Source organism: Lolium perenne, chromosome 6 (assembly GCF_019359855.2).
Source record: "Lolium perenne isolate Kyuss_39 chromosome 6, Kyuss_2.0, whole genome shotgun sequence".
In the NCBI taxonomy this organism is placed as follows: Eukaryota; Viridiplantae; Streptophyta; class Magnoliopsida; order Poales; family Poaceae; genus Lolium; species Lolium perenne.
In genome coordinates, this window is record NC_067249.2 from 11,063,732 (window position 1) to 11,207,910 (window position 144,179).

The following is a 144,179-nucleotide window of genomic DNA, read 5'->3' on the forward strand; positions in this document are numbered from 1 at the left end:
TCATCTCAAACTACTCACATTCGCAATAAAGAGGTTTCGTTAAGATTTTAGCAAGAAGCACAACATTTGCAAATTAAGAGATTCATGCCAAGATGCAACCACATGGTTGGATGCTAGAAAAATATGCATGAGAAGATACTTGTTACCGAGATAGCATTGGTGAGGATGTAGTAGATATGTGTTCGTTGACCATCCTAGCTTGCCTCAAGTTACCATTGAGTCACCACTTCTCCCCAAGAGTGAGACAAGCATCCAATGCATATCCATTGTACCTAACACAAAGGTAAGTACAAAAAGGTCCCCAAACTAATTGGGTTCAAAGTAGTTAGACACACTACAATATATAGGACAAACTCCACAATTCTATGTGCATATAGATATGAAATTGAATTTCATGCACATCTTAGCCAAATTAGGATTTGATGGAGTTTACCCTATATATTGGATCAAAGAAAGTGACACATGCCATAAGATATACATATATTAAATATGCATGCACAATACTTTCAAGAACCAAAGGAAGATACAATTTGGACAAAAACATCAAATAAACCAAGAGACAATGGTTGTCCAAATTATGTCAAAGAATCAAATCAACACAAGATTGACTATAAGGACTTATCTCATTATAAGAAGCTAATTAAAACTAAACACAAAGGAATGAGATAACCAACTCCCAAGAGAGCAAGGTTCCAACAAATAAACCAAACCCTCGACACTTTTTATGATGGCACAAAGTACCAAAAAGAAAATTTTATATCTCCCAAAACCAAATTTTTGATAAAGATCAAGAGATGTTAAGAATTCTAACAAATATAGAAGAGCTCCCCCAAGAATAGTGCATTATCTCGGATTTTTCATATGAAGACAAAATGCACAAAACTAGGATCATCACGCTACCTATATATACTAAAATGCCAAGAAAGTTGAATAGACAAATTCGATCCATAAGATGCAAGGAAGACATATGGGAGTCAAAGCAAAACAAATTCATGGCAATAAATAAGGCAATTCGAACACAAGAGCCAATGTAAATATGATCAATAAAAATCTACCTCATAAAGATTACCAATTGTCCTAGGACAAGAGGTATTAGGAAATATTTCCCGGTGGTAGTTTGTAAGAATTCATGAGATCATATTTACAACGAATAAAGCATATGGTAAAAGATAAGAGTTAGCCATCATGCAAAGATAGTTTCTTGATAGCTTCATTTAGTCATACCAACATGCAAAGCAATTAATAGTATTCATACCAACATGCAAAGCAATTAATAGTATTCATACCAACATGCAAAGCAATTAATAGTATGACTTGAAGCACATGGTTTTCCAAAAATGTATTGAGGGACAAGTTGTGAAAGACCATGACAAGAACAACTTTCACAAATAAGATCCACAAAGGTATTTGCAATGAAGCCATTTAAGCAAATTGGAACTTGTTTGAGCAAACATGCCACATAGGAGAGAGATAATTTACGGTATCGATTCTATGTGACACAGCCTCAAATGTTCACATTTTCTAGGCTTGTAATATGCACAAAGCTTATTACTCCCCCATAATGTGATAAGGAATTTATTTTCACAAGAGGCAAATAAGATCCAACTAGAGATATTAATGGACATTATAATTTGAATTTCTCATGAAGATGACATACCACATAGAGACTAGATAATCTTGCAATATCAATTCTAAGTGATATTCCTCATGTACACACATTGTTTAGGATCATGAAATTCCCAAAGGAATATCACTCCCCCAAAATGGGACAGTCCATTAATCTCTCATAAGAGCCATATAAGATACAACAAGATGCAAAGAGGCTCCAACACAAACACAAATACATGGTGTACAACCTAACATACATAGACTTGATTTCTCAAGAAAAGCAAGTAGGAAGCACAACATATACAAACACATGTTAGGAACAAAACTAACACATGCAAAGGGGCGAGTAACTTTCAATATAAGTGAGTTGAGCACATGTTACCGCAAGGAGGAACATTGGATATATGATAGTAGCAAGATAATCAAAAGACTTGGCTTGATATAATATAAATGATGAAGATCCCTTAATACTTCATGATGTAGCCAAGTCTCCAATGCCCTCCAACAAGCACCTATTGATCAAGTTTTGGATTGTTGGTCCCCAACTAAGTTGGGTCCTAAGAGGTTAGTCACAATAGGCTTGGCAACCCAAATGGTTCTTTTCTTGACACCACTTTGAGCACCAACATATTTAGCAAACACATTGCCACCCTCATCCTTACGAAGAGAATAAACATCATCAATGGTGATAGAGTTGGATGAGGTACCAATAGTGCACAAGGAGGAGATGTGGCCCTTCTCACGGCATATGTAGCAAGTTCTTTTCTTCTCCTTCTTCTCACTAGATTTCTCCACAATGGGAGCATTGGCTTGATTCTTCTTGGGAAGTGGCATTTCTTCAACATGAGGTTGAATATGAGATTGAGCTTGAGGCCGCTTCCCTTTTTGCTTCTTCTTCAAAGGGCAAGATCTAACATGATGCCCTTCAATTTTGCACTTGAAGCAAACAATCTTGGCCGGGTCTTTGACTTGTAGTTGGCCCTTCTTAATCTTGTTGTTCTTGGACTTGTTCTTATTGTTGGAGTTGAATCCAAGTCCACTCTTGTCATTGGGGGATTGTTGCACACTTAACATCGTGTCAAGTTTGCATTTCCCTTCATGACCCTTTACCAAGTCATTCTTCAAAGAAGTGACTTGAGCCTTGAGCTCTTTGATTTCCTCTACATGGTTAGTAACAACACAAGTACTAGAGGAAGTAGAACCTTCATTGTTAGAGCAAGAAGGCAATGAAGATAATTCATCACAAGATTTAGCAATATTATGAGTGGATGAATTACTAGGACTAGCACATGGCAATATAACATTTTGAGTAGTAGTGCTAGTACCCACATGAGGCTCACAAGGTGTTGCCTTAGATATGATAGCCTCATGAGCTAACTTTAGCCTATCATGAGAGGCTAGAAGATCCTCATGGGAGCTAGAAAGCTTTCCATGATTTTCTTCCAATTTCCCATAATTGCAAGTTAGCAAATCAAGTTGAGCCCTTAGCTCAACATTCTCCTTCAAGGTAGATGCTTCACAAGAAGTAGAGTTAGTAGCACAAGCATCATTATCAATAGCAATAGGAGAAGGCAAGTTGGCATGCACTTTTAGATAAGAAGCTTTAAGTTGCTCATGCGACTCGGTGAGTTTGGTGAGCGCACTCTCAATGATCCTTGAGCCCTTTTTGAGTTGCTCAAAATCCTCAAGGAGTTTAGCATTAACAAACACAAGCTTATCATTTTTTAGCTTTAGTTCATTTGCCATCTCAAGAGCTCTATCATGGTTTTCCTTTTCTCTAGACAATTCTAGGGCAAAGGTCTCCTCAAGAGCTTCCTTGATGGTTTGTTCTTCTTCAAGTTCATTCTTTAATGATGCTACATCATCGGCATACTCTCGTTCAAGAGCACCCTTTTTATCAATGGTGTTCTCATGCATCCAAATAAGTTTTTGGCTCTCAATAGCGGTAGTCAAGATTTCAAAGAAGTGAGTGCTAGCAATTTTATCTTTGCAAATAATCTTGAATACACTCTTACCCTTATCGCGTAGAGAGACAACCCAATCCTCTTCTTCATAAACATCCTCATCCTTATCACCACGAGAAGTATGAGGTTCCATGGTAGGAGATACCGTGGAACCCTTGGCCATAAGGCACATATGAGAACCGTGAGATAAAGATGAGGAGTTACTTGAGGCTCCTTTCAAGATCTTGTCTTGACTAATAGAATCCTTGGTTTCCTCTACATTGTTAGACACACAACAACTAGAGGAAATAGAATCATTTTTATCATGGCCACAAGACAAATCAAGCATATCATTATGAGATTTATTCAAGCAACTTACACATGATATGCAAGGACTATCAACACAAGCATGTAAATCATTTCTAGTGCTAGATGTGTTTAAGTCCAAAGATGAAGCATTGCAATGAGATAGAGATGAAGAATCATCAATAGTAAGCTCAATATCAACATTGCAATTTTCATCACCACTCACCATATCATTACCTTGTGTCTTACCACACTTTGGTGAAGTGGATGAAGATGAGAACTCATCACGGCCGAAAGTGGAAGCAATGCAATCATCCTTAATAATATTGGACACATCATATTTATCTTGAATTTTTGTCCATAACTCATGAGCGCTCCAAAAAGGCAAGTATGGAAAAAGACCTACATCTCGCAAAGCATTCATAAGAACATAAGAAGCTTGAGAATTGAGATATAAATTTTTCTCATCCTCTAAAGATAGATTTTGTGAATCCATAGGAGGAGAAAAACCTATATCTACAATTTTCTCCATATGAGGGTCAATGTCCCGAAAATGACTAAGCATGCAAATTTTCCAAACATCATAATTTGTGCCATCTAATATAAGAGTGTTATCGTGCACTAATCCTCTAGCCGACATCTTTACTCTCAAGGCGGTGAAGCCTAAGAATGAGAGACCTTGCTCTGATACCAATTGAAAGGACACGGATGTCGCCTAGAGGGGGGGTGAATAGGCGATTTAAAACTTTTACGAGATGGGCTTAACAAATGCGGAATAAAACTAGCGTTTACTTTGTCAAGCCCAAAGCCTATATACTATGGTTCACCTATGTGCACCAACAACTTATTCTAAGCAAGAGTTCACCTATGTGCACCAACAACTTATGCTAAGCAATACAAGCAAGTATGTGATAGCAAGATATATATAACTTCAAGCACGATGGCTATCACAAGGTAAAGTGCATAAGTAAAGAGCTCGGGTATAGAGATAACCGAGGCACGCGGGAGACGATGATTTATCCCGGAGTTCACACTCTTGCGAGTGCTAATCTCCGGTGGAGAGGTGCGGTTGCTTAGTGCTCCCGAACGCCACAAGAGGCTCACCTTGAGGTGTGGTTGCTCGATGCACACCAACGCCACAAAGGCCTCACCCCAAGATGCGGTACTCACACCACACACCGAACGCCACGAAGGCGCCTCACCTAAATCTCCGGTGACCCTCGCAACAAAGGCCTAGGTCACGGTTCCACTAAGGGATTTCCTTCGAGGCGGAAACCGGGCCTTACACAAAGATTGGGGCACACATCCACAACTTAATTGGAGGCTCCCAACAAATCGCCACAAAGGCCTAGAATCTGTCTAGGGTTCCAAGAACCCAAGAGTAACAACTTTCTTGCTTTCACCTCCACGAATCACCGTGGAGAACTCAAACCGATGCACCAAATGCAATGGCAAGAACACCACAAAGATGCTCAAGTACTTCTCTCTCAAATTCCAACAAAGCTACAAAAGCTATTGGGGGAATAAGAGAGGAAGAACAAAGGAATTCACAAAGAACACCAAGATCTAGATCTAGAGAGTTCCACTCACAAAGAGATGGATTTGATTGGTAGAAGTGTAGATCTAGATCTCCTCTCTCTTTTCCCTCAAATGGGGGCAAGAATCATGGAGGGATTGAGAGATAGTGCAAGCTTCTCTAGTTCAACAATGGAGGAGAGAGAGAGTGAGAGAAGCCACTTGTTCCAATGGGGAAGAAAGCTATTTATATGAGTAGGTCTCCAAAACTGACCGTTGAGCAAGTTTTCGTGTAACACCGGAAGTTCCGACCAGGAGGGCCGGAAGTTCCGGCTGGAACCGGAAGTACCGGCTAGGAGGGCCGGAACTTCCGCAAGGAAGAATCTTCATCAGACAACCAGTTCAGCAAAAAGCTTGGGCGGAACTAGGGCGGAACTTTCGGTGACCGGAAGTTCCGGACAAGTTCCGGCCAAGTTCCGGAATTCCGAGAAAACCATACTGGACATTACTGAGCCACAAATGCTGATTTCCGGAACTAGCCCGGAAGTTGGGCGGAAGTTCCGCTGACCGGAACTTCCGGCCAACAGCACCGGAACTTCCGGCCAGGAGCAAAAGACAAACCGTAAAAACCTCCAACCTCGAAAATGCAACAAGTTGAGTTAGGAAACTCGGATTTAAGTGAAACCAATTTTGTTGGAAAGAGGACGACAAGAGCTACCCAACAAAAAGTGGAAATATGGAAAACAGTGGGGGGATTTTCTATTATTTTTAGAGGTGCAATACCTCAACATGAGAAACCGAGAAAAATCACCAAACTCGAAAACGCAACAAGTGATCTATGCACAATCCGTTTTCGATGAACTAGAGCTTGTCATGAGAATAAGCACAAGCTCTAAAACATCACATGGATAAGATCCAAATAACAACCAAGAAAGATGATGCAAGGATGCAAAGGTTTGAGCTCTCTCCGAACGATACGATCGAGTTACTCACTCGAGAGCCCTCTTGATAGTACGGCAACTAAACTATAAACCGGTCTCCAACTACACTATGAGACCGGTGAGAGAGAAACCCTATCAAGAGCAAACCTTATACTTGCGCATTCCCCTTGAGCTCGATGACGATGATCTTGACCTCAACAAGATGGAACGCCTTTCTTGCTTGTGCTTGCTTGACGAAGTCTTGTGGATTGCTCCCCCATAATCCACCATGGGAGAGCTTCTTCTTCGGCGCATCTTCACATATTCATGACCACCATGTGGATGGCAAGACTCAAGCAAAGGATCTCTTCGAGATGGCTCATCTTGAACTTGCACTTCATTTCTTCATTCTTCATCATGTTGATGTCTTGAAGTAACTTGAGGGCTCACTTCATCTTCATCTTCAAGACATACTTGACACTTGATATCCTTCATCAATTTCTTCTTATTGCAACCTTGAAGCCAACATATGGTTCAAGCATTGCCTATGGACAACACCTACAAATATAACTCAATGCAAACATTAGTCCATAGGGATTGTCATTAATTACCAAAACCACACATGGGGGCTCCATGCACTTTCAATCTCCCCCATTTTGGTAATTGATGACAATCTCTTTGAGAGGGTTTATATATGGAATTTAAGTAACAAACAAGTTGAATATATAGAGCAAACTCCCCCATAATATATGCATGTGTGAATGATCTTGACTTTCATTGCATATATTGGCATTCAAAGCCTAGTGGAGTTTCCTCTAACAATTCAACTATGCAAAGCAACAAGATGCAATGCAAGAAAGGCACATGCTTATGCACAAAGCAAAGACATAACCAAATTCCCTTAAACCCTCCAAACTTCTCCCCCATTGGCACCAATTGCCGAAATGGGTGAAAAATTTAGAAGGCCAATATAGTGAGAGTTCCTCCATAGCGTGTGCATTTCTCATAATTTGAGTGGAATCAAATGCACATATCCAATGATGAATATTCGGAAGGAATCACACTATAGATAGGATCAAAGATTGCAAAAAGATAACAAAGTCAAGAAGCTTCAACAAATGAAGCAAGCAACCAAATGAACCACAAGGAAGACACCAAAAGAAAGATAGATATTATGATAAGATCAAGAAGATTGCTCTAAATAATATGAGGAAGCTCCCCAATGGTTTGTGCACAAAACTAGACAATTTGCATTGGAGTATAAAGTGCACAAACATGGAATCATCACTCCCATAATATCATTCAAAAACAAACATTTGCAATAGATCATAGATAGAAAATTAAGCTTATCACTTGCAACAAACAAATGGTTGAGCAACAAGTAAGAGGCACCATAATAAAAGGCTCAACCAAGAGGATATGTGAAAGGCATGATAAAGCATATTATAAGACTATTACAAGGATGAGCAAAAAGCATCATCATAGTCTTCAATGAATTATATTGCTTAGCATGACCAATCAACACACAACAAATAAATAAGATATCGAATGGAGATGTATCATCTCTTATGTGTATAAGTTTCTCTAAGTGAGCAATATCACAAAGATATTTATCCACAAAGAAACATGCACACACAAAATAGATACACAAGAAATATAGCATGATATCCAGGACAAAGTCATGCAATATACCAATAAGAATTTTTGCTTAATAGCATGGCCAAAGGCTCAATTTTATCTTATTGTACATTCATGAACTTCAACCACAAACAACTAAAATACATCACAAATATCAACAAGGGATAGAAGATAGTTGGGATGCATTTGAGAAAGGCAACACGTATCACAAACGGGGATACAAAAAGAAATAACTCAATTTGCACTTTCATCGATATTGCACATGTGAGAGGCTTTGAGGAATTGATATGCAACAAAATTGCTAGATAGGCATAGATGGGATGGGTGAATCATGATCATGATTTTATATACTTCCCAACATATGTGCTCATCTCAAACTACTCACATTCGCAATAAAGAGGTTTCGTTAAGATTTTAGCAAGAAGCACAACATTTGCAAATTAAGAGATTCATGCCAAGATGCAACCACATGGTTGGATGCTAGAAAAATATGCATGAGAAGATACTTGTTACCGAGATAGCATTGGTGAGGATGTAGTAGATATGTGTTCGTTGACCATCCTAGCTTGCCTCAAGTTACCATTGAGTCACCACTTCTCCCCAAGAGTGAGACAAGCATCCAATGCATATCCATTGTACCTAACACAAAGGTAAGTACAAAAAGGTCCCCAAACTAATTGGGTTCAAAGTAGTTAGACACACTACAATATATAGGACAAACTCCACAATTCTATGTGCATATAGATATGAAATTGAATTTCATGCACATCTTAGCCAAATTAGGATTTGATGGAGTTTACCCTATATATTGGATCAAAGAAAGTGACACATACCATAAGATATACATGTATTAAATATGCGTGCACAATACTTTCAAGAACCAAAGGAAGATACAATTTGGACAAAAACATCAAATAAACCAAGAGACAATGGTTGTCCAAATTATGTCAAAGAATCAAATCAACACAAGATTGACTACAAGGACTTATCTCATTATAAGAAGCTAATTAAACCTAAACACAAAGGAATGAGATAACCAACTCCCAAGAGAGCAAGGTTCCAACAAATAAACCAAACCCTCGACACTTTTTATGATGGCACAAAGTACCAAAAAGAAAATTTTATATCTCCCAAAACCAAATTTTTGATAAAGATCAAGAGATGTTAAGAATTCTAACAAATATAGAAGAGCTCCCCCAAGAATAGTGCATTATCTCGGATTTTTCATATGAAGACAAAATGCACAAAACTAGGATCATCACGCTACCTATATATACTAAAATGCCAAGAAAGTTGAATAGACAAATTAGATCCATAAGATGCAAGGAAGACATATGGGAGTCAAAGCAAAACAAATTCATGGCAATAAATAAGGCAATTCGAACACAAGAGCCAATGTAAATATGATCAATAAAAATCTACCTCATAAAGATTACCAATTGTCCTAGGACAAGAGGTATTAGGAAATATTTCCCGGTGGTAGTTTGTAAGAATTCATGAGATCATATTTACAACGAATAAAGCATATGGTAAAAGATAAGAGTTAGCCATCATGCAAAGATAGTTTCTTGATAGCTTCATTTAGTCATGCCAACATGCAAAGCAATTAATAGTATTCATACCAACATGCAAAGCAATTAATAGTATTTATACCAACATGCAAAGCAATTAATAGTATGACTTGAAGCACATGGTTTTCCAAAAATGTATTGAGGGACAAGTTGTGAAAGACCATGACAAGAACAACTTTCACAAATAAGATCCACAAAGGTATTTGCAATGAAGCCATTTAAGCAAATTGGAACTTGTTTGAGCAAACATGCCACATAGGAGAGAGATAATTTACGGTATCGATTCTATGTGACACAGCCTCAAATGTTCACATTTTCTAGGCTTGTAATATGCACAAAGCTTATTACTCCCCCATAATGTGATAAGGAATTTATTTTCACAAGAGGCAAATAAGATCCAACTAGAGATATTAATGGACATTATAATTTGAATTTCTCATGAAAATGACATACCACATAGAGACTAGATAATCTTGCAATATCAATTCTAAGTGATATTCCTCATGTACACACATTGTTTAGGATCATGAAATTCCCAAAGGAATATCACTCCCCCAAAATGGGATAGTCCATTAATCTCTCATAAGAGCCATATAAGATACAACAAGATGCAAAGAGGCTCCAACACAAACACAAATACATGGTGTACAACCTAACATACATAGACTTGATTTCTCAAGAAAAGCAAGTAGGAAGCACAACATATACAAACACATGTTAGGAACAAAACTAACACATGCAAAGGGGCGAGTAACTTTCAATATAAGTGAGTTGAGCACATGTTACCGCAAGGAGGAACATTGGATATATGATAGTAGCAAGATAATCAAAAGACTTGGCTTGATATAATATAAATGATGAAGATCCCTTAATACTTCATGATGTAGCCAAGTCTCCAATGCCCTCCAACAAGCACCTATTGATCAAGTTTTGGATTGTTGGTCCCCAACTAAGTTGGGTCCTAAGAGGTTAGTCACAATAGGCTTGGCAACCCAAATGGTTCTTTTCTTGACACCACTTTGAGCACCAACATATTTAGCAAACACATTGCCACCCTCATCCTTACGAAGAGAATAAACATCATCAATGGTGATAGAGTTGGATGAGGTACCAATAGTGCACAAGGAGGAGATGTGGCCCTTCTCACGGCATATGTAGCAAGTTCTTTTCTTCTCCTTCTTCTCACTAGATTTCTCCACAATGGGAGCATTGGCTTGATTCTTCTTGGGAAGTGGCATTTCTTCAACATGAGGTTGAATATGAGATTGAGCTTGAGGCCGCTTCCCTTTTTGCTTCTTCTTCAAAGGGCAAGATCTAACATGATGCCCTTCAATTTTGCACTTGAAGCAAACAATCTTGGCCGGGTCTTTGACTTGTAGTTGGCCCTTCTTAATCTTGTTGTTCTTGGACTTGTTCTTATTGTTGGAGTTGAATCCAAGTCCACTCTTGTCATTGGGGGATTGTTGCACACTTAACATCGTGTCAAGTTTGCATTTCCCTTCATGACCCTTTACCAAGTCATTCTTCAAAGAAGTGACTTGAGCCTTGAGCTCTTTGATTTCCTCTACATGGTTAGTAACAACACAAGTACTAGAGGAAGTAGAACCTTCATTGTTAGAGCAAGAAGGCAAGGAAGATAATTCATCACAAGATTTAGCAATATTATGAGTGGATGAATTACTAGGACTAGCACATGGCAATATAACATTTTGAGTAGTAGTGCTAGTACCCACATGAGGCTCACAAGGTGTTGCCTTAGATATGATAGCCTCATGAGCTAACTTTAGCCTATCATGAGAGGCTAGAAGATCCTCATGGGAGCTAGAAAGCTTTCCATGATTTTCTTCCAATTTCCCATAATTGCAAGTTAGCAAATCAAGTTGAGCCCTTAGCTCAACATTCTCCTTCAAGGTAGATGCTTCACAAGAAGTAGAGTTAGTAGCACAAGCATCATTATCAATAGCAATAGGAGAAGGCAAGTTGGCATGCACTTTTAGATAAGAAGCTTTAAGTTGCTCATGCGACTCGGTGAGTTTGGTGAGCGCACTCTCAATGATCCTTGAGCCCTTTTTGAGTTGCTCAAAATCCTCAAGGAGTTTAGCATTAACAAACACAAGCTTATCATTTTTTAGCTTTAGTTCATTTGCCATCTCAAGAGCTCTATCATGGTTTTCCTTTTCTCTAGACAATTCTAGGGCAAAGGTCTCCTCAAGAGCTTCCTTGATGGTTTGTTCTTCTTCAAGTTCATTCTTTAATGCTGCTACATCATCGGCATACTCTCGTTCAAGAGCACCCTTTTTATCAATGGTGTTCTCATGCATCCAAATAAGTTTTTGGCTCTCAATAGCGGTAGTCAAGATTTCAAAGAAGTGAGTGCTAGCAATTTTATCTTTGCAAATAATCTTGAATACACTCTTACCCTTATCGCGTAGAGAGACAACCCAATCCTCTTCTTCATAAACATCCTCATCCTTATCACCACGAGAAGTATGAGGTTCCATGGTAGGAGATACCGTGGAACCCTTGGCCATAAGGCACATATGAGAACCGTGAGATAAAGATGAGGAGTTACTTGAGGCTCCTTTCAAGATCTTGTCTTGACTAATAGAATCCTTGGTTTCCTCTACATTGTTAGACACACAACAACTAGAGGAAATAGAATCATTTTTATCATGGCCACAAGACAAATCAAGCATATCATTATGAGATTTATTCAAGCAACTTACACATGATATGCAAGGACTATCAACACAAGCATGTAAATCATTTCTAGTGCTAGATGTGTTTAAGTCCAAAGATGAAGCATTGCAATGAGATAGAGATGAAGAATCATCAATAGTAAACTCAATATCAACATTGCAATTTTCATCACCACTCACCATATCATTACCTTGTGTCTTACCACACTTTGGTGAAGTGGATGAAGATGAGAACTCATCACGGCCGGAAGTGGAAGCAATGCAATCATCCTTAATAATATTGGACACATCATATTTATCTTGAATTTTTGTCCATAACTCATGAGCGCTCCAAAAAGGCAAGTATGGAAAAAGACCTACATCTCGCAAAGCATTCATAAGAACATAAGAAGCTTGAGAATTGAGATATAAATTTTTCTCATCCTCTAAAGATAGATTTTGTGAATCCATAGGAGGAGAAAAACCTATATCTACAATTTTCTCCATATGAGGGTCAATGTCCCGAAAATGACTAAGCATGCAAATTTTCCAAACATCATAATTTGTGCCATCTAATATAAGAGTGTTATCGTGCACTAATCCTCTAGCCGACATCTTTACTCTCAAGGCGGTGAAGCCTAAGAATGAGAGACCTTGCTCTGATACCAATTGAAAGGACACGGATGTCGCCTAGAGGGGGGTGAATAGGCGATTTAAAACTTTTACGAGATGGGCTTAACAAATGCGGAATAAAACTAGCGTTTACTTTGTCAAGCCCAAAGCCTATATACTATGGTTCACCTATGTGCACCAACAACTTATTCTAAGCAAGAGTTCACCTATGTGCACCAACAACTTATGCTAAGCAATACAAGCAAGTATGTGATAGCAAGATATATATAACTTCAAGCACGATGGCTATCACAAGGTAAAGTGCATAAGTAAAGAGCTCGGGTATAGAGATAACCGAGGCACGCGGAGACGATGATTTATCCCGGAGTTCACACTCTTGCGAGTGCTAATCTCCGGTGGAGAGGTGCGGTTGCTTAGTGCTCCCGAACGCCACAAGAGGCTCACCTTGAGGTGTGGTTGCTCGATGCACACCAACGCCACAAAGGCCTCACCCCAAGATGCGGTACTCACACCACACACCGAACGCCACGAAGGCGCCTCACCTAAATCTCCGGTGACCCTCGCCACAAAGGCCTAGGTCACGGTTCCACTAAGGGATTTCCTTCGAGGCGGAAACCGGGCCTTACACAAAGATTGGGGCACACATCCACAACTTAATTGGAGGCTCCCAACAAATCGCCACAAAGGCCTAGAATCCGTCTAGGGTTCCAAGAACCCAAGAGTAACAACTTTCTTGCTTTCACCTCCACGAATCACCGTGGAGAACTCAAACCGATGCACCAAATGCAATGGCAAGAACACCACAAAGATGCTCAAGTACTTCTCTCTCAAATTCCAACAAAGCTACAAAAGCTATTGGGGGAATAAGAGAGGAAGAACAAAGGAATTCACAAAGAACACCAAGATCTAGATCTAGAGAGTTCCACTCACAAAGAGATGGATTTGATTGGTAGAAGTGTAGATCTAGATCTCCTCTCTCTTTTCCCTCAAATGGGGGCAAGAATCATGGAGGGATTGAGAGATAGTGCAAGCTTCTCTAGTTCAACAATGGAGGAGAGAGAGAGTGAGAGAAGCCACTTGTTCCAATGGGGAAGAAAGCTATTTATATGAGGAGGTCTCCAAAACGGCCGTTGAGCAAGTTTTCGTGTAACACCGGAAGTTCCGACCAGGAGGGCCGGAAGTTCCGGCTGGAACCGGAAGTACCGGCTAGGAGGGCCGGAACTTCCGCAAGGAAGAATCTTCATCAGACAACCAGTTCAGCAAAAAGCTTGGGCGGAACTAGGGCGGAACTTCCGGTGACCGGAAGTTCCGGACAAGTTCCGGCCAAGTTCCGGAATTCCGAGAAAACCATACTGGACATTACTGAGCCACAAATGCTGATTTCCGGAACTAGCCCGGAAGTTGGGCGGAAGTTCCGCTGATCGGAACTTCCGGCCAACAGCACCGGAACTTCCGGCCAGGAGCAAAAGACAAACCGTAAAAACCTCCAACCTCGAAAATGCAACAAGTTGAGTTAGGAAACTCGGATTTAAGTGAAACCAATTTTGTTGGAAAGAGGACGACAAGAGCTACCCAACAAAAAGTGGAAATATGGAAAACAGTGGGGGGATTTTCTATTATTTTTAGAGGTGAAATACCTCAACATGAGAAACCGAGAAAAATCACCAAACTCGAAAACGCAACAAGTGATCTATGCACAATCCGTTTTCGATGAACTAGAGCTTGTCATGAGAATAAGCACAAGCTCTAAAACATCACATGGATAAGATCCAAATAACAACCAAGAAAGATGATGCAAGGATGCAAAGGTTTGAGCTCTCTCCGAACGATACGATCGAGTTACTCACTCGAGAGCCCTCTTGATAGTACGGCAACTAAACTATAAACCGGTCTCCAACTACACTATGAGACCGGTGAGAGAGAAACCCTATCAAGAGCAAACCTTATACTTGCGCATTCCACTTGAGCTCGATGACGATGATCTTGACCTCAACAAGATGGAACGCCTTTCTTGCTTGTGCTTGCTTGACGAAGTCTTGTGGATTGCTCCCCCATAATCCACCATGGGAGAGCTTCTTCTTCGGCGCATCTTCACATATCCATGACCACCATGTGGATGGCAAGACTCAAGCAAAGGATCTCTTCGAGATGGCTCATCTTGAACTTGCACTTCATTTCTTCATTCTTCATCATGTTGATGTCTTGAAGTAACTTGAGGGCTCACTTCATCTTCATCTTCAAGACATACTTGACACTTGATATCCTTCATCAATTTCTTCTTATTGCAACCTTGAAGCCAACATATGGTTCAAGCATTGCCTATGGACAACACCTACAAATATAACTCAATGCAAACATTAGTCCATAGGGATTGTCATTAATTACCAAAACAACACATGGGGGCTCCATGCACTTTCATCAAGCGCTCGAAGTGCTCGTTTGGCACGACCTCCGTCGCGTACTTGGGCCACGTCATCTCCACCGACGGTGTCGCGATGGACGCGGACAAGGTCGCTGCCGTCGCCGCCTGGCCGACGCCCCAGTCGCCGCGAGCTCTTCGCGGATTCTTGGGCCTCGCAGGATACTACCGGCGATACATCCAGGACTTCGGCCTCATCACCGCGCCCCTCACGCGCCTGCTTCTCCACGACGCTTTCTCCTGGGACGAGGAGGCGGCCACGGCATTCGCCGCCCTGCAGCGGGCACTCACGACGGGTCCCGTTCTTCAGGTGCCGGACTTCGACGATCCGTTCGTGGTGGACTGCGACGCCTCCAGCATTGGCTTCAGCGCCGTCCTTCACCAGGGAGAGGGTCCACTCGCCTTCTTCAGTCGCCCCTTCGCCGCGCGCCACCACAAGCTCGCCGCATATGAGCGCGAGCTGATCGGGCTGGTCCAGGCGGTGCGCCACTGGCGGGCGTATCTTTGGGGCCGGACATTCCGTGTGCGCACGGACCACTATAGTCTGAAGTTCTTGCTGGATTAGCGCCTCTCCACCGTGCCGCAACACCAGTGGATCAGCAAGCTCTTCGGCTTCGACTTCACCGTCGAGTACCGCCCCGGCCGCCTCAACACAGTCGCCGACGCTCTGTCCCGCCGAGACGTTGACGACAATACGGACACGCCCACAGTCGGCGCAACCCTCTGCATCCACTCCGGGCCATCTTTCGCCTTCATCGACGAGGTTCGCCGCGCTACTGCCACGGCTGCGGATGCGCAGCAGCTGCGCCAGCGCCTGGCCGACGACAAACTGACCGCGCCATGGCGCCTGGACGAGGGACTACTCCTCCATGGACGCCGCATCTTCGTGCCGGATCATGGAGACCTGCGCCACCAGGCCTTGTCCTTGGCGCATTCTGCAGGTCACGAGGGCGTCCAGAAAACCCTGCACCGTCTCCGCGCTGATTTTTTACATTCCAGGGGATGGCGCCCTAGTGCGAGACTGGGTGCGGGCGTGTGTCACATGCCAGCGGAACAAGACGGAGACGCTCCGTCCGGCGGGCTTGCTGCAGCCGCTGGACGTGCCGTCCCAGGTGTGGGCAGACATCTCCATGGACTTCATCGAGGGGCTGCCGAAGGTTGGCGGCAAGTCCGTCATCCTCACGGTGGTTGACCGCTTCTCCAAGTACGCGCACTTCCTCGCCCTCGGACATCCTTATACGGCAGCGTCCGTGGCACGCGCCTTCTTCGACGGCATCGTTCGTCTCCACGGGTTTCCGTCCTCCATCGTCAGTGATCGTGATCCTGTGTTCACGGGTCACGTCTGGAGGGACCTCTTTGGGTTGGCGGGCATGAAGCTCCGCATGAGCACGGCGTTTCATCCTCAGACGGACGGCCAGTCCGAGGTCGTCAACAAGATCATCGCCATGTACCTGCGCTGCATCACCGGGGATCGTCCACGAGCTTGGGTGGACTGGCTGGCGTGGGCCGAGTACTGCTACAACACGTCCTACCACTCCGCGCTGCACGCTACTCCCTTTGAGGTGGTCTACGGGAGGCCACCACCAGCGATGCTTCCCTATGCATCTGGCACAGCCCGTACTGAGATGGCGGATGGCCTGCTGCGTACCCACGACGAGATACTGGCTGAGGCGCGCCAGCGACTTCTTCAGGCTCAGCAGCTGACCAGGAAGTACTATGATGCACACCATCGCGAGGCGGAGTTTGCGGTGGGCGACTGGGTCTGGCTACGCCTTCTTCACCGGACGACCCAGTCCTTGGACCCGCGCTCCAGGCGCAAGTTGGGACCTCGTTACGTCGGTCCTTTCCATGTGCTGGAGCGTATCGGCAAGCTCGCCTACCGCCTTGAGCTGCCTGCGGGCTCGCGCCTCCACGACGTCTTCAACGTCGGCCTCCTGAAGGCCTACCGGGGCGACCCTCCTTCTGCACCACCAGCTCTTCCACCTACATCGAATGGGCGTCTCGAGCCTGCCGCGGCGAGTGTGGCTCGCGTGTTGAAGGCCCAACAGCGCCGTGGTGTTTGGCACGTCTTGGTGCATTGGACGGGCCTGCCAGAGGACGAGGCGACTTGGGAGAAGCTTGAAGATCTCCGCCAGAAGTTTCCAGAAGTTCAGCTCGAGGACGAGCTGTTTGAGAAGGCGGGGAGAGATGTTATGGTCGGTCTGACCTATACTCGCAGGAAGCCCACTAGTGGCTAGTTGTGGGCTTAGCCCAAGTAAATTAGGGTTTAGAGGAGGCCGTCCTCCTATATAAACACTTGTACCCCTTCGAGATTAAGCAGACAATATTCAGTATCATTACTGTCTGGTCTCCTGAAGGGAGACGGGAGACCCCTGCGCCCCGCCGCACCAACCCTAGCCGCCGCCTCCTTCCTCCGCGACGGCGCCCAGCCGCCGGCGCCGAGCTCTCCAACCTCTCCGCCCTCACTTCCACCCTTACAATCTCCGCCCTAGACCCGGTACAACCCTAGCCCCTACCAGTAGTTACTTATATTATTACTAGGCTAAATTAAATCTAGAACAAAAATATAGCTATAGCTCTTGCTTCCTGGCCATTTGTAAACTATGTTGATGTGCATGTATTGATCTTCTCGGCATTTATTTTCTATCATTTGGTTCAACAACGGCATTAAAAGAATGTTGTGAAATCATCTGATATGTAATTTTTTTTTGAAAATGATATGTGAAATATTAGTCAATTGATTGCAACATTTGGAAGCTTAAAACTTCCATTCGATACATTTCCCTGCAAGAGACTGTTTGTTTTCATTGATCTTGATACAAATCATCAATTCTTAGCAACATAGATTCTATGTTCGTATAAAAAAATAGTACTAGTTTCTTAAATTCGAATGGTACTGAGTAGTGCTCTTTTTTTCACCAAGGTGTCTCAGTTTGCATTTTTTGTTTGGACACATTAGAACGAACTGGTACATATTCCCTCCTTAGCAATTTTGGTTGATTGCATTTTCTCTAAATATCTAAATAGTCTTAATATGTCTTGCTAAAGGTTTATTATTGTTCTCTCTTGCACCTGAGAGTAGATTTGATTTCATTTAGTGTACATGTCATGAGAGCTTACCATGCAATCTCATTATGCCACTTGTCCTTGTTTTTTTATTGGTTTTGGTGGTCTTCTTTTGCTCGTAGGCAGGGAAGTTGGGTGGAAATGGGTCAATCCGGAATTATGAACAATGATTACTAATGTGCCATGTTGGTTGAATAAGGTATTTTGATTTTTTCCCCTATGTGTTGTATCTCTTTTGCTTGGTTACTCAATTTATAAGATGATGTATGAACTGTAGTTTCAGGTTTCTACTGCATGAAATTGATTAAGTTCTGCATTGCCTAGTTCTTACATTTCAAAAAGCAGGCCTTTGAGTTACATACGAGATGTTTTTGTTTTGTATTCCCGAGCTTCTCATATAAGCACCTGATATACAAACTGATTCTCGAATTACTTTAACTATCAAGGATGTTAAGTTTTTGCCGCTGATGGAGGTGTTGAGTGACTGATCTTTTACTAGGTTTCAGCCTTTCAGTGCCATCACAAAATAGTTATTCTTCTATTGCTGTTCTCGGTCTGCAATGTTAGTTTTGTCTGATAGTGCTGGGATCTAGATCCAGCTCTGATATTATCGTATAATTTGCACAACTCTAAAGTCAATGCTTACTGCTGGAGTCATACAAACATTGGCATTTCTGTGAGAGAGTAGTAGAAATTGGTCTGACCAAGATGGCATGAATTGTTCTGCAGGTTTCTAGAGTTGCATCCGGTCTGCTGCAAGTCTGAGTCACAGAGCTGGCTGTTCGGTGTAGGCTATTCCACTTTATACGCTGTGTGACATGTGATACGGTCGACGCTGAAATTGTACTCCTCTATGCACTATGTATGTAGGTTCGTTAGTGAACTTGCTTCAGTTAATAGTTGGCTCTGCGATGTGAGGTGCTAAACACATTCTCTTCGCGAAGTCCCTGTCTACAGTTGATATTTTGCCTAGTTGTTCATGAGCATGCTACTTGATAAAGTTACTTTGTTTTTTCTAAGTGCAATGGAGGAGACAATGCTTGTGCAATGCTTTACTTGAAGAAACAACAGATACCTCTTTTTGCCTCAGTGTGTGTATATATAGGCCCATGTCATGCACTATGCCTTCAATAGTAAAGAGTGTTTACTTGAGAAAATTCTTGATTTAGTTTTCAGAGCTAGCCCAGTTATGGGTCTGCTATTGAATTTTTCTTGTTCCTGATATACACCAAAGTAATGGAAGGCTTCACTTGGGCCTCCTGTGCTGCTATGATGAGCTATCCTGGGCCGATGATAATGGAAGGACAATCAAAACCTGGGATGATCTATGGTATGGGTTTTGCTGCCTTTCTACTTATTTTCCGCCTTTCCGCTTTGCAATATTATCAATGAGAAATCAACAACCATTTTTGAATGATAAGTAGGTAATATGGGGCAATAAGTGGTTTAGTAGATGTGCGAGAGTACTATTGGTATTTAACCTAGGATGTGGGAACGAAATCCTGGATAGCCAAGCTGACGCAACGAAATCCCCGAGCGTCACCTGGTGAGGGCCAGATCTGGGAGAGGGCAACTCCCCTCCCTCCTCCGCTAGGTCCCCCTCCTCGTCGGAGCTCTCCCTCACCAACGCCTAGAACCGCGAGCCTCTACCCCCTGTAAACTCTGGCAGCAGGGAGGAGGGGCGCCTCTGCGCCTTAGCCTCCACCGCCGGCGGCATGCCGTCCTGGTCGCAGGAGCGTGGTGTAACAGTCATATTCCTCCTGTGGATGAGAGCTGCCAACCGCGTACACTCAGTTTTTCAAGGAAACTCAAATCCCTAAACCTTTCAGTTGGTGGATCATTGAAGTTTTGAGTTTCAATGATTTGAGACTTGCTTCAAATTTGCAAACTCGAGCACAAGAATTCTTGAGGTTGGTTAGGAGAGAGAGACGTGGATAATTCTTGAGGTTGCAAATTTGAAGCACTTCTAACGCATTGTGCTTCATGATTTGAGACTTGCTGAGACCTCAAGTCCACTCAAGTGTCAACTTGTAAAGATACTTCTTATTCTTTAGTCGGGCTTCCGCTGGATGATCCTTACTTAGCATGTCAACATTACTTATCACCAAATCCCCACAAATTGGTTCAAATTCTTCATTAATGTAACTCCTCGTACCTGCTTGGCTGCATCGATGCGGAACACAGACATTGGATAACTAGAAAACTAGCGGAATAAGAGAATACATGTTAACTAAAATCCTCCCAGAAAAGAACACCACAATAAAATAAAACACATAGAAAGACACCACGATCTAAAGAAGAAAAAACAGCGAAGGCTTCGAGTGAGACAGAGTCAAGGCACAACGCCATAACAGAATAAATGTGCTAGGCCCAGATAAGCGATGGGGATGTGCAGTGGTTGGTATACACTGACCTGGTCGGTGTGTATATATATAGCATCCACCAACATATATTCCCTAGGCAGATTGACTAGCGGTGGAGTAAAGAAATTTGGGCCTGTCTGACAATTCCGGGGTTTTGATAATTGATCTTTCTAGATACAAGCCTGGGAAGTTGGTGGACTCAGACATTGGATAACTAGAAAACTAGCGGAATAAGAGAATACATGTTAACTAAAATCCTCGCAGAAAAGAAAACCACAATAAAATAGAACACATAGAAAGACACCACGATCTAAAGAAGAAAAACCAGCGAAGGCTTCGAGTGAGACAGAGTCAAGGCACAACGCCATAACGGAATAAATGGGCTAGGCCCAGATAAGCGATGGGGGTGTGCAGTGGTTGGTATACACCGACCTGGTCGGTGTGTATATATATAGCATCCACCAACATATATTCCCTAGGCAGATTGACTAGCGGTGGAGTAAAGAAATTTGGGCGTGTTTGACAATTCCGGGGTTTTGATAATTGATCTTTCTAGATACAAGACTGGGAAGTTGGTGGACTCAGAACTTTGGACTAAAAGAATGAGCCGTTGGGCGGAAAGAGATTTGCTGAAAATGTGTCTTTTGTATGATTAAAAGATACTAATTTTTATTACATATAGTTTTTAGTGTCACAGCTGTCATGTATTTATTGGCTTTGAAAATCTGTTTGTTCCTCAATTAGGAAACAACTAGCTGTTCAATAGTCACCCCCCTAAATTAATTTGTTTTAAAAGAGATACACTACATTTGCACATAGGATCTGTATAGATATGAATATATATTGTAATATAAAAAGACCATATATTTACAATTGATATTGATACGTATTAGAAGATCCTTTCAATTAAAAATGGGATATTTCAATTACAAATGTGCCAAAAGATATATATATATATATATATATATATTCTTCACGAACCAACAAAAGTTACTGCACTGGTAAAGTCTAGAATACGTAAACAGTGCACATAAGTTAGTAAGTGGGTTAGAAGATATATCCTAGTGTCAAGATGGTTCATGAGGATCAGGGGAAGCTGGTGCAGGTGGTGGCGGCAGAATATGGACTTCTCACGCCGCCGAGCAGGTATGTGCTAAGGGAGGAGAACCGCCCGGCCGCTGGTGCAGAGCCAGCTAAGCTGACTATCCCCATCGTGGACTTGAGCCTTCTGGCCAAGCCCAATGGGGTTGAGGAGGCTGCCAAGCTTCGATCTGCACTTCAGTCGTGGGGAATTTTCGTGGTGACTGGCCATGGCATGCCGAAGGAGTTCCTGGATGAGATCCTCGACGCAACGAGGAAGTTCTTTCACTTGCCGCTGGAGGAGAAGCAAAGGTGTAGCAACGTGATCGGCGGTGCCGTGTTCCAGAATGAAGGATACGGCACCGACCGCATCGACTCCGATGAGCAGATCCTTGACTGGTGTGACCGACTATGGCTCCAACTCCAACCGGAGGATGAGAGGCGGCTTGAATTCTGGCCACAATCTCTAAGGCACTCGATCTACACAATATATCTCTCAATTTTTTTTTACTTTTATTGATTTTGGAGAGGATATATTTCATTGACCGTCTCACTGGGCATTTGCAGGGAGCTTCTACACGAGTATACCATAAAGATTGGGCAAGTGACCATGGATGTGCTGAAGGCCATGGCAAAGCTTCTAGATCAAAAGGAGGACTTCTTCATCGATATGGTGGGTGAGAGGTTTAAGTCATACGCAAGGTTCACTTACTACCCTCCCTGTCCACGGCCTGACCTCGTCCATGGGCTGAAACCCCACACTGACAACTCCGTCATCACACTGCTCCTCATGGACAAGGACGTGGGCGGCCTCCAAGTGCTCAAGGATGGACACTGGGTTGATGTTCCCGTGCTAGGTCATGACCTGTTGGTCGTTGTTGGTGAGGGGATGGAGGTATGCATACACATAACAAATGTGCAATTGTTTGCGTAGATCATGAATGAGGCTCTCACATTTCTGTACATGCAGATCGTTAGCAATGCGGTGTTCAAGGCACCTTGGCACCGCGTGGTGATGAGCGTCGACAAGGAGAGGGTGTCACTAGCGACGTTCTACCAGCCAGAGCCGCAGAGGATCATAGGGCCACCTGGGGCACTGGTTCACGAGAAGCGTCCGGCAATGTTCAAGAAGTGCTTGGTCCAGACCTTGGCCGATGGCTACTGGGATGCATTTGCGGTAGGAGAGCGCACCGTCGACTTCCTCAATGTTAGGATTGATGTCGAGGCTGATGGCAAACTGGAGTTGGAGTCTGTGGCTACCAATAACTAAACAATTTACCATCCCCATGATATTTTATTTCTTGTACCCAAAAATGTAGTGACAATAAGAGTAGTCGAAGTACGGGGTACTTCTTATGATCATCTCAAAGGATGAATGATGCTATCAACTAGTTGACCAGGAAATCACGAAGACATGAGAGACGATGCACCGGTGTTAGAGGAATTTGATTGGATTTTGAGATAAAAGCTACAACTATTCTAGGAAAAAAGAAAGCCACATTGTGTCGGATATATCCCTAGTAGACATGCTACTATTTATTTATTTATGGTGTGCTTGGTTTCATTCTAGGAAAGAGGTTGTCCTCTTCCATACACCCTCCCAAAAAAATAAAAGGCAGCAAATTAATTTAGAGATGGCCTGCTTACAGAAACATAATAAATAGAATTTAATCTGTAGCAAATTAAAAAGGAAAGTTGCGACGTACACCTATATGCGACCAGGACGGCATGCCGCCGGCGGTGGAGGCTAAGGCGCAGACGCGCCCCTCCTCCCTGCTGCCAGAGTTTACAAGGGGGTAGAGGCTCGCGGTTCTGGGCGTAGGTGGGGGAGAGCTCCGACGAGGAGGACGGCCTAGCGGAGGAGGGAGGGGAGTTGCCCTCTCCCAGATCTGGCCCTCACCAGGTGACGCTCGGGGATTTCGTTGCCTCAGCTTGGCTATGCAGGATTTTGTTCCCATATCCTAGGTTAAATACAAATAGTACTCTCACACATCTACTAAACCAGTTATTGTCCCATATTGCCTACTGTGGAAGGGGAAGATATTTATTGCCGCAATTCAACACGACAACACCCACAAGATTTAAGGCTAGCTTGATTTGGATTTAGACATCCCGATGTAATGTTTGAACATTAACACCAGTGTTCAATGGCATGGATCTTGGGTTAAAGGCCATCTTCATATACTAAGATTCATAAAATAGAATCTAGCACAATCGGGGACCTTAGGTTCAAGTCCAAGGGTTAAAACCCGAGAAAGAAGTAACTACTAAATGAGTGACACTGAGGAAACTGCGAGGTAGTAATCATGATGTAGCTTATAGAAGTCATACAAGGCTTCCAAACTTCCCAAGAAAATAAAAAGGAGGCATACAAGGAAAAAGGAAACCTCGAAGCCTGGAACAGAATGATGTGGAACCCACAAAATAGAGAGATCATGATGGAAAGGGATCTCTCTGTTGAAACAAAACAAAACAAAGAGGAAGCAAAGAACACACACGACTCTAGAGAACTCTGCACTAGGTCAACTGGTTTAGAAACGACATGCCCCTGAGGCACCTAAGTCTGAAAGACTGGAAGAGATAGAAAAACTTTCAAATCAACACAAGGTAAGGCACTTTAGAATTAGAGCGATACCATATAAGGAGTAAAAAGAAGCCTAATTAGATTTTCGCAAATACTTTTAGCTTTCAAATAGTTTCCACAAACACTAGACTCAACATCGACCAGTAGAAAGGGTTTTCCTACAGGCAGTCCTGCTCTGATACCAAAACCTGTGGCACCCTCAGGATCAGGGTTAGACAAATACCAGATCTTCGTCTGATATAAGACTAACCTAGAGCTCGAGAGACTACAGTGAGAGAATCGATAACATAACAGTGACTCTACGACTCAAGAAGTAATACAAGCTCATAACCGAGCGAAGAACCAAAGTATTACAAGCAGAGGTCACTGACCTGACATACATCAATCAACGGAAGCGAAGTTATGCTATTAGACATAGCAAGATAGCAAAAGGCCTAAGAGGCCAGGAGCATAACGGCGACGTCCCAGCCCATAGATTCCAGGCTGCCACCTGGGAACCCCAAGCTACTCGTCGATGTCGACTAGAACCCACCATCTGTTGGAGCGACTTATTCTGAAATAAAAGCATGCAAAGCTGAGTACAGGGACTCAGCAAGACTTAGTACAACCTTTTAGCAAAGCGGGTATGCGGGCTTTCTGTGGAGTTTCTTTTGCGTAAAGCTAGTTTTCCTTTGTAAGACAAGAGAGAGGAGAAGCTCGACTACTCGGAATCTTTAAAAGGGGATAAGGGAGAGACATCTCTATCTATGTTGATCATCATATTGTATCCACCAATCTTCATCATCTCGAACCACTATCCTCGGATTACCCCCTCAACAACCCGGAGAAGGTATCCGTAAACACACATTGTTTGCCAAGTTTTACGATCAGGTTAAAGTTCTCTATGATCTCCACGTCCTTTCCCAAGTCGTCCGTAACCGTGGACACGACTTTTCGAAAAGATTTAACCCTGTAGGGGTGCACAACTTTACCCACACGTACCAGCCGACTCTTAATGCCAGATCATAAGCTCTCTTCCTTGGAAAGCCGACAGAGGGTGGCTGACCACGACCTTTACCTTGCTGTCGCCGAGACCATGAGTCACGCGCTAAGGATTGCTCCGCCGTAACGGGTCAAGTCCCGAAGTCGGTCCTTAACGATGTGAGGCGAGGTGGGTTTCCCCAGGGACTCTAACCCCAGCCACCACGGCCACGCTTACCTACCTTTATGCTATGCACCTTTTCACAAACGTTTTCGATGCATATGTCCAGATAACACGCAAACTATGTGACTCATGGAATCTACTAGGCAAGTTAGTGAGTCGAGAGGGTACCATAATAGGGCCTCGTGTGGTTGTACGCTCGGTCTTGGTTCAAGAGGCGAGAACTCGATTCCTAGGGTCGGCAGAAACGAAACAACCCACCACATCCCAATGTGGCCTCTCATCTAAGCCTTTAATCATGTTTAACAACATCTCTACACTTACCACGTCAACCTGTTATGCTAGATTCATTTGATTGTATGTCTCCAGTCCGAAGACCGGAGTAGTAGCGTAACAAACTAAGCATGGCTAAGCATAAAGAGATAAAGGCTCTACCGACGCACACATGCCCAACCTAGTTATGCTAGGAGCAGTGGATCATGTATTTGAGGCTACAAGGGTGAAACATGCAATAGATAGGATAACTCTACCTATCGATAAAAGACAGTTGAATCGCATGCAATATGAAGTAACCAGAATGAAAGCATTTGTAAAACTTAGATGAACCAGGCTAGGGATTGCCTTTGTCCCTGACAAACCAATGTGGATCTTGGATGCATGCTTGACTTGTTCGTCGGTGGACAATTATTGATCTTCGGTGCTGTCAATCTTCATCGGCTCGGACTCGTGCTCTATCGATCGTGAAGAAGCAAACACCGGAAAGGGTAAAACAACAATCAACACATGGCATCGATGCAATGCGCATACAAGTATGATGATATGACATGTTAATTAGGTACTGAAATAACCCTAAGGCATCATCAATTTAACTGGGTTTCGGCGAACTAGGGTTAGTAGTTCCGAAAACCTCAGAGGGGTTGATTTAGTTCTTCTAAAACAACTAGGTTTTAAAGTTGTTTATCAATGCATGATATATTTACTAAAGTGTAGCTCTCATTTTTCTGAAGATTTTGATATATTATACACATTTTTCTGATATAAAATGAAAAAGATATGAATTAAACAAGTTTTATCCATTTTCTCCAATTTCTGGGAATTCCTGGAAAATATTAAAAGCCTGACAGACTGGACCCACATGTCAGGGTTTTATTAATTTCTAAAACATTTAGGAAAATGTTAAATCTCTGACGACCGGGGCCCACCTGTCATGGAATTTTCTTTTACAGAAGAACAGAAATAAAAGAAAAACAACTGACGGTCGGGTCCCACCGGAGTCAACCGCCGGTGGCTGACCATGGCGGACCGGCCCCGGCGACGAGCAGCGCAGGCGCTCCAGGGCGTCCCCGGATGCACCGTTTGGCGCGGCGGATGCGCACGAGCGCGAGTGACCGCATGGTGGCGGCGCCGCCCGGGTTTGGTCGCCGGAGCGGCCGTGCCGGCGAGCAGCGCGACGGCCAGCCACGGGTGCGCGAGGCGGCAACGATTGGGAGGGGGAGAGAGAAAGGGGGCGGGCGCTGGAGCTTCAGCAGCTCACCAGGATGCTGTAGGGGTGGCCGGCGAGCGCGGGGGAGGTCGAGGACGGCGGCGATGGGGCGGCCGGTGTCGGGGAAGAAGGGCACATCGCGGGCGTCTGAGAGCTCCCCGGCTCGATTCGTCGAAGGGGGAGGCCGAGGGGAGGGAGGCAAAGCCAGTGGTGTCGACTGAGTGGCGCGGGGAGGCCTCTAGCGGCGGGGAGAAGCGGCGGCCGGCGCGTAGCTAGGGTTGGGCGCGCGCACTTGCAGAGCCAGAGAGGGGCAGCGCGCGAGAGAGGAGAGGATAGGGGGCAGGGAGAGGGCGTCGGGATCCTTATCCCCTCGTCCAGGGACGGCGAGCGGCGGCGTTCATCTCGTCGAGGGATCGACGACGGGGAGAGCTCCACCGAGCAGGTTCCCTGTTCCAAGGAAGAAGACAAAGATATTTTTGTAAAAAGCCCCTGGCCTTTGAGGGTTTTCCTGAAACTTTGAAAACAGGGTTTAAAACAATAGTATCTTGTTATTTGGCACATTTTTGGAGTTCAAAAATAACTCCAAACTTTAGGAGAAAATTATTCAGTGGCCTTTCAATTATTATTTGAGAGACCAACTATTTTTGTTTTGAGGTTTCAAACATTTGAACACATTTCAAATAGAGATAGAACATTGGAATGTTAGGGTTTCCACTTTATTTTAAAATGCAAATTCTTCCTAATGCATTTTATATGATGCTGCTCATGATGCACAAACAAATTCTAATTAGGGTTTGCTAAAACAGGGATGTTACACCTACTTCTCATTCAAAAATGGTTGTTGATTTCTCATCGATAATATTGCAAACTGGAAAGGCGGAAAATAAGTAGAAAGGCAGCAAAACCCATACCATAGATCATCCCAGGTTTTGATTGTCCTTCCATTACCATTGGCCCAGGATAGCTCATCATAGCAGCACAGGAGGCCCAAGTGAAGCCTTCCATTACTTTGGTGTATATCAGGAACAAGAAAAATTCAATAGCAGACCCAGAACTGGGCTAGCTCTGAAAACTAAATCAAGAATTTTCTCAAGTAAACACTCTTTACTATTGAAGGCATAGTGCATGACATGGGCCTATATATACACACACTGAGGCAAAAAGAGGTATCTGTTGTTTCTTCAAGTAAAGCATTGCACAAGATTTGTCTTGCACTTAGAAAAAAACAAAGTAACCTTATCAAGTAGCATGCTCATGAAAACCTAGGCAAAATATCAACTAGACAGGGACTTCACGAAGAGAATGTGTTTAGCACCTCACATCGCAGAGCCAACTATTAACTGAAGCAAGTTCACTAATGAACCTACATATACTGCATAGTGCATAGAGGAGTACAATTTCAGCGTCGACCGTATCACATGTCACACAGCGTATAAAATGGAACAGCCTACACCGAACAGCCAGATGTGTGACTCAGACTTGCAGCAGACCGGATGCAACTCTAGAAACCTGCAGAACAATTCATGCCATCACGGTCAGACCAATTTCTACTACTCTCTCACAGAAATGCCAATGTTTGTATGACTCCAGCAGTAAGCATTGACTTTAGAGTTGTGCAAATTATACGATAATATCAGAGCTGGATCTAGATCCCAGCACTATCAGACAAAACTAACATTGCAGACCGAGAACAGCAATAGAATAACTATTTTGTGATGGCACTGAAAGGCTGAAACATAGTAAAAGATCAGTCACTCAACACCTCCATCAGAGGCAAAAACTAAACATCCTTGATAGTTAAAGTAATTCGAGATCCAGTTTGTATATCAGGTGCTTATATGAGAAGCTCAGGAATACAAAACAAAAACATCTCGTATGTAACTCAAAGGCGTGCTTTTTGAAATGTAAGAACTTGGCAATGCAGAACTTAATCAACTTCATGCACTAGAAACCTGAAACTACAGTTCATACATCATCTTATAAATTGAGTAACCAAGCAAAAGAGATACAACACATAAGGGAAAAAAATCAAAATACCTTATTCAACCAACATGGCACATTAGCAATCATTGTTCACAATTCCGGATTGACCCATTTCCACCCAACTTCTCTGCCTACGAGCAAAAGAAGCCCACCAAAACCAATGAAAAAACAAGGACAAGTGGCATAATGAGATTGCATGCATGGCAAGCTCTCGTGACATGTACACTATGAAATCAAATCTACTCTCAGGTACAAGAGAGAACAATAATAATCCTTTAGCAAGACATATTAAGACTGTTTAGATATTCAGAGAAAACGCAATCAACCGAAATTGCTAAGGAGGGAATATGTACCAGTTCGTTCTAATGTGTCCAAACAAAATATGCAAACTGAGACACCTTGGTGAAAAAAAAGGAGCACTACCAGTACCATTCGAATTTAAGAAACTAGTATTTTTTTTTTATACGAACATAGAATCTATGTTGCTAAGAATTGATGATTGGTATCAAGATCAATCAAAACAAACAGTCTCTTGCAGGGAAATGTATCGAATGGAACTTTTAAGCTTCAAAATGTTGCAATCAATTGACTAATATTTCACATATCAGTTTCAAAAAAAAATCACATATCAGATGATTTCACACCATTCTTTTAATGCGGTTGTTGAACCAAATGATAGAAAATAAATGCCGAGAAGATCAATACATGCACATCAACATAGTTTACAAATGGCCAGGAAGCAAGAGCTATAACTATATTTTTGTTCTAGATTTAATTTAGCCTAGTAATAATATAAGGAACTAGATTGCTTCCTGCGAGTATAGGTCAGACCGACCATAATAACTACATTGCTTGATTACTAGAAGATCCCCAGACTGATAAGAAAACAAACGACTAAACTTATTCTTATATATCCACTTGACGTCCTGACGCTTAATCACATTGAAAATATTGCAAAAATAATAATCATACAAGGTATTACCTGCAGTATAGAAATTTTTGTAGGGATAAAACATCTTGTCATCCAAGGGGAGTCTTTTACTGACAGTTCTGAAGAGCTTCGACTCGATTTGGAGGATGAACACACCAACATATGTACTCAGAACAATCTCATTTGAGTCCTCGTCATACCCCACCATCAACGCGTTTCTGGAGGCGCTAAACATTCTCGATTCAAAGAGCCCTTCCAATTGAATAGTTTTCTGAAGAAGCACCCATTTGACAACACCACTAGACTGTGATTGCCTTTTCCATAATTGGATGCTCGGTTTCGAGTCTTTTGACAGAACAGCGAGGCCAAGGTTACCATCATCACCTGTCCGTAAGAGCTGACAGGACCAGCAGTCGGTAACATTGATGTCCGCCGGCTTATCGATCACACCAAGGCTCTGCTTTTCAGTATCAAACACAAGGACACCACCACCTGCACGAAACAACCAGTGAAGTGCATTCCCGACGAGGATGCCAGGCCTTGACAAGATACTACTACTGGTAGTCGCCGTCGAGATAATATTTCCCCACACACCAGACACCGAATTGTAGACGCAAGCAAATGCGTGTGTTGGTCCCTTACACATCAAAACCAACTTAAAAGGGCTCGAGAAGCAATCACCATGCGCATGCCCATGCTCCGCGTTTGTGCACATCACCGCGGGGTGCCAGTGCCAGGAAGACTGCCATATGCTGCCGTAGCGGGGGTTCGGCGAGAAAGGCACGCGGTGGCGGCGGTGCTGGCCGGTGACTGGGTCCCACACGACAACCCCGCGCCCGCGGTCATTGACGAGGACGGCGAGGCCGTGGCGGCAGCCGCGGAAGTCCCAGCAGTCGTAACCTTTGCGGCTCCACGGCACGGAGAATCGGGCGGCGGGGATGCGATCGGGCGAGTCCAGGACAGGGGTGAAGACATGTCTTCTGCCAACGTCTCCCGTGAAGAAGCCCAGCAGCGGAGGCTTCCCGTGGCGCTTGCGGAAGCGGCCGTGGAACTGAGGGTCAGAGAGGACGCTGCGCCATCGCGCGCAGACGAGGGACGCGCGCGGGAGAGAGGAAGGCTGCGGAGGGAGGCGGAGCAGGATCTCCCCGAGGAGGTCGTCGTCGTCCAGCGGGGCCGGCGTGGAAAGTCGGCGGCTCATCCGGGCTGGGCTGGCGTTTTCTTCTCTCCTGGCGCTAGCTAGGATGCCCGAAGCCAAGATCCGTACCACGATCACCACCTCGCCTCGGCTCCTGGAAATGGCATATCGGAGCTCCACCGGCTCGGGCGCCGGCACAGTCGGCGGCGACACGCTGCTGCTGACGGCGGGAAGAGAGAAGATGGAGGCGCAACGGCAGTCGGAGCGGAAGGCGGCGGCGTAGGGCAGCCGCCGTCGCTGGCCTGGGCACGGGACGAGAGTGATGTGTTCTTTTTTTCCAATCTTTTTGTGTTTGGGTTTGTTTCTGGGCCAAGGTCGCGCTAGGTCGGGCTGAAGTGGTGGGTATCACTAAGGGCCTGTTTGGTTTCAAAGTTGGCTAGCATAAAAGTGTAGCTTAAAATAGTGAAGCCAAACTTTAGCAAAACTTAGAAAAAAAAATGTTGAAATTTCCTAGTTTGGCATGTGGACAATAATCTCATAATTTTGTTTTAATAATGTCCAAGATATTTTTGGTTGCTTAGAGCCTCGGAATGAAATGAGAGCACACGTTCTTTATAGTAGAAAGTGTACGTTTTCCCCCAAGCTACAAAATACAAAGTATGCATGGCGCAATGTTAATTTATTGCTAGTCAATCAATATTTGTGTTTGTGATGTATTATTCAATATACCGAAGAACATATGCAAGGGTATATATTACAAACGCTATTTCACAATTATAGTGGGTTGATGATAATGGCCACATGAAGATGTGCTGGTTAACATGGTGAAAATTGTGTATACCGAAGGACAGAGGAGGTATGGATTTTCGTGATTTGCATACTTTTAATACTACAGTGTTAGCGAAACAATGTTGGAGGCTTATGGAGGAACCGGATTTACTTTGCGCAAGAGTTGTTGGAGCTAAATACTATCCACATGGAAATCTTTTAAAGGCAAAACTAAAAAGTGGAAGTTCCTTTACGTGGCAGAGTATTCTACAACGAATGCAGGCTTGTAACCGAGGTCGTATATGGAGAGTTGGCGAAGATGAACAAGTTAATATTTGGGAAGGCGCTTGGATTTTAATTAGGTTGGCAATCGATGGGTTGGGTTGTGATTAAGTAATACTCGTATATTGTGTAGTACGCGCGCGCGCTGAGTTGAGTTGCCTCCGTGCTGAGTTGATAAAAAAGAAAATAAGGTAGCTGGATGTATGTGGGAAAGAAAACAACGTATCGATCAAGTCCGAACCCAGGGGTACACGTGTATGGAGCAAAATCCATCCGCCCCGCCCCGCCCCGCTCGCTCGCTGGAGCCAGGCTGGCACTGTTGGTTGACACTGGACGCGCTGTGGCTTGTGAAGAGGTACAGAGATTGGAAGTGAATGATTGCTTTTCATTGATAGAGACTGCGGGTATTTATATGGCCTCAACAGTCGGGAGTACATGTCGGTTACAATACTTGTGTCTCTTCAGAAAGGACATAACTGTTCGCTAAACACAGCGATTGGACAATTCCCTAATATGCTAACTGCTATAGGGAATATTCTACGGAATCTGCTAATTGCTTGATTAGCCTAAATCTAAAGCTAATTTATTCCTAACACTCCCCCTTGGACAACGCTGTCTTCAAAATCTTAGATGTCTTGTAATCATCCATAGCGTCTTGAATGCGAACATCCTGATAGTCCTTAGACTTGTAAGAACTTGATTTTCTTCAATCCAAGTATGTCCTCCAAAAATGCTAGTAAAGACTTAGTGAACAAATCTGCAAGATTGTCACAAGATTTTGTTTGCAAAATGTTAATTTCTCAGTTTTTCTGTAATTCATGAGGAAAGAATAGTTTTAGAGCAATATGTTTTGTGATATTACTTTTAATATATCCCATATGCATTTGAGCAACACATGCAGCATTATCTTCATAGATAATAGTTGGTAATTCTAATGAATCTATACCGCATGAGGTCTGGATGTGATTAATCACTCTGCGAAGCCATACACACTCACGTGAAGCTTCATATAATGCAATTATTTCAGAGTGGTTAGTGGAAGTTGCTACTACAGTCTGTTTAGTTGACTTCCATGATATAGCAGTTCCACCATATAAAAATACAAATCCAGTTTGTGATCTAGCATTATGGGGATCAGAAAGATAGCCAGCATTCAAAGTCATGTCTTGATTTTTCTGATAGAATAAACCAATATCTTTGATACCTTGTAAATACCTGAAGATATTCTTCACTCCAGCCCAATGGCGTTTTGTTGGAGCTGCACTATGTCTAGCCAGTAAATTTACTGCGAAGGCAATATCTGGCCTAGTACAATTAGCAAGATACATTAGTGGGAGGTGGCGTTTTGGCTCATAGGAGCAAATGCTCCCATTATACAAAATAATTAAAAAACAATTTTAAAAATGTCAAAAAATTCTGACATAAATTTTTTGGTGTACATCGTGACATTCTTTGTTAGTGCACAGGTTTTCATGGAGAAACAATATTTTATGTGGCGTGTACAAAAAAGACAAAAAATGTCTTGTACGTAGTCGTGTTATAGCATTAAAATTTGTCTTTTTTACAGGAGCCACAAATTTTTTTAGTTTCTTTTGAAAACTTGTGCACGAACATAAAATATGTAGATGTACATGAAAAATTTTACTTTAGAATTTTTTGACACTTCGAAATGTTGATTCACATAGTGATAGCAAATGCTCCTATGAGCCAAAGTGAATATCCCACGTTAGTGCTCCTATTGCACTAAGGTATGGAAACTCAGGTCCCAATTCATCTTCGTTATCATCCCTAGGTCTAAATGGATCCTTTTCCATATCAAGGGATCTAAAGACCATGGGTGTTTTGGATGGATATGATTTATCCATATTGATTTTTTCCAAAACTTTCTAAATATATGCGGGTCGATAAACGAGTATTCCCGAGGGAAGATGCTCAAGTTATAAACCTAAGCAGAATTTGGTTTTTCCCAAATCCTTCATCTCAAACTCCGTCATTAAATGATTGCGTGCTACAGATATATCTGCCGCGTTACCAATAATGTTGAGGTCATCAACATAAACTGAGATGATGCAAAATCCTTTTAAGGATTTCTTTATGAAAACGCATGGGAAATCATCATTATTTGAGTATCCTTTCTGAAGAACGAACTCACTAAGCTGGTTATACCACATTTTACCCGACTGCTTTAAGCCATAGAGTGACTTTTGTAATTTTACACAATACATGTTGCGATTTGTGTTTGGATTAGGGATTTTAAGTCCATCACGGACTTTCATATAAATATCCGCATCGAGTGACCCATATAGATATGCGGTCACTACATCCATTAACTACATTGATAAATTCATTTGTACTGCCAATGATATTAAATATCGAAACGTAATTCCACTCATTACAAGAGAATATGTATCGTCGTAGTCGATACCAGGTCTCTGCGTAAACCCTTGTGCTACTAGTCTCGCTTTATATCTCACCACCTCATTATTTTCGTTCCTTTTTCGAACGAAAACCCATTTAGCTCCCACAGGGAAGATTTTTTGAGGAGTAGGTATTACTTTAGAGAATACCTCTCTTTTATTAAGCGAGCGCAGTTCTGCCTCAATTGCCTCCTTCCATTTAGGCCAATCCGAGCGTTTGAGGCACTCTTTCATAGATTTTGGCTCTGGATCCAGTTGAAGGGTTTAGCAATTTTAGAGGAGAAATATGTGTCGACAAGTGTAGTCTTTCTATTGTATGATTCTCCCGAATCGATATAGTTTATGGAAATTTCATTGATTTCTTCAGGCACCGTGTGATTTCCCATAACAACGGCGTCTGGCTGTTTCGATGTCCCAGCATTAGAATTTGTGTGCACATTTATGCTAGGTTACTGATGTTGAACATCATCTTAGTGTCTATCAACTTCAGGTTGATTTGCATTTACCGTCATAGATTTCCTTTGTTTCTGCGGTGGCTTTGGAGAAGCCTTTTCCCTTGAGACCAGATTTATCCCCCTTTTATTTGCAATTGGGAGTTGAGTAGTTTTATTTGGTACCTCTACTCGCTCTGGTGCATTGACTGCAGGGATATATGATTTAGTGACACCTTTGTGATCAGTAAATGCGTCTGGCAAGTTATTTGCAAAGTGTTGTAAATCTACTATTCTCTGAACTTCAGATTCAGATTCTTTAGTACGTGGATCTAAGAATTGGATGCCTGTTACATTCCAATCAATTTCCTGGCATTCTTTGTGGTTTATTTCTTCCCCTAATGCCGGGAAATGGTCCTCATCAAAAATTGAATCAGCGTACCGGGCTGTAAACAGGTCCCCTGTTAGGGGTTCTAAATATTTTATAATTGACGGAGATTTATATCCCACATAGATTCCAATTTTTCTATGGGGGCCCATGGAGGTACGCTGCGGTGGTGATATCGGTACGTATACAGCGCAACCGAATTTTCGCAGGTGGGAAATACTTGGCTGATTGTCTCATACTATTTGAAATGGGGAAGTTTCATGATATGCAATTGGTGTGACTTGTATCAGATCTGCGGCGTGTAAAACCGCATGTCCCCAACAAGAGGTTGGTAAATTGCAATTCTGCAAGAATGGTCTAGCAATTAATTTTACTCTTTTGATTAAACATTCAACCAATCCATTTTGAGTATGAACATAAGGTACAAAATGTTCTAGATGAATGCCTAAGGCCATACAATAATCATTTAATGCGCGTGAACTGAATTCAGCCGTATTATCCATTCTTATTGTTTTAATCCTGTGTTCAGGATGATTTGCTCTTAATTTGATAATTTGAGCTATTAATTTGGCAAAGGCATGATTACGTGTTGATAATAAACACACAAGTGACCATCTAGTAGATGCATAAATTAGCACCATAAAATACCTAAATGGTCCAGATAGATGTTGTATTGGACCACATATATCTCCTTGAATTCTTTTAAAAAAATTAAGCGACTCATTTTTAACTTTAAGGTGGGATGGTTTAATAATTAATTTCCCAGTAGCAAATGTGGTGCATACGAAGTCTGATGACTTAGGAAATCTTTTAATTGGTAAATTATGACCAATAGAATTGCTTATAATTTTTCTCAACATACCTATTCTAGGATGACCAAGGCGATCGTGCCAAGTCTTGAATTTATCAAGATTTTGAAAAATTATTTGTACGCAACATAAGGTACGGGTTTAATGTATGTAAAGTATAATTCGTAAGAAAATGAAGGGAATTTTTCAAGAGTTTGTTCCTCATATCCATCGCTTTTTGTCAAAAGCAAATATTCTTTCTTATCCATCTTAACAGTTTAAGATGGAAATCATTTGATCGGATATCTTTGAAATTTATAAGGGTACATGTTGATTCAGGATACAAGAGTGCATTCTGAATTACAATAGTAGTACCTATAGGGAGTGTGAATATGGCTCTTCCTGAACCAATTATTTCTTTGTTACTCCCGATTATGGTCATAATATCTTCCTTTCTCTTAGTAAGAGTTTGGAAGAATTTTGTTTCCCTTAAAATTGTGTTAGTAGTAGCACTATCCACTAAACATAATTCTTCTTCCATCGGATTTTTTTCCCGTAAATTTTCTAAAAATAGAAAGAGAATATTTTAGAATAAATTTATTTTATTCATATATTCATCAGTTACATACATAGTATTATATTACAAATTCGAAATATAAATAAATTACAATATTATGTCTGATTCACATAATACAATACATGTAGTCTGAAAGACTTTGTTCCACTTATTGTTATCGAATATACAACACATTGTGTTATTTGAATAGCTAAGTGACACCAATTGTTTAGGAGATCAATTGAGGTCTCCAAAAACATCTTGGGTGTAATCCACAAGCATGTCTTCATCGAGGATGATATTGTCCTTTGGCTTGAATTCTTCAATAGCACTTTGAGAAGGACTGGCTTGAGGGTTGTCTTCAATAGCATTGAATTGAGCTTCAACCTTATTTCCATGAACTTGCTTCCCTTTTCCTCCATACTTCATGTATAGATCCACTAGGTGCTTGGGAATACGACATTTGTTTGTACGGTGATTCGCACATCCATACCTTTGACAAACTTGAGAGTTATCATTTTGATCATTTTTCTTGAAATGACCTTTCCCCTTAAATTGACCATTGGTCCTTTGACCATTATTCTTCCACTTTCCCTTGAATTTTCGGAAGTTCCTCTTATGGTTTCCGAATTTATTAGCAAAATGAGCATTAGCATGTGCTTCAGGGATCGGCATGGCACCCGTTGGGCGAGCATTGTGATTTTTCATGAGAAGTTCATCATGCTTCTCGGCCTGAAGTAATGTGTATATAAGCTCAGAATACTTCGTATATTTTTGTTGACGATATTGCTGTTGCAATATCCTCATCGAGGGATGGAAAGTGCATAAGGTCTTCTCTATTAAATCTTCATCTGAAACTTGCTTATTGCAGAATCTCAGTTTGGAGTTAACTTTATGCACGACAGAATTATATGCCGCAACGGACTTGTCCTGGAACCTTATGAGAGACCATTCTCTCTCGGCTTCCAGCAACATAACCGCTTTTTGTTGGTCATATCTCTCCTTAAAGGAGTTCCATAAAGCTAGTGGGTCCTCCTCCATCAAGTATTCATTCTTCAAATCATGATGGAGGTGGTGCCTTATGAAATGTAATGCCGCATACTTTACCATTTGAGGTATTTCTGTAGCATTTTCGGGGGGTGTGGTAACCACGGGACCAAGGCCACGACCAATTAAATTTATTTTCATATCCGTGGCCCATGATAGATAGTTACTTCCATCATTGTAGTTCTTGGAATTCTTTTTTACTGATATCACCCATTTTTCCTGCATGTATGATCATGCATTTAATTAATTTTACTTGATAGTAAAATTTATTTTGGTAAGCAACAAATTTGTTCTAGAGGAACAATTTGGACGCGGATGAATTTAGAGCACGAGATAAAATTGTTGTACCAAATAACATGTTATTATATGCTAGAGGCAAATATATTAATAACATGGCACATTACATACTTGTAATCTCTAATAGACATAGGGTCTAGAAATATGTATTTATATCACAATACACTGTTAAACTGAATAAAAATAGTTGATACGCTACTTGTTAGATCTACAAGTTGCTAGAAACATCAGAGCTAGACTGCAAAATATGTAAGTACTAGATTAGTCTATCTTTGTTTGTCACGAGGCAGTAGCAACATGAGGCTGCAGGCTTTTCAGGACACGGGCCTAGAGTGTGTTCGGTTTGGGGATGGGGTGGAATGGAATGGAACCGTTCCGCACTCAGAGCCCGTTCCTGCGTTCGGTTGCAAACTGGAAGGGAATGAAGTGGTTCCTCCAAATGGAATATTCCCTTAGATCCGGAATGAAGTGGTTTCTCCGATTCGGCCGGACGAGGTGGAACGGGTGACTGTCACACGCTGATTAATTAAGTTTAGCAATAATTAACCAAGTTTAGCAATACTTAATCAAGTTTAGCAAATAATTAATCGAGTTTAGAATAATTAATCGGGTGACTATCTCACCCATTCCATTCCATTCTCATCCCATTCCAAAACCGAACACAGGGATGGAACCGTTTCGTGACAATTTTTTGTCGAAACCGAACACAGGGATGGAATGGTTCCGTGACAGTGGAATGGAATGGTTCCATTCTATTTCACCCCATCCAAAAAACGAACACACCCCTAGTGAGCGATGCCTGGACCAGAGGTCAAAAGAAAAGTGGTCGAGGTGGGCGACTTCAAGAATAATCCCGTCGGCCTCCTCCCTCGATCTCCTCGATTCCCCTGCCCTGCTTCACGCCGGGGCTGGCTGGCGATTCAGTGCCGGCTTGATTCTTCCGCGGACGAGGAGGGGAAGTGAGGAGCAGCCTCGTTGAGGCGGATCTCCGCGATGCGGCCGGCGAGGCCGGGGGCCTCGGGGGACCAAGTAGCTCTGCGGATGCCGGCGGGGCGAGCCACCATGGTCGACGCGAAGCAACGGAGTAGCACGCGTGCCTCCGATGAGGGCGTCGGAAGGGCGGCTGAAGGCGCCGTGTCCTTGGCCTTCTCCTCATCTGGCGCAAGGAGATTGAGGCCGGGGAGCGACAGGACGACGTGAGCAGCGGCTGCAACGTTGTTCTCCTCCTCCATCTCCGACAAGGGGTCATAACCCGGCGGGGCGAAGTGCGCCGGGTCCTCGCCGGAGGGCGTTGGAGATGGGATGCAGGGGCCGAACCCGTGGCGCTAGTAGTACACCAGTGGAGGCAGCGCCTCAAATTCTTCGTTAATTTGCGAACTGGCGCTCGGCCCGCCCAACAGCCATTCCATGGGCGGGATGGCGAAGGCCGGCGGAGGAGGGAGCAGGTCGTCGGCGTCCGCGGTGATGCTAGTGGCAGAGGCCTCATCCTCGTACACGGCATCAACGATTTGTTCTTCAGCGACCTCCGGCACAGCGACGATTTCTTGCGCGGCTGCAACCTCCGGTACCGTAGCAACCGCCACTGGCATGGCCTGGATTTCTTCCCGGGGCAAGACTGCCCTAGTACTCGGTCCTGGTCCAGGGTAGTGGCGGCGCTGCGCCCAACGGAGGCCGCAGTGGTGGCGCCGACCATAGTCGTGGCGGCGACGGAGGCCACCACCATGGTCGTAGTGCCGGTGAGGGGCACCAAGCGGTGCCATGCGGTGGCGGAGGCCGCCGTTCCTGTTTTGGCGGTGGCCGAAGTTTTGAACGATGGTCCGGCGACGAGCATGGAAGCGGCAGCGGTTCTCTCGTGCCACAAAGCGAGCAAAAGCAAAAGCAGGGAATCCATCCCTTTCTTACCTTTCTATGTACTTCTCTCTTTGGCCTATTCGCTCGGGGCAGAACAGTGCTGATGGCGTGAAGAGATACAGAGATTGGAAGTGAATGATTGCTTTTCATTGATAGAGACCGCGGATTATTTATATGGCCTCAACAGTCGGAGCACATGTCGATTACAATACTTATGTCTCTTCGGAAAGGACACAACTGTTCGCTAAACACAGCGATTGGACAATTCCCTAGTATGCTAAGTGCTATAGGGAATATTCTACTGAATCTGCGAGCTGCTTGATTAGCCTAATTTATTCCTAACAGCTTGGACGCGCGCGCGCGCATTGCGTGGAGGCCAGAGATTTTGGTTGACCATCACCGTGCTGGGAAGGGCCGGCGGAGATTTTGTAGCAGAGGACGAAGGTGGACGTCACGCTTCGAGGCCCACTTCATCTGCGCACAAGACGACTGGTCATGGCAGCCCATGTAAGTATTGGCGCGAAAGACGTCCTCCAACCCTGGCGCGCGTGAACATGCATGGGAGGGGCACGAGGTAAGGTCGCCCACTTCCGCGTGGCCGGACTCACCTTTTCGTCTCCCAGCAGGAGGAGGAGGGAGGCCATTGCAGTGTTGCCTGACCGTCAAGCATTCGGCGTCCTGGGTATCCAACTAGTCCAAGGCGGCGCGCGATTTCGGTTGGCGCGCGGCATGAGCGACAAGTGCTTTGGAGGAGTTGTTCACTGGCCGACGCGCGTGCACGAGCATGCCGGCAGGGCCAGCGGGTGCGTGCGGCAAGAGGTCAGTGAGCAGCCGGTGGGCGTCGACGACGATGCACCACGCCTTGGAGACGCAGCGGGACGCCGCGAGGCTGCGCGGCGATGGATGGAGGCGGCCGAGGACGTCGGCGAGGAGGTCGTGAGGTAGCCCCTGCGTCAGGTCCATGGAAGTCTCCATCGTTTGAGACTTAATTTGAGTCGTACGTGGTACCGCCGGGCACCGGCCGGCGTGGGATATTATGATCGCTTTGTTGCTTGATATAGCATGGCTTTGTTCTTGACAAGGAAAAAATAACTAGACCGGCGAAATCTTGCATCGTAATGACTAATGAAGTGAAGTTATATATTTTCTGTGGTGCATTGCTTACTGCTTTGTACTTACTCGTGATCTATGAGTGAAATCGGTTTTAATTTGTTCATTCTACATTTGTCGCCAGCATGTTACTTCATCCCTTTATATGAATAGATTATAGAAGAGAAACAACTCTCAATTTGAAACATATGTTCAGACATCAAATGTATCTATGTTACCTAGCAACTACTCTCATCATATCAGGAGAAGAATTAAGGTTTTTTAAAGATAAAATTGGCCCGTTGCAAATTAGGGCTGTAGCTGCAGCTTCCACAACAGTAATACCAATTGGCCCGGATAACATAAGAAACCTAAGACACTGGTACCCGGGCGCATTAATGTATTTTCCGGATGGAAATTTTTGCCTCTGGAGTGTCGGCGCACCTTATATGCGCCAAAAAAATTAGTACAGTAACTTCAAGTAAAGTTGAAAAAAATCTGATTTTCCGGGGAATCAAAGATGATCAAGTATTGACCTCGTATAAAAATATTTGGCTAGGAAATGATTTCCGTCGACCTCAGGTAAAAAAATACAAATTTATGGCAAATATAGCATGAATAGTAATTATATATGTGGCATTTCAAGCTTGTCTCTTTGCCCCCAAAGAACAAGAAAAGTCATTCCATGGTGAATCTTCTTATACGAATATAATACATGATCATCTTTGATTCCAGAAAAAAATTAATTATTTTTTGTATTACTGATTTATTTTTTTCATATATAGGGTTGCGCTGGGTAGCACTAATGTATTTTCCAAGCAACCCAAGCACATCCATCCCATGCCTTCCTCTCTTCTACTTTTTTGGTATCATTGCATCTCTTGTTCTTTGATTTGTTTTCCTTAATTATACAGTAGCATATATATACCAGAGGATTAGGCAGAATGACTAGTTTATTTCGTCTTTTGTCCTGGAAAATACAGATATAGATGAAAAGGTCAAGGATATAAGAAGTGTTTTCTGCATCTTCCAAGCTCTCATCGGTAGATGCGCTTTCTTATTTCACATTTTATTTAGTAGAATAATTTCGTCTTTTGTCTAGATAACAATTTTGTCTACAGATTATTTTCTCCCCTTCCATCCGGACAAGCAAATGCACCCTTTTCATGTGCATCATTTCTCTCGAGTAAAGAAACTTCTCAGTTTTCATGTACATTATTCATCATGACTAAATAAATAAAATAACTGGTGCTCAATCTGCATGGTATAAACTTATAATGTCCATCAAATATGAACAGTGCACTCATCACAGTACATCGTCTACAGAAGTTTCTGCGACAGTGACAAGTGAGCCATCTCACTGGTTTAAAAATTCACACAAGTTACATTCAGGCGATGCTTTTGAAAACTAATCATGTCACACAAAGCAGCCGCAAATTAAACTATTCAACTTCTCACCTACATAGCACCAAGCTGTCTTGGAAACCACACACTGATCTGCTCAACTGAGCAGAGCTCCCAGTCAGGGAGCATATATATGCACACGCATCAATGGCTGCGCACACTTGCTCCTTGCCAAGCTAGCACACTACATACCAGGCTGGCACAAGGTCGATCCATGAGGAGACTGGCGGCGGTGCTCGCGGTGGCATTGCTCCTCATCGCATGGCAGCCATCCCTGGGGAAGGCGGTAGCCACACAGTCCACGGCGCTGCCGCCACCAGACGAGCAGGACGACGACGCACCGAGGTACAGCCAGCCGTCACCACCGGATGAGCAGGAGGACAACCCGTCCTGGCCTGGGCTTCCACTGTTGCCGTCGCCACCCCCGCCGGAGGAATCCGATGCTCCGGTGGCTCCGCTGCCAGGTTCCCAGCCACCACCGCCGGAACCTGAGACGCCAGCACCAGCAGCGCCACCACCGCCTCGCCCCAGGCGTGCACACCTGCCGCCAAGGCAGGACGATCCAGTGGAGCCTGAAACGCCGGATCCACCTCACCAGAGGCCAGCGCCGTTGCCTCCGAAGGAGCCGACGCCGCCAAGGACAGTGGTGCCACCGCAGGAACCGGGGTGGGCTGCGGTGCCGCTGCCGCTGCCACCAACGCCGGCTCCTGGAAGGGCACTCAACTACAGCGCCACCGGCTGGACGACCATGCTGGTGTTCGGGGACTCGACGGTGGACCCCGGGAACAACAACCGGCTGCAGACGGTGATGAGGGCCAACTTCCTGCCATACGGCGCCAGCTTCCTCGGCGGAAGGCCCACTGGTCGGTTCAGCAATGGCCGGCTCATCACCGACATACTCGGTACAGACACACACTCTGCTTTTCCTTGTATCTGTTTCACTGCACGGGTAAAATCAGGCATGCACAATGCAAAACTGGGTTTCAAAGCAAACCGTGCAGAGGAATTATGGTTTGAGTTGCAAGCAAATGATGGTGGAGACTCTGTGCAGCTAAATGGGTGGTGTTTTTGGTCAGAAGGTTAGTGATGTTCACTGTTGTTCGGTATGATATATTTACGTGCAGCTTTGTGGCTGTGCAGCGGAGAAGCTAGGTATAGGGAGGACCATTCCAGGTTTCCGTGAGCCAAGGTTGAGGCCAAGGCAACTCAGAAGGGGTGTGAGTTTTGCATCAGCAGGCTCCGGATATGACGATGCGACTGCCAGGATATCGGTATGTCAGCAATATAACCTGCAACATTTTTTTCCCCATCAGAGAACTTAGTCAGGCAAGTCTATTGCATTCTGTATTTGAGATGTGGGCAAAGTTTCACTCACCTTGTCAAAAGCATGATAAAAAGATCAACCAAAAAGTAGTGGTTAAAATATGCTAACAAAACAAGTTGGTTATTGCTAGTTACTAATGCAAGCTATTTCAATTATTAAGGGTTGGTACTAGGTACTGACTAGCAACTGTGTTTTGTTTATTTTTCATGATAGAATACACTATCATTTTCCAACCAAGTCGAGGACCTGTGGCGTTACAAGAGAAATCTCCAACGACTAGTAGGACCAAGAAGAGCAGAACAACTTGTCAGGAGGGCTACATTCGTCATAAGTGCTGGAACAACTGATGTGTTCTCTCACTACCTTGCCACAAACCGTTCACGATCAGATAGTTGGCCGTCATATGAGAACCTATTGATAACACGGGTCGCTAACTATACCCAGGTAGGCATTTGTCAGATAATAGCGATGCTACATTTTGTATGCTAACTCAGTGCTGCAACTTAACGACCTGATATATTACACAGGTAATGAGAGCACTTGGAGGAAGAAGATTTGTATTTGTTGGAGTGCCCCCAGTTGGGTGTTTACCACTTGTCAGAACTTTGCTAGGCACCGGTGCAGAAAAATGCCACGAAAACATGAACTCAATGGCAGCTTCGTTTAACAGAAGGCTAGACGAAGTGGTACGTTTTCTGAAGAACCAACGAGATACCAGAGCTACGTTTATTGATGTTTATCCAATCGTAAGCATGGCGACCATAGACCCTGTTACCTATGGTAAGTTGTGATACAATTCAGTCTCTTTTAATTGCGCAGAGAAAAAAAAATGTGTGCGGTGGTTGCATCCTATGACAATGTTTTCTTATGAACACCAGGGTTGACAGACACATCAAGAGGCTGCTGTGGAACAGGGGTAATTGAAGTTGGGCAAACATGCAGAGGCCGATTAACATGCCCAGATCCCAGCAAGTACATGTACTGGGATGCAGTCCACCAAACAGAGAGAATGAACCAAATTATCACAGATCAAGTGATTATGAATTCAATTGGAGAAATTTATGCGTAGATCAAGATTGTGAATTCGAGTCTACATCCCACAAATATTGAGTCTAGCATTTTATTTATTGTAATGCATATTCCATTGCAGTTTAATAGAACAGGTTGGCCATATCATTTTCTAGTATACTCCTTATTCCATGATTGTGAGTGTGTGACTGCGAGACTTTGCACCATTTTTATTTAAGATGGCCAAATATTACAGTTGGTAACTTGTCAGAAATGAAACTGTTTGCAGAGGCATAACAAAATATGGCCCTGACAATATGTATTTTCTCAGTTATAGCTTAACTTGTGTATGTGGATCGATAGAAGTAGAGCCATGCTTAGAACATCAAGGATCTATAGAACTCTGAGTGATAGTTGTTTTTAACACCCAACAGCAGCTGAACTGTTATCTATGCAATAGTGATTATGCCAGCAACTACAGCATTTTGGGTAAATAGAGCACTACCAATTTTACTCTATGTGTAGGAAATAAAATTGCTATGCCAAAAAGAACAGGAGGATAAATAAAATAGGTAAGGTACCTCCATTAGCATGGATCTTGAACAGGCCTCGCCAAAGCAAAAAAAGGTTCTGAATTTACCGACATCAGTAATTCAATTGGGACAACCTTAGCAGGACAGCATAGTTTAAGCCTAGGCTCCAGAAAGGCTGACAATGTCCATTTGAAAGTATTAGACAGGAAAAAATATATATAGCATAAATGCAATTATAAATACTCCAGTGAGAATAAGTCCTTGGGACAATCGTAATACCTGGAGAAAGCTTCCGCCCCTCGTACAGCAGTGCTGCTAACGGGTTATTTGCCCAATGGCTCACAGCTAAGCGACTGGTTGGCTGAAAACCCACTAGTTTACCTTGTTCTGACATCACCACCTACAAATAGATGAATAAAGTGACATATCATTTGATCCAAGAGAATGAAAACATATCATTTGATTTATGATAAGTAAAAAAAGTTAACAAACACTGGAAGTACAACTTGTTTAAGAGATTTAACAGAGTAGTTTACAATTTGTTTTATGATAACTAAGGATAAAATCCAATTGCACTGAAGTATCAATAAGAATACACCAGCTAAGCAAACAGTAAAGAAATGTAGTCTCCTTCTCGTGAGTCCGGATCAAATAACCAACTAGACACATGAAAAATGAGTACTCTAAATTATACTAGTAAGTTACATTCATGCATACACTGCTAGCATAAGATAAGTGGAGAACTGATCTGAAGAATAACAGGAACTAAATTAATAAATTGCATTAGAATAACTTAAGACAGCAAAACAAATGTATTCTGCTTCAGCGAGCACGCCAAACAATTGATTGACAAGCATAGGATTAAGAAATGGCGTGATATCAATTCATGACTGAAATCATATGGATATTTTTCAAATTTCCAAAGAAATTTTTCAATATATTGTAAAATAAATATCAAACTTCAGTTGCAAGATATCATATTATACACCATCATAACAAAAAAATAAACTTCATCTGCTGCAGCATACATTTTATGAATCAGGGAATTACCTGAAAACTAGCAATATTCTGCAGACTTTCCCGGGTATTATCCTTTTGTTCAAGATGAGAAGTCGTCTCAGTGGGACTTGACACCAATAAGTTCTCAGTTTCTTGGCTAACAGTACGGGAATCCCGAGCATCATCAGAAGCTGCATACTCGCCAAGATTGATGGCCTTGAAGCAGTCAGGCAGTTCTCCAACCCAAGCTCCAATATTTTCATCAACCACTATATCTCCAGGGCAACCACATGAATCTTTTATTTTCTTGACAACAGATACGCAATAACCTCGTACCTGCCCAGGAGGAGCAAATTAGAAGAGGGAGTATTATATAACACCTGATATAGAAAAAAAAAGCAGTATTTTGCTATCCAGTTATGCAGCATAAACAGTTTGGTCTTACTAAGAAACACATGGCAATACAAATATGCTAGTTCAACCTGTTCGATATTTATTTGAAGAAAGAGCAGTGAAAGGAGTACTTTCGGAGTGAGCACTTGCAATACAGAACTTGGTGTGAAGTTTGTACAGGCTACAGTATCTTTAAAAGTACAACTATATTTTTCCTTGTTGCAAACATATTTAACGTTAAAATATTGTGATAAGTGCCACTATTCTAGACTTTTTTTCGATAAAACTATTGTAGACATACTATCAGTGGTTTCAGAGCCACAGACAGAACACTAAATTCTAGAGAGCTGAATAGTTCTTGGAGTGTAATGATTTTGTCATCAGATATGCCCTTAATTATACACAGTAAGTAGTTCTGATGGACATTGCACAAGGGTAGTAGTTACAAAAGTATACAAGCTACATGACAATTGCCAACGCGAACAAAACAGAACATCCATCACAAAGCAACAGCGTCTTAAGAGATGACTTTTCAATAAATCATGTAGACTTACTTTAGCACCTTCAATTTAGAGACTCCCTCTTTTGTAGTGAGTGGTTATTAGTTATTATATGCAAGTTGCAGCAAATAAATGTCCCCTGTCAGAATAACGCCAAGTAATTAAAGTAGAAGCATTTCATTTTAGAATATTAGTCATTTGAAATACTATAGGGAAATCCTGATGACTCAGTGTCTGTGAAAGTGCTATGGGCATATCATGCATAAACCCCAGAAAACAAAAGCTGACACAAAGAAAATTAGGCCTAAAAACAAAATTTTCCCTAGGAAGAGCAAGAAAGTTACAAGGAATAAGCATACCTCACTATTATCCAGAGAATGGACATCAGAACAATATCTTTGTGGTGAGGAGGAGCATGAACTACCCATGAACAAACTTTTGTCTTTAAGAGACTGAGGCCAGAATAACTGAGCAAGGACACCAACAATAAGAATAACAGAGCTACCAGCCAGAAAAGCAAAGAGCTTGTTCAGATAACCCTGCACTCAAAGAAACAATGTTGGCAACGAGAAATAACAAACATTTTTGTGAGGAAGCTTCTACTAATATAAAGTACCAGCATACATTGTTCTTTCTAATCTTTGATGGTTCTGCATTCCAGTGGGAATGAAAAGTTTTGCCAGGTAATGTGAATTGATCTTCAAAATACATGTCAAGAACATTCCCTAGTTCCGCCTACAGGAAGAGAAAACTTAAATGGATAAGAATGATCAAAGAAAATATGCCTACAGAAAGCACGGGTAGAGAGTAGCCATGTACCAGTTGGAAGTGGGATACAAGAACTTCCCGCCTATTATTTGTTAACTCATGACAGCCTTTAAGCTCTGTATTCTTGAATGCTGCGGCATTAATTTGCAGTTTATAAGAAGGGATGAACTCATGAGCCCAAAGAACAAAATCAGGACCCCCAATCTCCTCCAAGCTTCCGTATTTTGGGGCTGGCCACCATGCACTCTTTGGTTTGCCCACTTCATGAGAAGACTTAGCAAGATCAAATCTCTCCAAGCATCTCCTAGCATTATTTGCTACTTCTGCCTCGGCAATTCGGTGTATACAAACAGTGGAATCGGATGAGCAGTTTGGCTTCCGGATTTGAAACAAACCAGCAGTGCCCCCGAGGTAATTCTTTTCGGTATCCTCAATGACACATGAGAAGATGGCTTCAGCAAGAGCAGATAGAAGTTTTCCATCTGATGAACTAATGCTAAAATCCACAGGAACCTGGTACGGATTCACAAATTAGCAACAGGTAAACAACCAAAAAGAATCCAGTATCAAGAATTCAAGACCCAATGTACACCTTTCGGGGTTTGCTCCAATCTTCTAAATCTCTCCCTGAACCTGGAGAGAAGACTTCTAGACGAAAGTTTGCGAGCTTCTCCATTACAACTTGCTTAAGGGCCATAGCCAAAATACTGTCGGAATCAGGTTCGTTTTCCGAGAAGAAATCATCGCCATAGTCTTTCTTTATCTTGCTGGCCTTCTCTTGAACTTCCTTGGCTTGCAAAATCTACAAATCAGCAAAACTTCCTCAAGAAAAAATGAAGAAAGAAAATCGGGCCAAAGTAACGAATCTTATCATCTTTGGCGCGTACAGACAAACTAGCGAGTTTCTTCTTTGATAAACACAATAAAACGGTGCAAACACCAACCCCAGATTGCACACTTATCTCTATTGCATCGTGAATGCCTTGCCCAGTTGCGGAATCTACATGCGTAATTTAGTTTCTCCAACTGTTTCACGATGTGTGAGCATGTTTTCTATGATCTAAAGTACTGGAATGCTGTTAATATTCAAACGAGCGTTTCCTATATTAGTGAAGCATAACCACATCCAACAAAATCAATCCGAACTGGTAGTACAGTTTAGCACTGCAAAGCGTACTAAGCTAGGTGGAGGCGGAGGTGGAAGCGCTCACCAGTCGAGTGGACGCGGCGCCGCCAGGACCAGGGAGGAAGGCCTCCATGACCATGGCCTCGGATCCAGCGCCTAGGTGCGCCTCCGCCGCCACGCCGCCGTCGGCCGCCGCCGCGGCCGCGACCGCCTGCTCCCGCCGCGCGGCGCCGGTGACCTCGAGCCGCGCGAGGCCCGCCTCGTAGCACCGCGCGATGGGGATGACGCGCCTGCCGTCTCCCTCCGCGACTCGGGTTTCTCTTCCGCCGCTGGCGCGAGCCGCCACGGCGGGTAGGCGGAGACGGGGGAGGGCGAGGCGAGGCGCGGGGGTCGGCTGTGGTGGGGCTCTGAGGAAGCGGGGTGGGTACCGGGAGGAGGCGAAGCGCGGGGGGAGTGGCGGCAGGTGGAGCGGGAGGAGGAGGGACGGGGACGGCATCCTGCCGGAGGAATCGCCGGAGTCGAGGGCGGCGCCGGCGACCGGGGAGAATCGCGGGTGGTTCTCGGAGGTTTATCGTGTCATGTCTTGAATTCCGGGGATTTTGTGATTTACACGGTGGCACCGCACTACTGCAGATACATTTAAATTTAAACAAATCTCAGATCCCTCCCTCGTTTTTTTGATTATCCATATTAAGATTTGTGATCAAGAACAATACATGTTGAAATCATAGTTTCTATGTTTGTGATTTCGTAACTAAAGTAACTACCCTCTAAATTTGGAATCATAAAACTCTGAATATCTTATTGATGAATTATATTGATGAATTGTTATTGTTCACACTACAACTTAAAAGAGAGAATAGCCAAGTGAACCCATGAACCCCGGTCAAATTTATGATAAGAAACACCTTTTTATTGTAATTATCTTACTCTCTATTTGCTGCATTATTTTAATCCAAAAATACCAAAAATATTTACTTATCTTATTTGCACACAAAACCCCAAAAATAATCAGCATTTACTTAGTTTACTTTATTTGTTTTGTTTACTTTACTTTACTTACTACTTTTATTTACTATTACTAATACGAAACCTTGTGCTTGATAACCACACGGTGAAGTTGGGGACACAAGGTTTTATTTTACTTTGCAGAATTGCTAGAAGAAGAGGAGGAGAGACAGCTTTTTGGCCAATTCCCCGAGAGTTCGATATAACCCTTGAGCAGGGACGGAGCCAGGAATTAAATTCGAGGGGGGCCAAATGAACAACTTTTTTGCTTGGAGGGGGCCATATGGGTGAATTTAGATCTTCTTTCTACATTTTTCTACACAATACAAGGGGGTTTTAGAATTTTTTCCATCATTAGGGGGGGCCATGGCCCTGGCCAGCACCCCCCTGGCTCCGTCCCTGCCCTTGAGTCACCCTTGTGGGGAAAATCTCTTCCTAACTACATACTCTGCACTTCGAGTCCCAATGTTATCAGACGCCTCGGTGTGCCGGGGGGGGGGGGGGGGGGGTTGCCCCCCCTCCCCGCGGCATGGACCGTTGCCATAGTCTACATATACCTCTTGTAGGTTTATAAGCTAATCCAGAGCAGTTGAATAGCAGTGGATCAAGACGGTGGTGCGAAGATTGTGCGTGACCTTGTTGGGGTGGCGGCTCGGGGGATTGCGTTCGTGGCATCGGCAACCCTTGCTTCGAAGATAACGGTGGACATCACCAAAGGCCACCTGGAAGCAGGCGTGGGGCCGTGGGGGCGCTGTACGGTGGCTTGCTCGACCACCGTGAACGAGGTAATTAGGATTGAAGTAGAGGGCCGAAGGACTTTGGGCCATCTACATATCATCACCAATTCACCACCACAACTCTGTCATCTTTCTCTAGGATCTCTTGATCTCCATGGTCTGCGAGGAGCTGTAATTTGTCGCAGGTTTCCTTATAGGCAGAACAGTACCAATGGCTCCCCTGCAAAGAGAACGCCGCACGGCGCGACGAGCTGACGAGAAGTGTGGTCCCGCAATGTTGTCTCCCATGTGAAAGATACACCCATGATGATCTGACATGCTATTTGTCAGGCGTCGTTGGCGTCCCTACGGACAGAGTCGCCGTGTTCTGCATTCCGATGAAGTTGCCGTGCCATGTTGGTGCATATGTTTTTTGTTAATTGGTACAAAGTGAGATTATGAATTATGTCACACATTCTTTTTCCGATGCTTTTATTTTACCGACTTATATTGTTATAAGTCTAGATCAACATTTCTTATACACTTTTCCAAAAAAAGATTCAAACAATAAAATAAGGTTATGATGTTTTCAGGGAGTATACTTCCAGAAGGTTTTCTGAAGATCTCTGAAATCTACGCGAGGTCAAATGCACCATTGGACTCAGACGATTATCATACGATTGCTCTACACCTGATGTATGGGCTGTAGTTATTTCTTGGTATAACGATTTAAGCTGGTGGTTCGCTCTTCTGCCATGTTTCAGAAAAGTAATATATTTCTCCTATGTGTATCACTGTAGTAAGTCCGAGATTGGTTGCGTGGAATGCCTTACTTATTCGTTTGGAATCCATTCACCTTTCGGAAGGCACCGATAAATTTCGTTGGAACTTACATCCAATGGAAAAAAAATTCAGTAAGTTTATTATACAATGCGATTATACATCCTGATATTCTAGTCGATAATAACAAGAAAATTTGGAAGATGAAAGTACCACTTAAAACTAAGTTTTTTTTGTTGGTACTTACGTCGAGGGGTGATCCTAACCAAAGATAATCTTGTTAAACGTAATTGGCATGGAAGTAGACAGTGTGTGTTCTGTCAACACGATGAGACAATTAAACACTTATTCTTCCAATACCGTTTTGCTAGGTCTATATGGTCATGCATCCAAGTAGCTACAGATCTGTATCCTCCGACTAATGTAGCCAATATCTTTGGGAATTGGCTTCATGGTATCGATCCCTCACAGGTTTAGAACGCTTATTAGGGTGGGAACGCTTGTTGTTGTATGGTCGTTTTGGCCGTGTAGAAATGACAAGGTTATTAATGATAAGAATTATTCCCTCTTGCAGGTTATCTACAGATGTACCGGTACTCTTCGTTCGTGGTCTGCTCTACAGAAAGTGGTGAATCACGACCTGTTTATGGAGGTATGTAAACAGTTGGAGGCTACGGCGAGGGATACTTTTTCCCAACATGGGTGACAGCATAATCTACGGATCGAGTCGCCTCTGGCTACCTAGGCGTTTGCACAGTTGCTTATCATGGATCTGTACAACGTCTTTTTTATCCTTTTAGAACTTTTGGTTCCTTGGACTTGGATGGCTGTGTGCATCTTGGTTATGCAGAGGACGGGTGTAATTGGTGGTTATGAGTAATAAAAGCACCCATTATAAAAAAAACCATTGTAGTAAGTTTTGTAATTTTTCGCTATTTGTGTATTTTCTGTTCAAATATGCAATTTCTTTCCTATTTCTATTTGGCATGGCTAATTGCTAAATAAGTTTGAATTACCGTCTTTACATTATCGTTGTTCGCCAACATGGAAGAACACAAAATGAAGTGTTTATTACATATCTAAGGCAAGCATCAACTTCAACTAGATGTTCCAGCTGTTATAGCACATGTTGCAGGCAGTAAATCAACTTCAATTTTGAATGCTCTACGAAAAACAAGATCCTCAAGCTTTCTCACGGACATTGCACTCAGAGCCAAAGTTGGAATCGTTCTCCTTTCTTATTTGTCATGGTAATTATATTTTCATGGATGTGTTAGGATCACCTCATGGACAAACTTTTTATTCACCCAATTATGCTTATAGTACATCCATGTTTCTTGATAAATTTATTTCAACAATTTTCCGCAGCAACGTGCAGGATATTATAAAGTAACATACAAGTGTGCCAACAAATACCCTAACAGTACAGCTACCCCTTAAGCCCGGCCACTTCGTTCATTCCAATTAGGAGTTGTTTGTTTGCCTCGGAGTGAACAATCCTAATACATCGTGCATGGAAGGTTGCGTTGTTGCTCTAGTACTATTTGTCTACTATCACCATGGCATGTGTCGACATCCTCGAGATCTTGTCCGACTTGGTGAACCAGGGGTAGAAATTCGAGTTGCTACATGACCTGTAAAACAACCACGAGCCTGATACTTTGGTTTCCTCCTTGATCTTATTAGCAAACTCCAAATATGATGATGATGTAAATACATAATTGGGAGAGAGATGTAATGACTGAGGAAAGAACCTCACATATACACATAGAGCGAGAGTTACATGTGTGATGCATGTAAAATACATACATGAACTTGTTTAGTGACGTCTTGGGCACTAGTGCATTTGTGGAAGCTGCAGCTGCAACCTTAGTTTGCAACAGCAAATATTTATCTGAAACAATCTGATTCTCCTAACGAGAGTGGTAGGTAGGTAACAAATTTGAACTCTGTATGTTTCACATTGGGTAGTCCTAGTCCATCTATTCTGTTCAATCTCGACTGGTCCAAGTCACATGAACCTTATGCACACTGTACAGATGACATGACTACAAATTTCTCTTCTATGATATATTATTATAAAGGACAGAAGTAATGCCCTGATAAAAATGATTTTTTTTTGCTTTAACTGATATCATTCATATTTGACGAGAGTAAGTGCAGCATTGTAAGCAATGCACCAGAGAATATATATGACCTCCTTACGATCTAAGACTTCACCAATCTATAGCTCTGTTTCCTTGGCATGAATAAAGCCATGCTATATCATGATCATCTTTCACATACAAATCCATACCTTTTGTTCCTAAATAACATGAACTTCTTAAACATGCTGTTAATCCAGAGGGTATTTTAGTTAAGCTACTTGTTCCTTGAAAACTCTCTTATCCTCCAATGGTGTGTATGGAAAAGACAAATATATGTAGTCCTCAGGTCCCATGGGTAAGCAGCCCAAGTCTTCGATCTTGGAGCTATCAAAATGATAGGCCACTACCCTTTTGAATGGTGTATCAAAGAAGACAACCTTTTTCCTTCGGATGAAATCCAAGAGAGTATCTGAAATGGCTCTGTTCCGACCCATCTTCAATACCTGTGGCGTTGCTTCTGTCATCTTCATCGCAGTTAGCACATTGTAGGGTAGAAGGACTATCGCTGTGTTCCCAGGAGAAATTTGCTAGAAGAGCATGAAGATTGACGTCACACCTCAACATCCAGTGTATCTAATCACGTGCTTCATCAAGGTACCAAATCTGAAGTCCATGGCATCATGACCATTACAGAGTGCACAATACACCCCGTTCTCTGATTTTCCTAAACAAAGGCAAAACCAATTCTGCCGAATTAATACTCTCTGGCAGCTCAATTGCTTGGTACTTTTGACTTGAGAATATTATTCTGCAGAAATTAAAGCATTAGTAAAGTTAGACTAACAACTGGCTATATCAAAACAGAACCGAAATAAGGTGGCATCTAAGATGCGAATACCAAGTGCCTCATGATGAAATCATACTGCCAGGGGTGCTTGGATGGGAAAGCCTCCAACATATAGCCAATGGTCCGTGCCGCCTCCCCTTCATGAACAAAAGGCCTCTCCTCCCACTGATGATTTGTCCTCGATGAGAGGACAAGCGAGACGAATGTCGACGGTAGCCATTCTCTTTCTTATGTGAGGGGCCACCAAATGGGAGCTACCAAGCCATGGAATCCAAGGAACACTCCTGACTAATAAGACCTCATAGCATGGCGACTCGGTAGGATCAAACACAAAGTATTGTTCATAGCAATCCATGCAACGCAGCCAACGCTCGACATCACACATGTCCTCCATGCCTGGGGTGCACATGAGCGGGGGGAGGAGGTAAGCGCGCCCACTCTCGCGTGGCTGGATTAAGCACCCTCGCCTCTTCGTCGCCGAGCAAGAGGGGGCCGTTGCAGTGTTGCGCTATCATCATGCATTCGCCGTCCTGGGTATCCAAGTAGTGGAGGACGGCGCGGCGATCTCGGTGGGTGGCGTGAGTGAGAAGTACTTCGGGAGCGTCTGGTCGCCGGTGTGGATAAACATGCCGGCTAGCGAGTGCGGCAGGATGTCCGTGAGCAGCCGGCGGGAGTCTACGACGGTGCGCCATGCATCTTGCATACGCAGCGGGACGCGGCGAGGCAGATCGTCGGAGGCAAGCAGATCGTCGGGTAGCTGCGCATCGGGTCGTCCACTGACATGGATCAGCGCGTAGGTTGATGTTTGCAGAGTGGCGTTGGCGCGCGGGGAGGACGGCCGGAGCGGGCGCTCCTCTCCTCTCGATTCCGTGGATCGGGCGGGGGGTTAGGTGAAATCGTGAGGAGAAACCGCAATGAAACAAGGCGGCGGAGGACCTCGTGAAGGAGCTGGGATGGAGGGGATCGGATCCGGCGGTGAAGGAAGCCGCCGGTGCAGGAGGAGCTCCGCCGCGCTCTCTCTCCTGCAGACTCTGGAGCCGAGCTTGTGGCAGATGGTGTCACGGCGAAGACCGCGACCACAGGCACAGGGAGGAGGTGCGGATCGGACAGAGGAAAGAGGCGGGCGGCCCGATCTCATCCAGAAACGGCGGCGGGAGTCAGGGCTCGGCGGCGAGCGGCGGATGGAGGGTAGCTGGGGTGACGGCGGAGTGGTGTGGAACACGGGAATGGAACGGAGCGGAGGCCTCAACGGAACGATCGCAAAAAAAAAAGGGCCTCAACGGAATGGACGCGGCAGTGCGCCGTGGGTATGTGGCGTCCATCGCGCGACGTGCGCGTATTCCACGAATTTTTTTACGATCGTGTGCTATTTCGCTAAAACAAATCAAAATACGGGGCTACGGGCAATACCAATCTGGCCGTAGTACTCGGTCCCCTTCACTGCAAAAGGAATTTGTGGAACTCCCCATCGCATTAATTTGTTTTGCGAGTCAATGTGCCAATACCTTACTAAATATCGAATGTTTTGTGAGAGGACAAAGCATATCGATGTAAAGTACCATTATCTTAGTGACATTGTTGCACAAGGTAAACTGAAGGTATGCAAAATAATCCTGCTGATGTGACGATAAATTTAGTTCATGTTGCTAAGTTTGAGCTTTGCTCGAGCTTGGTTGGTATAACTGTTTAGTCCAACTGGCTATTGACGCCAGCAAGTGAAGCTCAAACTTGGTTAGTATAACTATTTAACTCAAGTGGTTGTTGAGGTCAACAAGTGTTTTATTTGTTGTTCAAGAGGTTATTGAAGTTCATGTTATAAGAAAAGAATTATCTCAAGATGGAGTTTGTTATATTATGATCCAAATTCATAAGAAGGCTAACTTCTAAAAAGCTAAGCGAAGCCTCTCGCCGGAGGATAGGACCGAAGCGCACCGCATTCTAAAGTTAGCACACAACGTGCCCAACGCCCTGGGGGTGCCGGGGGGGGGGGTCGCCCCACTCCTTTTGTGGCTAGCCCCCTAGTTTTTAACTCTCTTTGTTCTTGTTTCCTTTTTGTTATTCGATTGTTGCATTTATAGCATTGAGAACCTAAAATGTGAATGGTGGCGGCTCAAGACGGTGGCGCGAAGACTGTGCGTGACCGTGTGGGGGCGGTGGTTCGGGGAATCGCATATGTCGCTTCAGCTACCATCGCGTCCAACCTGACGGTGGATGGGACAAAATGCTACCTGGAAGCAGGCATGTGGGCGCTATGCGGGGGCTTGCTCGACACCATCCTGAACGAGATAATCACGAGTGAAGGAGAGGGCCGAAGGACATAGGGCCATCTACGTACCATCACCAATTCACCACCACAACTGTGTCATCTATCTCCTGATCTCCATGGTTTGCAAGGAGCTGTAGTTTATCACAGGCCCAGTACAACAGAATAGAGCTTTGGTAACACAATTATGTAACACATTGTAAAATGTGTTACATGTAAAATTAAAGTAACACATAATTTGTGTGCCAACAACCGACAGTAACACAAACTATATGAGGTCCAAAATTATGTTACAGAGATATCAACACTGTAACATACAAACATGTGTGGGAGAAAATGTGATACAAGTGTGTTGACTTAGTAACAGGCATATATATGTTATCCGGAGTGTGTTACAAACTTGAGTGCGAATAACACATAATAATGTGTTCATCCATAGTGTTGTGAGCTAACTATAGTTGAAATAGAAAAATTAAAATCAATTGTATGTATATGTCACCATTAACTTACACATAGGGATAAGCGCCGACCGGCCGGAATCGACCGGTTAGGCTCGACGGTGGATCGGGAATCGCCTTTGTAGAGGGGAAATGTGGTGGCCATCCAATGCTGCATGAAAGGCCAAGCAAGGGTGGAGCGGGGTCAGGGAAATGGGACAGCACTTTCAGCTTGGCATTTGACCTTCATGTGGGGTGGACGATTTATTTTTGGGCGACCCTTTTGTGCTGCAAATGTAGCATAAGAGCCTAAACTATGGGGGTGACAAAAGAAATTGCATCACCAAATGAGGATAGGATATCTCCCGGAGAAATGGGTTTAGCCTTTCATGCCCTAAAACTCAGTTTTTTGTACACCCTCTGATCCAAAATAAGAGTTGGAATTTTAGTTTAATTTTGTCCAAGTTTAAACTAAAGGCCTAACACTTATTGTGGATCTAACCTAACAATTATTATGTATTAGAGGGAGCAAAATATTTGTTTTACATCATGTTGACAGGCTCTAATGTAAGGCATCCAAGCGGTGTTTTTATTCATCTTGTTGATTTTCCTTTCAAAATTATTTTAGACTTGAAAAGAAAATACCCAACCAAGGTTACTCCATGTTGTATGAGATCGTACCTATCTGTGAAGCGTTAAAGGGTCCACATGTATTACAGGCCCACAGTTCAGCGAATATTATTTCTCAACGCATAAACGTGTCCATGGTACCAACTGGTACTAATTTGTTTTATCCCATTTGCCAAAGCTCTCGAAAATAATCCCGCTAAAATTTCCCTCCACTTATCTAACCCCAATCCCGATAAATTAGATCTCAAGTCTAATTTCAGATCGCCGCCGCCCTTCATCGTCCACCTGCTCCATAATCCTATCGCCCTCGTCGATACATCCAATGCTCTGCCCTTCAGCGCGCTTCATCGTGTCGCCCGTCCATCAGCGCCCTCGTCAGTGCCGTCTGCCCAGGTTGAGTCGCTGGTACCCGTGATGTCACGTACGCAGTTTGGAATCAGATCCATCTCGGCATATCGCGCTGGTCCATCGCCGATGGCCAGACCTAAAAAATCCGGTATGTCTGCTGCAGAGGCTTTGATATTTGCCGATTCTCCAATCAATCGTATGTTTCGTGTGAAAACTGCAGAGGCAGGTATTTCCTGTTGGTCATGTATGGTTCTTTCATGTCGAGGCGTAACATGCAAACGCGCGGCGGGGCGCGCAACCAGTTGCCGGAGGCCATCGCGAGGGCTGTTACGATTGACGGAGGTGGCAAACGAGATAGCTATGAACAGCCAGAGGAAATCTACGAGATGCAAAGCGGCCAACCTAGAGTCCTAGACTTCTCCGTCAATAATTTTGGTGTGGAAGAAATCAACTCTGTTGCGTTGCTCTGCCCAGAGCACATCAAGGTAACCTTGGTAACCTTTATACAAACAAACAGCGTTTATACAAAAAAAAAGGTAACCTTTTGTCTGCCTAGGTCCAATTCTTCCATTTTAAATGCAATATTCCTTAGTTTTACAATGGACTACAGATGTTTGATGAATTGTTAACTTGCCAAGTCTTCAAGTTTGTAAGGAAAAAATCCCTCTTAAATATTTAATAACTATTTTTGGACAGTCAACAACCAACAACATAAAACTGAAATTTATTTAAGTTTGTTTGGATGAATCCATTATGAAACTTTGAACATTGTTCGCCCACAAAATGTTGCGACTGATTACTTTACATTCCATGAGCATTGTGTGTTGTTTTACAAGATCTGCCCCAATCACTTTATTTTTGGACAAGATTAACCACTGTTTTTCATATCAAATAACTGAATGCTAAGTGTAGGTTCTGGACCAGCAGGCAGTTCCCTAATTTTCTCCTCAGCTTTAAGTGTCGTATATCAGATTTTGCTCATAGTGCAGTATGAGTTCATGCCTTATAAATCCATGCCCATCGAGACTATACTGCAAATCGCACATTTGTCTCATACAAACTGGAAGCTCTTGCTTCTAGGGGCTGTAATTTATGGATTACAGACTTATAGTCCCAAAATTTTAAACTAATAAACATTGGTGTTGTGGTAGTCTGATATACAGTTCCTTAACACTAGAACATAATGCTCATTGCTTGATTGTTGCTGCTGGATCTCAAAATTTAACTGGCCTTAAAATCCCATTTCCGAGCCTTGAGCTGCTTTGTCACTGTTAGTAATATAAGTGGAGCATTCCATAGTATCTCCACTAATAAAGGTAAGCGTCAAATGTACAGAAGAAGACTTATTCTCTTCATTGGTTTGATTTATTGTAGTACTTTCAGTAAACAATACACTTTAACTTATCTTTTCCCGCTAAAATGCATGTGATAGGTTATGTCATCGTGCGGGGCTTTAGGCAGTAAGGAGTAGAAAGAATTGAAGGTAGTCATATGAAAATTGGTGGGCCACCACACCAACAAGGTATGTCGTTGAAGTATTGTTATCTTTTTCTGTTGCCTTTATTTTAAAATATAACAAATGCATAACTATCACTAATCTCATCCACATGTTACTTTGTTTGCTCTTGACTACTTCACAAAATGAATTGCATTCTTCTGCACAAGTATGTAAATGGGAATGACTCAACTCTTATCATAGTGTTGTCTTCAATGCGCATAGATGATCCTGTTGTGAAAAGTGACGCGTTAATCATGGAACTTAGTACCTGCAAAAATGTTGGTGATGATTTTGCTTCGAGATCCTAGTTTCTTAGCCTTCTGGTTAACAGAATCATATTTGTGCACATTTAATCATAACTATTACGTCAGATTTTATTTTGCAGATTTGCAAAAAGTACATGGGTTCGAGTTGCGTTCGAGTTGAATTCTCCGTAGAGGCTGGATCAAGAAGACAATGTTTTAAATTTGCATGTACCAATAATTGTAGTTAACATTTATGGATTGAAAAAATGTAATAGTATTTACAAATATGTCTTTCTTTAGTCCAAATTGATGCAAATGCTATGGTGTAATATTTGTAATATTTTGATCTTTTCGATTTTTGAAGGTGGTGTGCTTCACTTTGTATGTTATCTTCAAGTTGTGAGTTACTAATTTATTTTCCATTAATTTATTAATCACGTGCAATGGTTTTTATTTAAAGAATAGATATTGCTTTAATAGGTTCCTATTTTTTGGTCAATTAATAAAAAATAAATACATTAATTAGGTTGTGATACTAATATAATATTGATACCGATGGTGTTACAATAGTTACACAAATTAAATTTGTTTCTATGTTTTGACAACCATCAATCATAGTATTACAATATTTTGAATATTATGTTACTAATTGTGTTACTGTAGCCAAAACTAACTGTTACCAATTGTGTTACTATATGTGGGAAAATTTGTTACTGCCAATGTTTGACATCAACGAACATGTTACTACGTGTGTTCCTATAGTTACAAAAATGTGTTACTAGTATATGTTGTAACACGTAGAACACATGTTACTACAACATAATTGTAACACAATATTTAGCATATAGTAACAATTATTATGTGTGACAGTGGACGCCTGTTAGTAACACGGTCTAATGGAACACATTTAAAGATGTGTTACAACATGGCCTTGTAACACTGATTTGGTCCTGTAGTAACACAAAACTGTGTTACCAAAGCTCTGTCCTGTTGTAGTTCCTTACGGGCAGAACTGCAACTGAACCCGAGTGTGGAGGGAACGATGCCGATGGATCCACTGCAGAGGGAACGACGCATGCGCGACAGGCCAAGGAGCAATATGGTCCCGCAATGTTGTCTCCCATGCGAAAGATACACTGCCTATAAGTCGACCGACTATTTGTGAGGCGTTGTTGGCTCCCCTACAGACAGAGTCGCCGTGTTCTGCATTCCAACGAATTCACCATGTCGTGTTGGTGCATATGTTTGTTGTTAATTGGTACAAAGTGTGAGTATGAATTATGTCACACATTCCTTTTCCAATGCTTTTATTTTACCGACTTAAATTTTCATAAGTCTAGATAAAATAATTATACGCTTTTCCATGGAAGTTTCAAACAATAAAATAAGGTTCTGCTGTTTTTAGGAATATAGTTCCAGAAGTTTTTTCTGAAGATCTCTGAAATCAGGCGAGGCCAAATGCACCATTGGACTCGATCAGACGATTATCATATGCTTGCTCTACACCTGATATATATATGGACAGTGATTATTTCTTGGTATAATGATTTAATTAAGCTGGTGGTGTTTCGCTCTTATGCCATGTTTGAAAAAAAGAATATATTCATCCCATGTGTATCACTGTAGTAAGTTTTGTAATTTTTTGCCACTTACGTATTTTCTGTTCAAATATGCAATTCATTTCCTATTTCTACTTTGGAAGTTTGAATTGCCGTCTTTAGATTATCGTTGTTCACCAACATGGAAGCAGACAAGATGACGTTTTTCTTACAGGAATTAGACAAGATGAAGTATTTCATATGCAGTACGACCGTAAGCCTGTACCTTACCATTGGGTGTGTTCGGTTTGGGGATGGGGTGGAACGGAATGGAACCGTTCAGCACCCAGAGCCCGTTCCTGTGTTCGGTTGCAAACTGGAATGGAATGAAGTGGTTCCTCCAAATGGAATATTCCCTCTAGATCCGGAATGAAGTGGTTCCTCCGATTCGGCCGGACGAGGTGGAACGGGTGACTGTCACACGCTGATTAATTAAGTTTAGCAATAATTAACCAAGTTTAGCAATAATTAATCAAGTTTAGCACTACTTAATCAAGTTTAGCAAATAATTAATCGAGTTTAGAATAATTAATCGGGTGATTATCTCACCCATTCCATTCCATTCTCATCTCATTCCAAAACCGAACACAAGGATGGAACCATTCCGTGACAAAAAAATTGTCCAACCCGAACACAGGGATGGAACGGTTCCGTGCCAGTGGAATGGAATGATTCCATTCCATTCCACCCCATTCCCAAACCGAACACACCCAGATTTCCAATTCGCCTTGCTTGATCCCCACCGCCGGCCAACGCTAGGGCATGACCAGCAGCCGCCCCTCAGATGGAGCCAGATGCGTCGCCCGAACGTCGGTCACCGTGATGGCGCAGGCCGAGCGCGGCTGTTGCGCGTCACTACCTGTTCATCTGGGGGATCCCAGGCACGTATATTACTAGTTAGTATTTTCTAGATCCATGATAGTAGATTAGATACTGCATTGTCTCCAAGAGTGAAACTGCACAAGCAAAATTTTAATCATAGATAAAATTTATCGTTTTTCCAAATAAACACAATGTTAGTCCATTTTTTTTGTAGTACTACAAGATAGTCTACCTTCAGTATACACCGCTGAAAAAATTCACCATTCTTATGAGATTCTCAATTGATTCCATATCTATGGCGAACCTATAGCTACGATTTGTAGGATCTAGCTTTCTTTCACAATTTGATCAATTGATTGATATTTTATTAACGACTCGCGAATGACACGTGTGTCTCCCTAAATTGTTACACACTTGCCACCTTAGCGTGGACCTTCCTTGTCAGCAACACCGTCAAACAAGTTAAAGTGACCGAGCGGTGCTTGTTGCAAGAATTAGAATGTGGACTAGTGGGATTTTGCAAAAAAAAAAAAAAAAAAAAAAAAAAAAAATCAGTTAGCGCCTCATCGGTAGAAAGGTGGATTTGACTTAGGTACGATATAATACCCCTCAAATCCTCAATAATACACCTCAAACCGAGGGAATTTGGCTCAAACCGAACGAAGGCCTAAGAGAAGACAATCCTCTTGTTTCAATTTTTTCTCCTTAAACTGAGCAATTATCTATTTATCCTAAATGACATTGATACGACCTGCTGTGCATATTGCCAATATAACACCCGTGTTACTACAAGCCAACAATGAACGGAAGAATGTCACATGCATATATAGGCAAAACCGATAGAAAACATGATAGGGTGCGTTACGTATGTGCTCGGTTTCATATAGTTTACTTGGTATATGGGTATAAGGGTCGCGTGCGGGTAAGAAGAGCTAGGGCGTGATACGTACATGGTTCGGTTTCTTATTTTACCGTGTATATGTGTGTGTTGGACTTTTTTTGCGAAACACAATACAGACGCAGATTTTTTTTCGAAATGGGGAAATATCGCCCCAGCTTCTGCATCCAAAGGATGCACACGGCTTTTTTTATTAGATTATTCACGAAACCTTACAAGAAAAAATACAAAAGATCAAACTCGAAGCAACCTTGCTATACCTACAGTGGGATGAAGAGGGTGACAATACACCAACTCAAATCATCTAAAACTAAATGCCTTCTCAGACCGCCCAATAGCATGTGAGAAACACATCCAGTCAAGCAGACTCTCAGCGCACGCCAACGCACACGCCACAGGAGTTGCTCCCGCCGTCTTCCTCGACTCCATCTTCAAGAGAGATCAACGCATTAACCTTGCAAGACCTGCCGTCGATGCCACCATGACGCCAGACGGCTCCACCCTCCTGCACGTATACATCATCCCGCATCTGTCGTCGATACCCTGCAACACCATGCCACTGAGACTCAGCGCCAACAATGTGGTAGATGAACACCACTCCACCGAAGTCCGCCAACATCCAGCAGCTGCTCCAAAAACGATGCCCCAAGAGGTAGAACGACGCAGGACGCGCCGCCATCGTCCAATCCGGGAGACTCGGACCTAGGGTTTCCCCCGGAGCAGCACGAGTGAGAAACCGCAGACTGCATTGACGATGCCTTCAGGAAAGGAGCGACGCGTGATGCCGCCATCGCCCGCCAAGACCTTGGTCGAAGCTCGGTTTTCACCGGAAGCCACGCAACCCGACTCGTCGCAAACCGGCCGACCTCCTCCGGCGAAGGAAAAGACCACCGCCACCGTGGCCAGAGCCGCTGCCCTGGGCGTCCTCAGGGATGCGGAAGTGGCCGAGGGGAACCACCGCGAGCCGTCGATGTAGAAGAGGGAGACGTTGTGCAGACGTCACCACCCGCCCAGCCCCAAACGGGCCTTGATCGGGCCCGACATCCGCGCCGCCACGCCGCGTCATCGTCGTCGGCCAAAGCTGCTCCGCCTAGGTAGCCACCCACCCCGCTCCACCATCGCATGGAAGAAGGTAGCCGCCGCCGCGCCGCCTTGATCCGCGACCGAGGGAAACCGCCGCCACGCCGCACAGGCTTTGCCTGGCGACGCCCAGGGTGGCGGCGGAGGGGGATCTGCGCTGTGGACGCAGATGCTCGCACATATGTACATACACTCATCCCTATGAATGCACGCACACCCTACCCCTGTGAGCACCTCCGAGAGACGCGCCGAGGCCACGGCGGCCTGCCGAGGCAAGCACCGTGACGACAGAGACAGGCACACGGGCACGGTGTAGATCGTCGATGCCGATGTCGGAGTAGAGGCGCGTGGCGACGGTGGCGGTGGACGACTTAATCCGATCTATAATCGGTAAACCAAAAAAGAACACGTCGGTTGAGCGACCGGCGGACAAAAAAGAAAACCGATCTACAGATCGGAAAAAAGAAGACTAAGAGCAGCCGACCAACCGATCGGCGGACGAACCCTCATATAGGTTGCGCGGCCCCCGGAGTAGGTTATGAAGATTGACCTTCCCGGGGACGGCGCGGAAGCTTGTAGGCGGCTAGGTCAAAGATCGCGCCGCTCTGATACCATGTAGAACGATAGAGAGGGAGAGAGATTGACGGAATATGATGGTTGTATTATTGCGCGTCATGGACAAGTATATATAGGCGTACAAGAATCATTTTGGAGTGCAAGACAAGACACGAGATCTATCTCTATACTAGATTACCTAAATTGTACATATAACTCTAACAATGTGCATGTTGCCCATATAACAACTTGTGTTACTGCAAGCAAACAATGAACGGAAGAAAGTCACATGCAAATAGGCAAAACCGATAGAAAGCATGCTTAGTGCGTGGTACGTTACGTACATGACTCGGTTTCGTATTTTACTTGGTATAGTACAGTATGTAATTATAAGGGTCGTCTACGGGGAAAAAGGAGACTTTTGGGCATCGGATCGGGAGACCGGGACCGATCATGATCGCCACAAGGTTTTTGTTCTAGCGGACGATTGGCAGGAGAATCGGGAGGCCGGCCGGCGATATATTGCCGTATCTATCACTTCCCGGCCTCCCCAATATTCCGATTCAAAACCTCCAAACCGGCAAACCACTGACCACACTCCGATATGAGCGACACCAGCGGTCTCCGTAACTTCGCCGACCTGCTCCACCCCCGCTCCGGCCGCCCCGCCGTGCCAAAGCCGGTGGCAGACGATGTAACCACCCGATACCACCTCTTCCCGGGGTTCCCTTCCAAAAAAACAAAGTCGCCGTCCCATATGAGCGACGCCGGACAGATTTGGCCGCCGCCACCGCTCGACGACGAGGACGTCCTCACCGAGATACTCTGCCGCCTGCCACCCCTGCCATCCTCGTTCATGCACGCATCCCTCACCTGCAAGCTCTGGGGTCGCCTCGTCAACTCCGCCGCGTTCCGCTGCCGCGTCGTCGACCACCACCGCCACGCCCCGATCTTCGGCGTCTACGAGAAGTACGCCAGGACGCTCCGCTTCATCCCCGCCCTCGACGTTCCAGACCGCATCCCTCCCAAGAGATTCTCACTCAAGGTCGGCGCCGACGGCAGTGCCACTGTGGACCACTGGGACGTGCTTGAGTGCCGCCACGGCCGCGTCCTCGTCATCAACCTCACCCGGCGCGAGCTCCTCGTCTTCGACCCCGTCTCGGGCGACCGCCGCGTCATCGCCTTCCCGCTGGATTTTCTCAACAACATCTGCACTGCCAACGGAGCCGCGGTCTGGGAGGACGAAGGAGCAGGACACTCGAGTAAATTTCGGGTGGTGCTGGTCGGCTTCTGGGGCGATGGGGGCGAGGGAAAGGTTGCCGCCCGCGTCTACTCCTCTGAGACCGGCGAGTGGGGTGACCTCGTTGCGGCGCCTGACCGCCCGGAACCATGCCTCGTTGGCCGTCTCCCGTGCACCCTCGTCGGCAATGGCCTCTACTGGTGGCTGGCCGAGCCTCTGGGCTCCATACTCCACTTCGATTTTGGTACCCAGAACCTAACCATCATCGACAAGCCTCCCATCGCCAACATCAACATCGGCTGCAGCAGGATCATCCGGGGAAAGGATGGCACTCAGCTGGGCCTCGCCGTGTTGTCTTACCCTACCTTGCAGATCTATGACCGCGAGGTTGGATCTCATGGTGCTCTCATGTGGGTGCTGCGGAAGACGCTCCACATGGACAAGATCCTTGGTTTACCGACTCGGATGGCGGACAGGGATACATTCATTAGGGGGTACGCCGAGGATGCCGGTGCCATTGTTATGTCGGCTCCTCACGGAATAAGGAACGCTCTGTACATAGTACAGCTCGAGTCAATGAAGCACAGGGAAATCCATGGAAACTTCTTCGAGAGCTCGTATCATCCGTTCGCAAATTTCTATATAGGTCGGCCGTAAGTGCTCTTCTTTACATTGCAGGAGTGTGTGGCCTGAATCCTCTTATTCTGGGTGGTTCGTTGCTACGATATGTTTAGTGTGCTTTGGAGTGTTTACTAATGGCTTAGTTATATCTTTTTTCTTTGGCTAATTGATGAAATTAATTAATAGCTGTATTTGTGCCGCTAGCATAGTGGCGTTTCATTATTCTAAATAGAACTTTAATCTTGTGTTCTTGTGTAATGTTGTCTATACCAATTTTGTAAGTATGGGTCAAGAACTCAAGATAAACCGTCCTGCTTATCTTGGCATTTCCTAAGTAGCTCTGATCCTTTTATTTTTCATATATATGGTAGCTAGAATATACTTTGTTGTGCTTTGAAGAGTTCAATAACAGCTCAGTTATCTTTTTCTTCTTTGGTCGGTTGACAAAATTGTTACCTGTGTCTTTTTTTGATTTATTTAGCTTTATTTCTCATGAAATATAGCAAACTATTTTGAGCAATTTATAGTAGCATTATTGCTACGAAGGTTCACACACTTTCTACAATTATCTATTTTGCTAGGGTTAACCGGTACAAAAAAAGTCTGGATGCTTTACGTAAGAAAGGCCAGCTCTATCTCTTACATTTTTTTTTCTTTTTCTAAACCGTATCAGACTAGGGCTTCACGCAGCCATGCATGAGGAACTGAAAAGCATATATCAGACTGAAGCACTGCATGCATAGTATATATAAATGGCATATATCAGCCGGATGAGTTCAATGAGTACACACATAATTTGATCTTACACACTATATATTGACACTTAGTTAGGACATCTTTGATTCTCAAGACTAAAATATATACGCATACATGCGGTTGTGCAAATTTGAATTTTACGTAGGAGGGCACATAGATTTTCCTTTTTTAATAGGAATAGAAAAACATAAGACTGTACAATCGTGGAAATTCAAATTTTCAGGAAATAAATTTGTTTTCTCTTGGCTAATTTTGTATATATTAAAGGTGTCTGGAGATTTAAAATATATAAATAAAGAGTATGTTACGTAAAGGAACAAATGCGACCTCTAACAAACGAGTCCGGTTGCTGCAGTACGTTGAGAAATAGAGTATGGATGCTATACGTGCACCTAGGCAAGCTAGATGATTTATGTGGATGAAATCTGCGCCAAATAGAGATATAGATACACGAAGCTGACTACAAAGTAATCTGTGAGAAGAAAAACTCCAAAGCTGATCGTGTCTACTTTTAGTAATACTTTTATGCGTGTCACGGCATACGAGTGATACTAGGCAAGGATATGGTGGCACATATATGAGAAAAGCAATATAGGGATAAAAAAAGCCACCACGTTCTTCCAAATGGACTAATTTAAATAATCTGACCGACATACTGATATTAACGGTGGAGATTAAAAAATTATGCATGTGGTGTATTTTTAGACGGAACAATTGCGACGGCTAGAGAATGTAAAAAAAAGTATGGTTGATATATGAGCACTAAGGCAAGCTAGATGATTTATGTGGATGAAATTTGCGCCAAATATTGATATGTGTACGTGAAGCAAAATAAACACTCGTCAAACAACCGTAGCAAAACTGGTTATTTTTGCAGCTAGAAGCGTCCTTTCGGTAGACACATAGCGTCTTCGGTAGATTTGCCATCTCGTCATTGCCGCCGTCGACGGTCCGGCCTATATACATGAACACACATGATATATAATAGAAATTTGCGTGGAAGATGACACACAGAGCAGATATGCATGGTCCAAACGATTCAGCTTAATGAAATTCTAATGGACGTGCAAAAACGTTACCTTTGGAGGGAAGCAAATTTCGCGGTAAAAGGAAAGTAGATATAATTTGGGAGCGAGCCGCGCCGTCGTCAAGCGTCCAAAGTCTTAAGTCGCGAATATTCACGCGAGCGCACGCGCTATTCAAGTGTGCTCCATGTGCTTCTACTACTATCTAGGAGACAACAAAAAGCCCCCCTTATAAGGTGGTCTCCATCCTCTTGGCTTAGCAAGGTGGGACTAAACATTGGAATCCCCTTCCTATGTTGCACTTCTGTATATCTGTGTGGCCCTTTTACAGGATTTCACGTGGTGGGCTTTCATGGATGACAAAAACTGTATCAAAGAAAGACCCAGCAGTGCTTGTTTCCTCTAACACGCTACTGGCCCACCTTGTGGAGTGTGTGAAACAACCAAATACTAAAATGCAAGCAGAAGGAAGTCTTCGTGTGACACATCTATTTAATTTGATCAACTAACTGAACTGTAATATTACTTTAATATAACATGCAGCTAGCCAGTGAACATCCATGCATACCTACGTTCGGCGCCACGCGTTGTCTCGGTCATATAATGTCCGAACCATGTGAAAAATTATGAAAAACCATAGAACACGATTGTTTGGGCTCTAGTGACTCTAACCCCTACTTTCGTTGGAATATAAAAGTTATGAAAAATCGTGGAAAATGATAATTTGGGTTTGGAATAGTACATAACTTGAAAAATTATAGAAAATGATTGTTTGCGCTCCAGTGACTCTACCCCTGCTTTCGTTGTTTTGTTGGGCTTGTCTCCGCGCCCACGAGATAGCAAGTGTGTATCATTCCATGTGTTTTCTCGTTGTCGGACGTTGTTATTTATGCTTGAAGACGATTATAACCTATGATTCTCTAGTGCATCAATCTATGTCTCATGTGACCGTCGTTTGCATAGCATTCTAGTTGTTACCTTTTTTGTCTTATCTCTTCGTCGTGCCATGTGATTCATAACTTTTGCATACGAGCTCCAATCGAGGAGCTCCTTTTAGTGTCATAAAGCTATTGGGAGGTTAGTTTTTTATGATTTTTGAGGATGTCATTAGTAGCCTAGATAGTACAACCCCGTCAAGTCGTAGCTCATCCCCGCCTAGCCTAGCCATCTTGGCCCAAGTGCATGTGGTAGAAGTAACTCAACTCCATTCTTAAGTAACAAGATCGGTTTCTTCAATCAGGGAAATTTTCATCAAGAGAAAAACGTGAGAAAGACAATAGTTGAAAAACCACACAGCAAGAAAATTTCGTTTGGTGCATCTCATACGCCACTGTTTTGGGAAGAAAGGAACCTACTCCTACCAACGAGGCAACGAGCAAGCGACTCTGCTTGCTTGGACTAATCAAGGCGTCACTGCTGATTTAATTCTCCTGCGCGCATGCAGCTTCTTGCCTATTGTATTGATCGATGCATTGAGGTTTGTACTAGCTCCACATATTTGAACGGTATTTGCTTCGACCTTTTTTCCTTGAATCCATCAGCCAAACTTGTTTACATGACCAACACAAATTTGTTTACACGATATAGGTATCTTCTTACTCCTACTAGTTTACATGACCAACACAAATTTGTTTACAAAACCAAACTAGTAGTATCAGTCAATTTTAATTAGCAAGGCCATTCAAAATTCTCGCATGAACTTTCCTGTTTATTGGACATCCAAACCTGCACAACAAAGAAATGCTGGTACAATTTAGACAATAATAGTACACACAACACAACCCATCAGACACAAAACCACAAACGTGATGAGAAATTCCGAAACACCAAACAACAACCATCTTGAGGACTTCTGCAACATCAAATAACAAACAAACACGATATGTTGATGCACAGAAGCACAGAAGTTTCTGCGATCCCATCCCTTCCTAGGGCGGCTATTACATACAACACGTGAATGCTCCTGTTACGGGACTTCTTTCCGATCTGAAATCTTGGGAGGCTCAATGCACTGTGACCATATGCATCGCAAACCAAGGCATCAACATGAGGGTGTCTCCCTTGGTTCCTTCCAAGTGATGGACGCAACAGGCAGGGCAGGTTCCTGTTGTTAGCCTCTAGCAAGAACAAAGAATGATGGATTGATGGCGGTCAGCTTAGAAGCAGATTTTGTAAGGACAAAGAACGATGGTGGCCAGCTTTGAAGCGGATAAATAAGTTCAGAGCAGATTTATTTAGTAAGATACCACATCAACATGTAAATTCATGACACATACATAATCCAATGCCAAATCATATCCCAGCCTACCTAGCTACCAAGATTAATATATAGCAACTTATATATTGTTCAAACTTGAAAGTGAAAACTGAAAAGCATCAAGTGCTTCAACTAGATGCGACATATATACAGACTAGCACTCTTAACTCGACATCAAACAGCAATACAGGATTACATAGAAAATAAATCAGAGAACAAAATGACACTTATCTTTTCTAAATTAATTAGCACACATGTCCAAAAATTCACCATGACCTTTGCTGTTTTTTCGACATTCAGAACAACCAAATATGAACTAAAAACATGCAAATCAGCTCGGCCACAAGTCTAATCTACGAGAAAAAAGAATCAAGACAAAGGGGATTCACACCAGCCCGAATATGACAAAAGATAGTTGTTTCATAGATATGACCACAAGGCCTAGGATGCATACATAGATATGTCTACTCCTTGATTGTTCCTTCTTAGGTCTTCCAGCTTGCTTCCTCCAAGTGATGATGCATCAGATGCTGCTGGAAGCTACTAGAGCTACTTACAGCTTCCATATAGTCCACCTCCTTGTAATAATCCTGGAACAGCAAGAAACAAGAACTTGAGGTCGTCAAGGTGGAATAGAGCTCCTAGACATGTATATGTAATCGGATCAAGATTATTAACAATAATAAAGTTTCTTCAACTTCTTATCAAAGACAGTCCAAAGTATCTTAATTTCAAAACCAGCAACTGAACATTAATCAACAATGTCAAGTTTCTGATGTAAAATAAGTATATCCTAAAAGACAAACATCACAATTTTTAATGATCACTAATTTATCAACTCGACTTGCAAATTCAATGACAAGCTGATCACACCAGGACCAGCATAATTGGCCAACACACAGATGACACTGAAAAATGAGCACTGCTACATATTTGTTGGATAATTATTACAATCTTGCAAGTATTAAGAATAGTTATAAACATGCCAGATTTATTTCACACTATGGGAAAATCGATTCAAACTTGTTGGACAGCACAAGAACACAAGCCTGAAGCTGAACCTTCGCAACACGATAACACACACAATTGCATAGCTAGCTGCTGCAAGTTTTAGTCTGAACTTGAATGTAAGAAATCAAAAACACATTTTGGAGCAGCCAGACACACAGCACTTGAACCTCAACCTGAAGCAATGTCACGACACACCACAAGATATGTTCAGGCAAGCCCACACACAAACCTTCAGCTATCATTCAGCTAGCTAGCTACCTGAAAGTGTCCATTCATTGCAAGAATGAACGAAAACTACCTGAAACTTTGAGAACAGTAGGGGCAAAGCCTGCATATGCCGACCTAACTACATCTTATTCTTGACCTGTACGTACAGCTACAGCCATATAATGATGTCACGTACAAGCTCTAGTACCATGGCCAGTATTGTGCAATCAAAGAAATCACGAATTCGTTTCTCATCAGACTTTCCAATGCTTGGATATTCAGTGGATGATTGCAGCAAACAAACATCACATGAGAACAAGATGAAGGGGATATTTCAAGATCAGGAAAGTAATCACAGGTAGAATATAGCACATGGCAGAACAGGGGTAAAAGTAAAACACGACCTTTCCATTGTCGGGCGAGCTCCTCCTGGTCGGGGATGTCCAGGTCGCCGTCCCCTTGCGCGTCGGCGTCCACGCGCAGCTGCAGCAAGCTCCGGAGGATGGTGTCCTTGCGCGTGCAGGGAGACCACACACATACGGGGAGGAGCCGATAGAGGCCAGCCTCGATCTCCTTCTCCGCTTTCTGCAGCAAACAAACATCACATCAGAACAAGATGAGGCTCATATTTTACAATCACGAAAGTATTCACAGGTAGTATTTAGCACATGGCAGAAGAGGGGGGAAAAACACGACCTTGGCCATTGTTGGGCGAGCTCCTCCTGGTCGCCGTCCCCTTGCGCGTCAACGTCCACGCGCACCTGCAGCTCCGGGGGATGGGGTCCTTGTCCGTGCATGCGACCACACACACACGGGCAGGAGCCGATGGAGGCCGGCCACGGTCTCCTCGTCCGTTTTCTGCAGGGGGTCGAGGAGCATGAGAAAATGGAATCAAGGCCTGAAGGCGGGTAAGAGGTCAGATCGGAATCTTACAGTGGATGGCGAGGTCGAGGTCGACGCGGGCGCCGGCGAGGAGATCCAGCGCCGGGTGCCGCTGCTGGTGCTGCTTGGGCGCCATGGTCGGCCACGGCTTGTGCAGCTCCAGGCACTCTGACGGCGGCCTCTCCTTGCTCCGGGCGTCGTCGGCGTCGAGGGCCAGCACCATGTGGAGTTCCACGACTCCGGTCTGGGCTACTCCAGCAATGCTACATCTACATCACCTTGGGCCCGCCCACGTCCAAATATTTCGGATGGCAACCCAAATATTCGAGTGGCGGGATTCTATTGCGTTCCAAAGGGAAGGGCGGGGCGCGCCAAATTTTCGGTGTCTAGTGCGGGAATGGATCGCTAAATCATGGTGGGATACCAAAATTTGGGTACGTGCGTCTCTTCCCTGTAACACAGGATTCCGATTTTTTTTGTACCCCATCTCCTTGTGAGCTCGTTCGACGCTGCTCTTCTGTCCTGAAATCTCCATGAAAAATCAAAATAAGAGGCATGCTAGCTACTACAGAAGCGAGTTGTGACCCCATTCGATTATTTTGAGGCAAAATTTGATTCCATGAAACATTGGAATTTTAAAATCGATGGTAATTCATCAACCATTAATGCGAAAATATGCACCTTATAAACTAAACACATCTAGTTTCCGATTGATTTTCCATCCCAATGCTAGCTAATAGGTAAAATCGGAGCGGTCGTGTTTAGGTGGCAGGATGCAGCTTCGATCTTTTCCAAGCATGAAATATCAAGTCATCCTACATGCATTCAACACTGGACCATGTGCATAGCGATGAGTTTCTTTACTCTTTGAAAATGGAGTTCGTATGCAAAAGATATCCCGTGCCACCGCCTCCCCCTACCCTCTCACACTTCTCGCCATCTCATAATGTGTTTCTCCAAATAGGCTTTCGCCCCGCTATATTAATATATCAACAAACAAAGAAACAAGAGAAGAAGAAAGTAGGAAAGCAATGTCAAACAAAGTTGGATCGACGAAAACGTTGATGATCAACAACCGCTAGTTGCACCCTCCACGATATTAGCCCTCTGATGCGCAGCATACCAAAGCAACACCTTCAAGAAGGGATGCGACGATGACGACGCTCCTACCCGGACAAATCCTGAGGTTTCCTCCGATATGCGGGAGGTTGTGGAGAGGGCGGACCCCGACACCCCTAAAGAATATTCAAGACGCGTACGAGAGCGTCACCGTGTTGGTGTTGGCCATCCGACAAGGATTTCTCTTGTCCCCCAAAGAACCATTACCCCGGACGCTTCATCGCGCTCTACCAACCTCGCCACCCACGAACACGCGCCACCACGGTCTTGCGATCACCAACGCCGCCACACCGGGAACAAAGAGGACAAGCCGAGAGCGAGAAACAATGGAACAACAACCACGCATGAGGGACCCACCTCCACCGCCATGTCCAGATATCGTCCAGATGCATCAACATGATCACACTAGCCCGCCCAGACCTAGTTGGGCCCGAAAAGGGCCTATATCTAAGCCGGGTGGGCGATGGCACCAGCCGCCGCACCACCTCGCAGCCAAGCAGCCACGTCGTCGCCGCCAAACCACGTTGAGCCCCGCCGTCTTGGACCGCTAGCACCGTCGAGGAGATCCAGAGCGGGTTCATCCTCTATCGTTGCTGGTGGTGCTTGGTCGCAATGGTCGGCCACGGCTTGTGCAGCTCCAGCCAATCTGAAGGCAGCCTCTCCTTGCTCCGGGTGTCATCGGCGGCGAGGGTCAGCATCGTGTTGAGTTCCATGACTCCGGTGTGGCCTACTCGCTTCTATGGTTTCGTGGAGGCGCGGGGAATCAGGCGTGATTGTGCGAGGAGGATCTAGTGGTGTGGTAGAGGAGAAGAGGAAGCAAGGGAGGGGTAGAGGGGCGGTAAGGCTAGGACGACGCAACCGGCGAGGAGGAGGAGGCCCGGTGATAGAGGACAAGGACGCGAGAGGCTGTGACAGGGAGAAAGGGGATCGAAGAAGGGTGGGTGTCGGTCAATGGTTTTCGCCTCGTTTCACCTTGGGCCCATGTCCAAATATTTCAGATGACTTTTTGGCGGGATTCTATTTCGTTTGGCGCTACCATGATTTGGGATTCTATTCCGTTCACACGGGAAAGGCGGGGACGTGCCAACATTTTGGTGTCGAGTGTGGGATCCCCGAAGTTTCGCAAGTCATGGTGGGATCCCCGAAGCTTCGCAAGTTCATGACAGGATACCAAAATTTGCGTATGTGCGTCTTTTCCCCGTAATAACACAGGATTCCTACTTTTTGTACCCCATCTCCTCGTGACCTCCTTCGATGCTGCTCTTTTGTCCTTAAATCTCCATGAAAACCAAAACCAATATAAGAGGCATGCTACCATGGAAGCGAACAATACGGTGTAAAAGTGACCCATTTCGAGGTGAAAATGATTCCATGAAACATTGGAATTTTAAATCGATGGTAATTCATCAACAATTAATGTGAAAATATACACCTTCTAAACTAAACACATCTAGTTTTCAATTGGTTTTCCATCCCACTACTAATAGGTAAAATCGGAGCGCTCGTGTTTCTTTTTCCGCGCATACAATGAAATTCCCGCTTTATAGGAGTAGTAGAGACCTCTCCATGTTTGGGTAAGTTGAGATAAATTTTACTCTTGCTACTAGCTTTGTTTTGATTATAAAAGTGAGCCAATCAAGTGTTATTTTAATGTTACTTTATAAGCATGAAATACCAAGTCGTCCTACATGCATTCAACATCGAACCGTGTGCATAGCAATGATTGCATTGCACATGCAATGATGGGAACGCACACCACATGCTAGTGGCGGACGATTTTGTGCTCCCTCTCTGTGTACGGATTGCAATCAACCCATATTAGTCACCTCAAGCGCTGAATTTTTCTTTTTGGCACCGAGGGATCTCGATTTCAATCCTAGCGGAAAACTTTGTGGCTGATAGTAAAATAAATTGAGATGAAACTCGCAGGCTGAACCATATCTACTTGAGCATCCGCCATCCTCCATAGTTGGTACAAAAATTTACCAATCCCCTAATCATCGACCCTGGCGCCTTAGCTCCCTCCACACCCCACGCGCCACCGGCGAAAGGACCCCCGCTGCCACCATTTGTGGCTCCACGCCTTGCGGGGCCGCCACCTGTTTTCCTTGCGCCGCATCACCTTCGAGGGCCTCCAGGGTCCACGCCGCATGTTGTGACTGTTGGAGAAGACGGAGAGGGGATTTGAGAGTTGTTAATTACTGGTAAATTTTGGTAGCGAAAAATACGGGGTGTTTGAATCAACCCCAGCCCACCAAAGTTCGAACCCTAAGTTGAACACTTAAGTTAGTGTCTCGTAAATACGGAATATATATTCTTCGGTGGCACTTTGGTGTTTGATTACTAATAAATTAGTAATCAAAATCAAATCAATAGGTGGTAGTAGCTGGTGTGTGTGTGGAAGCAAACCAATAAGCGATGAGGCGCGGCTGGCTGCCTCCGCAGCAGCGGCGGAGGCGGAGAGGAGGTGCACTGGGCGGCCGAGCTCAACGCCACCTTCGGCCACCGTCAGGATGAGCGACAATAACCACGCCATCGTCTTTATGGTGACATCATCGACAACATCCCGGAGTCTAGCAGCATATGCACCATCGGATTCGAGAGACCCGAGCCACGTCCTCTCCGTCTTCAACAACTCCGCACCCAATTTTGTTGCTACCCAAGAGTCGATGGCCAATCTAGTCTAATCGAGTCGCATGTTCGGTGTTGTCCCCCAAACCAGCCCAATGGTTTTTTTCCTGCCACAAGTTGCACCGTTCACCCGTGTGCCCTAACTTTTGCATATGAACTCTAATACAGCCAGCTCCGACAGGGTTGGATAGCTCTCGGGAAGAGATGAATTTCAAAAGTGTATGCAATATGAGTGTACATCCTCCGGCCTCGTTTGCCCTCTCTACCACACTTTGGGATAATGGTGTTTTCCAGCCAAAACATTGGGATGTTTTTATTCTTCGAGACCAATTTTCGGTCCTGGCTTGGTTTCTCGCAGTCCTCTGCATGGGATACATCACATGCACTTCCTGCATGGGCGATGCATGCCAAAATCTAACTTTCCCGCCAAAAGTTGCACCAGCCCACCCGCGCCCCTAAATTTTGCATACCGACTCCTAGTAGAGCAATTTAGGTGGTGTTGGAAAGCTCTAAGAAAGCTAGGTATTCTAAGGGTGCATGCAATATGAGTTTATATGCGTACCGGTGACTTATAGCACACATGTAATTATAGGCATGAAATGCCACTCCGGCCAAGGAAGATCTAGGAAAACTAGGGTGTCTAATGGCGTTGTGTAGCTTTGGTTTTGATGGCCTTTACTTTTCATTTCCGCAACCCACCCACCTCCACTATGATTTATCCCGCGGTCAAATACCTACTTCCACCGTCGCGTCCTTATCGCCTTCACCGGACTAAATGCATCACCAGCTGTCTGCGTATCATCTTCGTTGTTGCGACATGTTCGTCTCCACCATCCTAACTGCCGCCGCCTCCCCCACCCTGAATTAACATTGTTGCCTCGCCGCCGCCACCCCTATCCATCCATCTAGGCTTGCATGGCATTGATCTTCTCCCAACACTGTGTCACGCTAGATCCAAAACCCTAAGTTTCAGGACATTGTTCCCATCATGGCAGTTCTTTAAGTCCAATGTTTTTTGTCACGATTGGTTTCATGCCTACTTTATGCATAGGCCGCAACACACTTGCTCTCTGCATGGTCCATGCAAGCCCAACGTCATGTTTCCCGCCAAAAGTTGCATTGTGTGCCCTATCTTCCGCATATGGTTTCCTATATGGCTAGTTCCGATGGCGTTGGAAAGCTCTCATTAAGCTATGGCTCTCAAAGCTGCATGCATGCCAAAAATTTGTAGTGCACATGGAATTATAGGCATGAATGCCACTCTGACCGAGGAATAGATTTAGGGAAGTTATGGTTACGGGGAAGCTAGGGTTTCCATCGGCCGTACATGAAATAATGGTATTCCAACATGGATGCAATGTGGTCCCATGTGCATAGCGATGATTAGAATGCACATAAGAGGGTGATCATGATATACATGCGGGTTCACGGGCATGGGAACAAGGGCGTGATCACTAATGTGTTTTGTTTACATGATCATTAGGATTATATTTAGAAAATTAAACTATTAGTTATTAAGCTAGCTAAGAGCATCTCCATTGGACCCCCCAAAGACCACCCAAATGGCTTTAGAGGGTGTCAAATGCAAAATCTTTCTTAGCCCCCTTCCCCCAAAGCCCGTTTTCATCTGGTGCATGCCGTTTTTTCGTCGACCGGCGCCCCCCAAGCCACACCCAACACAAGGGAGGCGAGCCGGGCATGGGATGGAGCTGAAAAGCTGGTGCTCCAACGGTATTGGCGAGACAAGGGAAAATCCTCCCTCCACAATTTCTTTTTCCCACATTTCCCCCACTACTCCTCAATTACATGCATCATCTCGCCCTTCCCGTCATTTCTTCTTGCATTCGCTTGCCTACTCACCGCATCAACCATTCATAGATGCTGTTGAAGAAATGTGCTGACCCTTGCTCCCACGGCGCGCCACTAAGGAAGACAAGGCATCCAAAGCAACGTTCGCTCGATGTTAGCAACACAGACTGGACGACGGGCATCGCTCACTGGGTTGTGGTCTCGAGCGACCGACCGACATGTGAAGGATATCAAGGACAAGGTGTCGATGAAGATCTTGTAGGGGGTTGCACCATCGCCACGCAGCAGCCAATACTGCTCTGGTCTTTGGGGGAGCCATCAAGCAATTCGCTGGCGACTAGGGCGCTTAATTGAAATCACACAACAAAGAGTCGGAAACCATTATTATTACAATTGGGATACAATATGGGTACATACCATCGGTGTAAATAAGAAAGTCCAATGCAATACTTTTGAATTGACACTTGCTTCACAAAGAGGACAATACCACATGAAGACTGTGAACTTATAGTCAGATTATGGGTATATAATGTTGGTTTGGTGGCGACGACGGGGCGGAAATCATTCCCCTTAGGCATGCTTCATAATGTGGGTATGTAAAGGTGGTTTAAATAGGATAAGTCAACACACAACTTTAAATTGGCACTTGCTTCACAAAACCGACTACATCGTAGAAGATTCTAGACTCTCTCGCGAGGCGGTGTGGTGTAGGAGTGGGAGATGAAGGCGTGGTGGCACGGCGGTGCAGCGCGAGGATGCTTCATGACGCGATGGTGCGGTGCACCTGCTGGAGGCAACGCTCGCCTGACCTGACTTGGATCACAAAGAAGAATATACCACATGAATATTAAAGACTTAATGTGCAAAACTCCCATTTTGATGCCACTGCCCAGCTTTTTAAGAACTTTGCCTATTTTAGGGGGGTTTATATTTTCTATGACCAGTTTGAACACAATCAGAGTGGAAGTCACATAGAATCACCATTTTAGATTAAAAGCTATGGGTCGACATCCTTGAGCATACCGAACAAAAGGGAGCTTGAAATCACATGACAAGGAGTTAGAACCCATTAGTATTTCCAATTGGGCCATAATATGGGCATATTAGGGTGGTGTGTAGAACAAAGTCAAATATACTACTTTCGAAGTGACACATGCTTCGCAAAGAGGACAATACCACATGAAGATTGTGAACTTATAGTCCGATTATGGTCATATGATGTTGGTTCGGTGGCGAAGTCAAATCGCGCGAGGAAGGATCATAAATCGTGCCCCTTGGGCATGTGTCCTAATATGGGCAAAAGATGCTAAGTTATTACAAAAGATGGATTGGTGGAGAAGTGGGAGTTTATGTGTGTGTGGGGAGGGGGAGATAGATAGATAGATAGATATATAGATAGATAGATAGATAGATAAATAGATAGAGAGAGAGCAAGGGAGGGAGTTGCTCCCACCCCCCACGCCATAGTCACAACATAGTAGACGGATTTCGATGAAAACATGGGGAGTAGGTGTTGCGGTGGCCAGCCGGATAGGGGGACACATGCAATCACGTGTAAATATATTCGGAATCTCCCCGTGGCATGCGTCCTAATATGGGTCCTAATATGGGTATGTAAGGGTAGTTTAAATAGGAAAATCCGACCACTACACAACTTTGAAGAGGCACTCACTTCACAAAACAGATTGGAGACTTATGGTGCAAATTCCCACTTAGCCACCAACCCAACTCTTGTAACAACTTTTCCTCTTTTGCAGCCATTCATGTACATATAACCTATTATAACATAAAAATTGTAAATTCACATGGAATCACCACTTTTTGATGGAAAGCTAGGGTCATATGTCACAGGCCCACCGAACAGGGGGCACATGAAATAATGTGAGGACATGTCCGTTTCGGCCCCGTTGGTCATGTGTCATAATATGGGTGTGCAAAATTGATTTAAATAGGAAAAGCCATTACACAACTTTGATTCGGCACTTGCTTCACAAAACCTACTACAAAACTACCAATCCAAGACCACCTACCCTACTCTTGTAAAAACATGGCCTCATTTTGCTTTGGTCTTGTTCCTATGACCTATTATAACATAAAAATAGTAAAGTGACATGAAATCACCACTTTTAAGGAAACAAATATGTGGTGTAGACATCGAGGGGTCTCTACCCGACAGAGGGATACATGGTCACATGAATGGTATATATTTTTGGAAATTATGCATGGTACTTTAATAAATTTATGCATAAATAGATAAAATCTATTTTTTTATCTTTTTTTGTTTGATAAGATTTATCCTCACAATGATAAACCCGTGATGTACCAATGTTGATGATTATTATTTCATGTGTATCATTCGTCATAATAACATTTCTATGTCATGTACTCCCTCTTAGTCACTAGTCACACGCCCCACTCTCCTTTCTCTATTTCCCTTTTCATAAACTTTACCATATTTGACACGTTTGTCTCCTAATGAACCTTTAACCCTTCACTACTGCATCGACCGAAAGTCTCCCATTTTTGATATGGCCTCCCGTCACCTCAGACAATCTTACCCTCCCACTGGTCACCGATTCACCACGCATCTAGGTCCACCGTTCCTCCGCCTACCGGTTTTCGCTGCCGCCTGATTCATCGTCTTTGAACCCAGGTAACCTACTTTACTCAGAGTCCATCGGCTCGATTCGTGGAGGGTGTTGATCCAAGTTTTAATCTATTGCGCCCTGCAGGAACGTGCCCCCATCACGGCTGCCCTTGAGATGAGCACCACCAGTGGAACCGCAATGAAGCACGCCGAGATGCCGCTAGTGGACGTGGAGGCCAGCCCCAAGCCCGCGAGGAGCAGCCGCCATCCTTCCCTCTCGCCCTCGCCTCCCCCTCCAAGTAGCGGTCCCTGGCGCCCTCGCAGTGGCGCGCTTACCTGGCGCAGAACCCATCCATGGGGCTCCCTGGCGCCGGGGCGGTGGCCAATGGTGGCGGCAACATGTCGGGGTTCTTGGGGAGGAAGATCAGGTACGTCCGCATGGACGACGTTCTGCCGCAGGAGCGGGAAGGGGTAGAAGATACCGGTGGTGGTGGTAGTGGCAGCGGTGTTGTTAGGTCCTCAGTGGAGCAATTAGAGTCTAGCATTTCAGCTCGAGGGTTTCTCCAGGCATCGACTCGAGTCGTGGCTCCTTGTTTTACGCAAGACTTGACATTGCCTTTTCTGTTGGTGACATGGTCATCATGCCGACAGACGTCCCGCAATCTCGACTCCGCATGCCCTCTCCACCTGCATGCTACGATTTCCCCCGTTAAGATTTCCGCGCCTATCCGTGTTATCCCGGGACTTGTCGCGCCTCGATGGATTTTTGTTCCGTGGACCCTTTTGTGGATTTTTTTTTATATCGTAAGTTATAGGTACGTGAAAGTGTGATGGTGTGTGCCAAATACACATGACACGGGTGCAAGTTTGTGACACCAAAACGCATATGATAATGAGATGCTACTACATGCATTCGCATGCATATATAAGTGGCTGGTAAGCCCGTATTCACACAAACTCCTGGAGCAAGACATAACCAAAACGAACTGTTTTTTGGCACAAAATCTTGGTATGCCATGCTTTTTTAGATTTTCGGCGCTGAAGTGGGCATTTAAGGCGGAGAGGAAACACAAATTTGTTGAGCCCGTTGGATTGGAACGAAATGAATGGATGAGATTGAGCTGGGGAGCAGATGCCGCGGATCGATGACCTGGCCGGGCGAATCTGACCCCCTACCCGCGCAGCAAAAATATTGGAACCAAATTTGAGTTAAAGAGGCGCTTTGGGACCAAATTTTGGTCACGGACCAAACCAAAACCAAAACCAAAACCAGAACCAACCCCACCCAACGCCCATTCTTCCTCCACCCACCCCATTCTTCAACCTCCGTCGGCGGCCTAGATCCCGGCCAACTCCGTCCACTCCCTTGCCCGCCGACCACCGCCCCAGAACCCCCTCCTCCCCCTCTCTCTGTTCCACCGACGAGAACCACCAAATCGAGCCATAGCTCGGTATCCCGGCTGACGGCGGCGCCATGCCATGGCGTCCATGGCGACGGCGGCGCCCGGATCGACGAACTGCATCACCGTGCGGTGCAGAGGCGCCGGCTAGCAAGCCCCGACCTTCAATGGTGGCGCTGGCGACCTCAGGGCCGGCAACCGCGTCCCTGCTCTACGGACGGCTCCCGCGCCGGCCAGACCTCCTCCTCGTTGTTCCCCTTCAAGGCCGGCCTGCACCGCCGCCCTCGCGTCCGACGGTAGCAGCCACGCCGGCTGTTCGTGGCGGGGGGCAGAGGGCTAGAGCGGGAGGTGCTGCCTGTCCTCGCACAAGGGGCTCGACCAGGACATGATCGACGACGAGCTCGTCCACCCTCGTCTCGAGGGAAACGTCCTCGAATCCTACCATGACGGCGCCCTGCAAGAGGAGACATGGCGACCTGTTCATCGGTGCTCTCTGGCTCTGTTACGGCGTCGACCACTGCACTAGGAGCAAGGTGCGATTTACCTTCCAAAGACAGTTTTTTTATGGCACTGCAGGGCAAAACAATGGTGAGATGAGCTTGGCGCTTAGATTTCCCATTGCCCACTCATGGTTTTAGTATAGGTCTCGATATATACCCTGTAGATTGATAATACAACTCCATATACACCTTCCTGGACAGTCCGTTTGATGTTGTTGCTGCTGAATCAATGCTTATGAAAAGATGACATTCCTTTTGCCAAATTATTGGCTGACTTGGAAATTGCTGCAGGGCCGCCTTGAGCATGGGAGTGAAGGAAGTGTTGCACCTCCATGGTTGCAGCAGCGACGAAGCAGTGTTGTGCAGGTAACTTAAATGGCATGGGCTAGTCTTGTGGTGAGGTCCCGGACCTGGGAGTTGGGTAGCATTTAGTTGATCTCCACTTGATTCTCTGTTCACTTGGTAGGTAACTTTTGGATTGTGTAATGCTTGTCTTCCCTGCGTTGGGGGACAGCCATTACTAGCAAAGCAAGCTGGCATGCAGGCAGGCAATGGCGTCTTGTTTGTGTAACAATGGCTGAGGTGAGCTTGTGCTTCTTACCTTGTACGAAGTTGGCAGTGTTGCTGTGTTTGGAATGTTAAACCTGGAGCTGGAGTTGTTTGTATTTGAAATTTGTCAATAATGTTGCCTGGTTGTAATTGTTTGAGAGCTGATGGGGACTAGATCTCCATTTGTTTGTGTGGTCTTTGCAGCCGATGATTGTAGTAATGAACATGTGTTGATAATAATTTCAAGTTTTTTGCTAGCTGTAGAACTGGACATTATAATTCGTTTGGTCCTACTTAGATGTTGCTGGGCAACTTGTGCTCATTATTTCTGTTTTTGTTTGCTGCTTATTATGCAGTAGATGTATATGCACTAGCTACTATGTGCTCAATTTTTTCGATTTTGTTTGCTTCTTATTTATTTTTGTCCTTATTTGGTTTGATGGTTTACTGTTTGCTATGGACAGTAGTAATAACATGTACATTTTCTTTCAGGTTCAGAGCGCATCAGAGGAGGTGGAGCAAAGCGGTGGTACAGGGAAGCGGCCTCTGAGGAAAAAACATGAGGACTCACTGTGGCGAACATGATTGTCGAGACTTGCACAAGTGCACCACATAGGTGCCCTGGTTGCTGCGGACCATTCCTGGAATTGGGACTGCCATTACCTGCAAGCTAGCATGCAGCGGACTCTTGTTGGTGTACATGGTAAAGGTGAGCTTGTGCTTATTCCCTTGGTGGTTTTGCTCTGTTTGGAATGTTAAACCTGGCTGGAGCTTTGAGGTGTTTGTATTTAAAAAGAGGGTTTTGTGTCTATAAATAATGTTGGCTGGTTGGAATCTTTGGGGAGCTTATCGGTTGTTGATCTCCATATGTTTGGGCCTTGGGAACTTGGTCTATGTAATATATTCAGCAAGATGGTTTCTTGTTCGCAGCTGATTATGATGGTATTGGTAGTAATGGACATGTGTTGGGCTGTCCGGCGTGGTCCGATGTCGCTCCCTGGTGGTAAATGATGTGAACTCCGTCGCCGGCCGTGCTGTTGGCCGTTTAATTGGGATACTCAATGATGTAGGTGGTGTGTCTTGTGTGTGCTATGAACTGGGTTACTAGTGTTGTAGTTGTGTTGCTGGAATCTTATTTACTAGTGATGTAGTTGTGTTGCTTGAACTTTTCGGTTTTGCTTGGTGCTTATTATTATGCAGTAGATGTGTATGCACTAGTATGTGCTCAGTTATTCGATTTTGTTTGCTTCTTATTCTCCGGGGGATTTGTTCTTATATGGTTATTACCTTTTGGTATGGACAGTAGTCCTGTACATTTTCAGGTTCAGAGCGCATCGGAGTAGGTTGAGCGAAGCGGGGTACAGGGAGGCGGCCTCTGAGGGGAAACATGAGGAGGCACTGTGGCGAACATCATCGGCGCGACTTGCACAAGTGCACCGCGTAGGCGCTCCGGTTGCTGCCGGTTGACCATAAATCCTGGAATTGGGCAGTATGAACACTTTGTCTGCTGCCGGTTGACCATAAATCCTGGAATTGGGCAGTATGAACACTTTGTCTGCTAGCTCCGTTGTTTCAATTGCTACTGCGTTGTTTACTGCTATCTGATTCATGTGCTGGTGACAGACATAGTGTTTACTGCTATCTGATTCATTGGTTGGGAGCTGGTAGACAGCATGTTGGTGGTCTTGTTTAAGTTGAAGGCTGCTTGCTAGGGAGGTGTGTGCTGTTGCCTGTTGGCATATTGCAACTTGTGTGTTCCAGTGCTTGCATTCTTTATGAGTTGAATTCGTTTACTAGATGGCACAAGTTAAGACAGTAGTAATTTTGGTTTGATTTGCTTGTCAGCAATAGGCCTCTATTATTTTGGATGTAGTAGTCGGTTTTCTAGCTGCAGTTTAATTAGGAAGAAGCAGGCATGTTTGCTGTTTCGGAATTATAACAAGCATCAGATTCATCAAGATAAACGGGTGAATTAAAGTAGCAAGCAGCAGTATGAAAATCATACTACTAGTGTAGTAGTTTGCCTGAAGGAACGCGAGCGAGCGATTAATAAAGGAGAGGGAGAAGAGGAATGGATGGATTGGCCGCGCATCGGTCGTAGCATTGCAATTCTGTAATGGATGGATTGATTGGAGTTTTTTGGCGAGAAAAAGGTACCCACCCAGCCTGCCTAGGTAGCTTGAATCGATGGATGGCGCACACAGCCACAGACGCAGCCAAGGGGAGAAAAAAGAAAACAGAAAAAAAAAACGACCGACCGAGTCGAGCCAGGACCAAAAAGGATCCATCAATTTCACGTACGTTTACGCGAACGAGCCAGGCAGGCTGGATTAATTAATGTTAATTTCGGTGCTGAAGGCAGGATATGCAACGGGGGCCAGCCAGGCTGGCAGCGAGCGAGTGTGCAGCGTCAGGTCGCACGCTGAAAGCCCCGTCGGTTGCGTGCGGGTGAGGTCAGGTCAGAATCAGATCGATCCATCGGATCGCTTCCCAACGCCTGCCTACCTTACCAATTTCGTTTTCGTTTCTCCGCGCGTTGACTGGGATGACTCGGTTTTGTATTTTACTTGGTATATACTACGGTATGTAAGTATAAGGGTTCTCTACGGGGAAAAGGAGACTTTTGAATGGGCATCGGATCGGGAGACCGGGACCGCCACAAGGTTTTTGTTCTAGCGGACGATTGGCAGGAGAATCGGGAGGCCGGCCGGCGATATATTGCCGTATCTATCACTTCCCGGCCTCCCCAATATTCCGATTCAAAACCTCCAAACCGGCAAACCACTGACCACACTCCGATATGAGCGACACCAGCGGTCTCCGTAACTTCGCCGACCTGCTCCACCCCCGCCACGGCCGCCCCGCCGTGCCAAAGCCGGTGGCAGACGATGTAACCACCCGATACCAACTCTTCCCGGGGTTCCCTTCCAAAAAAACAAAGTCGCCGTCCCATATGAGCGACGCCGGACAGATTTGGCCGCCGCCACCGCTCGACGACGAGGACGTCCTCACCGAGATACTCTGCCGCCTGCCACCCCTGCCATCCTCGTTCATGCACGCATCCCTCACCTGCAAGCTCTGGGGTCGCCTCGTCAACTCCGCCGCGTTCCGCTGCCGCGTCGTCGACCACCACCGCCACGCCCCGATCTTCGGCGTCTACGAGAAGTACGCCAGGACGCTCCGCTTCATCCCCGCCCTCCACGTTCCAGACCGCATCCCTCCCAAGAGATTCTCACTCAAGGTCGGCGCCGACGGCAGTGCCACTGTGGACCACTGGGACGTGCTTGAGTGCCGCCACGGCCGCGTCCTCGTCATCAACCTCACCCGGCGCGAGCTCCTCGTCTTCGACCCCGTCTCGGGCGACCGCCGCGCCATCGCCTTCCCGCTGGATTTTCTCAACAACATCTGCACTGCCAACGGAGCCGCGGTCTGGGAGGACGAAGGAGCAGGACACTCGAGTAAATTTCGGGTGGTGCTGGTCGGCTTCTGGGGCGATGGGGGCGAGGGAAAGGTTGCCGCCCGCGTCTACTCCTCTGAGACCGGCGAGTGGGGTGACCTCGTTGCGGCGCCTGACCGCCCGGAACCATGCCTCGTTGGCCGTCTCCCGTGCACTCTCGTCGGCAATGGCCTCTACTGGTGGCTGGCCGAGCCTTTGGGCTCCATACTCCAGTTCGATTTTGGTACCCAGAACCTAACCATCATCGACAAGCCTCCCATCGCCAACATCAACATCGGCTGCAGCAGGATCATCCGGGGAAAGGATGGCACTCAGCTGGGCCTCGCCGTGTTGTCTTACCCTACCTTGCAGATCTATGACCGCGAGGTTGGATCTCATGGTGCTCTCATGTGGGTGCTGCGGAAGACGCTCCACATGGACAAGATCCTTGGTTTACCGACTCGGATGGCGGACAGGGATACATTCATTAGGGGGTACGCCGAGGATGCCGGTGCCATTGTTATGTCGGCTCCTCACGGAATAAGGAACGCTCTGTACATAGTACAACTCGAGTCGATGAAGCACAGGGAAATCCATGGAAACTTCTTCGAGAGCTCGTATCATCCGTTCGCAAATTTCTATATAGGTCGGCCGTAAGTGCTTTTCTTTACATTGCAGGAGTGAGTGGCCTGAATCCTCTTTCGTTGCTACGATATGTTTAGTGTGCTTTGGAGTGTTTACTAATGGCTTAGTTATATCTTTTTTCTTTGGCTAATTGATGAAATTAATTAATAGCTGCATTTGTGCCGCTAGCATAGTGGCTTTTCATTATTCTAAATAGAACTTTAATCTTGTGTTCTTGTGTAATGTTGTCTATACCAATTTTGTAAGTATGGGTCAAGATAAACCGTCTTGCTTATCTTGGCATTTCCTAAGTAGCCCCGATCCGTTTATTTTTCATATATATATGGTAGATAGAATATACTTTGTTGTGCTTTGAAGAGTTCAATAACAGCTCAGTTTTCTTCTTTGGTCGGTTAAAAAAATTGTTACATGTGTATTTTTATTTATTTATTTAGCTTTATCTATTATATACTAAAAGCAAAATAAGATTTTTTAACGGAGACACCAGGTTAATCCACATAAGCTAAAATTACTAGCCCCATTGATTATAATAGTAACAGATGGGATTAAAGATCAAGTTAAAGTTACCTAATCTACTGTCACGTTACAAAACACGCACACATGAAAATGTTATGATGTCCATATAGAAAATCTAGCCCAACTCTACGTTAACTATTTATGCTACCGGTGGAGATTTAAATATATGGACACGGAATATGCATGTTCCTGGAAGGAGCAAGAATCATCAACTTGCACAACATTGATCGTGCGCTGAAAGAAAACAAACGAAGTATTGCCTGCATGCCTTCTGTTGGCTAGGGTTAACCGGTACAAAAAAGTCTGGATGCTTTACGTAAGAAAGGCCAGCTCTATCTCTTACATTTTTTTTTCTTTTTCTAAACCCTATCAGACTAGGGCTTCACGCAGCCATGCATGAGGAACTGAAAAGCATATATCAGACTGAAGCACTGCATGCATAGTATATATAAATGGCATATATCAGCCGGATGAGTTCAATGAGTACACACATAATTTGATCTTACACACTATATATTGACACTTAGTTAGGACATCTTTGATTCTCAAGACTAAAATATATACGCATACATGCGGTTGTGCAAATTTGAATTTTACGTAGGAGGGCACATAGATTTTCCTTTTTTAATAGGAATAGAAAAACATAAGACTGTACAATCGTGGAAATTCAAATTTTCAGGAAATAAATTTGTTTTCTCTTGGCTAATTTTGTATATATTAAAGGTGTCTGGAGATTTAAAATATATAAATAAAGAGTATGTTACGTAAAGGAACAAATGCGACCTCTAACAAACGAGTCCGGTTGCTGCAGTACGTTGAGAAATAGAGTATGGATGCTATACGTGCACCTAGGCAAGCTAGATGATTTATGTGGATGAAATCTGCGCCAAATAGAGATATAGATACACGAAGCTGACTACAAAGTAATCTGTGAGAAGAAAAACTCCAAAGCTGATCGTGTCTACTTTTAGTAATACTTTTATGCGTGTCACGGCATACGAGTGATACTAGGCAAGGATATGGTGGCACATATATGAGAAAAGCAATATAGGGATAAAAAAAAAGCCACCACGTTCTTCCAAATGGACTAATTTAAATAATCTGACCGACATACTGATATTAACGGTGGAGATTAAAAAATTATGCATATGGTGTATTTTTAGACGGAACAATTGCGACCGCTAGAGAATGTAAAAAAAAGTATGGTTGATATATGAGCACTAAGGCAAGCTAGATGATTTATGTGGATGAAATTTGCGCCAAATATTGATATGTGTACGTGAAGCTAACCCTAAGATAACTGGTCAGAACAAAAAACACCGAAGATGGCCATGTATGCATTTAGCTTATGTGTGTGTGCTTGTCATGACATAAGAGTGATATTACCCTAGGATATTGTGGCATATATTTGAAAGAAATGACATTGTGGCAAGAAAATGTATAAGGATTTCAAAATAAATTGATTCATATATATGTATGCAACTAATAAAAAAAGAAAGGTTTTAGTAGTTGAATTAACCTCTCAAATTATAAAAATATTACACGAGAATGTGAATTCAAATAGTAGGGCCCTAAAATGACTGACCGACGAGAGCCATACTACCAAATTAGCTGAATTTCCAAACTAGGTGTTGAAAAAGAAGGAAAACCATGGGAACCCCTATCTGGGCGAGTTACTGCATAGTAAAATCCATACAAAAGGATTGACCCAATATTTCAATGTGCAGGCATCAAAGAAGAGATTAGGCTGATATTCATCTACATTTATTCACACTAAGTCAAAATCCAAACTTTTAATTTTATATAACAATTTAATGTGGTGTAAAACGAGACATTGGTAAATTACATTATTTACAAATTGCCTAACAATTTCTCACCAAATAAAGGCGATTAAGTATGGTTTCAACACATGTACGTATATTAATTTAGTGAGAATTGGGGTTTAAAATGTATAATCTTCCATGAAATAGTATAAATATAGAAATAAAACATTAATTACTTTCCAAGACAATGCTCATCTCTCTAAGAAAAGTAAACATGATGCACTCGCAATTGCGAGGGCCGCTGTGCTTGTTTCTCATGAAAGATAGCAAACTATTTTGAGCAATTTATATATAGTAGCATTATTGCTGTGAAGGTTCTCACAATTTCTACAATTCTCTTTTTTGTTAGGCCTGTCAGAGCTTCAACTTCCAGCTCCTTTCTTGTAATTGCAGACGATAATCTTTGTTGCCCTGAGAGTGTCAGTGCAAGTTTTCTCGTATGCTCTAATCCTCCACCTAACATCCCAAATACTAGTCAGATCACTCCTCGTCAACGGAGAATCGCCTACTTTTAATCCCTATCAACCTTGGCATCACCTCCTTTAAGTAAAGAACATCAACTCTTAGGTGGATGCATTTTGCTCATCATTTATGTTACAAACGGTTCATTTAATTCTTAGATAGAGGATTTTTTTTCCAGTTTTTTGGATGCACTTGAGATGTTTTCTGAAGTTGAGGGCCCCGATCCCCGAGTTCGCTACCGATGTCGTCGCGATGTTTGCACCGATCATCAACCGGCGGAACCCTGTTTGGTCTTTGGCCTGAGCCCCTTATCCGACCGTAGGTGCTCCTGCACTCGGCCTTAGGCCTCTCTACGTTTGACATTGTCCTCTTGGGTCAGGGCCCAAAAATTTGGAACACAAAGGCCTTAACCTCAACTGCAGGGGTGTGCTGTATGCCGAGCTGGTCGGCGTGAAAGGGGAGCCCCTATTCATCGCTTTTAGCGTTGATTCCGCTCGGGGCCGCTCAGGGAATCATATGCTCTGAGCTTCGTTGGGCTCGGCCCATGTACGGCGCGCTGGTACAATCCACGTCCACGATCCACTGTTTCCTCATTTGTTCGCTGGAAAAGTATTGTGCTTTATTTATTGAACGTAGATTATTTCGTCCACTTTCGGAAGTTGCTTCGTTCTCTTTTTCTGTTTCCCTCCTATACATATGGTTCCCTGGCGGTTTTTATTTGAAATTTTTGATTTTTTGAAAACTTCGGGATTTCGAAAAATATGTTCAAATTTGAAGAAGTTCAATGTTCAAAAAAGTTTAAAAATGAAAATTCTTAAAATTTAAAAATGTTCAAATTTTGAAAAAGTTAAAAAGAAGTCAAATCTGAAACGTTAAAAACTTGGAAAATGTTCAAAACAGAAAAATGTTCGAAAATAAAAAAAACGTTCAATACTTAAAAATGTTCAATTTTTAAAAAGTTCAAAGAAAAAGATATTTAAGAAATGTTTAAATATACAAATTGTTCAGATCTAAAAATGTTCATGTTTCAAAAATATTCAAATAAAAAAATTTCTCATATCTTAAAGTGCTCAGATTTTGTAAATGTTCAAATTTAAAAATTGTTCAAGTCTAAAAAAAATCAAATTTTAAAAATGTTCAAATTAGTTTAGATTTGAAGGTTTTAAAATTTAATTGTTCATATTAAATAAAAACGTAAAAACAGAAATAGAAAAAGCAAAAGAAAAAAAACTGACAAAAACGGAGAAGAACCAGGAGAAAAACCGAAGAGAAAACGAAGAAACCAAACCAGCGATGTGATTCAGACCCAACGTGAAACGGGCCGGCCCAAATTACCAGCCCCCTGTGCAGCGAGCTAGTTACAGCCCGCATTAGGCGGAGAATAGGGTTTGCCCCTCGATCCCCCGCCCACGCTCGTCCATCGAAAAACCCAGTTTTCTTAAAAAATATTTTCAAAATCTGCATTTTTCATAAAATCGAATATTTTTCAAAAACTGACTTTTTAGAATTTGAACATTTATAAATTTTAAATATTTTGAAACCGAACATTTTTTAGTGTGAACATTTTTAAGTTGAACATTTTTAAATGTGAACAATTTTAGAATTCGAATACTTTTGAAATTTGAACAATTTTAGCATTTTAACATTTTTAGATTTTAAACATTTTTTAATTTTGAAGAATGGTTAAAGTTCGGAGAAGTAAAAAAGCAAAAAAGGCTAAACGAACTCGAAAAAATGTTTAAACTATAAAATTTGGAGAAGTAACAATGGTTAGAATTTAAAATTCGAAAAATGTTTAAACTACAAAATTGTTCAGATTTGGAAAATGTTCGAATTTAAAAAAGGTTTGAACTAGAAAAAATATTCAAACTAGAAAAATGTTCAAATTTAAAAAATGTTCTAATTTGAAAATTGTTCAGCTTTGATAATGTTCAAACTTTAAAAATATTCAACTCGAAATTTGTGTAGATTTCAAAAATAGTTTAGTCTTGAAATTGTTCATATCTAAAAAAAGAAAGTAGAGAAAAGAAGAAAGATGGAAAAACGAGAGAAGAAAGTCGCACGGAAAAAAATTAAAACAGAAAGAAAACCGAGCAGTAAAAAAGGAAAACAGGAAAAGACCACGAAGCAGACAACGCCGCGGTCAAAGCACGAAAAACCGGAAAAGAGCCTCTATCGCTAGTAGTGGGCCGGCTCATGAAATCCCGTCCCTGTGCGGCGCGACAGATACAGATCAAGCGATGAATAGGAATTGCCGCGTGGAAGCGGTCGCCGCACACCCCGCGCGCCCGGATTACTAACTGGGCCGCAGCCCAACATCAGGTAAGCCGTTTTTTTATTTTTTTCGTTTCTTTTTTTTTCTGTTGTTTGTTTTCTTTTTTTAAAGAATCTTTTTTAAAAATCTGAACATTTGTAAAATTTTAAAAATCACTTTTTAAAAATCTGAACATTTTCAGATTTGAACATTTTTTAATTTGAACAAAAATGTATTTTTTATGAACAATTTCCGAATTTGAACATTTCTAAATTTGAACAAAATTTATATTTGAAAAAATTTCGAATCTGAACGATTTTCGTATTAGAACAATTTTCAAATTTGAACAAATTTTGAATATGAACAATTTTCATATTTAAACATTTTTTGAATTTAAACAGTTTTCATATTTGAACAGTTTTTAAATTTTAGTAATTCTCAAATTTGTCGTTTTTCGAATTTAAACATTTTTCGAATATAGACTTTTCCAATTTGAACAAAAGAAAGAATAAACAGAAAGAAAAGAAAAGAAAACAGAAAACGGAAAAAAAAAAAGAAAAAAGAGAAAACGAAAGCGAAAAACGCTAAATGGGCCAGGCCCAATACCCGACCAGGGTGTGCGGCTACCGCATCGGTAGTAACCTGGTCGGTGTATAGGACTGGCCCAACTGCATGCACACCAGCCAGAAGGCAGACAACCCATTATGCATGCGTTAGCGTTACAGATAGCCCATTATTTTTTTGGACGCGGGCTGAGTGTGCATGGCTATCTAGCAACCAAAGCCGGCGCTACCAAAATATTGGCAACGAGATTTGCCGCCTCTGATTTACGAGAATATTGGCAGTGCACCTAGAATCTACTCATGCGGCGAATTCTAAGGTAGCAAGAAACTTATGTCGCATGCTATTGAGGTTACAAGATATCATGCTAAGTGTAAGCTACTGTCATGGTTATGATTTTCCTTCCAGTATCACATAGAGGCATAGAGCTCCTCCCTACTCCCCCCTCTCTGTAAATATACACACCCACTGTCCTCGTGAATATCGAATCCAGGGTTTGAACCTCTCAAAATAATAGGCTTAACCTTCCATTTAATTAGAATCATGGGAATTTGGAGGAAACTAAATCCAAGCTAATTGTATGTCTACATGAACATCAAAGCTGCTAATTGTATATTTGTATGTCTGCAGGAACACCAAACCTCGAAATTGAAACAAATCCATCATATTGTCTACGATATTGTTATTGAGGTTCTAGTATAGATAACTTTTTTTTTTGAGGGAATTCTAGTATAGATAACTATACAACAGGGAAACAAGATCATACTACAGATCAAGATATCCCTAAACATAACCGTGATGAAAGATCTGCCCTCATTGGAGGCATGCACAATTCAAGCGGTGGGATGCTTTCATGGTGCATGATTTCACTGCTTGCACTCTTCATCATATAAACCACATAAATTTGCCTTACTTTCCCTGATGATTCCCGGAGTCATATTCCTCATCAGAACAACCATAATTTTACTTCCCTGATGTGCTAGCATTGAGTGAGCGCAATGGAAGTGTAAAACTTTTCATCGAGGATTTTGCTTGTCTAATGATATATCACTAATGGATCTTCTTCCAAAGTGTAATTTCATAATAGTGTTCAAAATAAGTATAGTGGATTTTAACGTCTTGTCATGCATCCTACTATGACGAACGAGTGCGATGTATGGATACCCAATATGATGGATACTCTTACGTTGGCCGTGTTGAGCACATGGAATTGGTCGTGTGCGGTGATGAACTAGTACTTTGCTCTAGCTCAATTTTCCATATCCATGGTGTGTCTCTTGTAAAACGGAAGGTTACTGAAAACTAAAGTTGCCAAAGAAGCTAATCTAGCATCCCCTTCATGCTGGGCCGTCTCTTGGAATTTGGGGACTGGTAGCGAAATTGAAATAGATCTAAACACTAGTGGAAAACAGGGCTTTTGTTCCGGGTGGTAAGGGCCTTTTGTCGTGGGTGGCCATCCGCGACAAAAGAGTCGCGATAAAAGGGTCCACCTTTTGTCGCGGGTCGCTTACCACCCGCGACATATAGTCCACCACGTGGCAGGCGCCTGGCGCGCAGGGGACAGGCCCTTTTGTCGCGGGCGGTATTACCACCCGCGATAAAAGGCACTCTACGTGGCGCGCGCACAACGCTGCTGCTTTAGGGTTTGAGAGGTGCAACCCCCCGCCACCGACCCCCTTTTATTTCATTTTTTCATTCGAAAATAAAAGTTGCATATATTTGTACGCTACTAGAAGTGGTACACGTTCATTCATTATATATATATATATATATATATAGATCGATCAAACAAATATTGGAAGCAAAAGTCGATTCCCCTTACACATATTCGTAGATTCCCTATATATATATATACATGGAGCTCACGATCGACAAGCGGTACTAACGACCGTCTATTTGGAGGTAGAGCATCTATTTGGACTAAACAAGCCTTTGTTGTTTATTACTTCTCTAACCAAAAGTTCCGCCAGTTCCTCCGCGATTCCTAGTAGGTGTTCCTTTGGTTGGAGTCTGTCCCGCATGAAGTCGACCTATATACGAAAATGAGATGAGTATGACTATATCAGTCTTGATAACGAAATATTGATGATAATAAATAAAGTTGTGAATGTTATTGCTTACGTTGAATTTATTTTTGTTCTGCTTCTCAGTCGTTAACATGCGAATGGACTCGCAAACGTAGTATCCACATAGATTCGTCCCTTGTGGCTGCTGGGGGCACGGTACAGGAGTAAATGTTAGCTTCTTTGCCCAGGTAATCTCCTTATGATGATTCTTCAAAGCTTGCCAAACCCTGCCAGGCAAAAGAATGATTGAATGAGTGGATAATTAATTGATATCTCACGAAAGATAAAGCGCGGCGATGAAGGAAATTACACTTGGAACAACTTCTGCAAGTCGTGGAACCCGTCCACGCCTCTACTCAGTGGGTCTCTTACTTCAACTATTCCCTTATCAGGTTGAATATCTAGTAGAATCCAGTGGAAGCTGCACATGTTATGCATATACGTCAGGAATTATAGTTAACATCGAATAAGAAAAATTGAATGTGCATAAAAGATCATTAAGACTCTCACTCGTAGTAGTAAGGAAACAATATTGAATCACAGAAATATTGCTCCCCAAAAAACCTTAGTAGGTTTCCCCCCGTTTCTTCGCGTTTATGCTTTACCGTTTCAGCATGTATTTTATCTGGGTCAATAAACCCAACATTGATAATATTATTACTTTTGCATTCACTGATCTTCAGTCTGCATAAGAGAACACATAAGATATAATGAGTATATGCAATGAAAAAGAACATGAACTGAATGAAAATGAACTTATATGTAGTTAACAACTTACAAGCAATAGCAACTCATGAGAGATTTGTCGAGGGCATCTAGATTGAATAACTTCCAGAGTTCATTCATCTCAATATGGATCTCCTCCTTTCGGTAGTAATATTCCCATGGTATACTCGCCACGATGTACATTATGTTCTCCTTGCATGCATCAAGGTACCACTGATGCAAATTCCGCATATGTGTTGGCAGTTTATGCAGCTGCTCTCTGCTGACCAAGTCGGCTCCGTAGACAAATTTAGGAGCTATATCAGCAGTGGGTAGTGCAACATCTGCTGCAGACAGCAATTCCTCCACGGTAACTGAACAGGAAGCCGCTAGCCTTGCAACTTCTTCCATATCGAGACCACCATGTTCCTGGTACACCTTGGGAACATTAAACACTTTGAGTGCTGGGATCGATTGTTTGGGCTGATCTCCGAGGAGGGGAACTTCCTTTCTCTTTCTGCCTTTTGTCGTTTGCTTGGCCTTGAGGGGTGCACTTGTTGAACTTGACTTTTTCTCGGCTGCACTTCTAGCTGATGATTTGCTCGTGCCAGCAATGTCCTTCTCCTTATCCTTTCCATCCTTCTTATGGTCAATTACCTTCGCAAGAGTGCGTGTATAGTCATCCTTCTTCTCGTGTAACTCATACTGTGATGGTGTGTTCAGAAAACTAGTAGCATATTCTATTTGCTTCTCTGTGTATAGCTCTGGCGTTGGAGGTTTTGGCTTATGAAAAAAATCATAATTGTATTTCTTAACAATGGCATCATTTTCCTCCTCAGTACGATCGTAAGGACGGGGGGGAGGAACCTTTGGTACTTTTGTGAGGGGCGACATTTTGCGGACATGACTCTTGAAACGCTTCCGGCTGGGTGCATTCCGAGTCTTAGTGGGCGGAGGCGGCGGCGCTGGAGATGGAGATGGACTACCGATGTCGTGGTCGACGTCGTACCCACGGGGTGATGGTGGCGACATGTGATCAGTAGGAGGAGGTGATGGTGGCCTGCGATCACCTGGAGGAGGTGATGGTGACCTGCTGGGACGACTGGTACTAGGGGCTACCCAGCCTGGCAGCCTGATGTTCTTCTTTTCCCAGAGAATGATTTCTCCCAGCACCTCTCTGAGTGTAAGCCCCCCATCACCTCCAGGGATTTCGAGCTCCAATGTCTCCCACGACGGGACAACTGAATCCACCCCGACACGAGCATAGCCAGCTGGAATCGGATTGCCATGCCATGTTGCCGGCTCACCTTCAGGTCCAAATGTCGGTAAGACATAGCCGACCGCCACCTTAACAGACACCTTCCTGAACACCTCATGGAGATCACAAGCTGTTTGCTCCTTGAATCCATCCAAGGGGTCGCCAGGACCGGCATCTATCATCATCCGTGTAGGAGGGGCCTCCGAGTCGGCCACGCTGCTGTCTCGTCGCTGAGATATGCCAGCGGTATTATCTGGCGGGCGCTGTCCTTTTAGTTCATTTATCTCCCGCTGCTGCTGCTGAAGCTCCCGCTGCTGCTGGTCAAGTCGGCTTTGGAACTCGGCCATCCGGTCATTCTGCACCTCCAGCTGGCGTTGTTTAGCTCTCGCTCGGCTTCTATAAGTCTCCGCGTCGGCCGGAAACCCAAGCGACCACGGAACACTAGGGCCGAAGCCTCTTGTTCGTCCTCCCTTCTTAGGATTACCGAGGACAAGCGTCAGCAAGCCTTTCTCTCTATCGAGAGCAAACTTTAGTTTTCCCGCCTTTATATCTGTCGTCACTTCAATCCATTTTTTCCTGGGTACCCTAACCCTGCTGTCACTTTCAACAATGTTCCCTGTCTTCATGTCATACTCACAACCATGCGCGAGGAACCAATTTCGAGCCCTAATGTCCCATCCTTCTCGCGTGGGTTCTGGAGTGATCCCATTCAGCTCCATCTCAGCCTCTTGTGCATCCCACTTAGGCATGGCTACTCCGTAGCCCCCTCGCCCCTTATGATGGTGATATTTCTTTTCGCTTGCATTCTTCTTGTTTTTCTTGGACAGGTTCACAGCCTCCTCTGATTCTTTGTACTCCACGAATTCTTCCCAATGATGCTCCTGCTTCGCTAGATAGTTCTCGAATAATGGAGGCTTCTTGTCTTTCTTATAATTTTTCCATAACCGGTTCTTATATGCCCGGAAAAGTTCCCCCATCTTCTTAAGAGCCCATTTCTTCACTAGCGCCCTCTGCTTAGCATTCTGATGACCCACAAGTATAGGGGGTGTATCGTAGTATCTTCGATAAGTAAGAATGTCGATCCCAACGAGGAGCAGAAGGTGTTGACAAGCAGTTTCGATGAAGGATTCACTGTAAATGCTCACAAACAAGTATTCAGGGGGTTTTGATGTAACAGATGAATAAAGTACGAGTAAGTAAAGTGCGAGAGTAACAATTGCAGCGAGTGGCCCAATCCTTTTTAGCACAAAGGACAAGCCGGTTTGTTTACTTATAATGACCAAATGTTCTCGAGGACACACGGGATTTTAGTCTAGTGCTTTCGCTACATACGGCTAATTAATCTTCATTGTTTTGATAAGTGTTGTGTGGGTGAACCTGTGCTAATGTACCGCCCTTCCTAGGACTAATACATACTTGTGATTATACCCCTTGCAAGCATCCGCAACTACAAGAAAGTAATTAAGATAAATCTAACCACAGCCTTAAACTCTGAGATCCTGCTATCCCTCCTGCATCGATATACCAACGTGGGCTCAGGTTTCTGTCACTCCGGCAACCCCGCAATTGGCAAACGAGTACAAGATGCATTCCCCTAGGCCCATAAAGGTGAAGTGTCGTGTAGTCGACGTTCACACGACACCACTAGAAGAATAACACCACAACTTAAATATCATAACATTGAATATTACTCAACCATACTTCACTACTAACATTTAGACTTCACCCATGTCCTCAAGAACTAAACGAACTACTCACGAGACATCATATGGAACATGATCAGAGGTGATATGATGATGAATAACAATCTGAACATAAACCTTGGTCCAACGGTTTCACTCAATAGCATCAACAACAAGTAGAAATCGATACCGGGAGAGTTTCCCCTATCAAACAATCAAGATCAAACCCAAATTGCTACGGCGGTGACGATGTCCAGCGGTGGAGACGGCGGTGATGATGATGAAGATGATGATGATGGTGATGGAGATGATGTCCAACTCGATGGCGGTGACGATGGCGTCGATTTCCCCCTCCGGGAGGGAATTTCCCCGGCGGATCTCAGCCCGCCGGAGAGCTCTTTTCTCTCTGGTGTTCTCCGCCCTGCAGAGGCGGCTGTAACTCTTCGTGAGGTACCCTCTGGAGCTTAGGTTTTCGGGATGAAGGATTTCGCGAAGAAAAGGAGGCGAGAGGGGCTGTGGGCCCCCCTCCTCACAGGGCGGCGCGGCCAGCCCTTGGGCCACGCCGGCCTATGAGGTGGGCCCACCTCGGGTCCCCTCAGCTCCCCCTTCTGGCTCTCTTCGTCATCTGGAAAAATAGGATTTTTGGTATAATTTCCGTCAACTGTCGATCTTCCGAAATATTGCATTCTGACGGTGCTTTTTCCAGCAGAATCCTGGCTCCGGTGCTCGATCCTCCAATAATCATGAAACATGCAAAATAGATGAAATAACATAAGTATTATGTCCAAATATGAAATATATCAATGAATAACAGCAAATTATGATATAAAATAGTGATGCAAATTGGACGTATCAACTCCCCCCAAGCTTAGACTTCGCTTGTCCCCAAGCGAAACTGAACTCGGTAAACAGGACCACATGTTTATGGAGTGAAGAGTCGATAAATAAAATACGGACGAGAAGCATCATATTCATTCACACAAGACATTCTAGTAAACAACTTCCTCATATAACTCAACTTGAAACAAGTATAAGGTAATCACAAATAAAGGTGCATAAGAAATCATAGTTGGTGATGGCAAACTTCGTTCTTGGTCAGAGAACAATTAACAGATTATACTTATCTCATTGAGCAGCGCTCTCATGTTAAAGTTTATATGGCACAACTTGCATACTCAATCATAATAGTCTCCTCATGATCATTGATAACTTGCAAAGCTATATTCATTTAGATAAAACTTGTACTAAACAAGGAAGAATAAAAGACATGATAAAGTGAATCACAATATAATGGTTTGATCACAACTACTCAAACGCTTGCTTGAGATGGAGGGAAATAGGTTTACTGACTCAACATAAACTAAAAGACAGGCCCTTCGCAGAGGGAAGCAGGGATTAAATCATGTGCTAGAGCTTTTTCAATTTTGAAATCATATAAAGAGAATGAAAGTAACATTTTCAGAGGTGTTTGTTGTTGTCAACGACTGGTAGCGGGTACTCTAACCCCCTTGCCAGACAAACCTTCAAAGAGCGGCTCCCATTTTATTTTTATTTTGTATGGCACTCCTTCCAACCTTTCTTTCACAAACCATGGCTAACCTAATCCTCGGGTGCCTGCCAACAATCTCATACCATGAAGGAGTGCCTTTTTATTTTAGTTTTATTATGATGACACTCCCCCCAACCTTTGCTTACACAAGCCATGGCTAACCAAATCCTTCGGGTGCCGTCCATCAATCACATACCATGGAGGAGTGTCTATGTAGATTAATTAATTTGGGACTGGGAATCCCATTGCCAGCTCTTTTTGCAAAATTATTGGATAAGCGGATGAAGCCACTAGTCCATTGGTGAAAGCTGCCCAACAAGATTGAAAGATAAACACCACATACTTCCTCATGAGCTATAAAACATTGACACAAATCAGAGGTAATAAATTTTGAATTGTTTAAAGGTAGCACACGAAGTATTTACTTGGAATGGCAGGAAATACCATGTAGTAGGTAGATATGGTGGACACAAATGGCGTAAGTTTGGGTTAAGGTTTGGATGCGCGAGAAGTATTCCCTCTCAGTACAGGTCTTTGGCTAGCAAGGTTAATTAGCAAGCATATGAGTTGAAGGAAACAAACAAATATACATGTGATAGAAATAATCATGCATCTTCCTTGTAAGCACAAACAGTTTTAACTTCAGAATAATAAGCTATGATCTAACAAGAAAGAAAGACAATGAAACAACTACATGTATTCCTCTTTTCTATTTAAACCTCAAAGTGTTGTTGCTATTGACCAATGCTAAGTTTGCCAAAACCAAATGGATTTATTCAATGCTCCCAAAGTGATACCAATACTAATATCAAGATCAATCACATAATAGAGATTGCAAACTAAAATAAGATGTGCAATATGTAAATGATAAGACTTCTCATTAATATTCCATAACGATAACTCACACCAAGGGATACATAGACAACTAGCGAAAGGAGAGATACTTCCACACTGCAACCCATCTTATATGATAACTTCCCTACTCATGATATGACACTACTTGACAGTAAAAGTAAAAGGTAGTGGTGATGTGATACCGCGGCACTCCCCCAAGCTTGGAACAAACCAAGGGGATGCCAATACCGATGATGAATTACTCCTTCGGTGATGGTGGTGATGAATTCCCGTCATCAGACTTCCAAGGAAGAGGCTCTCCATCAACAAACGATATCTTGGTCTCAGGAATCCTGAAACTAGCAGCATGGCTTATGTGTTTAAACCTGTTTTCATACTCACAGTTCTGATTCTGAACGTCATAGAGTTGAGCTTGGAGTTTGTTGGTGGTGTCGTGAAGTGAGAGGATGTCGCCCCATAGCTTTGCAGTTTCCTTCTCGTGTTCAGCAATGAGTTCAGACACAATCTTGTGGAAGATATCCACCTCACGCTCAGCCATCTTCTTGTATTTGAAGACCTCTTGTTCTAGCTTCTCCATCCTGTCTTCCAAGCTTCCTTCTCCTTTAGGACCCTGGACATCCTTGATCTGCAGTTCTCCCTCAACAAGCAGCAACTCCTTGGGGTGCATCCTCAGCTCCTCCATGTACAAGTTGTCAACGTCCTTGCAGGAGCTGTCCTTCGGAGTTTCCAATGAAGACATGATGGCTCTAGATCCGAAGCAAATCCTGGCAGAAACAGCTCGAAACAAAACACGTCGAGAAAACGATATACGGACCTCCAGGGGTCTGGGGGATTATATAGCAAAAAAATTCACGACAAAAGGAAAGTACCAGGTCGAACCAGAGTCGGAAAGGGGCGACGAGGCGGCCAGCTCATAGGGCGGCGCGGGCCAAGGCCAGGCCGCGCCGGCCTATGGGGGCACGCCCTCGTGCGTCTCCTCCACTCCGTTTCGATCTCGTAATTTTTCATATTTTCCAAAAACAGCAAAAATATTGTTCGGAAAGTAAATTGCGAACTTTTCATTACCAGTACTGTTACCTATTCAAAGTCGAGTTCTGCCGGACTGTCAATTTTTCCTTTGATGAAGGCTTCCGGTGTTTCCACTCGAATAATATCAACATCTACATTATAAGAATCACCTGAGATATAATGCTTGAGTCTTTGTCCATTCACCACTTGCGTGGCATTGCCTTGGAGAGAGCTAATTTTAATTGCTCCTGAACGATACGCCTCCTCAACAACATATGGTCCTTCCCATTTCGAGAGTAATTTCCCTGCAAAGAATCTGAGACGAGACCGATACAATAGGACTTTATCCCCAATATTAAATTCTCTTTTGATAATCCTTCTATCATGCCATTTTTTACTTTTTCTTTAAAGAGTTTAGCATTTTCATAAGCTTCACTTCTCCATTCATCTAGAGAACTCAATTGCAACAACCTCTTATTACCGGCAAGTTTAGGATCTTTATTTAATTCTCTAACTGCCCAATAAGCTTTGTGCTCTAGTTCTAAAGGTAAATGACAAGCTTTCCCATAAACCATTTTATAAGGTGACATTCCCATGGGGTTTTTATAAGCAGTTCTATAAGCCCATAGTGCATCCTTCAATTTACTAGCCCAATTCTTTCTAGTTTTATTAACAGTCTTTTGCAAGATAGATTTAATTTCTCTATTTGATAGTTCTACTTGCCCACTAGTTTGAGGATGATAAGCGGAAGCAATTCTATGATTAATACCATATTTAGCAAGAGTTTTTCTAAAACCACCATGAATAAAATGAGAACCTCCATCAGTCATAATATATCTAGGAACTCCAAATCTAGGAAAAATAATATCTAAAAGCATTCTTAAAGAGGTCTCACCATCAGCACTTTTTGTAGGAATGGCTTCCACCCATTTAGTAACATAATCAACAGCAACAAGTATATGAGTGTTACCTTCTGAAGAGGGAAAAGGTCCCATGAAGTCAAATCCCCAACAATCGAACGGTTCAATAACAAGAGTATAATTCATAGGCATTTCATTGCGTCTAGAGATATTACCAACCCTTTGACATTCATCACAAGATAAGATAAACTTCCTTGCATCTTTGAAGAGAGTTGGCCAATAAAAACCTGATTGTAGAACCTTTTGCGCGGTTCTATCTCCGGCGTGATGTCCTCCATAAGCACTACCATGACATTTACTCAATATCTCCTGTTGTTCATATTCGGGAACACATCTTCGCAGAATACCATCCACTCCTTCTTTATATAAGTGTGGGTCATCCCAGAAATAATGCCTCAAGTCATAAAAGAATTTCCTCCTTTGCTGACCTGAAAAGGTTGGAGGCAAGTACTTGGAAACAATAAAGTTAGCATAATCAGCATACCAAGGACTGTCTCGCGAGCTCACCTTTATTACTGCCAATTGTTCGTTTGGAAAACTATCATTAACAGGAACAGGATCATAAGCAATATTTTCCAATCTAGACAAATTATCAGCAACAGGATTATCAGCACCTTTCCTATCTACAATATGTAAATCAAATTCTTGCAACAGAAGTACCCATCTAATAAGCCTTGGCTTAGCATCTTTCTTTTGCATAAGGTATCTAATTGCAGCATGATCAGTATGTATAGTAACTTTTGAATCAACAATATAAGATCTAAACTTATCACAAGCAAAGACTACAGCTAACAATTCCTTTTCAGTAGTAGCATAATTTCTTTGAGCAGCATCAAGAGTTTTACTAGCATAATGAATAACATTCAATTTTTTGTTTACTCGCTGTCCAAGAACAGCGCCTACAGCAAAATCACTAGCATCACACATAATTTCAAATGGTAAGTTCCAATCAGAAGGTTCAACTATAGGAGCAGTTGTTAAGGCTTTCTTTAGAGTTTCAAAAGCTTCCTTACAATCATCATCAAAACCAAAAGGTACATCTTTTTGAAGAAGATTAGTAAGAGGTTTTGAAATCTTGGAGAAGTCTTTAATAAACCTCCTATAAAACCCAGCATGACCAAGAACACTACGAATACCTTTAACATCCCTAGGATAGGGCATCTTCTCAATTGCTTCAACTTTAGCTCTATCAACTTCAATACCTCTCTCGGAAATTTTATGTCCCAATACAATTCCTTCATTAACCATAAAGTGGCATTTCTCCCAATTAAGAACAAGGTTAGTTTCTTCACATCTCTGCAAAACTTTATCAAGGTTCCGCAAGCAATTATCAAAAGAATTCCCATAGACAGAAAAATCGTCCATGAATACCTCTACAATACTCTCGCAAAAGCCATGAAAAATAGCAGACATGCATCTTTGAAAAGTAGCAGGAGCATTACATAAACCAAAAGGCATACGTCTATAAGCATAAGTTCCATAGGGACAAGTGAAAGTGGTTTTCTCTTGATCCTTAGTTTTAACAGCAATTTGTGAAAACCCAGAATAACCATCAAGAAAACAAAAATGAGTATTTTTAGATAACCTTTCTAACATTTGATCAATAAAAGGCAAAGGGTAATGATCTTTTTTAGTAACTTTATTAACTTTTCGATAATCAATGCACATTCTATACCCTACAACTACTCTTTGAGGTATGAGCTCATCATTATCATTAGGCACAACAGTCATTCCTCCTTTCTTAGGAACACAATGCACAGGACTAACCCATCTACTATCAGCAATAGGATATATAATACCAGCTTCAAGAAGTCTTAATACCTCATTTCTTACCACATCCTTCATCTTAGGAATTAGACGACGCTAAGGTTCAACAACAGGCTTCGCATCATCTTCCATATTAATGGCGTGTTGGCAAATAGAGGGAGAAATCCCCTTCAAGTCATCAAGAGTGTAGCCAATAGCTCCTCGGTGCTTCTTCAGTATTTCCAATAACCTTTCTTCTTCAAACTCTGAAAGCTTAGAACTAATAATAACAGGATATATTTTCTTATCATCAATATGAGCATATTTAAGATTATCAGGCACTGGTTTTAAATCAAAGACAGGATCTTCCTTTGGTGGTGGTGTTGCACCCAGATCTTCCACCGGTAAATCATGCTTAAGAATAGGTTGGCGAAGAAAAATTTCATCAAGCTCATCTCTTTCTTTCCTAAAAACTTCACTCTCACTATTCTCCAAATGTTGCTGCAAGGGATTATTAGGAGAAAGAACAATAGATGCACACTGTTCAACTTTAAAATCATTATTAGGCAAATCAGCTTTATAAGGAATTTTGGTAAATTTAGAGAAGTTAAACTCATAAGATTCACCAGCAAATTTAGTCAAAATTTTCTCTTTCTTGCAATCTATAATAGCTCCACATGTATTTAGAAAAGGTCTACCAAAAATGATAGGACAATATTTACTAGCAGCAGAACCAAGTACCAAAAAGTCAGCAGGATATTTAATCTTACCGCATAGAACTTCCACATCTCGAACAATACCAATTGGAGAAATAGTTTCTCTATTAGCCAGCCGAATGACCACATCAATATCTTCAAGTTCACAAGAACCAATTTCGTGCATAATCTCCGTGTAAAGCTCATAAGGAATAGCACTAATACTTGCACCAATATCGCATAAACCATAATAACAATGATCACCAATTCTAACAGATAGCATAGGAACACTTGACAAGGTATCAACTTGTCAATGCCTATGGATTGTAGGCTAGGGTTTAATTGGAAGTAGAGGGTAAGTAGATCTCGAAGGTTTCAGCCGAAAAGTACTCGACGATTATGAAAGCTAGGGTTTGTAGACAATGATTCGATGATCTCCTCGTCCCTCGACTCCCCCTTTATATAGGAGGTGGAGCCGAGGGATTCGTGTAGTACAAATTACAGAGTCCGGGACGGTTTCTAACTCATCCCGCCAGATTACAAAATAACACTTCCTATTACAACTCTTGACTTTCCTTGATATATCTTGGGCTCTCGAATCTTCTTATTCTTCGGGTAGTGGGCCTTCAGTAAACCCCGGGTACTATCTTCGGCAGGCCCATTTGGGATGCCTATGTCAGTAGCCCCCGAGATTTTGCTTGAATCGTAGAATCAGGGAAAATCTCCACTGTTTATTTTTATTCGAAAGCTTCAACTTTTTTATAATTCTTCACATAAAATTCTATATTGTACAGGGATAATGGTAGTTGGGGCTAGTTCATCTGACGGATCAGGTACTAGTTAACTGCTCTAGTGGCAATCCGCAAAAACCTACTTCAAAATCACGTCCCTGGACATGATCTCGGGATACTGGTGTAAACTTCGACAGGTGCCGCTTAAGGTCTTACCATTCTGTCGAGTCCCAGTCAAATTTATCGGGTACCTAACGCGTCCGTTAGGATTTTTCTTCGTATCTGTTGATACGGATAAAGGTAGCAGAGCGCAGTCTTTGGCGATGCCACGCCCAGCAGAACGGATCTGGGGTCTTACCTTCGCAAATTTGCGGCATTCAGAAATTGATCGCAACTTCGGCGTTACGAGAATATATTGTCGAGTGCTTTTCCGGCTGTTGGAATGGCACATTTTATCGAGTCAAATATGACTTATATTGCTCTCCCGATGGGAGTATATGTAGAGTTAATTATAACTCGAAATATACTCTCTTGCTTTTCTATTTTTCCTTTGTTAATTTCATCGGGCACGCGAACAGCGCTCCCGATGGGAGTAGCCCCCGAGGCTACAACCAAGAACTTGTGCTTGGTTGTAGGCTCAACATTTTGGTCCACCTTGTCGCTATATTGTCATTATTTCCCAATATGATCTCTTTCTTCTTTTTTTATCTCTCGGGTGCGCGAACAGCGCTCCCGATGGGAGTAGCCCCCGAGGCTACAGCCAAGGACTTGTGCTTGGTTGTAGGCTCCCGCAATTTCTATATTGCCATACTCGAAATTTTACTTTTTGTCGAAGTAGCCCCCGAGCATTTGGGCAAAAACTTGTATTTGATCAAAGGCTCCGAAGTATTTAATAATTCTCCCTGTCGCCAATCTTCTTTTATTTTCCTTGTCGACATGCTTCCCTTAATCAAATTTACTTCATCCCTGTTGAATAGTCGTGATTTTTCTGCCCTGTGGGTCCATTGCTTCCACCACGTTGACACGTCGTGCAAGTGGGGGACACACGTCCTCCGCTTTTTCTGGCGCACGTACGGTAACGCCTATCTCAGTAAAAATACCTCTTTACCCTTGTATCTAGAAAATCTTTTCTCACCACACGATTTCTTCATCCAACGGCACACTGCTTCACCCGATTCTTATATAAACCTTTCTTCAACCTCCGTTCATCCCCTCGCTTGCGCCGCTCATCTGTTCCTCTTCGCAAAAACTTCCCTTGCGCCCAACTCTCTCTGATCTTCCACACTCACGAGCATTGCTCTGCCCATTGTCGTTGATGCCACCGCGCACGCGACTCTCTCGCCACAGTACTCCGGAATCCAAGATGGCCGCCGAGGATCTTGAGTGGGAGAGATCCAAAATCTCCAACCAGGACACCAACATGCTGAAGAGGCTTGGCCTCATGAAGAAGGAGGACGCCATCCGCTTTCCCGAAGAAAGCTACCCCAAGCCTCCAATGGAGTACCGGGTTAGTTTTGTTGATCACCTCATCCGCGGCCTTTCGGCCCCAATTCACGATTTCCTCCGCGGCCTTCTTTTCGTTTATGGGATTCAACTGCACCAGTTGACCCCCAATTCCATCCTTCACATTTCTATTTTCATCACACTTTGCGAATGCTTCCTCGGAATCCCTCCCAATTGGGCTCTGTGGAAACGCATTTTCTGCCTCCACCGCAATGGCTCCCACAACGTCACTTATAACATAGGTGGCGTTGTTATCTGTGTTCGTACTGATGTCGATTATTTCGACGTCAAATTTCCTGATTCTGTCCAAGGATGGCGCAAAAAGTGGCTCTACATTCACGAAGAAAGCGCCAACTCCGTTGAACACAACATAGTTCCTTTCGACGGAAGTGCCAGAATTCAGCGCCGCCGCTCTGGGATGCCGAAGCTTCGAGGAAGAGAAAAGGCGACAGAGGCACTCATGTCTCGTATTCGTCAGCTTCAAAACACTCGAGGCAAAGAGCTGTCTGGTGTTCAAATCACTACCTACTTCCTTAGGATTAGAGTGCAGCCTCTTCAGGCTCGCAAAAATCCCCTTTGGACGTATTCTGGTAAAAATGACGCCAACAGAATCTCCGGTGATCTTTCCACCAAGGACTTGGAGAAGTTGATTCGAAGACTTTCTCGCCTGGGCAAAGATCCAATTCCTTCCTCTTGTCGCGTGGAGCCGTACAGCTCCGCCAATCCACTCCCCGAGGTATTTTGTCTTCCCAAGTTTTTATCTTGTTCTGCACTTTCTCTGCATCTCGTTGTATTGTCATCTCTTTAATTTTCCTTTGGTCACTATTTTTTACAGAACCATCCTACTATGACCTCCCTTCCTCCTCTTCCGGAGGGTGGAGAAGTCGAAGAACAGGCCATCGTTGCCGAAGATACTCAAGTTTCTTCTATTCCTGAAAGTGAAGTCGCGGGTTCTCACAAATCTGCGGCTTCTCACGAAAAAGAAGTTGAGTCTGAAGCCAGTGAGTCGACGCAATCCCTTCCTCCTGCTGTTTCTCCAAGGAACAAAAGGAAAAGGACTGATGCCGAGGATTCTGGCACCTCTAAGGCTGAAGAAGTTGTTCCTTCTCATCCGAAGGCAGCTTACGATCCTTATGTTGAATCCCTCGTCAGCTCGTAAGTCGTCTTTATTTCTCCCTTTTTTTTATTTTTTGTACTCGAAATATTTATCTTGTCTTGCTTTTTATGCTGCCGATTTTTTGATCAACAGTGATGACGAGGAAGAAGTACCAACTGCGACGTGGCTCCTCGGACAAGCACGTCACGTCATCGTACTTGCTTCAGACACGCTAGTTGAAGGAGAAGAAACCTCGCCTCCTCAACAAAACGTCGTCACCACTACTCCACCATCAAGCCCCCTTGCTCCTTCACCAAAAAGGACAAGGGTTGAAAAGATTGTTGAACCTGCCCCTCAGTTGGGCAGTTCGTCGACTCTGCTCTTAGATGATGTAAGCTTGTCGACATCTATATTTTCCTTATTTTGTTTTTTCACACCTTTTCTCTTTTTCATGCCGATGTTTCTCTTGCTGTGTTCACCTTGAACAGCCTATGATCAAAGATCTTCTCCGCATCGGTTCCCAATTTATTGGATACCGTGAATATGCTAACAGAGCCGAAGGTAACGACCTTTAAACTTGCCGTTTTTTCCTTGACTTTTTGCTCCTGTTGCTTGTCGTGATTTTTGATCTTTCTTCTCTCTTTTTTTTATATCTCGACAGAGAAACTTGCAGAGGCCAACGAACGTGCCGACGCACTTGCTCGAAAACTTGAGCAAAGTGAGGCGGCTCGCAAGAAAGCCGAACTCGCTGCTAGCAAAGCCAAGGCCGAAGCTGATGAAGCCAAGGCGAAAGCTGCTGGTGTCGAGGAACTGCAGAAAAAACTTGAGGATGCTACAGCTGCCTTGGATGAGCACAAAGCTGCGCAAGCTTCTCGTGAAGAAGGAATCCTCAAGCGCCTGAAAACTCAGAGTCGCCGCACTTTCAGTAATTTTGCTGATCCCTTCTATTTTTATGAGAATCGTTGTTTCTTGTCTTTTCACTAATGCTTTGTTTCCTTGACAGCCCAAACAAACCAGGATTTTGATCTGACGAATCCTGTCAATGACCCTGTCCTTGACGCACTTTCCTATCTGGAGCTTCATGGATCCGAGATTCGTGAAGGTGTGTCGAATGCTAGCGCAGTGTTGTCGGCATTGTTCCCCTACTTCTTCCCGAAGAAAGAGGAGCCTGCGACTTTCCTCAACCTTGCCAAGGTGTTCAATACCGGAAGACCTTGGACTGAAGATGCGCCAAGAAAATATGAAGGTTGCCGTTGAGAACACTTTATCGCGTTAGTTGCTGACAGTCGACAGACTATTGACTGGATGAAAGTTGGCGACACCGAGCAAATAGAGCAGTCAAGGTGGAAGTCGCTGATTAAGGCAGCCAAGCCCAACACAAAGAAGATCTTGGCCTATCTCGGGATTAAGCCAGCGTCGACTCCTAGCTCGTCAAGGCCGGAGGTCTAGTTGCATGCCTCTGTTTTTCTTTCTGTTTCTTTTGCTCTTGTCGCCAAAGTAGTCATTTGGCGACACGTACTTCCTTAGCTCCACTGTAATGCCTTTGTAATTATTCCAAGAGATTAATGAAAACTTCTATCTTTGCTTGTTGTTTGATGTTGTCTTGTTTAAATTTCAGTTGATATTTGATAACTATACTCCATCTTCCGCTCCTTCCAATGTTTCGCCTTCTTCTTCTCGCGCGAGGAGAGCTTTTGCTGGTACGGCTCCTGTCGACGATACCTTGTCGCAAGAACTGGATGAACTTCGACAGCAACTTCAGTATGCGAAGAAACAAACACTTGTGATGATGGAGCAATCTCGTAAGTCATCTGAAGCCGAAAAAGTTGCTCTTCAGCAAGCTCGCGAGGCCGTGGCTGCTAAGGAAATTGCTGCTTCCGAGGCTGAAAAGGCGACTACTCGAGAAAATTTCATGCTCGAATTAATGAATGAAGCCAGTGCGGATATGTCGGGTATGCTTGTTTTATCCTCCGATATCTTTCATCTTCATGCTATGTCTCTTAAAGGTTTCCACTTCGTTGTTTTGATAGGTTCCTTTACTGATGCTGCTGCCGAGGAAGAGAGGGTAAATGCTAGGACGAACCTCCTTGTTAACCTTTCCCTGGACCATGGTTCTTTGTTTTGGGCTACCCCAGAGAGGACCCGCCAAATTGTCAGATTTCAAGATCGCACCTCTCAAACTCGCGATTTTCTTGACTTCTGTACCAAGACCTTGTCCATGGTTTACAACTCCATGTTTCCTCGGAACGTCCAACCAAAAACTCTTCCTGAATTGATGGAAAGATTCAAGGATGCTCGCAGTATCCATGATTTTGTCAAAGCTCAACTGGTAGCTGGCGCCAGATTTGCTCTTATCATGCTCCAGATCTGCCACTCAAATCTTGACCTTACCCAAGTTGTCGCGAAAGTTCATCAAAAGGTAAAACGTCGAAGAGTTGGTGTTGATAGGATTAACACGAAGGTTACGCCTGTAGCTGAAGAAATGATTGAGGACCTTCTTCGGATGGATGCCGACTTTTTTGCCGATGGCCATTATGCCGATTTTCTTGGCGCTGCTCCTGAAGAAAACAGAGTTACTCTTGATGACATATTGAATCAAGACTAGTTATTTTCCTCTTGTAGATATTTCTTTTTTGTAACCCATGACTATGATTATATTGTGAAGCAACCACTATATTTGTATGTTTGTCTAGCCCCCGAGTGTCTCGGTGACTCTTTACTATATTTGTATATTTGCGAGGTTTTGAACCAAGGCATTTATATATTTATGGCGAATATGAGCCCCCGAGCTTCTTTTTTGAGTACTATTTTGTATTTTTACTGACTCACGAGGTATTTTAATACCAAGGCAAGGTTTTTTCTTTTTTGATGGACTATATTGAAATTCGTCGGAGCGAAGACTTTGAACATGTCGATAAAGAGAAAGGTATATTGACACTATCTTTATTATATTGCAGCACCGCGAGCCCGCCTCATTAAAAACCTTCTCCGGCCCCACTCGGTGCCCCGAAAAAGGAAAAGAGTGCGTCTGAAAACTCGCGGGCGTTTCAGTATATTGAAGTTTTACAAGGACTATATTTCGACTCTAGGCGTAGAACCGCCTGAGTTGCGCCACGTTCCAGGGGTTTGGCTCCTCCACCCCTGTCTTCTTGTCCTTTATCCTGTATGCTCCTCCTCCGATTACTTCCGTGACAATGTAAGGGCCAAGCCATGGTGACTCGAGTTTTTCATGACTTTTTTGCGTGAGCCGAAGAACTAGGTCTCCCACCTGAAAAGATCTTGGCCGCAAACGCCGACTGTGGTAATTCTTCAAGTCCTGTTGGTATTTGGTTACCCGAGACAATACTTCGTCTCGGGCTTCATCAAGTGCGTCCACGTCGTCTTCTAGCGCTTTTCTCGACACTTCTTCATCATATTCGACGACACGTGGAGAGTTGTGCTCTATCTCGATTGGTAGTACTGCTTCTGCTCCATGAACCAGGAAAAACGGAGTTTCCTGTGTTGCTGTGTTTGGTGTTGTTCGGATGCTCCACAACACGCTTGGTAGTTCTTCTGGCCAGGTATGTCGAGCTTTTTCCAGTGGTCCTAACAAGCGCTTCTTGATGCCATTGCAGATTATACCATTGGCTTTCTCGACTTGCCCATTGGTTTGAGGATGTGCAACTGACGCAAAGTGCAACTTGATACCCACCTCTTCGCAATAATCTTTGAATTCGTGGGATGTGAAGTTACTGCCGTTGTACGTGACGATGCTTGTGGGGCACTCCAAATCTGAAGACGAGGCCTTTTATAAATTTTATCGCGGATGCTCCGTCCGGTGAATTTATCGGCTTCGCTTCTATCCACTTTGTAAATTTGTCGACAGCTACTAGCATGTACTCCTTTCCTCCTGGCCAGGATTTGTGTAACTTGCCCACCATATCAAGTCCCCATTGAGCAAAAGGCCATGACAATGGTATTGGTGCTAGCTCTGCTGCTGGAGAGTGAGGTTTTGCGGCAAACCTTTGACACGCGTCGCAAGTTCTTACTATGTCCTTGGCGTCCTCGATTGCTGTCAACCAGTAGAATCCTGCCCGAAAGACCTTGGCTGTAATAGCTCGACTACTTGCATGGTGGCCACATATTCCTTCGTGTACATCCTTCAGAATTATTCTTCCTTCTTCGGGTGTGACACACCTTTGCAAGACGCCTGAAATACTTCGCTTATACAATTCTCCTTTGACCACCGTGAAAGCTTTGGAGCGTCGAATTACTCGCCTTGCCTCAACTGGATCGTCGGGTATTTCTTTCCTGAGGATGTATGATATGTACGGCTGCATCCACGGTGTCTGTATCATCATGACCAGGTCCTGATCTTCTTCTTCTTCTTCTTCTTGCTTTTCCTTGGTAGCCCCCGAGGGTTTCTTCTCCTTCTTTTTTGATTTTGTTGATTTGGTGGACCTCTCTGTTATCTCTTCCCAGAATACACACAGCGGGACTGCAAGGCATTGCGACCCGATGTTTGCAAGAACGTCGGCTTCGTCGTTGCTCAATCTGCTAATATGATTTACTTCGCATCCATCGAACAACTTCTCGAGCTCGTTGTACACCTCCTTGTATGCCATCATGCTATCATTGACTGCGTCACATTGGTTCATAACTTGCTGAGCCACCAACTGTGAGTCGCCAAAAAAATTTAATCGAGTTGCGCCGCAGGCTTTCGCCATCTTCATCCCGTGTATGAGAGCCTCATATTCTGCTTCATTGTTAGATGCGTTAGGGAACGTCATCCGAAGGATGTACTTCAACTTGTCGCCTTCAGGTGATATGAGTACTACTCTGCGCCGACTCCTTCTAGTCTTTTGGACCCGTCAAAGTTCATGGTCCAGGTTCTCGACAAATCTGGAGGTCCTGTATTTTGCAACTCCATCCACTCTGCGATGAAGTCCGGCAGTATTTGCGACTTTATTGCTTTTCTTTTTTCATACGTGATGTCCCGAGGGGAAAGTTCTATTCCCCAAAGGGAGACACGACCCGTAGCTTCTGGGTTGTTCAGTATATTTGACAAGGGAGCTTCATTGACCACTATGATCGGATGTGCCGAAAAATAGTGGCGCAATTTTCGTGCTGTCGTGAACACTCCATATGCTATCTTTTGGTACTGAGGATACCTTTGTTTTGAGGGCGATAAAACTTCGCTAACGAAGTATCTTGCAGCCTCTGCACGCCGTGGAGTTTTCCTTCTTCTTCCCTTTCAACAACTAGCACCGTGCTCACCACTTGGGGCGTGGCTGCGATATACAGCAGGAGAGGCTCCCTTTCTTTTGGCGCCACCAAAATTGGTGGTGTCGAGATTGTGCGCTTCAAATCCTCGAAAGCTCTGTCGGCTTCTTCGTTCCACTGGAATTTATCTCCTTGCTTTATCAGAGCGTAGAATGGTAACGCTTTTTCTCCCAGCCTAGCGACGAATCTGCTCAAAGCTGCAACTCGCCCCGTTAGTTGTTGTATCTCCTTCAACTTTGTTGGCTTCCTCATTGTTACGATAGCTTGTATTTTGTCGGGATTTGCTTCAATCCCTCTTGCTGAGACTAGAAACCCCAGAAGTTCTCCTGCTGGGACGCCAAAGGAACACTTCGTCGGGTTCAGCTTCAGGCAGAATTTATCAAGGTTGTCGAAGGTTTCCTTGAGATCCTCGATCAGCGTTGCCCCCTTTTTTGATGTTATGACGACATCATCAATGTATACTTGCACGTTCTTCCCGATCCGTGTCGCCAAACACTTCTGCATCATCCTCTGATATGTTGCTCCCGCATTTTTTAAACCAAAGGGCATTGTTCTGTAGCAAAACACGCCGTAAGGTGTAATAAACGCGGTCTTTACTTCATCTTCTTCTTTCAATCTGATCTGGTTATAACCAGAATATGCATCCAGGAAGGAAAGACGTTCACATCCAGCCGTGGAGTCGATAATTTGATCGATCCTCGGGAGGGGAAAGTGATCCTTTGGACAATGTTTATTGAGACACGTAAAGTCGACGCACATGCGAAGGACCTTAGTGTTTTTCTTCGGCACCAGCACAGGATTTGCTACCCATGTGGCTTCTGTGAATATCTCTTTGATAAAACCAGCTTCTTGTAGTCGATTGATTTACGACGGCATGGCTTTGAGGTTTGGTTCGGATAAACGCCGCAAAGGTTGTTTGATTGGTCTCGCTAGTGGATCCAAGTTTAGGTGGTGCTCGGCAAGTTCCCTGGGTACTCCTGGCATGTCAGCTGGACACCATGCGAAGATTTTCCAGTGCTCACGGAGGAACTCGACGAGCGCGCTTTCCTATGCGATATCCATGTCGTTTGCGATAGATGTCGTCTTTTTCGGGTCCTGTCGGGTGAATCTGCACCTCTTTTGAATTTTTCTCGATCTTGAAAGTTGATTCTTTGTTTGGCCTTCCAACGTCTGGCGATGCGTCGTAATCAGTCATGCTTTTTGACGCCAAGTACTCAGCTTGCATCCCGAAAGTTTCTGACAACTGGTGGAAATCCTTGTCGCACTTATCGGCTAAGGCAAAGCTTCCTTTTACTGTGATTGGTCCCTTTGGTCCAGGCATCCTCCACAACAGGTATGTATAGTGTGGCACCACCATAAATCTAGCATATGCTGGTCGTCCCAACAGAGCGTGGTACTGTGACGGAAAATCCACGACTTCAAATTCGAGCCTCTCGATTCTATAATTTTCTCGGGTCCCAAACTGAACGTCGAGATTGATCTTTCCCAATGGATAACTTGGTTTCTCCGGTGTGATGCCGTGGAACCTTGTGTCTGTTGGTTTCAAGTTTGCTAAGGATATGTTCATCTTCCTCAATGTATCTGCATACATAAGGTTCAAGCTGCTGCCGCCGTCTATGAACACTCGAGAGACATCAAATCCCGCGATAATCTTTGGCGAGAATAAGTCTTGCCCTGGTCGAGGAACTTGCTGCGGATGATCTGCTATTGTGAAGCCGATATCTTGTCCTGACCAATTAAGGTACTCAACTGTTGGTGGAGGCATTTTCTCTGCCATAAACACCTGTCGTGAGATTACTTTCTGAGCTCTATTGGACGGCCTTCCCTTCGAATCATCGACACCGCTCCATTGGAGTTAGGATCAACATAAGGTGGTGGTGCAGGTGCTGCCGCTATTCTGAGCTGATGCCGATTGTCGTCTGTGATCGCGGGAGGAGGCGGCAAGTGAATCTCGCTTCTGGGTTCTCGAGGATTTCTCTGTGCTGCCCGCGCGTTAGCGTTTTCTGCATACCGCAACATTGCCTGAAAATTTCGACAGTCTTTCTGCAAGTGCCCTGACTGTCTTTTACCGTTGCTGTCGAGGAAAAAGTGCATCTGGCACGGTCCATTCATCATCTCTTCAGGGGACACGAAAGGTATTGGGAACCTAGGCCCGCTATTTTGCCTGCTGCGTGAATCATCCCTGTTATCACCTCGCTGTTCATTGCTTCTCAGGTAATCATCTCTGTTGCTTCCTCCTGTATTTGTCCGAAAACCTGCCGAAATTTGTCTTTGGAGCGTCGTAGTTACGGTACTGCCGAGGAAATCTTCGCCTCGGTTGATAGTTTCGACCACGGTCCTCCTCTGGCGACCTGTGCCGTTTGTTGTGGACAGCGTCTTCTCCATCTGCCCATTTATTTGCTATCTCCATTAACGCGGATACTGTCTTTGGATTGGTCCTTCCCAAATCCTCGACAAAATCTCCACGCCTGACTCCTGCGACAAACGCATCTATCGCTCTCTCGTCAGATATATTTTCTGCTGAATTTTTGATGATATTCCACCTTTGGATGTACTTTCTCATTGGCTCATCTGGCTTTTGTCGACATGCTCTCAATTCCTCTAACGATGCGGGTTTTTTGCACGTGGATCTGAAGTTCTTGACGAACACATCCTCGAAACTTTCCCAGCTGTCGATAGATCCTGGAGTGAGTTTCTTTATCCACGATCGTGCAGCTCCACTCAAATGCACCTGAATGCTTTGCATGGCTGTTGCCCTGGTTCCTCCCGTGAGCTTCACTGTCTCCAGATAGTCGACTAGCCAATCCTCTGGATCTTGAAGGCCGTCGAACTTTTTGAAATTGTCGGGTAGCTTGAATCCTGAAGGGACTCGAGTTTTCGGACTCTCCTCGTGAAGCATGGCAAGCCGCACATATCTTCGTCGTTAAGCTCCGGAGATTGCCGATGATCCCTTCGCTTTGTCGTGCTCTGTCGACTCTTGCTTGTGCTGCCGTATCTCTTGCTCCACTTGGTCCTTCGGGGCTGCCGCCGTTGCTGCTGTAGGTCGTGGACTATTTTGCCTTCTTTGTTCCTTCGGGAGGTGTTGAAACGAACGCTGTCCCCATAGCTCCAACTCCTGCTATCGCCATATTGTATAGTGTTTCCCTTGGATCACCTGGAGGTGGTTTAGACGCGAGGATAAAAGCTTGTGTCGCCATATACCCAGCTTCTGGTGTCTTAGGGATAATGTTTCCTCTTGTGTCTATCGACATAAAGGACATGTCGAGGTTTTGAACCAAGTGCTCTCTTTACGCTTCGGGTATGTGTTGTAACCTTGATCTTCCTCTGTTCCGAGCCTCCTGTGGCTATCACCCGAAGTTCTAGATTGTCGACTCAGATCTGCCCTTCTCCTGCTGGATGCGAAGGCTGCCTCCTTTCTCCTGTTCAACTCAACTGTCTGTTTTTCCAATTCCCTCGCAGCTCGTGCGAGCCTATATTGATATGCTTGCAATTCCTCTGGTGTGGCCGTGGTAGCCATTGGTTCTGTACCGTTCATAGCTCTCGCGGCTCTGTCCCACGCTGTTTGTGAAAGTTGGACTCTATCTCGCGGCTCTGGCCCGACGTATTTATTGCCCAGGCCTTGTCGCAGATTGGAGGGATCGACGTATGGATTTCCCAGATCGTCGAAAGCCTCAGATGTTTCCTCTTGATCTTCAATGGCATAAATCTGATGATACTTTGTACTCAGATCTATGTTGGGTTTGGTGACATCATCGTTTAGATTGATGAAGACCTTGCCCACTGTGATAGATTTGTCGATGAAGTCATAGCTGTCGACATCGCTTGAGCCATCGCTTATATATGAGTCCGCAGATGACTCAAACGACATGTCGTTGAAGATCTTGGCGAGTTTCTCTCTTGTTCTGGTGCTGATGTAGCGTGTCGCCGAAGTTTCTTCTTCTCCTGACTCGGTTGACGACGCATAGCTTGAAAAATCGGAATCGACCTTCGACGATCCCGACGAAATCGGAACCTCGACACGATACGATCCTTCCTTCTCGACGCGAAAGTGAAACCTTCCGAACGTCATCTCCATGGGCTCCGCTAGATACGCATATGCATCCAAACGGGAGGGTGGGTGAGGAACAAAATCGACAAGACCAGCAGCGATCTGTTTACCTCGATCCATTGTGTTGCTTGCAGTTGATGATGTCGAAGATCTTGAACGTGCCATCGAGATCAGATCCTTACGCCTCTAATTCCCACAGACGGCGCCAATTGACAAGGTATCAACTTGTCAATGCCTATGGATTGTAGGCTAGGGTTTAATTGGAAGTAGAGGGTAAGTAGATCTCGAAGGTTTCAGCCGAAAAGTACTCGACGATTATGAAAGCTAGGGTTTGTAGACAATGATTCGATGATCTCCTCGTCCCTCGACTCCCCCTTTATATAGGAGGTGGAGCCGAGGGATTCGTGTAGTACAAATTACAGAGTCCGGGACGGTTTCTAACTCATCCCGCCAGATTACAAAATAACACTTCCTATTACAACTCTTGACTTTCCTTGATATATCTTGGGCTCTCGAATCTTCTTATTCTTCGGGTAGTGGGCCTTCAGTAAACCCCGGGTACTATCTTCGGCAGGCCCATTTGGGATGCCTATGTCAACACTAGCTTGTTTGGATTTATTAGGATGTGAAACAATATTGGAAGCATCTTCACAGAAAATAATATGACCATCCTCCACATTTTCAGTCACAAGATCTTTAACTATTGCAACAGCAGGTTCAACTTTTATTTGTTCTTCAGGTTCTATAGGTTTCTTTTCACTTTTATGAACCGCATTATTAATAACAGAGTACTCCTTCATTTTAGCAGGGAAAGGAGTTTTTTCAATATAAGCTTCAGGAATAACATGATCAACAGTTTCAACTACAACGCATTTATTAATAGATGAATCAATTTTATCTTTATACGGTTCATGATACTTATCAAAATTCTTCTTAGGAAATTCATAATGAGAGGCGAAAGCTTTATAAAGATTTGCAGCAACTTGAGAATCAAGACCATAAGTAGCACTCATATTACGAAATTTATCAGTATCCATAAAAGCTTCAATGCATTTATAATCATAATTTATACCTGATTCTCTATCTTTGTCGATCTCCCATCCTTCAGTATTTTCCTGGATCCGATTAAGAAGGTCCCTTTTAAACTCTTCCTTGTTGCGTGTGAATGATCCAGAACAAGAAGTATCCAGCAAGGTCTTGTCTTCAAAAGAAAGTCTTGCATAGAAATTATCAATAATAACATTACCAGGAAGCTCATGAATGGGGCATTTGAGCATTAAAGACTTCCATCTCCCCCAAGCTTGGGCAATACTCTCTCCATCATGAGGCCAAAAATTATATATGCGGTTCCGATCCTTGTGAATTTCACTTGGAGGATAGAACTTAGAATAAAACCGGGGCACAATATCATTCCATTCAAGAGAATCCCCATTATCCAGTAATTTATACCAATGCGCCGCTTTACCAGACAGCGATATAGAGAATAGTTTCTTCCTCACTTCATCCATAGCAATACCTGCACACTTGAATAAACCGCATAATTCATGTAAGAAAAGTAAATGATCTCCAGGGTGGACAGTTCCATCCCCTGTATAACGGTTACCCACTACGCGTTCAATAATTTTCATAGGTATTTTGTATGGTATCTCTTCCTTACCTGGCGCCTCATACACTACCTTTGCAGTAGTATCAGATTTTCCAAATAAACATTCAAAAGGAGATCTCTCATAATGAATTATGGCAGCAGACAGAAATAAAATCAGCACAAACAGTAGAAATTTCCCTTACCAATTCCACTTACCAATAGCGCTTCACTCCCCGGCAACGGCGCCAGAAAATAGTCTTGATGACCCACAAGTATAGGGGGTATCGTAGTATCTTCGATAAGTAAGAATGTCGATCCCAACGAGGAGCAGAAGGTGTTGACAAGCAGTTTCGATGAAGGATTCACTGTAAATGCTCACAAACAAGTATTCAGGGGGTTTTGATGTAACAGATGAATAAAGTACGAGTAAGTAAAGTGCGAGAGTAACAATTGCAGCGAGTGGCCCAATCCTTTTTAGCACAAAGGACAAGCCGGTTTGTTTACTTATAATGACCAAACGTTCTCGAGGACACACGGGATTTTAGTCTAGTGCTTTCGCTACATACGGCTAATTAATCTTCATTGTTTTGATAAGTTTTGTGTGGGTGAACCTGTGCTAATGTACCGCCCTTCCTAGGACTAATACATACTTGTGATTATACCCCTTGCAAGCATCCGCAACTACAAGAAAGTAATTAAGATAAATCTAACCACAGCCTTAAACTCTGAGATCCTGCTATCCCTCCTGCATCGATATACCAACGGGGGCTCAGGTTTCTGTCACTCCGGCAACCCCACAATTGGCAAACGAGTACAAGATGCATTCCCCTAGGCCCATAAAGGTGAAGTGTCGTGTAGTCGACGTTCACACAACACCACTAGAAGAATAACACCACAACTTAAATATCATAACATTGAATATTACTCAACCATACTTCAGTACTAACATTTAGACTTCACCCATGTCCTCAAGAACTAAACGAACTACTCACGAGACATCATATGGAACATGATCAGAGGTGATATGATGATGAATAACAATCTGAACATAAACCTTGGTCCAACGGTTTCACTCAATAGCATCAACAACAAGTAGAAATCGATACCGGGAGAGTTTCCCCTATCAAACAATCAAGATCAAACCCAAATTGCTACGGCGGTGACGATGTCCAGCGGTGGAGACGGCGGTGATGATGATGAAGATGATGATGATGGTGATGGAGATGATGTCCAACTCGATGGCGGTGACGATGGCGTCGATTTCCCCCTCCGGGAGGGAATTTCCCCGGCGGATCTCAGCCCGCCGGAGAGCTCTTTTCTCTCTGGTGTTCTCCGCCCCGCAGAGGCGGCTGTAACTCTTCGTGAGGTACTGTAAGGGTACATTGCCCCTATGTGTGGTTTTGGTAATTAATGACAACCCCTATGGACTAATGTTCTCATTGAGTTTATATGAAGGAATATTCCATAGGTACTACTTGCTCTCCATGTGTTGGATTCAAGTATGGATGCCATGAAGATAAAGGTATATCTTGTGTATTGGCATCAAGATCATCGGTATGAAGATATATATATATATGTGATATGATCAATAAGAAGAAATGAGGATGGAGTTCTTATGTGGAACTCAATATTAGCCATGCTCTATCTTAAGTGAGTATGAGAAGATACAAGGTTGATTTGGGCAAGTTCAAGATGAGCATCTCAAGTGGATCACATGCTTGAAGCTTGGCGTCCATTGGTGATAATGGACATGTGAAGATGTACATCTATGGAGCTTTCCCATCATGGTATATGGGGGAGCATTTGTGAGTCTTCACGAAGCAACGATGATCAAGTTGAGGCATACCGGCTTGTATGGAGCTTGAAGAGCTATCATCAAGATCAAGCGGGATGCACAAGGCAAAGGTATGGCTTTGCTAGGTTCTTCCTTTTACCGGTCTCAAGGTGGTTGATGGGAGACCGGATTATAGGATACATAGCCGCACTATTAAGAGGGGCTTTCGGTTGGGTAACTTGATCACATCGTCTTAGGGAGCTCAATCCTTTGCATACTTTGCATATCCTTATTGCAATAGTTTTTGTTGGGGTTCTATTCGTCGTTATCTTTCCAACAAAATTGGTTTCATGTCAATCGGAGTTCGGGAGCAATAGTTATTAAAGAAAAGGTAAAAGAGAAAAAGAAAAAGAAAAGAAAAAAAAGGGAGGCGGCCGGTTGCCGCCGGCCTGCCGGGCCGCACGCCCGGCCCACCCGGTCGACCGGGCGGCCACCGGCCCATGCGCCGGCCAGCCCAGCCAGCCCTCCGGTCCGACCAGGACCGTAATCGGGCCGCCGCCCTATCCGGCCCAGCGCTCGGCGCCCACCGGCCCGCTCGGTGCCCTGCCGACCGACCGGCCTCTGGCCGGGCCGGGCCCTTTCTTCTCCCCGCGCGCTCGCAGGCCTATCCGCCGCCCATGAGCGGCGAGCGCCCCGCCCGGCTGCTGGACCGGCTGGGCCGGATCCCGAGCCGGCCGATCCGGCCACAGATCCGGTCAGCCGGCTGCCAGGCCGGCTGGGCCGACTTTTCTACCCGTTTTTCTTGTCTCTTTCTCTGGTTTTTCCCCCAACAGTTATATTTGCTCCCTAGCTATAAATAGCCCTTTCTTCCACCTTGAGCAAGTAGTTCTTCCCATTCTCTCACCTCCATTGTTGCTATTTGAAGAACTTGCTCTCCCCCTTGATTCCTCCAACCATTCTTGCTCATATTTGAGGATTTGAGAGAGGAGATCTAGATCTACACTTCCACCAAACCATTTCTTCTCTAAGTGAGGGAATCTCTTGGGATCTAGATCTTGGAGTCTTTGGTTGACTTTCCCCCTTGTTCTTCCTCTCCAATCTCATCCTAGCATTCGTTGCTTTGGTGGGATTTGAGTGTGAAGGACTTGAACACCTCCGGTGTTCTTGCTTTGCATCATTGCATAGTGTTGAGCTCTCCACCACGATTTGTTCGAGTGAGAGACCGTGAGCTTGTTACTCTTGGAGGGTGACCTCCTAGTTGGCTTGGTGATTGGTGCTCCGGTGATCTCTTCAAGAAGATTGTGAAGAGGCCCGGGCTTCTCCTTCGTGGAGCTTGTGAAGTGGTTGTGGAGCTTGCCATCTCCGGAGCGGAGGAAAAGCTAACCATAAGGAAAGGGCCATTATCCTTCGTGGGTGTGGTTCGGAGAATAGGGTGAGCCTTCGTGGCGCGGGGAATCCTTCGTGGGACCTCCACTCCTCCAAACGTGACGTACCTTGTTGCAAAGCAAGGGAACACGGGAATACATCCTCGTCTCCGCGTGTCTCGGTTATTTCTATACCCGAGCTCTCTTTCCTTGTGATAGCCATCGTGCTTGAAGTACATATATCTTGCTATCACTTGTGCTACATATATCTTGTGCCTATCTTGCTTAGCTCTAGTTGCTATTGTTACACTTAGTTGAGCTTAGCATATTTAGGGTTTGTGCTTGTAAACTAAATGATAGTTTAATTCCGCATTCATACAAGACAAATCCGCAAGAGTTTGTAATTGCCTATTCACCCCCCCCCCCTCTAGGCGACATCTCGATCTTTCAATTGGTATCAGAGCAAGGTCTCTCCTTGTTTAAGGCTTCACCGCCTTGAGAGTAAAGATGTCGGCTAGTATAGTGCACAATGACACAATTGTCTTTAATGGCACAAATTATCTTTTGTGGAGAAATTGCTTGCTTTGTAAGCTTCGGACCTTGTGTCCACATATAGAGCAATTTCTAGATGTCGGTTTTTCTCCTCCGATGGATTCTCAAAATCTATCTTTAGAGGATGAGAAAAACTTACATCTTGAAGCTCAAGTATCTAATGAGCTTTTATTCTCTTTGAGACCCGATTTTCGTAGGTTCTTGATATATATAAAGCGAAAATCGTCTCATGAGATGTGGATCAAGCTTAAGGAAATGTTTGGTGGATCCACTTCTCAATTGGTCGGTGGTGACTCCGAGGAGCTCTCTTCCCCTTCACATCATGAAGAGCTCCAAGTTGCTTCCACCTCCGGTCGTGATGAGTCATCATCTTCTTCCACTTCACCAACGTGTTGCAAGACACAAGGTAATGATATGGTGAGTGGTGAGGAAAATTGCAATGTTGATATTGTGCTCAATAGTGATGATTCTTCATCTCTATCCCATTGTAATGCTTCCTCTTTGGACTTAAACACATCTAGCATTGAAAATGACCTACATGCTTGTGTTGATAGTCCTTGCATATCATGTGTAAATTGCTTACATAGATCTCATGAAGATATGCTTACCTTGTCTTGCTCCCATAATCAAAATGCTTATATTTCCTCTAGTTGTTTGTTGACTAACAATGTAGAGGAAACCGAACACTCTATGGATCAAGACATGTTTTCAAATGAGGATTCAAGAATATCTTCATCTTCATTCTCCGGTATGCACATGTGCCTTATGGCAAATGGATCAAAGGTATCTCCTACTTTGACTCCTAACACTTCCTCTAATGATGAGAGTGATGATGATGATAATTATGAAGAATATAATACCTTGGTGCATAATATGGCAACGATATATGCTTCTCTTCATGGTAATAAAGAAGCTCGTGCTAATCTCGAACACTCTATGGATATCTTGAATAAATATAGGGAAACCATAGTGAAGTTGGAGTCCCATGTTGAAAATGAGGAAATGAGATTCACTCTCCTCAAGCATGAGCTAAAAGATGAGAAGCATACTAATTTTATGCTTACACAAAAAATTGAATCCTATATGCATGAAAATGAGAAAACTATTGTTGATGCTTGTGCTACTAACTCTAATTCTTGTGAAGCATCTACCTTAGAGGAGAATGTTGAGCTAAGGGCTCAACTTGAGTTGCTAACTAGCAATTATAGGGAATTGGAAGAAAGTCATAAAAAGCTCTCAAGCTCTCATGATGATCTTCTAATTTCCTATGATGGGCTAAAGTTAGCTCATGAGGCAAGTATCACTAAGGTAACATCTTGTGAGCCTCATATGGATGTTAGCACAATCTCTACTACAAATGTTATATTGCCATGTGCTAGTCCTTGTAATCCATCTAGTCAAACTAGTGATACACCTTGTGTTGGATTACTCACTTTGCCTTGTTGCTCCAACAATGAAGCTTCTACTTCCTCTAGTACTTGTATTTCTACTAACCATGTAGAGGAAATAAAAGAGCTCGAGGCCCAAGTCCTTTCTTTGAAGAAAGACTTAGAAAAGCATCATGAAGGGAAATCCGCACTTGACAAGATGCTAAGTGTGCAACAATCTCCCAATGACAAGAGTGGACTTGGATTCAACTCCAATAACAAGAACAAGTCCAAGAGCAAGAGCAACAAGAAGAAGGGCCAAGATAAAGTCGATGATCCGGCCAAGTTGGTTTGCTTCAAGTGCAAGGTTGAAGGGCATCATGTTAGATCATGCCCATTGAAGAAGAAGAAGATGCACTTGAGTGAGAAACAACAAGGAAAACGGCCACAAGGTCAAGGTCAAGCTCATGCTCGACCTCAAGTTGAAGATAGGCTACTTCCCAAGAAGAATCAAGATATAGTTCCCCAAGAGAAGAAATCAATAAAGAAGAAAAAGGGGAACACTTGCTACTTATGCCGTGAGAAGGGGCACTTTGCTTCTTCTTGCTTAGGTGGTACCTTATCTAACCCTATAATTGTTGATGATGATTATTCTCTAGGGAAGGATAAGGATGGCAATGTGTTTGCCAAGTTTGTTGGAACTCAAAGTGGTTTCAAGAAAAGAACCATTTGGGTTGCCAAGCCTATTGTGACTAACCTCTTAGGACCCAACTTGGTTGGGGACCAACAATCTCAAACTTGATCAATAGGTACAAATGGAGGGCATTGGAGTCTTGGCTACTTCATGAAGAATTAAGGGATCTTCATATATTATATTTTTACCAAGCCAAGTCATATGGATTATCATCTATATCTTATATCCAATGTTCCTCTTTGCGGTAACTTATACTTCAACTCTTCATGTTTATTGTAAGTTACTTGCCCCTTTGCATGTTTGGTTTTGTACCAAATATGTGTATGTATGTGTTGTGTCTTACTTGCCTATATTGTGTATTCAAGTATGTTTGTTTGACTCATCATATACTTGTGTATTGTTTTGAGCCTAATGCATCTTGATAATATCTTATTTGGCTCTCTTTTAAGTGATTAATGGAACATCCCATTTTGGGGGAGTGATATGCTTTGTGCATCTCTCTTTCTTTAAAATGTGTGTATATGAATACCACCACTTAGTATTGATATTGCAAGATTATCTAGTCACTATGTGGTGTATCATACTCATGAGAAATTCAAATTCTAAATATCCATTAATCATCTCTAGTTGAATTTTAGTTGCCTCTTATTTAGAAGATATGTTTTATCACATTATGGGGGAGTAATATGTTTTGTACATATCACAAGCCTAGAAAATGTGAACATATGAGGTTATGCCACTTAGAGTTGATGCTCTTAATTATCTTGTTCCTAGGTGGCATGTTTGCTCAAACAAGCTCCATTCCTAATAAAAATATTTTATTACTCATCTTGTGGGCTCTTGTTTGAATATGAAATTCTTGGTGCGGTTTTTCCTCAAATACATATCTCTATATCTTTTTTGGGACACCGTTTGCTTCAAGTTATTCTAATCATTGCCGTGCGTGATTGTGTGACTAGTTGAAGTTATCAAGAATCTTCATCCGTGCATAGTGCTTAATTCTATATACTTATCCTATGCCTTTTATTGTGAAGTTGATCCTTACTATCTTTGTCAATTCACCACCGGAAATTATTTCCAATATACTCATTGTCTTTGACAATTGATAACCTTATATGTGGTTGAATTTATGGATCACCTTCACCTTGGATTGCTTCTTATTGCCTTATTTTATTTCCAACAAATCCTTGTAGCTCCCATATGTCTTCCTTGTCCCTTTGAAAAATCTTTTGATAAATCCTCTTGATTCATATCAAGTGTTTGTTTTGGAATACATACCTTTTCTTTACGGTACATTGTGCCATTGTGAAAAGTGAGGGTTTGGTTTATTTGTTCGAACCTTGCTCTTTTGGGGAGTTTTGCTATCTCATTCCTTCTTTTATGCTTTATATGTTGAATGAGATAAGATCTTTGAGCATGTTTGCTTTATTTCATCCTTTATGCTCAATGGTCTCTTCTTAGTTCATTTGTTGAACTTTGTTGAACAAATCTTTTGTGATTTGCTTCTTAGATATAATTTGGACAACAAATTTGTTTTGTGAAATCTCTATGCCTTATTCAATTCTTTTGGTGTTTTGTCCAAAGTACATCTTCCTTGGATCTTTAAAAGTCTTTGTGCGTGCTTATATGTAATTTATTTATAGCATGCTTGCCTTCTTTCGATCCATTATGTAGGATATACTCCATCAAATCCTAAATGGCTAAGATGTGCATGAAATTCAAATTTCATCTAAATATGCACATGTTTATATGGAGTGTGTCCTATATATTGTGGTTAGTCTAACCATGTTGGACCCAATAAGTTTGGGGACCAAGATGTACTTGAATGATGTTTTAGGTACATTGGAGATGCAATGGAGGCTTGTCTCATCTATAAGGAAGGTGTTGTCACCATATGTGGATTGGAGTCAAGCTAGGATGATCGATGAACTCTTATCTACTACATCAAGCCATTGCCATCTCGGTAACAAGTATTTTATTCATGCACTCTCATATAGCATCCAACCTCTTGTAGGTTGTATCTTGGCATGAAATTATTTATTTCGAAAATATTGCGGTTCTTGAAAAACCCTTTTAAAGTAAAACTTCTTATTGAGCATTTGAGTAATTTGAGAAGATGCATATGATAGGTTATATATATATATCATATTTTATGATTCACCTATCACAAATATGCCCTCTAGCAATTTATTGCATATCAATTCCTCAAAGAGCTCTTGTGTGCAATATTGATGAATTTGTGAAATAAATCCATTTTTGTGATACTTGTTGCCTTTCTCAAAACACTCCAACTAGCTCTACTTCCCTTATTGTTAGTTGTAATGTTTTTGAGGTTTAACTTGGTTGAAGTTCATACATATATACCATAAGTGAAAATTGGAGCCATAGGCTATATATGCTTCTTAAGCAAACATCCTTTGGTATATTTTATGACTTCATCTTGGATATCTTGTCTTATCTATTTTGTTAACCTCTTGTGTGTGCCTGTTTCTTTATGGATCACTTTGTCCACTTTAGAAACTCATATACATAAGAGTGTTAATCCATCACCTTGATATCCTTGATCTTTGCCGACCATCTTTTACCCCTTTTGTTTTTAGTGGGTTGGTAAAGAAAATTTATGAGTGCTTGGTTTATTTATTTTCTTCATGCACTCATATCTCATAATTGTTGGATTAAAGTTGTTCTTGATAAGCATACTCTCTTTATCTTAGTTGTGTTCTAAATGATATATAGGGAGTGAGGATTCCATGTTTGTGCATATTGTATTCAAATGCAAACATTATAAATTGTGCACGAACCTTGGGGAGCTTTCTTGTTTTTAGAGCACTATATCTCTCTTATCATGATATCTTTGTTTGTCCAATTGGATCCTTGTTTGCTTGCTTTATTTGTTGAAGCTCACTTCACCATGTTATCTTTATGCAATCTTTGATCTTCAATATAGTTTGACTTCCTTCAAGTATTCATCATTGGATATGTGCACTTGATTCCACTCAAATTATGAGAAGTGCACACTTTGGGGAGGAACTCACATTATATTGGCCTTCTAAATTTTTCACCCATTTTGACAATCGATGCCAATGGGGGAGAAGTTTAGAGGGTTTAAGGGAATGGTTTTATACTTAAGTTTGGTTTGTGCTTAGGTGTTTTGCCTCTCATGCATTCCATATTTATATGTCTTGCATGGTTGTATATATATAGTGGAAACTATCCCAAAGGTTAATCTTGACAATGTATGCAATGAATCCATGTTCATCACACGTGCATACATTGTGGGGGAGTTTTCTCTATATATATTGGTTCTACTCACATCCATTGCATTTGTTGTAGTTGTGTGAGTAGAGCCGGTTTTGATATGGGCTAGTAGCTTTGTGATACTTGACCATATCAAATACAACCTCTTGTATACAACTTATTCTCGGATAAGTTGCGTACTTGTCACTAATATTCATTATATAAACCCTCTTATTGTGGTTGTCATCAATTACCAAAATGGGGGAGATTGTAAGGGTACATTGCCCCTATGTGTGGTTTTGGTAATTAATGACAACCCCTATGGACTAATGTTCTCATTGAGTTTATATGAAGGAATATTCCATAGGTACTACTTGCTCTCCATGTGTTGGATTCAAGTATGGATGCCATGAAGATAAAGGTATATCTTGTGTATTGGCATCAAGATCATCGGTATGAAGATATATATATATGTGATATGATCAATAAGAAGAAATGAAGATGGAGTTCTTATGTGGAACTCAATATTAGCCATGCTCTATCTTAAGTGAGTATGAGAAGATACAAGGTTGATTTGGGCAAGTTCAAGATGAGCATCTCAAGTGGATCACATGCTCGAAGCTTGGCGTCCATTGGTGATAATGGACATGTGAAGATGTACATCTATGGAGCTTTCCCATCATGGTGTATGGGGGAGCATTTGTGAGTCTTCACGAAGCAACGATGATCAAGTTGAGGCATACCGGCTTGTATGGAGCTTGAAGAGCTATCATCAAGATCAAGCGGGATGCGCAAGGCAAAGGTATGGCTTTGCTAGGTTCTTCCTTTTACCGGTCTCAAGGTGGTTGATGGGAGACCGGATTATAGGATACATAGCCGCACTATTAAGAGGGGCTTTCGGTTGGGTAACTTGATCACATCGTCTTAGGGAGCTCAATCCTTTGCATACTTTGCATATCCTTATTGCTTCTTGGTGTTTATCTGTGTGAGGTTCTTGAGCTTGTTGCTAGCTTTACAACAAGCCCAAGTTCATCGAAAACGGAATCCGCATGCATCTTCTATTGCGTTTTCGAGTTTGGACGTCTTCACCGTTTCTTGACGGTGGGAAACTCCCTCTCTAAAATCATCTAAAATGTTCTGAGAGGAGTCTCCATATTTCCAGTTTTTGTTGGGGTTCTATTCGTCGTTATCTTTCCAACAAAATTGGTTTCATGTCAATCGGAGTTCGGGAGCAATAGTTATTAAAGAAAAGGTAAAAGAGAAAAAGAAAAAGAAAAGAAAAAAGGGGGGAGGCGGCCGGTTGCCGCCCGGCCTGCCGGGCCGCACGCCGGCCCACCCGGTCGACCGGGCGGCCACCGGCCCATGCGCCGGCCAGCCCAGCCAGCCCTCCGGTCCGACCGGACCGTAACCGGGCCGCCGCCCCATCTGGCCCAGCGCCGGCGCCCCACCGCCCGCTCGGTGCCCTGCCCGCCGACCGGCCTCTGGCCGGGCCGGGCCCTCTTCTCCCCGCGCTCGCAGGCCTATCCGCCGCCCATGAGCGGCGAGCGCCCGCCCGGCTGCTGGTCCGGTGGGCCGGATCCCGGCCGGCCACAGATCCGATCAGCCGGCTGCCAGCCGTGGCTGGGCCGACTTTTCTGCCCGTTTTTCTTGTCTCTTTCTCTGGTTTTTCCCCCAACAGTTATATTTGCTCCCTAGCTATAAATAGCCCTTTCTTCCACCTTGAGCAAGTAGTTCTTCCCATTCTCTCACCTCCATTGTTGCTATTTGAAGAACTTGCTCTCCCCCTTGATTCCTCCAACCATTCTTGCTCATATTTGAGGATTTGAGAGAGGAGATCTAGATCTACACTTCCACCAAACCATTTCTTCTCTAAGTGAGGGAATCTCTTGGGATCTAGATCTTGGAGTCTTTGGTTGACTTTCCCCCTTGTTCTTCCTCTCCAATCTCATCCTAGCATTCGTTGCTTTGGTGGGATTTGAGTGTGAAGGACTTGAACACCTCCGGTGTTCTTGCTTTGCATCATTGCATAGTGTTGAGCTCTCCACCACGATTTGTTCGAGTGAGAGACCGTGAGCTTGTTACTCTTGGAGGGTGACCTCCTAGTTGGCTTGGTGATTGGTGCTCCGGTGATCTCTTCAAGAAGATTGTGAAGAGGCCCGGGCTTCTCCTTCGTGGAGCTTGTGAAGTGGTTGTGGAGCTTGCCATCTCCGGAGCGGAGGAAAAGCTAACCATAAGGAAAGGGCCATTATCCTTCGTGGGTGTGGTTCGGAGAATAGGGTGAGCCTTCGTGGCGCGGGGAATCCTTCGTGGGACCTCCACTCCTCCAAACGTGACGTACCTTGTTGCAAAGCAAGGGAACACGGGAATACATCCTCGTCTCCGCGTGTCTCGGTTATTTCTATACCCGAGCTCTCTTTCCTTGTGATAGCCATCGTGCTTGAAGTACATATATCTTGCTATCACTTGTGCTACATATATCTTGTGCCTATCTTGCTTAGCTCTATGTGGTGACCCTGCATACCACTGCATGTTGTAGTATGCCAGTCGTTGATATAACATTCACGAAGTACCATTCCGCAAATATTACATCCCTCAGAGTAGTACAACAGAACATAGCAGGGTCCATAACTCATTCACATATTATTACAATTAACATACACATGTCGTCTTGGAGCTCCTCTTGGGTCCTAAGAGGAATACTCCTGGGTTCGAGGTGAACCCATCTTAACTTACAATACCAGAGTTTCATTAAACTAAACATTTATTTCATCGAGCAGCTAAATACTAAGAGTTCCGGCTGCTCGGTTACTACTACTAGCGGATATCCCTAGGCTTGTTCTCCTCCGGAAGCCTCTCCGGATCCGTAGACGATGAGGTAGTCTACGCCTTCAACTCCTCCTGAGAGGTCTGGTTCCTCGTAGCCGATGATCTCGGCTCCTTCATTGTTGTCGCAGTCCTCCTCCAGACGATTCAGACAATCTAAGCATGGGATTTAAGAGTGGTATGAGTACGAGCGTACTCAACAAGTTCATTATAGATAAGAGGTGTTTAATGCACTAGCTACGATATTAGACCAGAAAGCCTAATATCAATGCAAGTTTTGATAAACATTTCTTCAAGAGATTGCTTTTATTTCAAAGAGCTATGTCCGTCAGCCTTCACCGGTTTACTAGAACTTCATGGAGCTCCTTTCCGGCCGCGTTCGCAGTTCCTCAATCCCGGAACAGGGAGTGACAGGTCACAGTTTGTTACACTCTGCATAGATGTGTTGCTTTACACAAAAGAGATATTAAACTTGGTGCCAACCGGCAGCTTCCCGTCCACACTTCCTTTGGTGTGAGGCTCGGTATAAGGTCTAGCCAATCATGTTCCTCCGCTACCTCGAACACCCACCCTTTGTTGCATGCGCCGACCCTGGGTCCACGTCGGTCCCATTATTCCCGTAATTTCAGGGTGGACCCCGACCACGACAACAGTGCTGGGCTCTACCATACACTCCTACGCCGGTGGCTGCAACCCATCATAGACCGCATTACCGTGGGGAATTAGAATGGGATCCCCACCCTCCGGTTGTTCCGCAAGACACAACTGCTACGGCAAGCAATGCTTTACCGTGGGGAATTAGAATGGGCTCCCCACCCTCCGGTTGTTCCGCCAGACACAACTGCTACGGTAAGCGCATCCGTTGATGAACGAGAGGTGGAAACACTTTTGACTACTCCGTCCCACTCCGGATCTTATGGTTAACACGGGTATTACGGCACAAGAATCACTGGCGACATTTGTTGTTTAATCCTAGATGGATATAAATCCGTGCAATGGAACCTCCACCCTATCAACACAATCCATGGTTCCATTGCCCACCACATAGTCATATTCATAGTTATGAAAGTAGTGGTTTTGATTTTTATGCAATAGTGTTAACCATAATACTTTGCAAGTAATTTGATAGAAATACTCAATTGACATGAGCAAGTGATGAACTTGCACGAACACCGCAAAGTTCTGCTTGGAAGGTATGGACTGACCCTTGTCCTCTTGTTCTGAAAAATAGCATCATTGTCCGATAAGGGCAATGGTTAAAGAAGCAATTATGCATGATTCCATTTTTAGGGTTTGTTTCCCCCTTCCGATATCGTTATTATTTCATGTAAGAGGTTAATACTAAGAATAATTTGGGAATACTGGTTTAAGAGTAAAATTCTACCTTGAAATATTGTCAAGGTGTTTTTGAAGTCCAAATACATTAATGGACTCATTTTCTTTATTGAAAATAATATGTGTGATTTAAATCATTATTTAAATCATCAAATTAAGACTTATTCATAATTATCTTCAAAAATCCTCTTTGATATTTTATTTGGATAGAGAATTTTATGCTGATTGATTTTCATATTTTTAATTATTTTTTTAGAGCCATATTCTATTTTATAAAATTCTTTGAAATTCTTACTTAAATGGTATTTTGGAAATGCCCAAATTGCCCTCGGGCCCACCTGTCAGGGTGAATCCGAGTGGGTTGGGCTCAACCCAGTTGGCCTGGTCCGGCCCACTCGGTCGCCCTCACTTCCCTTCTCTCTCCCTCGCGAACCCTAATCCCTGAGCTCTGGCGACGCATGTCGCCGCCGTCTTCTTCGATTTATTCCGGCCATCTCCAGCCGTTGCCGCCGGCGAGGTGTGGCGCATCTGAACCGCCATTCGACGGCGATTCAGATCCACCGCGGTGATTCGTGCTGCGCTGCTTGCTCGCTTCGCCCCCAACGCATCTGCGACACGGCGGTGGCGATTCCAGGCGATTCATCGCCCGCCGATGATCCAGACGCCGCGCCGCAACGTGGCCGTGTGCCTCGCCGTGGTGGTCTTTGGGCGTTTGCGCTCGGCGACGCCCGGCCTGGCTGCGGCTTTGGCGCTGCCGTGTTAGGCTGTGCCGCCGTGCCGCCATGGGCACGCTGCGGTGCTCGCTCGGTGTGTGTGCCTCCTTCTCTCCGTCTTCGCTACCTCCTCTTCTTCCTCTCGGTTGCCTTGGCCTCTACCTTGTTGTGCTAGTTGCTACCGCCTACATGCGTATGCCGCTATGTGCTACTGCTATCTTTGTGTTCTAGCTTGTCTGCTCTACTTGATTATCGGTGCATGCTTTTGTGCTTCCTAACTACTTCGTTCATGCTTTGTGTCCTCTGCTGTGGCCCTCCCGTAATTGCTCTTGAGCATCCATTGATGTTCATGGCCTACCGGCATGCTCCTATTCTTTTTTCTTGTCACTTGGGCATACTATGTGTGCTTAATCTTGTCCCTGGCTTGATTGTGGTGGTTAATCCTTGCATACTTGCAAGTGCCGATTGCCTCTGGTGAGATCCTCATTGAGTTGTGATTCATAGGAATGTTCTATTAAGCATGACCGTTGGCTAGACAGCTTCATTCCTTGTTAGTGTGCTTCGCATACAATTTATATTTCATATATTTGATTATCTGTGATGCAATGGTTGGTTAATTTGTGGCTTTGGATGATCCTATGATCACCGATTCTTTGTAACTTCTTGCTCTTTGGTGTATCGTGCCTTCATGTTGCTCACATGTGTATTACATGTGCCTGGCCTCGATGTGTCTTGTTGCTTGCTTGAGCATCAATTGATGCCTGTAATGATCCATTTGATCATTTGCAAGACCCTGGTGCATCAATTGCTTGTCCTGCTTTATTTATCTGTTTATCCTTGCTTGATTAAATGGATAAGTAATGTGAACTCGAGATTCAATGATGATCATTTCAATGAATTTGTTAGGGTTAGAGGGATGCCAACACTTGTTGGGTACCCTAGCCCTCCTTTTGAACCCTCTTGGGTGATGATATCTCATGCATGGTTTCTTTGTTGGAATTGGTTAAGTGGTTGAGGTGATCCCTGGCAGTATTTATGTGCTGCCCGGGATAGCTCCCTCTTGTTGGCTTGTTGTGGCTCACCAAATGCTTTACGGGTGATCCATTTATTGGATTGCCGGTAGCTCTTGATGTTGAAATCAAAATAGACAATGATTTGTCCAAGTCTGATGGCCTGAATAGCTATAGGTGCTGAGTGTGTGGGCTAGGCTAGGCTAGGACTTCATCTTTTGCTGGATTTCTTCAGTTATGCACTGTTTTGCATGACTGATGTTCCCATAGGCTGATTTCCTAGAGTCTTTACCCATATTTGCTTGCACCAATTGGCTTTGTAGCCAGATGATGACACAAACAGGGTTTTCTACCCTTCTGTGCTCCTGTGATGCATTGTATGCTTATTTATGAGCAAAACTTGGTTTTGCTCAGGTTGATTTGGTTTATACCTCACTCCAGCTCCTAGATGATTTGTTGGTGTAGAGGATTCAGCTGTTGGTTGAGTTCTTGGCTTGCCCTGCTCCTCCTTGCAAGCTTGATCTCTTGGTTATGTGCTGTGGTGGTGGAATTGTGTTGAACAGCAGTGACTGTTCAAGCTGTTCTTGTGTTCTTGGTTTCCTGATGAACTTACCCAGTGCAATCCTGTCGATGGATTGACTAGGGTTTACTGTGGAGGTTTTATATGGTCTCCTGCTCCTTCTCTGGTCGACAAGAAGCCACAGCAACTCGTGGGTGACTCACCGGTGTGTGTGTGTGGTGTGCTGCATGCACACTGCTGTGTGAGCAGCCTAGCTGTGTGTGTGTGCAAATTCATGGTACCTGGCTTGTGTCTTGGCTGTGAGATGATCAGCTCGGCAGAGCTGATCCATATCTACTCAATTTCATTATTCTTCTAACCTGCCAAGTGGTTTTATCACTTGGCATAACTTCTCTTTTGTTGTGTTTATGTACAGGGACAATCTGTGGCTCCATTGATCATGAAGATCATTAAGTTAATGAAGTTTAGCTAGTAGTGTTTAGGATAGATCCTTAATTTGTAATTTTCCTTTTCTTTTCTTTTTCTATTTTTTTGTTGTCCAATTCTTGTAATATGTTGTAATGTTCATATTTTATTCTGGATATTGTAAAAACAATGTATCTTGTGTGAATATCAATAAAGCTCCAATATTTCTCTATTGAGCTTTATATATTCATTGTTCTATTTATATCTTGGTTATTAAAGATTGTTTATTAAATTATCTCAAGTTTGAATTATGAACTAATATCCTGATGTTTGAATTTGAAATTCAAATTCAAATTTGGTTTGAGCTTGATCAACTATCTTAACTTAGAATTCAATCATGCAACTTAAATTGGTGATTCAAACTCTCCCCTCTCAACTCAAAACCCTAATCTAGTTAAGTGAGATGCAAGTTTGTCGCACCCTCGAAACCCTAACCCTGTAAGGTGTCGAGAGAGAAACTTGTCCCCCTTCGATGCAGTTTTTGTTTAAAAGCGCAAAATTTCCCCAGAATTTACTATGCAATGCACATCCCTTTCTAAAATCTACCCCTCGATCGTCTCTAAACCTGGGATATTACAGCCTTTCCCCCTTAAAGAAAACTTCGTCCCGAAGTTGTGGTTGTAATACCTGAACAGCTCGGGGTATGTTTTCCTTAGGTCTTCCTCTTTTTCCCAGGTGGCTTCCCTCTCGGGATGATGCTTCCATTGTATCTTGCAATACTTGATCGCCTTGTTTCTGAGTTGTTTCCAGCTCTCCTCGAGAATCTTGGCTGGCTTCTCGATATATGTCAAGTCTGGTTGTAACTCGAGCTCGTCATGTGATATTGGTTCATCTGGGGTCTTCAAACATTTCCGAAGTTGTGAAACATGGAATACATTGTGAACTTGAGCTAGCCTTCCTGGTAGATCCAATTCAAAGGCTAAACCTCGATTCTGACTCAGTATCTTAAAAGGTCCTATAAATCTAGGACTGAGTTTCCCTTTTACTCCAAACCTCTGGAGTCCTTTCATCGGGCTTACCCTAAGATAAACCATGTCTCCAACTTGTGGCTCCCATGTTCTTCTCTTCTGATCAGCGTAACTCTTTTGCCGACTCTGGGCTATCTTGAGCCTGTCTCTGATAATGTCAATGATTTGTTGTTTTTCCTTGACATAATCAGGGTTGAACTCTTTGCTTGCTCCGGCTTCATACCAACATATTGGTGATCTACACTTCCTCCCATACAGAGCTTCAAATGGTGCCATCTTGATGCTACTTTGATAACTATTGTTGTATGAAAACTCTGCTAAAGGTAGATGCTCCTCCCATGATCCTCCGAAGTCTAGGGCACAAGCCCTAAGCATATCTTCTAAGATCTGATTGGTTCTCTCGGTTTGTCCACCGGTCTGGGGATGATAAGCGGTACTATAATCCAATTTGGATCCTAAAGCTTCATGAAGTTGCTTCCAGAATGCTGATGTGAACACGGATCCTCGATCCGATACTATCTTCTTTGGCACTCCATGCTTACTTACGATCTCTTTGATGTAAAGATCGATAAGTTTCTCTCCTTTATCCTGCTGGTTTACCGCTAAGAAGTGGGCGCTCTTCGTCAACCGGTCCACGATTACCCATATCATGTCCTTCTTTTTATTGGTCATGGGTAGTCCGGTGATGAAATCCATCCCTATTTCCTCCCATTTCCACTCTGGAATAGGTAAAGGTTGTAACTTCCCTGCCGGACTCTGGTGTTCTGCTTTCACTCTTTGACAGGTATGGCATTCTGCCACATATTGTGCTATCTCCCTCTTCATGTTATTCCACCAGAATAGTTCCTTTAGATCCATGTACATCTTTGTACTTCCCGGATGTATTGAATATGGGGTTTGATGAGCTTCCCGGAGTATTACTTCCTTAATTTCAGCAATATCCGGAACGCAAATCCTCTTCTGGAACCACAATGATCCAGATTCTCCACGATGAAATTCTGATGGTCTTCCCTCATCTATTCTCCTCATCTCCTCTACAATGAATGGATCGTCCATCTGACCCATCATTATCTCATTCTTCAAGTTGACATTCAGCTCATCGGCTACTTGCAACGCCGATAATCCTTCATGGGCTTCCTTCTCCCAAAGTTGTATTTGTGCTTGGCTTATTTCTTTCCTCAACTCCGGTGATATTTCTTGTTCCACTCCTCCGGTACTCTTTCTACTCAGGGCGTCTGCTACAACATTAGCCTTCCCTGGTGTGTAATTGATTGTCGATCATAATCCTTAATCAATTCTAGCCATCTTTTCTGCCTCATGTTGAGTTCCTTCTGAGTGAAGAAATATTTGAGGCTTTTATGATCTGTATAGAGCTCACACTTAGCTCCATAGAGAAAATGTCTCCAAGTTTTTAATGCAAACACGACAGCTGCTAATTCCAAGTCATGTGTTGGATAGTTCACTTCATGAGGTCTGAGTTGCCTCGATCCATAGGATATCACTTTCCGATCTTGCATGAGTACGCAACCCAATCCATGTTTGGATGCGTCACAGTACACGGTGTAATCCTTGCCAACTTCCGGAACTGCTAACACCGGTGCTGTGGTGAGTTTCTCTTTCAGAGTTTGAAAACTCTTCTCACACTCCTCTGACCACACGAATGGTGTGTTCTTTCTTAACAGCTTTGTCATTGGTCCTGCTATCTTGGAGAATCCTTCAATGAATCTCCGATAATATCCTGCCATTCCTAGGAATCCTCGGATCTCCTTGACAGTCTTGGGTGCTTCCCATTCTAGAACTGCTGCTACCTTGCTCGGGTTGACAGCGATTCCATCTTTGCTAATGACATGACCAAGAAATTCCACTTGATCTAGCCAAAATTCACACTTGCTGAGTTTGGCGTAGAGTTGGTGTTCCCTTAGTGTTTGCAACACTAACCTCAAATGTTCGGCATGTTCTGCCTTGTTCTTGGAATATATCAAGATATCATCGATGAATACGATGACAAACTTGTCTAGATATGGCATGAAGATCTTATTCATGAGATTCATGAATATAGCTGGGGCATTGGTTAATCCAAAAGGTACTACAAGGTATTCATGGTGTCCGTACCTCGAAACAAAGGCTGTTTTCGGAACGTCTTCCTTCTTGATCTTAATCTGGTGATAACCGGATCTTAGATCAATCTTGGAAAAGACTCCCGCGCCTCTAACTTGATCAAATAGATCTTGTATTCTTGGAAGTGGATACTTGTTCTTGATTGTGACGTTGTTGAGATTCCTGTAGTCTCCGCACATCCTTCTTCCTCCATCTCTTTTATCCACGAAGATCACAGGTGATCCCCATGGTGAAACACTCTCTTGAATAAATCCCTTTTGTTCCAAGTCATCCAATTGCTCCTTAAGTTCCTTCAGTTCCTTAGGCCCCATTTTATATGGTGCTTTGGCAATCGGAGCTGTTCCTGGGATTAGGTCGATAGTGAATTCTATCTCCCTATCTGGTGGCATACCAGGTAATTCCGCAGGAAACACATCCTGGAATTCATTTACTATAGGTATATCTTCTAACTTTACCTCCTTCATGCTATTCAGCTGTAGCTCCATTAGCTTCTAACCAGTTCATACCAAGAATGACATCAATGTCCTTCATCGGTACAATGAACAGGTCCGCGTCAAACGCGCACTTATTGAACCTAATGACTTGTTTTTGTTTGGCATGGGTTACTAATATCGTTCCCCCCGCAGAAAGTATGGTTATGGGTGTATCTAACTTAGTGCAACTAATCCCATGTTTGATGATGAATTGTTGAGAAATGAATGATGTAGTTGCACCAGTATCAAAAAGTACTTTGCCAGGATGAGTGAGTATCTGGAGCGTACCTATCACCGCCTGGTCGAGTTGACCACCTCCTCCAGGCAGTGCAGTTCAGCTTGCCGAAGGGCTTCTTATTCTTCCAATTCCCTCCGGTGTTTCCTCGATTTCCTCCTCCTCCACTATTCTTCTTGGGGCAGTCCTTCAGCATGTGCCCCTCCTGACGACACCCAAAGCATATGATCTTGGGTTTCCTACAATCCTTCATGACATGTCCTTTTAAACCACAGGAATGGCATGTAATCTGATTTGCAGACTGATATCCTTGGTTCCTCCTCTGATTGCTGTTATTGTTGTTGTTGTTGTTGTTATACCGTGGCTTGAAACTCAAGCTGGTATTGGGCTTGTTACTAACAAACCTCTTAGGCTCATACTTGGCCTTCTTCCTCTTTTCTTCTTGCAGTTGTTTAAAGTCATCTTCAAGAGTGATGGCTGCATCCACCAACTCTTGGAATTCCGTTGCTCTCATCATCCGCAGCTGTACTTTGAACTGGGGACTTAACCCCCTCAGAAATCTCTTCTTCTTCTTGTCCTCGGTATTGACTTCCTCAACCGCGTACCGGGACAGCTTTGAAAACTCCCTGACATAGGTCAGGATTGCCTTATCCTTCTGCTCGAGACTCTCGAACTCTCGACGCTTCAGTTCCACGATACTTTCAGGGACATTAGATTCCCTGAACTTCCTTGCGAACTCCTCCCAGGTAAATACCTTTCCTGCCGGATACACGGCTACAATATTGTCCCACCATGATGCGGCAGGTCCACATAGCAGATGGGTAGCATATCGAACCTTCTCTTGGTCATTGCATCCAACAGTGTTGAGCTTACGCTCGGTATCCATCAGCCAATCTTCCGCGTCCATAGGCTCTGGCGCGTATGCGAAAGATATCGGCTTGGTGTTTTGGAAGTCTGCTAATGTGACTCCCTGGTTCTCAGGTCTCTCCACCCTATTCTGCTGCATCAGATCCTGAAGGAATTTGTTCTGCAGCTCCAGTGTTACACGCTGCCTCTCTTCCGCCAGCTGCATGTACTGGATAAAGTTTTGCTGCGTCATGGGTGGTGGTGGTGGTGGAAACTGATCTCTGGCTGCTCCCTCAGCCTCTTCCTTCTCTTTAGCTTCGCGCTCCATGCGCTGTGCTTCAGTTTCGTTTCCTAACGTTCCCGACATAATCCCCCTAGTTCTGCAACACAAGATGATACTCATAATTACTCCATGCGCAAGTTTTCTGAGCTCAACATTGTGCACAGAACTAGTCACGCAATGGAAATCAAGAAGCAAATCCAATTCATACAAAACATATACCCTGTATATACAAACATAAGTGGTCTTATTACAGTACTCAAGTCGATGTGAGTATGCAAACTCACTTATTAAAGTATATGTACAATTTTCTACAAATATTACAAACTATAATACACGTGGTACTTGTGTATTATAGCCACGCCTCCCTTGGTGGACTTCTAATCGGTCTTCACTCCCGGTACATTCCAGGCTTCCATCCAGTCGAACGTGTCGTCCTCCTGATAGACCCTGGAACATAAGGTCTCCCCGTTGGCTTGTAATCCGAATCCGATGATGACCCTAATGCGAAATCAGTGTTCACAAACTGATCGTTGAGTGCATCATAGTCCACCCATCGGGTGTACTCTCCTGTAGCCCCACCATAAGGATTACCAAAACCCATACCCGACTCAACCTGTGTCGGATATCCTCCATTCACTCCTTCATTACTAGGATAGCTCTGGTTCTGGGTTGTTGCGTCATCATTCATCTCTCCATCATAATACTCAGTAGTACTATGGGTTCCAGTATCATTTCCCCAACGCCAACCCCTGGAATTCTCGATTGGAGTCTCGGAACGCTGATTGTTTCCGGATTCCTCGCCACCTTCGTATCCCCCATAGGAACTACCCAGAAAGTTACCAGGTGTAACAGGTGTAGGTTCACGTGCAAGTGGGTCAAAACTGATGTAGTCACCAGCTGAATAAACTGGTGTGTGTACCACATTCTCCATAGGTTCTTTGCCCCTACTCTCCTCCTTGGGTTCAGTGAACTCCTCAAGCATCGTATCAATAGCTCCTATCAGATGATTATTCAACTGAAAGAGTAATGATATGAAGTTACGGCTGTTATCCATGTATTTGGCTGCTTCGGCTGGTTTACTTTTGGCATATTTGAAATGGTTCAGCATGGGATCATTATCTTCCTCCATATGAGGAATGTGTGTGAATTCGGAACCCATAAGCGCGTTCGTCTTATGCTCCCGAATGTCGGTTATGGCTCTCATAACAGCTATATGGTAGGCTGTATTGGTTGTCCTCGCTTCCCATTGGCATGACTACGCTCATTCCCAAAGATTCGGGAAGTCGCAATCCTACTCTGCACTTGGCCAACACCGGTCCATCATAGAACATGTACTTCTTTACTGGAATCTGGGGATCACACCCAAACTCCAGCAACATGGATCGTAGGATATTAGCAAGTCCTCCTTGGTATTCGTTCAGTGTGGAATCCATAACTTTCACGTTTCTTCCCGGTCGTGCACTTGCCATGTTGGCTATAGAAATAGAAAGATTATAAGATTAGTAATAATGCATCATAATAGAGATAATAAAGAATTATCGCACTAAAAGATATGGTTGTTGTATTCTCAATTGAATATACACCATATTTTTAGAGAATTCTTTACTAATCCTATTTGACTCCTAACGTTTAGTCCCATTTACTAGGTTCCAACCTAAGGTCAAAGCTTTTGCTCTGATACCAACTGTGGTGACCCTGCATACCACTGCATGTTGTAGTATGCCAGTCGTTGATATAACATTCACGAAGTACCATTCCGCAAATATTACATCCCTCAGAGTAGTACAACAGAACATAGCAGGGTCCATAACTCATTCACATATTATTACAATTAACATACACATGTCGTCTTGGAGCTCCTCTTGGGTCCTAAGAGGAATACTCCTGGGTTCGAGGTGAACCCATCTTAACTTACAATACCAGAGTTTCATTAAACTAAACATTTATTTCATCGAGCAGCTAAATACTAAGAGTTCCGGCTGCTCGGTTACTACTACTAGCGGATATCCCTAGGCTTGTTCTCCTCCGGAAGCCTCTCCGGATCCGTAGACGATGAGGTAGTCTACGCCTTCAACTCCTCCCCGAGAGGTTCTGGTTCCTCGTAGCCGATGATCTCGGCTCCTTCATTGTTGTCGCAGTCCTCCTCCAGACGATTCAGACAATCTAAGCATGGGATTTAAGAGTGGTATGAGTACGAGCGTACTCAACAAGTTCATTATAGATAAGAGGTGTTTAATGCACTAGCTACGATATTAGACCAGAAAGCCTAATATCAATGCAAGTTTTGATAAACATTTCTTCAAGAGATTGCTTTTATTTCAAAGAGCTATGTCCGTCAGCCTTCACCGGTTTACTAGAACTTCATGGAGCTCCTTTCCGGCCGCGTTCGCGATTCCTCAATCCGGAACGAGGAGTGACAGGTCACAGTTTGTTACACTCTGCAGAGATGTGTTGCTTTACCCATAAGAGATCTTAACCTTGGTGCCAACCGGGCAGCTTTCCCGTCCACACTTCCTTTGGTGTGAGGCCCGGTATAAGGTCTAGCCAATCATGTTCCTCCGCTACCTCGAACACCCACCCTTTGTTGCATGCGCCGACCCTGGGTCCACGTCGGTCCCATTATTCCCGTAATTTCAGGGTGGACCCCGACCACGACAACGATGCTTGGGCTCTACCATACACTCCTACGCCGGTGGCTGCAACCCATCATAGACCGCATTACCGTGGGGAATTAGAATGGGATCCCCACCCTCCGGTTGTTCCGCAAGACACAACTGCTACGGCAAGCAATGCTTTACCGTGGGGAATTAGAATGGGCTCCCCACCCTCCGGTTGTTCCGCCAGACACAACTGCTACGGTAAGCGCATCCGTTGATGAACGAGAGGTGGAAACACTTTTGACTACTCCGTCCCACTCCGGATCTTATGGTTAACACGGGTATTACGGCACAAGAATCACTGGCGACATTTGTTGTTTAATCCTAGATGGATATAAATCCGTGCAATGGAACCTCCACCCTATCAACACAATCCATGGTTCCATTGCCCACCACATAGTCATATTCATAGTTATGAAAGTAGTGGTTTTGATTTTTATGCAATAGTGTTAACCATAATACTTTGCAAGTAATTTGATAGAAATACTCAATTGACATGAGCAAGTGATGAACTTGCCTGAACACTGCAAAGTTCTGCAGTTGGAAGGTATGGACTGACCCTTGTCCTCTTGTTCTGAAAAATAGCATCATTATCCGATAAGGGCAATGGTTAAAGAAGCAATTATGCATGATTCCATTTTTAGGGTTTGTTTCCCCCTTCCGATATCGTTATTATTTCATGTAAGAGGTTAATACTAAGAATAATTTGGGAATACTGGTTTAAGAGTAAAATTCTACCTTGAAATATTGTCAAGGTGTTTTTGAAGTCCAAATACATTAATGGACTCATTTTCTTTATTGAAAATAATATGTGTGATTTAAATCATTATTTAAATCATCAAATTAAGACTTATTCATAATTATCTTCAAAAATCCTCTTTGATATTTTATTTGGATAGAGAATTTTATGCTGATTGATTTTCATATTTTTAATTATTTTTTTAGAGCCATATTCTATTTTATAAAA

At 43.8% G+C, this 144,179-nt stretch overlaps 6 protein-coding genes and 1 long non-coding RNA gene across 10 annotated transcripts; 5 read left to right on the forward strand and 2 right to left on the reverse strand.

Moving 5' to 3' along the window:
- Positions 1 to 21,732: 21,732 nt before the first annotated feature.
- Positions 21,733 to 23,010, forward strand: LOC127310878 (protein SRG1-like). The gene is made up of 3 exons (XM_051341509.1): positions 21,733 to 22,211; positions 22,308 to 22,635; positions 22,711 to 23,010. The coding sequence occupies exons 1-3, from the start codon at positions 21,733 to 21,735 to the stop codon at positions 23,008 to 23,010; spliced, it is 1,107 nt and encodes a 368-aa protein (XP_051197469.1).
- A 5,125-nt stretch (positions 23,011 to 28,135) lies between these two features.
- LOC127310877 (F-box protein At5g03970) lies at positions 28,136 to 31,327 on the reverse strand. Its single transcript, XM_051341508.2, has 3 exons — positions 29,914 to 31,327; positions 28,986 to 29,062; positions 28,136 to 28,457 (listed from the first exon to the last, which is right to left on the reverse strand). The coding sequence occupies exons 1-2, from the start codon at positions 31,058 to 31,060 to the stop codon at positions 29,022 to 29,024; spliced, it is 1,188 nt and encodes a 395-aa protein (XP_051197468.1). The 5' UTR covers positions 31,061 to 31,327; the 3' UTR covers positions 28,136 to 28,457; positions 28,986 to 29,021.
- A 9,894-nt stretch (positions 31,328 to 41,221) lies between these two features.
- LOC127308895 (uncharacterized) lies at positions 41,222 to 49,567 on the reverse strand. 4 transcript variants are annotated; one of them, XM_051339801.2, is made up of 9 exons: positions 49,052 to 49,567; positions 48,433 to 48,642; positions 47,892 to 48,353; positions 47,697 to 47,807; positions 47,432 to 47,611; positions 46,231 to 46,515; positions 45,460 to 45,580; positions 45,229 to 45,355; positions 41,222 to 41,881 (listed from the first exon to the last, which is right to left on the reverse strand). In XM_051339801.2, the coding sequence occupies exons 1-8, from the start codon at positions 49,460 to 49,462 to the stop codon at positions 45,234 to 45,236; spliced, it is 1,902 nt and encodes a 633-aa protein (XP_051195761.1). In that variant the 5' UTR covers positions 49,463 to 49,567; the 3' UTR covers positions 41,222 to 41,881; positions 45,229 to 45,233. The 4 variants fall into 4 exon arrangements, with proteins under 4 accessions (XP_051195761.1, XP_051195759.1, XP_051195758.1 ...); XM_051339799.1 differs by lacking the exon at positions 41,222 to 41,881 and adding an exon at positions 42,149 to 43,256; XM_051339798.1 differs by lacking the exon at positions 41,222 to 41,881 and adding an exon at positions 42,149 to 43,604.
- On the forward strand, positions 42,530 to 44,803 carry LOC127308896 (GDSL esterase/lipase At5g45950). Its single transcript, XM_051339803.2, has 5 exons — positions 42,530 to 43,217; positions 43,456 to 43,586; positions 43,853 to 44,083; positions 44,167 to 44,419; positions 44,518 to 44,803. The coding sequence occupies exons 1-5, from the start codon at positions 42,530 to 42,532 to the stop codon at positions 44,706 to 44,708; spliced, it is 1,494 nt and encodes a 497-aa protein (XP_051195763.1). The 3' UTR covers positions 44,709 to 44,803.
- A 15,815-nt stretch (positions 49,568 to 65,382) lies between the features above and the next one.
- Positions 65,383 to 66,675, forward strand: LOC127310794 (uncharacterized). The gene has a single exon (XM_051341432.1). It carries the CDS (start codon positions 65,383 to 65,385, stop codon positions 66,673 to 66,675), a length of 1,293 nt encoding a protein of 430 aa, XP_051197392.1.
- Positions 66,676 to 82,158: 15,483 nt separating this feature from the next.
- Positions 82,159 to 85,168, forward strand: LOC127308893 (uncharacterized). The gene is made up of 5 exons (XR_007856844.2): positions 82,159 to 82,856; positions 83,115 to 83,189; positions 83,290 to 83,405; positions 83,865 to 84,081; positions 84,676 to 85,168. It is a non-coding gene; the product is annotated as an uncharacterized lncRNA (long non-coding RNA).
- Positions 85,169 to 86,172: 1,004 nt separating this feature from the next.
- Positions 86,173 to 87,465, forward strand: LOC127310793 (uncharacterized). The gene has a single exon (XM_051341431.1). It carries the CDS (start codon positions 86,173 to 86,175, stop codon positions 87,463 to 87,465), a length of 1,293 nt encoding a protein of 430 aa, XP_051197391.1.
- Positions 87,466 to 144,179: the final 56,714 nt, after the last annotated feature.

What these genes read in the sequence shown, in the direction of transcription:
- LOC127310878 (XM_051341509.1), top strand. Translation starts at nt 21,733, where the DNA reads ATGGTTCATGAGGATCAGGGGAAGCTGGTGCAGGTGGTGGCGGCAGAA. An exon ending in TTCTGGCCACAATCTCTAAG is followed by an intron (nt 22,212 to 22,307) that starts GCACTCGATCTA and finishes GGGCATTTGCAG; the next exon opens with GGAGCTTCTACACGAGTATA. An exon ending in TTGTTGGTGAGGGGATGGAG is followed by an intron (nt 22,636 to 22,710) that starts GTATGCATACAC and finishes CTGTACATGCAG; the next exon opens with ATCGTTAGCAATGCGGTGTT.
- LOC127310877 (XM_051341508.2), bottom strand. Translation starts at nt 31,060, where the DNA reads ATGAGCCGCCGACTTTCCACGCCGGCCCCGCTGGACGACGACGACCTC. An exon ending in CAAAAATTTCTATACTGCAG is followed by an intron (nt 29,063 to 29,913) that starts GTAATACCTTGT and finishes TTTTGCTCGTAG; the next exon opens with GCAGAGAAGTTGGGTGGAAA.
- LOC127308896 (XM_051339803.2), top strand. Translation starts at nt 42,530, where the DNA reads ATGAGGAGACTGGCGGCGGTGCTCGCGGTGGCATTGCTCCTCATCGCA. An exon ending in GGGTCGCTAACTATACCCAG is followed by an intron (nt 44,084 to 44,166) that starts GTAGGCATTTGT and finishes TATATTACACAG; the next exon opens with GTAATGAGAGCACTTGGAGG. An exon ending in CATAGACCCTGTTACCTATG is followed by an intron (nt 44,420 to 44,517) that starts GTAAGTTGTGAT and finishes TATGAACACCAG; the next exon opens with GGTTGACAGACACATCAAGA.
- LOC127308895 (XM_051339801.2), bottom strand. Translation starts at nt 49,462, where the DNA reads ATGCCGTCCCCGTCCCTCCTCCTCCCGCTCCACCTGCCGCCACTCCCC. An exon ending in ATTCTCTGGATAATAGTGAG is followed by an intron (nt 46,516 to 47,431) that starts GTATGCTTATTC and finishes CCTCCTGGGCAG; the next exon opens with GTACGAGGTTATTGCGTATC. An exon ending in GGGGCGGAAGCTTTCTCCAG is followed by an intron (nt 45,356 to 45,459) that starts GTATTACGATTG and finishes GGACATTGTCAG; the next exon opens with CCTTTCTGGAGCCTAGGCTT.
- LOC127310794 (XM_051341432.1), top strand. Translation starts at nt 65,383, where the DNA reads ATGAGCGACACCAGCGGTCTCCGTAACTTCGCCGACCTGCTCCACCCC.
- LOC127310793 (XM_051341431.1), top strand. Translation starts at nt 86,173, where the DNA reads ATGAGCGACACCAGCGGTCTCCGTAACTTCGCCGACCTGCTCCACCCC.